This window comes from Podarcis melisellensis, assembly GCF_964234715.1.
Source record: "Podarcis melisellensis genome assembly, chromosome: 10".
Taxonomy (NCBI): domain Eukaryota; kingdom Metazoa; phylum Chordata; class Lepidosauria; order Squamata; family Lacertidae; genus Podarcis; species Podarcis melisellensis.
The window spans coordinates 46,973,367-47,076,196 of record NC_138542.1 but is presented as its reverse complement, the minus strand read 5'-3'; the positions used below and the strand labels follow the sequence as shown (position 1 = coordinate 47,076,196).

At 43.5% G+C, this 102,830-nt stretch overlaps 6 protein-coding genes across 19 annotated transcripts; 3 read left to right on the top strand and 3 right to left on the bottom strand.

The window, feature by feature from the left end:
- Nucleotides 1-2,757: 2,757 nt before the first annotated feature.
- FAM227A (family with sequence similarity 227 member A) lies at nt 2,758-22,850 on the bottom strand. Of its 2 annotated transcripts, XM_081928314.1 has the most exons (17): nt 22,699-22,821; nt 21,672-21,737; nt 21,102-21,239; nt 19,102-19,187; nt 18,488-18,557; nt 17,150-17,214; nt 16,517-16,663; nt 14,709-14,810; nt 13,332-13,436; nt 12,648-12,771; nt 11,242-11,349; nt 9,523-9,593; nt 8,940-9,012; nt 7,799-7,917; nt 6,564-6,720; nt 4,113-4,263; nt 2,758-2,942 (listed from the first exon to the last, which is right to left on the bottom strand). In XM_081928314.1, the coding sequence occupies exons 3-17, from the start codon at nt 21,220-21,222 to the stop codon at nt 2,819-2,821; spliced, it is 1,623 nt and encodes a 540-aa protein (XP_081784440.1). In that variant the 5' UTR covers nt 21,223-21,239; nt 21,672-21,737; nt 22,699-22,821; the 3' UTR covers nt 2,758-2,818. The 2 variants fall into 2 exon arrangements, with proteins under 2 accessions (XP_081784440.1, XP_081784439.1); XM_081928313.1 differs by lacking the exon at nt 21,672-21,737 and having other exon boundaries at nt 22,699-22,850.
- A 352-nt stretch (nt 22,851-23,202) lies between these two features.
- Nucleotides 23,203-29,274, top strand: CBY1 (chibby 1, beta catenin antagonist). 5 transcript variants are annotated; one of them, XM_081927566.1, is made up of 5 exons: nt 23,203-23,450; nt 24,988-25,106; nt 26,173-26,278; nt 27,344-27,470; nt 27,995-29,274. In XM_081927566.1, exons 1-5 carry the CDS (start codon nt 23,279-23,281, stop codon nt 28,047-28,049), a joined length of 579 nt encoding a protein of 192 aa, XP_081783692.1. In that variant the 5' UTR covers nt 23,203-23,278; the 3' UTR covers nt 28,050-29,274. The 5 variants fall into 5 exon arrangements, with proteins under 5 accessions (XP_081783692.1, XP_081783691.1, XP_081783695.1 ...); XM_081927565.1 differs by having other exon boundaries at nt 23,206-23,450; nt 27,344-27,459; XM_081927569.1 differs by having other exon boundaries at nt 23,303-23,430; nt 27,344-27,459.
- Nucleotides 29,275-30,208: 934 nt separating this feature from the next.
- Nucleotides 30,209-35,402, top strand: TOMM22 (translocase of outer mitochondrial membrane 22). The gene is made up of 4 exons (XM_081928519.1): nt 30,209-30,370; nt 31,243-31,361; nt 33,390-33,507; nt 34,752-35,402. Exons 1-4 carry the CDS (start codon nt 30,266-30,268, stop codon nt 34,824-34,826), a joined length of 417 nt encoding a protein of 138 aa, XP_081784645.1. The 5' UTR covers nt 30,209-30,265; the 3' UTR covers nt 34,827-35,402.
- Nucleotides 35,403-35,655: 253 nt separating this feature from the next.
- Nucleotides 35,656-42,865, bottom strand: JOSD1 (Josephin domain containing 1). 8 transcript variants are annotated; one of them, XR_014172487.1, is made up of 7 exons: nt 42,775-42,865; nt 41,271-42,087; nt 39,006-39,134; nt 38,691-38,885; nt 37,297-38,030; nt 36,939-37,028; nt 35,656-35,881 (listed from the first exon to the last, which is right to left on the bottom strand). XR_014172487.1 is itself a non-coding variant. In XM_081928518.1 (6 exons), the coding sequence occupies exons 2-5, from the start codon at nt 41,453-41,455 to the stop codon at nt 37,931-37,933; spliced, it is 609 nt and encodes a 202-aa protein (XP_081784644.1). In that variant the 5' UTR covers nt 41,456-42,087; nt 42,775-42,865; the 3' UTR covers nt 35,656-37,028; nt 37,903-37,930. The 8 variants fall into 8 exon arrangements, 2 of the variants coding, with proteins under 2 accessions (XP_081784644.1, XP_081784643.1); XR_014172489.1 differs by having other exon boundaries at nt 37,779-38,030; XR_014172490.1 differs by having other exon boundaries at nt 37,903-38,030.
- Nucleotides 42,866-47,364: 4,499 nt separating this feature from the next.
- Nucleotides 47,365-66,029, top strand: GTPBP1 (GTP binding protein 1). 2 transcript variants are annotated; one of them, XM_081929198.1, is made up of 13 exons: nt 47,365-47,593; nt 48,988-49,099; nt 50,635-50,815; nt 51,318-51,666; nt 54,602-54,725; nt 56,794-56,908; nt 58,287-58,431; nt 58,573-58,755; nt 59,747-59,882; nt 60,453-60,631; nt 62,385-62,585; nt 63,568-63,609; nt 64,043-66,029. In XM_081929198.1, exons 1-13 carry the CDS (start codon nt 47,369-47,371, stop codon nt 64,133-64,135), a joined length of 2,085 nt encoding a protein of 694 aa, XP_081785324.1. In that variant the 5' UTR covers nt 47,365-47,368; the 3' UTR covers nt 64,136-66,029. The 2 variants fall into 2 exon arrangements, with proteins under 2 accessions (XP_081785324.1, XP_081785325.1); XM_081929199.1 differs by lacking the exon at nt 63,568-63,609 and having other exon boundaries at nt 47,366-47,593.
- A 6,015-nt stretch (nt 66,030-72,044) lies between these two features.
- SUN2 (Sad1 and UNC84 domain containing 2) lies at nt 72,045-101,619 on the bottom strand. The gene is made up of 18 exons (XM_081929197.1): nt 101,412-101,619; nt 98,026-98,192; nt 92,682-92,878; nt 91,546-91,683; nt 90,198-90,293; nt 89,352-89,445; nt 87,878-87,948; nt 86,881-87,002; nt 84,011-84,229; nt 83,085-83,162; nt 81,698-81,741; nt 80,535-80,700; nt 79,216-79,431; nt 76,754-76,838; nt 76,081-76,196; nt 74,834-75,001; nt 73,385-73,477; nt 72,045-72,432 (listed from the first exon to the last, which is right to left on the bottom strand). Exons 2-18 carry the CDS (start codon nt 98,154-98,156, stop codon nt 72,316-72,318), a joined length of 2,151 nt encoding a protein of 716 aa, XP_081785323.1. The 5' UTR covers nt 98,157-98,192; nt 101,412-101,619; the 3' UTR covers nt 72,045-72,315.
- Nucleotides 101,620-102,830: the final 1,211 nt, after the last annotated feature.

The window sequence follows — 102,830 nt, the reverse complement described above, 5'->3', positions numbered from 1 at the left end:
TGGCTATACCAGAGTAATAAGAATTTGACCTCTACCATCTGCAAGGAGGATCAGGCCCATGAATTCTTATCTTACATTTTGAATTTGGTATGAATTTGGTACACAGCATGTCTGGAGAGAGAGAAAGAGAGAAAGAGAGAAAGAGAGAAAGAGAGAAAGAGAGAAAGAGAGAAAAGAAAGAAAGAAAGAAAGAAAGAAAGAAAGAAAGAAAGAAAGAAAGAAAGAAAGAAAGAAAGAAAGATAGAAATTCTGCTACATATCCTTTAAAATTCTTAAAATTCTTAGAAAGGGAAAAAGCAGCACAGAAAGGATTTGGCTGCTTAGAATCATATAAACACAGAATCTGAAAGCATTTTATTTACTTTCAACATTTATATGATACCTTTTGGGAACAGGGCAGCAAACGATAAGTTAAAACAGTAACTAAAATATGATCAAAACAAAGCACACATCAAAACTACCAGTAAAATACACCATCAGCGCAAAGAACTTCAGCATCATGTTAATAAAAATCATACTTTTAAAAGCCTGCCAAGTGAGAGTGTTGGCCAGTAGTCAGAAAATGAGCAGTAATTGGGCCAGGCTAACTGGTTGAGAAATGTTGTCTACTATCTAGACACCACTACAGAAAAGGGTCCATTCATTGTATCCTTCTGTCACACCTCAGACTTAAAGGGGATATGGAGCAGCAGCTTCATAAGTGATGTCAAAGGACGAACAGATTCATAGTACTTCTCATAGGATATGTACAAGACATTTAACATGTTTGCTCACATATGGGAGCCATATATGCCCACTGTCACCATTCGCACTCCCACTGGAAACTTAATTATGGGACAGAACAATACTTATTTACTAAAAATAGTGAGGAGAACTCTTTGCCCAAATTCATTGGGATTGATGGGAATTGATTCTTTTCAGTGATGAAGGAAAGGTATTCTGTACATGCTTAGAGACACAATTTTAAAACTATTTCATATGCACCTTGACTATATCCAAGTACTTAAATCTATGGTTCAGAAATGCAGGAATACAAACATAGCCTTACTCTCCAGTTCACACTGTTGAACGTGGCTATTACAAGAGGATCGGCAGTTCTAACTTCAGATATTTGGGGATGGACACCTTCTTCTCAGTCCATGCAAAACAGCATGAAATCTGGCAAACTGGATCAGACCAGTATCTACTTCTCTGGTACAGAACTAAAAAAAATTGTGTCAGAATGTCTGTAAGAAATGGCTAATTGCCAGGATTTCTCAGCTTGACCATAATTGCCTTTTTTGGTACAGAATGAAGAAGTTGGCAGGTGATGTTTTTATGGACATTGCTACATGTCTGGATATTTTATATAAGACCACTTCACCAAAATATTTCTTCTTCCAAGGACAGAAAATGTTAACTTGGGCATGTTTTTTGCAAACTGATTGTAAAAAAAAGAAAGAAAAAAGAATTCTAGTAGGATTGCTCATGTAATCCTCTAACTCCTCCTTTTATTGCTGGGATTATAAAATGTGAAAAGGTAAACATGTGCTAGATAGAACTGATGTCCTGTTACAATTTTTTTTGTAAATCACTATGTCTCAGGGAAATTAAATTTGATATAGTCTTCATAGATTTGTAATAATGAAACACAGGTACTCCATAGATTTATCACAGTACTTTTATAGGCATAAAATACTAAATGCTGCATCCCTGAGACCACCAACACTGAAGACCAGCACATTCAGTTCACTGGGCTGTAGGGTAAGATGTGAAGTAGAGAAAGATCATACTGCCTTGTGTCACAGCACTGATTAAGGAGCCTTTGAAATAATTGGAAAAGGTAGTCAATTCTGATTTTAAACAAATATTGTCAAACACAAGTTCAGACCTTCGAAGTGTACAGTACTAAATTAGTGTTTCTCTGCATTGTGTTCAGAATAACTGCATGAAATACATACTGACAGTTGTAATGCACTGTTGAAATAATGTAAATGACCGAGTTGTGTTAAATATATGGATATTGCAAAAAGCCATTATTTCAGCACATAATGGTAGATTTTCAAAAGCAATGTAGGTTGGGATTTTTAACATTTCAAAATGCTGCCCCTTAAAGGTAAATATTACAATTTTATTTTCATGAAAACAGAAAATAAGGTGAAGAGAAAACACATATGCTTAAACATAGCTTTCCAAGTAAGTATGCTAAGATCTAGAAGATGTATAGAGATCCAGGCAGCAAAAATAAAATTTCTAAAGACAGCTTCCAGGTGCCTCTAAACCAGGCATGGGTAACCTGTGATTCTTCAGAGGTTGGTTGCTGGATTCCAGTTTCCATAAATCCCAGCTGGTGTGGGCTAATGGATCAGAGATTATGACAGTTGTAATCTAGCAAAATATGGAGAGTCCCAAAATCCACACCCCTGCTTTATACTTAGTCTGTCTAGCCTAGGATATATCTGAGCCCTGTTTTTAAGTCCCATTCATAGTCAATATATTATTGAAATGGTCACGGGCAAACAGTGGTATAAAAATGAGGACCCCCTCTTAAAATAATTCAACATAAATGACATGCCTGAATTAATGAAGGAAACTCCCTCTCAACCAGTACTCACCTTACTCCAGAAACACAATTGTTTCTAATCAGAAATGCTTTTGTACATCTCTTTGCACCAAATCTAGGTTAATTTCCTTTAAACATTCTTTTTATAAAGCAGATAGTAACAATGTTTATAGAAGAGCTTCTCTCAAATAGATTCAATTTGAACTTAAGTCTCATTCATTTCAAAAAGAGAAAACTAAATTTATTGCTAGGGCCACATGTAAGTTAACAAGTCAGTTAGTTGAACGTGACTTTTGGGGTGCGGCATATAAACTTGTCCGAAGAACTCAGTCCCTCTGCGCAAGAAAACAACTCTTTCTGCTTTTGGGCCTGCTTTTTCATCTCTTCCAGCATCTCTTGCCTATGGTGACAAGGGAAAAAGTGTAATTAATTATGCTTGAAATTAATTTAAAGAAAAAGCCATTAAATTTAAGGAAGGTGAAGAGAAACCTCTGGAGCCAAGTGAGGATTCCCAGGTAAGATCCTCCCTCTATTGTGTGGGCAGGTAATCCCTCCCCTACCTGGCCTGGTCTCCTTGGCAAGGCTTCCCCCAGGTGGGATTGGACAACTGACTGAGGTAGGCGGAGACCTCCAGGTATCCCACCTGAGGGAAGGCAAAGCCAAGCCTATGCTGATGGGGCTGCTCCAGATCTATGGCTGCGCGCGTCCACGCAAAGGGTGCCCCCCGTTATAAGCGGGGAGCGATCATTGCAGAAAATTAGGGTTACTTTCACAATGTTCATTTACCGTGAAATAGCCACACTCTGATTACTCATTTTTTATAAGGCCATCTGCACATCATGAATAAAACACAAGGACAGACAACCACGTTGAGAGGGACATAGTCTTGCTGAAGTTTATCCTTAAATATGCCTAAATGAGCACTCCATCATAAACAGGGAAAGCACACGACTTCCATTTTTAAAAAAAGTTTTTTAAAAAAGTTAATGCAATTGTGCAGACATGTGCAGGGAGAGTTGTTCTGCTCACGAGGGATTATCACAAGTAAAACATTTAATTTTAAATGCTGGAAAAATGACAAGTCCATGCAACAGAAGTACAAAACTGAGAGGCAGTATGTGGACTGGTACAATAAATGCACAAGTTTAACTGTACACTACAGTATAAGGCAACATAGCAAAAATACAAGGATGTCTAAAACAAGAAAGGAGTTTCTGATTAAACAGCAGGAAGAACTTTCTGACAATAAGAGCTGTTCAACATTGGAATGATCTCCCTCGGGAAGCCGTGGACTATCCTTAACTGGAGGTTTTTAAGCAGAGATTTAATGGCAATCTATCATGGATAATTTAGCTGAGATTTCTGCATTGCAGGGAGTTGGACTAGAAGACCCTTCGGGTCCCTTCCAATGCTACAATTCTAAGCTATCTGACAGTTCTTAGTGTTAGCAAACAGCAACCATGCATTGACTATGCATACAGCTGATCGTGGAAAGGCCCTTAGACAGTCCAGTCTTCTTCATGTTGAGATTGTAATGTATAAAGCTGTACTTAACAAGCTCTTTAAATACCTGAAAACCAACAAGTTATACTTGCTCAGTTGATCAAATTTCCTCATTTCTCTCCGGTGTCTCCGATAAGTCTTCATGAAATCTTTGTGCCTCTGGCGGAGGCTCTGAAAACTTTGCTTGATCACTTCTGCATATGTCTGGGCAGAATCCGTGATTTCAGAAGTAAAGGAAAATTTTAATCCAATTGCTTACCTCAAGCATACCAAAGAGAACATGTACTGAGCTTTGGGGGGGTGGGGTGGGGTGAGGGGAAGCATATTCTGTAATTATCTGGGAATAAAACTCAGTCAATGGCAGCTCTATGGATAATGCAAAACTATTTTTCAGATATCTGTAACACCGGTTGAGATGGACATCAGTAGCAGCTTGGGGGAGGAAGCACCAATCTGCAAAGGACCCTTAACATCTGGCTACTTAAGCAGCCATTTACAGGCCAGGGTTATTTCCTCCAAGACCTGTTGTGCGATGCAGAAATTCATCCGCTTTGGGGCATCCAACGACTGGAAGGTGAGGGAGGCCTTTGCCTCACCTGTAATTCTTGCATCTACCACCAGGAGCCAAGGAACTAAGTAGATATCAAAATCAGCCAGGGTGAGAAAGCCCTGCCCCGTGAGTGGGACTCTAATATCCAAATTGTTTTTGTACAGTATTTTAACAATATTGTACACTCTCCCAAGGACTTTGGTTAGTAGGCAGGGTATAAATATTTCAAATACACAGATGTAAATATATTGAAATAAATGGGCTTAAGCATGCATAACTGCGCTGGATAGGGGCCATTATCTTTAAATATGGGTCTAAAGTAGACTGAAAGTTCAGAGTAGGATTTTATAAGAGCCCAAGACCACTAATACCAAGTCAAGAACTGCATGCCCTCCTACCTCCTGCATTACAGTGGTAGAAACAGCCCCATGTGTGTTTCTGGGAATGCAATTTGGCTTGAGTGGACCATGAAATAGCCAATGAAAGTCAATGGCTGCAATCCAGTGAAACTAAAAGGTATACACATGTGTTCCTTTTGTGCTCTTTATAACCCAGAAGTCCTCAGCCCTAGTAAATGATAAACTGCTTTATAATTCAGAATTTAAAACTTAAGTTTGATCCTTCTGCAGCACAGGTTGGTTATTTAATCATAAAAGACAAAAAATATTGGGAGTGTGAACATGTCTTCCATACAGGGAACTAGTTTGCAGACAGAGATTGCATCTTTAACTATAACATATTAAAATCAGCTCCTAAATCATTCTCTAGCTGTGCTTTTTTTGTCTCTGCTGACTAAATTGTTGCCCTCTACTCTAAGAAGCAGAACTATTTTATGTCTGCTTTAATTACATTTTAATGGTTGACTTTTCTATATTTTTAATTTGTTCTATTTTATCTGTGTAAGTCCCCTTGAGTGGGGACTTCTTCCCAGACTGGGAAAAACTACTACTACTACTACTACTACTACTACCACCACCACCACTAACAACAACAACAACGTGTTTTTTAAACATTCTACTTTCTATACTGAACTGTCTCCCAAGGAGGAATAGGAGAGAAATTTGATTCAGGTTTGCATTTAAAGGTGACTCTTATCAAATTTGCACTTTTTTAAACACTATGAGAACAAGAACACAGCCATCTTTCAGAATTAGCATTTATCCAAGTTTACAATGCAGTTCTCCAACCAAGTCACCTGTTTACGAAAATGCATATATTGGGTCAAAATGTGGATTAAAATGAACATATTTGTGAAAATAACACAAAAATGCTTTAGGAGAAATTGCTTGCAAAAATGTGCACAATAGTCAAAATTACATGGAAATGGTATTTATTAGGACAAATTCACAATAAATTGCCAAATAATTCTCATAAGGATTTTTTATAAAAAAAAACACAAATTCCTGCAGAAATGCTGGGAACTGAATTTAAGGCTGGAAAAATGAGAAACTGAGAGATCCAAAATTGACAGATGCTTCCCTGCATCTAAGAATTGATTTAGGGCACACGGTTTCGGCTAGGCTTATCTGGCCTAACCCATCAGATACTGAGAGCACATCCAGTACTTCACTACTGTTCTGCATTATTTCACAGAAAGATCAGGAACAATGAGCAAACTGCTATTCAAGTTTGTCTTCCTTCATGATCATCTCACTCAAGAATTCCTGACGGAGGTTCAGAGGAACTGCATGGTTCCCAGAACATTGTCAAAAATTACTTTGTATATTTACACCCCTTGATACCTGGGACTCTTTGATGTGGCTTAGTTTGAATTGTTAAGTGTGGACATTTTTTAAAACAACAACAACCCTAATGCTCTATTGTCCTAAATATAAGCTATGAACTGATCAACATAATGCATAATGCACTGTTCATAAGTAATTCTGAATTGGTGAATCATGAACAAAAACATAGCTATATAAAAGAATTTCCCATCCTCATTTCCCTTGAACAGTTCATAAGGATATGGTATTGGCTTGCAAATTGCCCTCCTGCTTAAAAATATGTCACATCCTGCCTTTGATACAGCATTCCGCTTCTGAAGAAAGTGCTGAATTAGTGGGCAGTGACCATGAATATTCAGGTGGTGCCAGGTGTACTCAGGACCAGAACTGGCTGGATGTGACTAGAAGATGAATGAGGACAGTGGTTACTTCTATTACACTCAGATTTGTGGATGTAGTAGCATCTTACAACTGTAATTGTTTCCATCCAGAGTAAATGCTCACAGAACTTTGATAATACATTCAAACTGTCCGCAACAACCACTGCTAACACTTTGTTAGCTTCTCAAATATAAAAATATAAAAAATAGCTTCTCAAAGTCTTCCTGAATTTTGATGGAGAACATTCTCCAAACATTCCCCAGCTACCATTTGATATTCAATCATTTTGAATCCAAGAATTTGACACCCAATAATTTTGCAGCAGCAGTTAACGTTTGATGGCAAAAGGCATGTAGTATTCAACATTTGGTAATAGCTGGCAGCTATTCATTCTATTTCACTTTATGCGCAACAGAATTCAGTATACTTTGATGCATTTGTTCTTTTAACCTATCAGGGGAAGTAACAAATCAAAAGCAGTAAAGTTTTACGTTTATGTTGCATTTCAGGTCAGAAACCTTGAATTGTTGCATCCAATTTTCACAACAAATACCAAAGGGAAAGATTTGAAATATCTGCAGGATCTGACATCTTTCCCAAGGGCCTGTAAGATGGAACTATTCCGCCATGCCTTTGGTCAGGGCCCAGTCTGACCCCCTCTACTTCTATAAGATCCTTTTATAAGACCCTGCATGTAAGTGGTCTCCGAAACTCTTCCCAATGTCCCACCCAATAAGGCCAGCACAAATAGCTGGGCCTAGCAAGCACTTAATGTTCCCAACCCTTATAGTTATAATTTGTGGGTTGCCATCTGATTTTATTCTGACCTTAGCTTGATTCTAAGTTGTATTTTAATTGATTGTTTGATTCTATGTTTTTAATGTATTATATATTCTGATGTTAGCCACCCTGAGCCAGGTCCTGACCGGGGAGGGCAGGGTAGAAATAAAATTATTATTATTATTATCCTAGCTGAATAAACTTTCTTTTCTGTATTGTATTCAAAGGACATCTGTATAAGCAGTAGGGATATATTACTATCTTATCCTCAAGTAATTGTGCTATTTTAAAATGTCCCCTCTACATGAATTACATTACCTCTCGAGGAAGCAAAGCAATCTTCAGTTTCTTTTTTGATGAGCGTTGATGCTTCTGTGATGAATGCTGCTCATCATCCTCTGTAGTCCTCAAAGAGTGAAAATATAGACTCATTTTTTCTAGGGGTTGGGGGAGGGAGAAAAAGTTTCTCAGTTGTTATGTAAGCTGTCTCTTAATTTAAAAAGAATGACTAACAACAACAACAACTTTTTATTTATACTCCCGCCCTCCCTGGCCAAGACCGGGCTCAGGGTGGCTAACACTAAATATAAAATACAATAAAAACATTTTTAAAAAACCAGTTGATTAAAATACAGCTTAAAATGCAGCCTCATTTTACTGGGAGCCCATACACTTAATATATGAAGAAATGAGAGAACATTCCATGCTTTACCCAAAGGAGAGATTTATAATAATAGTAATAATAATAATAATATAATAATAATAATTATTATTATTATTATTATTATTATTATTTATACCCCGCCCATCTGGCTGGGTTTCTCCAGCCACTCTGGGCAGCTTCCACCAGAATATTAAAATACAATAACCTATTAAACATTAAAAACTTCCCTAAACAGGGCTACCTTCAGATGTCTTCTAAAAGTCTGGTACAGTGGTACCTTGGGTTACAGTCACTTCAGGTTACAGACTCCGCTAACCCAGAAATAGTACCTCGGGTTAAGAACTTTGCTTCAGGATGAGAACAGAAATTGCGCAGCGGCAGTGCAGTAGCAGTGGGAGGCCCCATCAGCTAAAGTGGTACCTCAGGTTAAGAACAGTTTCAGGTTAAGAACGGACCTCCAGAATGAATTAAGTTCTTAACCCAGGGTACCACTGTAGTTGTTTTTCTCTTTGACATCTGGTGGGAGGGCGTTCCACAGGGCGGGTGCCACTACCGAGAAGGCCCCCTGCCTGGTTCTCTGTAACTTGGCTTCTCGCCGAGTCTGTAACCTGAAGCATATGTAACCTGAGGTACCACTGTAATTCATCTACATCTCTTACTTATGAGTCATGACAACACACGCTTCCATACACTCACTTGGAAAAAGCATGCCACATCAATGCTGTTAGCACAATGGAGGACTCTAATGTTTACAACAGATCTTGCATACGTTTATCAAATTTTTCACTGTATTACCTTCCAAAGGAGACTGCTTTTGAATTTTTTTCCTGGAGACAGACTTCTTGACTTTTTTAATGGCTGTATGCTTCTAGATCACAAGAGATGAAGAAAAAATTCATACCACATTTATGTTTTTACATATTAAATTTGGGTAGGGAGGAGTAAGTTTGGAGATTTTAAAAAGGAGGAAAGGACTTTAAATATCGGGACATTATTCAGGTAGCATTTTTCATTTCTTTTTAATAGATCAGCGCTCACTCTTATTTACCAAATGCCACCCAGCATTGGGAAGAATTACTGGTACTATTTTCTTAAAATCATTGTACCATGGGGCTTATAGACCTTAAGTCATATGAGCAAATGCCTTAATTGATAGGAGCACCAGACTCTTAATCTCAAGGTCGTGGGTTCAAGCTCCAAGTAGGGCAAGATTCCTGTTGGACTAGGTGATCCTTGTAGTCACTTCCAACTGTAAAATTCTATGATTCTATGAGTTAATTCTCCACCCGCTCTGGTATAATCTTTCATCTATCTTTAGAACACTTTGCCCATATTAACAGCCCCTATACTGATGCTTGCAAATGAAATAACCTATTACCTTTCGGAGTGTCAATGGGTGCTTCCGTGTAGTACCAGGTAACGCATAGTTGCTAAAGGAAATATCACAGCCTGTGGAAATCAAAGTTGCTTATTATAAATTATTTCCTTATTACCTATGATTGGGTGAATAGGGAATTTCTCTCTCTGCCTGGGACACAGAACACACTGTCCACAATGCACACTTTATACTTCTTGCATATGCAGTTTGATTCTTTGGGGGATTTCTCAGAATCCTATTGAAATGATGAGGATTCTTCCTCTACCCCAGCCAGTACACAGCCATCTTCCTTCCTAGACCATCAGTTACGAGGCTCATATGGAAGCTGACCCCAAATGGTTCTAAACCAGCCAGGTACGAGCTGAACAATCATGAACACTTGAATATTTTGCTGATCCAAGGGGGTAAATCCCATCAAAATAGGGAAGTGCTCCCTTCACAGCTGGATGTCAGCTCCTACGAAAGACAGTCCTCTGATCTATAGTACCTGGAACTGAATCTCCTCCTACACCACAAATATACTATATCAGACCTCCTGACATGTTGATTACACAGGGCTGTATCCAATACTACAGCTCTACTCAAGTAGCAGAGTCACATGCACACAATGGAACTTTTTCTCCTGTGCCCTCCAGCCCGCCCTGCTCAAAATCAGCTCCCGAACATTGTGAGACCCTCCAAAGGAGATCTGCAGAATGCACAGGTGAAACAAAATTCCCACTGTGTAAGTGGTATTCTGCTTGCCCAGTACTGGAATACAACCCACAATAATGAACCTTAAGGAGAGGAAAATCCTCTTAAAAGCAATTTGCAAATACTGCCTCCAACAGAAAAAACCCAAGAAATATTCTTTACAAAACTACGCTTACCCACTATAGTGAGTCCATGGCACCACAATCTGTGCTGGTACAGAAATGGTTAAGAGATTGGAAATGCACAATAGGACCGCATACATGTGCAAATATATGCATTCAAACTGCCTTCTCCAAGTATGAAACTGCAGAATTTTATCCTTTGCAAATGCTCCATTTTGAATTCAACCCGTTTTTCCCAACTAGAGAAAGGAAGTTCCCAAATTGGCAGGCACTTCCTAATTAGGACCATAAGCCAGACATTCCCTACCACTGGCTTAGCGTGTTGGACTAGGATGACCCAGAGTCAAATCTTCACTCAGGCATAAGAAAAACTTTGGACCATTGACTGCTTCTCTGCCAAACCTAGTTCACAGGATTGATGTGAGAAAATAAGAGGGAGCAGAAAAACCCTGTGTGCTGCCTTGAATTCCTTGGAGAAATAGCAGGATATCATCATCATCAACAACAATAACGAAACACATACCAGCAACATCTGTAAAAGACGCCAAATATTAAGAGGCACACTGGGTATTGTTACAAGTCTTTCTTACAGCTTCCAGTAATTCTACATCTCTTATCAATTTCTCCCAATTGTCAATACATTAAAAAACAAGCAACCAAAAGGCACCCTTCCCCCCCACCCAAAATGCCCATTTTTAAAGCATCCTTAAACAGAAAGTTGGAACTAACTAAATAAAATTGCATACAAAAATGTAAATATTAGGAGAAAGCGACATACATTCTGATGACTTTTCATGTGATTTTTTTTAAAAAAATTGCAAACTGATGTGAAATTGCAGAGAACTAAACTTAATATCTGAAAAATGAGAAACTGAAATTAAAAGATTTGCTCATCTTGACTTACCAGTCCCTAATTTTCCTTTTCCAGACAGCAAATCTTCTCTTCTGGATCGCTCTGGCTCCAACTGGGAATAATCCCATTTAGTATAACTCCCTGGTGCATTCAAGCTACCTATATGGGGCAAGGGGGAGGACAGATAGTGAGAAGCAAAAGAATGCACTCGTTATTATCATCTATACACAGTAATTCGTAACTTATTGGACAGTGTTATGTATGACTGGGACGCGGGTGGCGCTGTGGGTTAAACCACAGAGCCTAGGACTTGCCGATCAGAAGGTTGGCGGTTCGAATCCCCGCGACGGGGTAAGCTCCCGTTGCTTGGTCCCTGCTCCTGCCAACCTAGCAGTTTGAAAGCACGTCAAAGTGCAAGTAGATAAATAGGTACCGCTCTGGTGGGAAGGTAAACAGCGTTTCCATGCGCTGCTCTGGTTCGCCAGAAGCGGCTTAGTCATGCTGGCCACATGACCTGGAAGCTGTACACTGGCTCCCTCGGCCAATAAAGCGAGATGAGCGCCGCAACCCCAGAGTCGGTCATGATTGGACCTAAGTCAGGGGTCCCTTTACCTTTACTATGTATGATTATGTTTTATGTTGGAAAAAGACAGCCTCCACCCAAGAACTGAAGCATGCCCAATTGGTTCTTCACTTTTTAATGCCTTCATGCCATATTGCAAACTGCTTCTGAAAGATGCCTCACTTTCCAAAACCATTTCCAAAGTGGCATGGAAAACGGCTGTTTAACAAATACAACTGCAAATTCCCCCTTGGGCACATATAAGTAGCTTAAACAACACAGAGTTTTATAGCACCTTAAAGACTAACTGGTTTATTGTGGCATAAACTTTGATCATCTGATGAACTGCATCCTTATCCACAAAAGTATATTCCTTAATAAATGTGTTAATTCTTTTAAGGTACTACAGGACTGCTAGGTGCTTTTGTTACAGCAAACTAACATGGCTCTTCTCTGGAACTTATAACTGGTCAAGTGATTATTGGGATTCGACTGTAGGGTAAGAGAAAGAAGCCTAAGGACAGCTCAAAAATGTCAAGATGAGACACATTTCTTGACTGAATGTGACTCAAAGAGGGGAAGGGGGTGGCAGCTAACTGCTGGTTATGTTATGTTGAAGGATTGCTAAAAACAGTACTTTTTTCCTTTAAAAATGTTTAGGGGTACTCTCCTTTTGACTCAAGAAAATCACCATTTTATAGTTCAAATCGGGGGGAAATAAATACAGTAAATGGACAAAAGTACAAAGACTCATAAAACATTTAGGGGTATGCGTACCCTTGTGTCCCCCCAGAGAAAAGCACTGCCATAAACGTTACTGCATTGTGTGAAACATGGATCTCCAATCAAAGTCTATACAGCTCCCTTCATAAGCAAGGAGAACAGGCCATCTCACCTCGCAGCCACTCGGAGAATATATCACAGAGCCCGGCCTTGAATTCATGTGTATTGAACCAGGACCTTGAGAAACAGTAGCAGAAGCAGGTGTACACAGCTTGACTCAGCAGTGAAGGGAAAAGCTAAAACCAAGGCAGGGGAAATCAGAGCTCAAATAAATTGGTTAACTGCAACTGTTAACTGTTAACATGTTAAGTTAATGATGTGATCCACAATCATGCTGTGGGTTTTGAAATACTAAATACCAGGTCAGGTGAGTGATTGTCACCGTCACCACAGTACAGTGGTACCTCTGGTTATGAACTTAAATCGTTCTGGAGGTCCGTTCTTAACCTGAAACCATTCTTAACCTGACTTAAGGTACCACTTAAGCTAATGGGGCCTCCTGCTGCCACCATGCCGCGGGCGCACAATTTCTGTTCTCATCCTAGGGCAAAGTCCTTAACCCGAGGTACTACTTCCAGGTTAGTGGAGTTTGTAACCTGAAGTGTTTGTAACCTGAGGTGTTGTAACCCGAGGTACCACTGTACAAGGATAGGGGAAGGTTAAGCCTTCCCAGCACAATAACAGTAAGCAATATCAGGGTGAAAATTAGTATTCGGAAAATATCTCTCATTGGCACAAATGGGAGTTTCCCTGCTTGAAACCTGATATCTCTTTATGGATTTTTTTTCATACTTACTGTAAGGATAAGTTCCTGACTGGCAACCTTGTGACAGCCCAACAGAACGCGAGAATAATTTTCTGAAATGCGTTCAAACAAACGCCCCTGAATCTCTTGATTCGGCTATTGGGAGAGAAATAAAGGTGAGGCGTTTGCAATGAGGCTTCAGAAAGGTAGGATAAACTGCAAACCTACACATAGTGAAATGAAAGCTACTTATACATGAGACTGCCTTTGAAAAGCATACAGAAACTTCACCTGGTCCAAAATACAGCTGCCAGACCATTAGCTGGAATTCACGGTAGTGAATTGGTTTCTGATTTAATATTGGGCACAAAACTAAGGGCTACTGCAGACATATAGTGTTAACTTGTCTGAGACCCAGGTATCTCTGATAATAAGTGCAACATCAACTCTAAAAGCATTAGCTTTTATCTTGATTTGATAATGCTATTATACTGGTTTCTGTGTTAAACTGTTTCCTTTGCTAATGTTTTAAAGGTTTCATTGTGATTTTTTTATTTTTATTTGTTGGCTGCTTTGTGAATTCCTGTGATTATAAATAATACTATTATAAAAAATGATAAATAACTTAAAAGAAAGAAATGGCTACATAATGAAGCAGGACAGGCATTGGATCGAAGGATGCTATGTGGCAGTTGTCTAAATATAAGGGCCCCTCCAGACTGGTTTGTGTGGGTGGGTAGGCAGGTGTATTCTGCAAAATGCCATTGATTTAATGCATTTGTGCATTAGTGATGGATTTATACTGGATCATCTACTCATCTACACACCAGTCTGCTTTATTAGCTGTTTGCCAATGCATCTCCACTGCTATTGCATGATGGCCATCTTGAAGGGCGTTCTTGCACTGCAGTGCAACAAAAGCAGGACCAAAAACAAACAAACAAAAACAGACAGACTAGAAAAGTTTCAGGATTTCAGCAGGAAATTATGAGACATGCACTGACTGCAAACAGTATGTCTACCATGAAATTTATCCAGGCACAAACTGCATTGAAAGCAGGACTGTGTATAACTGCCCCGACACAAAACATCAAGAATGCACAATAAATAAAGAGGATGTCTAAAGCGTCCCTGAAAGATGATGCAGTCAGTGCTTATTTAATGACTTAAAGGGCAGGTCATCCCTGTGTGGCACTGAAAGTGAGGCTAGCAAGCAGGTCCAAAGCAGAAGTTACAGGTTTTTTGTGCCTCTGCAAAGCAATTAAAAAAATCTGGAATCTTCATTTGCAGTTGCCGGGCTGGCACTGGGACTAGCATTAAAAGAGGAATGCACACTGTCTCTAAATAAACTGAGCAGCTGCAAATCAGAAACAAAAAATCCGGAGGAAAAGATCTTCCAAGCCCCCAATATTCAGCTCTTATTCTTACATGATACAAGTGCAGAAACTGCCACCAGAAACTGTCCAGCAAAATAGCTTGGATACATGGCGCATCGAGAAACTTTTGCAGCATCTTTGAAGCCCAGCGTGTCTTTAAAGAAATTAAACAGGAATATAATGGTCTTAAATCAAGATTATGGATTTTGGTCATACTACATGTGTTAATTAGCTTAACAATAAATGTATCACCATGGCCTTGTTAATTGTAACTCTTTTGCTTTTGTGTAATTATTACTGTTGCTTACTTTTACATTTCCATTTTCATTTCCTCTGACCTCACTCCTCTTCAGTCTCTGCTCCATACTATTGGTACATCCAGACTAGTGTTTATTATGGGATGAGTGCTCTTCATCCTTGCAAGTTTGTTTTTTTTTTGTAATGCCCAAAAATGTCATAATCATCAAAAGGCAGGTCTACCCCTGTTCCCGATTTAATTCAAATTTACACTTTCTATAGAAAATCCAGTAATCTGTTTGCAACATCTCAATGACCCATTTACATTATTTAACTCCTGTCTGGAAAACCCACATGGTGTGTGTGTGTGCCTGCCAATTTAGGATTAAATTTCATGCATCTGATGAACTGAATTCCAGTCCATGAAAGCTTATGCCATAAGAAATCTGTTAATCTTTAAATTGCCAAAAGACTCTATGGTCTAAGGAGCATTGTAAGGGGCTGGCCTGAACCTTTGATTTTTTGCACTGGATTCTGGCTCTCCTGTATCTTCTCCCCCCCCCCCTTTTAAAAATTGTTACTTTGCTTACAGGGTGGCTTTCCTGCTGAAGGTCAGCTCAAATATGAATCCATAATGAGTATCAGTACATGCAAATTTTATGCAAATATGTGTGATTGGCTGTGCCCCAAGTCTTTCAAAGGCCTAGCAATGCTCCTGATGGTCTAGAACAGAGCTTTCCAAACTTTTCATGTTGGTGACACACTTTTGGGACATGCATCATTTCATGACACAGTAATTCAGTTTTACTAGCAAACCAGAGGTTAAACTAACCCCTCTGCAGCCCTGGGAGGGGCGCAGGAAGTGTTCGCGTGACACACCAACACACTGCACTCGACACACAAATGTGTCGCAACTCACAGTTTGGAAAGCTCTGGTCTAGAAGTTTCAGAGCTTGATTTCACATCCTGGTTTGTTGTCCAAGATTAACCAGAGTTTTCCAGTTGAGATATAATGGGGAAATGTGGTATAAGAAACACTGAATGTTTCAACTGTGCCTTGAGAGAGAATGAATAATGGAAGGAAGGAAGGAAGCAGGCAGGCAGGCACAATGCTCATTCTCAGGCCAATTAACCATGGCTATTATAGCAAGATCATAACTCCTGTACCAGATTATACACTTTGGTCAACTCCAGGTTTAAGAGAGCCCTGGTTAACATGTCCTTTAGTGAGCTTTGTCCTCTGTCAGTGAGCCCTAACTGACCAAGCCGCAGTCGCAGCATTCCAAGCGAATAAGCAACTGGGGCTAACCACTGTTTTAACTGCCTACAATGCCGCAAGGGTGATGCTAGGTTGAGCCACCTGGGGCTGTTTAGAGTGATAGACCAGGAAAACCAACAAAGGGGAGGGCGAGGGAAGTCATCAGATGTGACCCCTGCCAGGATGTTGTGGCCCTAGCAACTGCCTGAAGGTACCTGGTGCTGACACTGCCCCAGCTATACTATCTTGCGCCACATAAATACACATCAAAAAAGTATGTATGGCCCTACATTATCAATTCACCCCTACTACCTCCCTCGTCCAGCCTGCTATCAGCTTCTGAATGTTTGAGATATGCAGCGTACCTTACCAACTGGTGTTTTACCCTGGGCACGAATCACCTTCTCCAAAATTTCTCTCAGCTCTATTCCATTTGGCAATGGTGTAGGTTTCTCCTTACAGTATCCTGGGTATTGATATAATTCCACAAGTTTATCCTTTTCTGTTACCATCTAGGGGTTAGAAAAAAAATAATACATGAGAAATCAAGAAGACACTCAGCCCAAAATTCAACCCAGTGAGCACTCTAAGGACAGTCTGTTGACATTCCACAGTTTCTGGGACTCACCAGAGTCCTGACAAAAATCACCTTCATACACAGCAATGGTTAACTATTAACAAATCTAGTGCCATATTCAACCTTAGCTCTCCCTCTAGAATTAGGTACTAATAATATCTTAGCTTGTTTTCAGGACTGTGGCGAGTAAAAGGATGTGGAAAAAAACCTTTGAACATTCAAAAGCACTGTACTGTACAAATACTAACGACTAGTGTTATATAAATGAAACAATTATTATAGGAGTGTATAATGGATTAAAAAGACCAACTATCTGATTCATCATGAGACCTTCCTAGGCACTTGTGTCACATCTAGGATTCTGCATCTTTCTAATATGCACAGGAATCAATGACTCCTGATCCCTCACATGCCATCATACCTTTTTCTGAGCTATTTTCTCTGTAGCATGCTTCCCAAACTTCTGTGTCACCTTCTGGTCTCTCTCTACAGCATAAGGAAAAAAAATGGCCACCCTTAGCATCTGAAGAGCATTTTAGGACAAAATGGACAACCTTTTCGCATGAATTGGTTAAATAAGAGCACTGGATTTGGGGTTGTGGTTTGCAAATATTTTTGCTCCACCAGAAAAATGAAGTAGCATATTTTCCCCTTTCCACTGCACTCCACCACATGCCTGTGCCAGTTTTTAATGGTACTATAAAAGGTAAAGGGACCCCTGACCATTAGGTCCAGTTGTGACCGACTCTGGGGTTGCGGCACTCATCCCGCTTTATTAGTCGAGGGAGCCGGCCAATGGGACTATAGTAGGTAGCAAATGGATTCCAAGCAAAGGGAGGTTTGTTATTTGTCAGTGGTTTGTGTGGGTACTGTGGCCACCCCAGAACGAAGTGAGCCCATACAGATGACCAGGAGCCAGAGTGGTATAGTGGACAGCATGCTGAACCAATGCTTGGTTAAACTGGAACTCTAAACAGGCCTTGAGACTAAGTATATTCGCTAGGGTTTTGCTCTGAGCAAAGAGCATAACACTAACATAAGTAATCAGAGAAAACTCAAATTGAATTAATTATCATTTATTGAGCGGGGCTCCCAAAGCTTCCCACCAAAGTTCCCCAAGCGGCCTACCATAAAGGGGAATTTCCCTGCAGTGACCAGTATTATGCTTGTATTTGCTTAATGAAATCCCCAGTGCCTAGTTCAAAGCCCTGATTTGACCATAAATTATCCTCTGCAAGTAATAGCTTCCCTCCAGTAAGCATCCTCTTCCCTAATTAAATTCAGCACCTTCTTTTGTATTTTCCAATATATCTAAGCTCAGTCCATGCCAGGAACACAGTTACTTTCTTAAATGTACTTTGACTGGCTAAGATGCTCTACTGATTCTACTGCAACTCTGCACTGGGAAACCTAATTGTTGCGACTCATGACATCTCATGACCTGTTTTTGTTATTACTAAATCTTATCCATGTCTGTCCCTGGACATCAGGGGAAAAAACCCTTTACAAATTCAGGCTAACGCTCACTGATAATTTTTTCCTCTATAACCAGATTATTCTCACAGTCTCAAGTTGTTCAGTATTTTGGGACACAAAGAGAGAATAAAATGGTGATGGCAGTGTGGAGCACAAATCATGGTTTGGCATGTCTGAACTACAGGACAAAATACTAATTTACTCGAATAAATATGTTCTAACAATAACATCATTTTTAAGGGGTTAGAGCCTCCATTTCATATTTGGTAGTATTAATGCATACCTTTTGCCCTAACTGATCTCGATACTTTTCTGGATGTCTTGCGTCTCTTGAGCCCCATTTCCCCAATCACCTTCAATGAGAAAAATAATGGAAAATGGTGGTTAGGCACTAACTTCCTACAAGGTCCTGGAATTTACCTTCTTTGTATTCAATAAGAGAGGCATTATTGATTCCCTCACTATCTTGTAATTCTTTTAACACTGAGTTTCAGTTAAAACCTGAACATTCTTCAGGAACCTAAGAAATGTATTTGAAATTAGGATTAGAAATGTGAGTAAAATAAAATATTTGACAACTAGAAGATCTTGTCAATAAATATATGTGCATGAAAAATATGAGGATTCAAAAACTTGCAACATTTAGACCTAGCTGGTGCGATAGCATCATTGTACCTGATGTCTCCTATTCTCTGGTTCAACACAGTTATATTAGTGCTGATCTAGGACTTCAACTCCGCTTTAAAAAAACAACAGCAGCAGCAACAACTGATTTTCAGTTTGTCATCCAAAAGGCTAAGATATATACTTTGACCAAGCATCTATTATTTAGAAATAGCATCAGAAAAACACAGTGGGATTTCTTGTATAAAGTGCTGATAAGATTTCTTTACTCACTCCTTCACTACTGTCATATCTTTTCAGACCCAGTTCTAAGTGAGAAATTTTCTGGTTCACTTGTCCTATGCTGCCAATGACGTACACTACCAGATATTTGTTAAGGAACATTTTGAAAACCTTCAAAGCATATGCAAAATTCTTCCTCCTCCTTTTTGTTAAACCTCCTAATGCCATCACTTAAATGCTATATTTATTTTATAAACTGCTATACACCACCCCGATCTCCCTGAATGGTATGAAATTCCAGGGGTTGCAGACTAGGGTCTGTATTGCCTTTTGAGGCACAACAGAGACTGTGGTGTCTTTATGATATATGGTTTTCTTACACATATACAACCTGGACCTAGATGGAGCGATTGCAGGGCATTCACATCCTATGAGGGTCTGACTTCCCCCTTAAGTGCAGCATTAGTTTCAAAGGACAGCCACCTTCTGTGATTCTTAGTTCCAGCTTGTTATCCCCAACTCACATGGAGTTCTGCCCCTCCTTCTCCTTCTTGCTGCTAATTGACTCAAAGGACCTCCCCACAGTCTACATCATTCAAAGTTGAAACCCTAATTCTAGCCCACTAGCACTCAACAAAGAATACCCACTCCTCCTTGCCTGGCAGTCTTGACCTCTGATTGTTTCCTTGATGGTCCATGACTGGTCTGTGTCCTCTGCTAATGGCCCATCTAGCTAGCTCTGCAAAGCTGGCTTGGCTCCTTAGCATAGCTAAATCCAGGAGATTTCTATGTTTGGCAAAATTTAATCAAATCTTGATTAATTCTGACTTTTACTACATCCAGGAATTATTGGGAGGATCTGGCACACCGGAATTTAGGGAAATCTAGCCCCCCCACAAACCAGCCACTCTTGGGGCTTCCAGCATATATAAAAACATAACAGAACATGAAATATTAATAAACTTCCCTATACAGGGCTACCTTCAGATGTCTTCTAAAGGAATGTTGCTACTGCTCGGCAGAGTGTGAAGGTGGAGCCCAACTTTTTAAGCAATGTGTTTTGTGTATGTTGGCGGAACGTGGGTGGCGCTGTGGGTAAAACCTCAGCGCCTAGGACCTGCTGATCGCATGGTCGGCGGTTTGAATCCCCGCGGCGGGGTGCGCTCCCGTCGTTCGGTCCCAGCGCCTGCCAACCTAGCAGTTCGAAAGCACCCCCGGGTGCAAGTAGATAAATAGGGACCGCTTACCAGTGGGAAGGTAAATGGCATTCCGTGTGCTGTGCTGGCTCGCCAGATGCAGCTTGTCACGTTGGCCACATGACCTGGAAGTGTCTGTGGACAGCGCTGGCTCCCAGCCTATAGAGTGAGATGAGCGCACAACCCTAGAGTCTGTCAAGACTGGCCCGTACAGGCAGGGGTACCTTTACCTTTTTATGTGTATGCTGAGTCAACAAGTGTTCAACTGACTGCCTGATTTTGACCACATGCTGCTTGCTGCCCCACTAGATGCAAGACAAATAATAGTATTTCCTTATTTCAACTCACACAACTATCATGTAAGACTGAATGCAATTATATTTCTTTTTTTTCATGACAAAGTATCTAGGTTTGGGGATGATGAACAAGTTTGTCATACATCAGGAAAATTCCTGACATGTCCTGGTTTTTAGGGTGTAAAAATGGCGTCGGAGGTGAATTTTGTTGAATGTCAGGGAAAACCCAGATGTATGGCAACATGATGGAAAAAGCAATGGAAACAGCTCAAAAAGCTTAAAATAACTGTTTTTGGTTTAGGTTTCCCCAAAAAAGCTCAACAATGTAGGTTTGTTCTCCAAAAAAAGTTCCACAACTTTGTGGGTGTCAGGAATTTTACTCTTTGAAATATGGCAACCCCAATGATGACTCAAGATTTCTCCAAACCTCAAAAAAATGAGGTTCAAGTACCAAATAAGTATTACCCAAACACTTTAAAGCAAAAGTAAAACAGATATATATGAAACAAGCTATATATTTATTTACACATACATTGTTAACTATAGGAACAAAGGATACATCGTGGTTTGTCATCTAATGTGCAAGTGACGGCGTCTCTTTTTTTGTCTTGGGTTGCTGATGGCAATATCAAGAATCCCTTTAAAGGGCTCACAAATGATTTAATAGTTACAAATTGCATCTTGAAATTACTAAATCCTAAAAAATAAAGTGGAGACAACACATTTATATTAAACACACATTTCCCCACAAACTTGCTTGCTATTTTGTTCCCAAAGCATGATCACACTTAAATTAACTTTTCCAATTATTGGCTTGAGCTGATTTAACCTAGAGTGCTATTTTAGGGTTCCTCATGTGGATACCAAAAGGGTTACTTTATAAATATAACACTTCTGCCCCACTCCTCTCCACCAAATATAGCTTAGTAAGAAAGGGTCCCATGGGGAAAATTATTCTAATTTGTCTTCCTTAATTTGTAGTAATTACAGCTGCCAACTCAGAGGCAGCAATTTGGAATTCTAGCTGTAGTTAGGTATTCCCAGAAGAAATTTCAAGCCTGAAAATCACAACTACATTGTTCTCCACTGCACGGAGGAATAGCAAAGTATCACGATTTTATGAAGCTACCAGAATTTTGTTTCTTGTTCTGTCACACACATTAGTTTTCTTGCTAGTGTTACTTTTTCATTCAAACTGTGAAGAGACACATAAATTTGTATTACCTTTGATTATAATTTTTTCAAATATAAAAAAATGTGTATTTTAGCATTCTGAGGCTACATTACATACACTTCCTTCTGAGTAAAAATGTGCAAATTCTAATCAGCCTAAAAGTATCATTACATTGCACAGGTGTATTCTCTACACAATTTGGCAACTTTATTTCCAAGAAAACGTGTCCAGTACTGGAGTGCTTTGTATATCAATGTGCAGCCCGATCCTGTGCATGTTTATCCAAAGGTGAAATGGGTCAGGATAGGGTGAGAGGAAGAGGTTTGTTATGTTTTAATCACTTCTGCACACTCTTAGAAAAACAAACTGTAAATTCCATGATGGTGATCACCAGGAAATTAAAACATGAAACTGAAATACCTTAATGACCTTCTATATATGCCAATGCTGCAGCTACTGCATGGTATAAAATTGATTGCCCCATCTCAAAAAGAACAATGTAGAACTGGGAAAGGGGCAGACAAAATAACCAAGGGCTTGGGAGAACTTTTCCTACAAGGAAATGTCCGACTATTTCAAAATTAATCAGTAGCAACATAAAACTGTCGATAAGAAAACTACCAGTTTACACCACATCTGCACCAGGCATTTAAAGCACAAGACCACTTTTCACAGTCATGGGTGTTGATATGGCCCAGGCTGAATTAAGGGAAGAACTGTCCACCAGGCATGCAGAGCTTTGCCGATGCAGATCTCCCAGACTGGTCGCCAGATTAAGACTGTGAAGAAAATGCCAGCAAAATGAGAGCAACAAAGTGAACAATAATAGTCCATGTATGATGATCTTCCCCGCCTTTCCTTTGGGAAGCTTATAGAGGCTCATCAGAAAAAAAGACGTTGATGGTCGACGTGAAAAAACGACGTTCCCAACTTATTCGGGTGTTACATAGCTTCAAAGTAACACAGGGGCGCCCATACGCACCGGAGTGAAAGGGCGGGAAGAGGCGCCTCCTTGCCCACGCAGCTGTGGGACCCTGTTTCTTTCTTCCGGACCCCAAGAGGACCAATATCAGAAACGCTCCTTGCCCCTCCAATCACCCCTGATTCTCTGCCGACCACGCCCACAACGGGCCCTTTTATGTCCTCCTCCCTGAGCGTTCTTCCGTCACCGTGGCAACTACTCGGAGCAAACCATTTATTTCTTGAACCTTTATGCGTCTCTAAAAGGTAGCATTAGATGCCGACTACGACTGGCGAATCTGCGTGTGAGATGCAATTCACTCACGAGCTCTGTTCCCGAGGGATAACACTGTTAACGTAATTTTAGAACTCGACCAAAACTATTTTCTCTTCCCCCCCGCCTTTTATAAACAATGGTACGGTCCCATCCGCGAGGCTGCCGTTTGCTCCGCGTTTCCCGGCGGTTTGGGATACAACCATGATACGAAAAGAGAAGGGGTGCATTTTCTGATATTCTCACAAGCTTCCTCCAGACGCAGGCATTTTACTTATTTTGAGCCATTTTTTAAAAAAAATCCGCCACTCTATGTATTTAAAATGAAATGCGTGTGCCCCCTCCTCTGTCCTGTGGAATTTTCGATTTCTTTCCTGGGGTGGTTCCGCCCGCTGTGCGTTTCTCGGCTACCGCAAGTCGCGAAGCATCAAAGAGTGCGCATGCGCAATTGATCTCGGTGGCTACAACCAGGGTGCGGAGGTGTGTTGTGCATCTGTTGGGTGAGGAGCTCCACGGTTGTCGGTGCGCGATGCTGGGGTGAAGGCATTTGGCGGGTTTAGGGCGGCAGCGACTCTCGACTCCCTCCCCCTCCCCCGTTGCTTTATTTGCTGCGGTCTCGATCTGCCCTCTGAACAATGGGATGCAGAGTATTAAGCTCCCACTATAACCAGAATCAGGATTTTGTTGGGGTTAGTTAGGGGTCTCGGCACTTAAGGTGCCGCTAAGGTTGCCACTTGCCGGCCCGAGAGAGCTTTTAAAGCTGTAGTTCAGGCAGATATTCAACAGGTGCAGCTTTCCCAAAGATGGAGCTGCACCTGTTGATTTTTTGCATAGCGGCACATCTGCTAAAGTTGTGTGAGTGTGTGTAAGAGGTGGGTGGAAAATACTTGTATTCCAAGCTACGTGGTAAGTGATTCATTTCCACACTCTCTTTAGATGAATCCAGCAGTGCTAGGCATGGGTCTCTCACATATTTGCATAAATAATGAAGAGCCACCTTTTACAATATTCAATTTAAGATATTGTGCTTGATCACACTCATTGTGCAGCTAAACCTCCAAGCCTGACTTTGGTGAAGCAATGACAACATTTTTCATTGTTTCAATATTAGTTCCAGTATTGAGATAATTTTGAGGAATGGCACTTTGCAGACTTGTTGTTAAGGGCAGTAATGAGCAGCAAAAGGGATAGGATATATGATACCCCTTTTAATTTTTCAAGTACTGTATCTAATCTTTTGCTACAATTGATATTTCCCAAACCATGCATACACAAAAGCAGATTGAATGACCTGACCTGACGATTTCAAATATGTGAAAGATGGTGATGGATTAGTCTAATTTTGGGTTTGCAGATAGCATTTGTTATCCTGTCACTTTATGTTCTCTTAAATGGGATGTTTCCCCTCAGCCCAATGAAACTAAGTTAAACAGACAGAATATTAGTGCTAAGATCCACCAGACCTGTGGAGAATGTGCTACCATTCAGTATCCCCTATTCCCTCTTGCATTTTTTATTTTATTTTTTGTGATTGGAATAAAGGGAGGATTACATATGGATGACAACACTGTAATCCCTCCTAAAAATATGAGTGCATAAGGTATTATTATTATTTATAATAATTCATTACCCACCTTTCATAATTAGATCCCAGGACTGGTTACAACCATTTAAAATTCATTATTAAAAACAGTTAAAACAAATTACAATATGGAATAGGGTGGCAATTCCACACAAAATACTTAGTGTATTTAGTAGCCTAACATGAAGCCCATAGTAGAAATGTTCTTTTTTAAAAAAATTACCAACCATTTTTCTTTAAAAAAGGTTAGGCTGGGGGAGCTGTAAATGTTTTAACTGTCTCCAGATCCACGCGAACTAGAAACTTGTTTCTGGAAAAGGACAGTTATTGTTCTCACTATTTTGATGGCACTAAGTAGGCCAATCTGCTCTGACTCACAGCCTCTTAATGTTGTGCACAGTGATGAGGTCATGAGGTAATGGTCTTTTGTTTCTTTTGCTTCCTTCTTATTTCAGGCAACCAGAACAATTCTAACAAGCTTTTAAGCGAGGAAGCCATGCCGCTCTTTGGAAACACATTCAGTCCAAAGAAAACCCCACCCAGGAAATCAGCCTCACTTTCCAATTTGCACATGGTAAGTTCTGGAACCTAAAACAGGTTTCTGGGACCTAATTCTCCCCTTTTTTAAAATAGAGTCCCAGGGTCCCCCAGCTACAATCAATCACAAAATAGTGCCTTGGAAACTAGAGAGGCAGAGCCAGTCACAGCCATATGCTGCACACGGAATGTATCATAAACTGGAGTGTGCTGCTCATAGAAATCCATAAATACTACAGACCATGGGTTTTATACAGTCGTGCTCAGTGTAGATTTGAAATTACCGTATTTTTCGCTCTATAAGACACACCAGACCACAAGACGTACCTAGTTTTTGGAGGAGGAAAACAAGAAAAAAAAATTCTGAATCTCAGAAGCCAGAACAGCAAGAGGGATCGCTGCACAGTGAAAGCAGCAATCCCTCTTGCTGTTCTGGCTTCTGGGATAGCTGCGCAGCCTGCATTTGCTCCATAAGACGCACACACATTTCCCCTTACTTTTTAGGAGGGGAAAAGTGAGTCTTATAGAGCAAAAAATATGGTAAGTAAGTCATTGCCACTCACCTCAAAAGGTCTGTTTTGAGCAGGACTAGCATTGGATACAACCCCATCAATTCTGAAACAAAACTTTTAAGCAGCTGCACAACAGGAATAAATACACATGCAACTTATTAATACCTCTAATTTACAAGCGAGGAGTACCAACACTTAGAATAGCTCATCCACTCCTAGAAGGAAAAAGGGTTCTGATTCAGATTCTTGCTCTGATTTTTTCTGAGTGGAAGGTCTGAATCATCAGTGTTTGTGTTGATTAATTTTAAAGGCTTCCAATTGTCTGTAAAAACAATAAACCATGCATCTTTGTTACACTGTGTGTCTGTCCCCCGCACCACTGTTTTAGCAGATAAAATCTTGGATTGACAAAACCAGGGTTGGGGAATATTATTCAACCCAAGGGCCCCTGTGGGGAACCTTTGGAGGGAAACATGCCAGTTATTGGCAAGATAAGAGTCAAAGTGGACAGAACAATGAATATGACTCTTATCTTTTGTATAGTTGAGTTGAGAAGAATGAAAACAAAATGTGTCCATTTTCCTCCTACAGCTGGATAGATCAAGCCGGGAGATTGAGCTAGGCCTGGAGTATGGCACTCCTGTCATGACCCTTACTGGACAGAGTATGAGGTTTGAGAATGGCCAGTGGATAGCAGGTGAGAGAGAACACTAATCCCATTGGCCATAATCCAAAAGCAATCCTTATCAGGTTCTCAGTGGCCTCATCCTGTTCCTCAGAAGATACAACTCTTGCAATAATCCCCAGCCATACTGAGTCTGTACTCCCATTGTCCTCCATACCCCCTTATTTGATTTATTCTGGCAAATATTAGTACTGTAGTGTTGATGTTGGTTCTGGTTTCCGGCCTTGTGTCAGGAGTGGTATTTGTGCTGTAGTCTGGGTCTGACTAGGTGAAGATGCCAGCTTCAGTGGGTAGGTGTGCATGGTTCACCAATGGTCATTCATATCACAAGGCTACTGACACTCTTCTTGGGGAGGACATTTAATAGGGCATCTTAAAGGTACACCAAGATGTCAACACATTGACCGTGTTGGATTCCATTTAGCTAATGCAATTGTTTCTCAGAGCTGCTAGAGGGCTATGTTGTTGTTGTTTAGTCGTTTAGTCGTGTCCGACTCTTTGTGACCCCATGGACCAGAGCACGCCGGGCACTCCTGTCTTCCACTGCCTCCCGCAGTTTGGTCAAACTCATGTTGGTAGCTTCGAGAACACTGTCCAACCATCTCGTCCTCTGTCGTCCCCTTCTCCTTGTGCCCTCAGTCTTTCCTAGCATCAGGGTCTTTTCCAGGGAGTCTTCTCTTCTCTTCTCATGAGGTGGCCAAAGTATTGGAGCCTCAGCTTCACGATCTGTCCTTCCAGTGAGCACTCAGGGCTGATTTCCTTAAGAATGGATGCGTTTGATCTTCTTGCAGTCCATGGGACTCTCAAGAGTCTCCTCCAGCACCATAATTAAAAAGCATCAATTCTTCGGCGATCAGCCTTCTTTATGGTCCAGCTCTCACTTCCATACATCACTACTGGGAAAGCCATAGCTTTTACTATACGGACCTTTGTTGGCAAGGTGATGTCTCTGCTTTTTAAGATGCTGTCTAGGTTTGCCATCGCCTTTCTCCCAAGGAGCAGGCTATAGTTGTGAAGTTTTGACACTTTTCTGTGAGTGCAAGGTGATTCTATTACTGACCACTTTCTCTCTCCTAGAATCATTTGGGGACACCGGGGACCGCAGGGAGACAAACCGCCTTCGGAAACGGATCCAGCAGCTGGAGGAAGAGAACAATCTCCTACAGCTGAAAATTGACATTTTGTTGGATATGGTGAGAATGAGGTGATTCACTCACCTCTGTGCATCAATATGTCTTTGATATCTGCATTAATTTTTCTACTTGATACAAAACCAGGGGAATGACAATGGTGACACAGTAGGTCAATGTCTCGTGGGATTCAAACCAGGCTCCAGAACACTTCATGATCTTATTGAGAATCCTGGGTTCCTTTTACGAGAAGATAGGCAGTGGCAGCATGGTTGCCCAGAAAAGAGCTTTTCCAATATTATTCTATTGATTTCCCCCACAAAGCCCAGGTTCATAAGGAATATGAAATGCATTCCAGAGGACTAGTGCTTGCCATTCATCGTGAATGTGCCTCATAACAAGTCCCAGAATCATCTGCAATAGGCAGAAGTTAATGGAAGATGATATGATGTAGAAGGAATTCCCTCTGGATTTGTAGTTTGAAATCCACTGCTTTAGAGAGAAACAAACAAATGTACTTGTTTTTAAGGGTTACCAGCACTAAAACAACATGGGAAAACAAATGCCATTGTTTGCCATTTCTTCCTTTTATTTGTAGCTCTCTGAGACGACTGCAGAGTCTCACCTCATGCAGAAAGAGATGGAGGAACTGAAAAATTATAGCCGAAAGAGGAAGTGAACTGGATGTGAAGGCCTCTAGAAGGTGGAAGAGGGAAGAGCAAGAGGATATGGTTAAAACCATCCACTGCAAGGAACTTAGGAAGCCACACCTGCCTTGGAAGACATTTGTTGTTGTGACCTTATGTTGCTGGATATCTAGCCAGGACTCCAAATGTGAAATACTATTAAGTTCTACAGTGCTGTCAGAAAGCAGCTGTCCTACTTTTCTTCTTCCCTAATGGAGCTTCTATCCAAGTGCTCTTAACATATTTCCGCAATATACATTTAATTTAATCAGTAGCAGGTAGTGGTTTGTAGTTAATAAGCGTCTCTTCCCACCCACCCAAGAAGGCAATCAAGATCGTGGGGTGTGGGGAGAGCAAAAGAAAAAGGGAGAAACTGCTTGCAACATATACTTACATACTCTTGCTGTCTCTCTCTTAACATGTTTCAGAAATGCTTTTCAATTGGCTGTTTCTTATCTTTGGGACTCAGAATTCTCTGGAAAAGTAAGGTCCTGAACTTGAGCCAGTGAGCTGATACAGAGACACCACTGGTGATAGGCAGCATTCAGGGCCCTTACCCTTATAGAACTGCAATATATGTTAGTGAGGAATACCTTTGATAATTGGAGATGACATTGAACAATGTGGGAAGTTACATGTTTTAGTTGGCTCACAGTCATTCTGAATAGCAATGGCCTATACTCTAAAGCTGACTGACACACCACGGGGGGAGGGACCTTTTCAGCATAGTGGTTCAGATCCTTAGTTCACCCACATGTCAATCACCTGATGTCACCGTGTTTTGAGGTGACCTATTTTTCCTTTGCAGAGTAGCTTGAGTTCACAGCCACAGTACAGTAGTGTCCCGGGAAGTATGAGACCTCTGTCCCATATGTTCTTTCATCTCTTCCTTTCCCACGCCAGCCCAGTGATGTGCTGTATTGATTTATTAGTATGGCAAAACTCCACATTGAACAACTGGTTCTCTTCCATTTTTATCCCTCTCCTTCATGATGTATCCGAGTTCTTTAACACTCTATGAATTCCACGTGCATTCTACCTTCTTCCTTGTCTTGGTAAAAAACAAATCTTCAGGCAATTCTTTGTACACCCACCAGTTCCATTCAGGCCACTGTAAGTTAAATGTTGAGTTGAATTGTTGTATAAATCTATTTTTATACTTTAAAAATAAAGTCATTACAGTGTTTCTATTGCTGCAGTGTTGACTTGTGTATTTGTTTTATTACATAGCCCATTACTCTACTCTGGGTGGCGTTTTAAGGGACATCGTCCAAGTTCAAGAGAAATCTGGCCCTCCTCAAGATTAACTCCTCAGAAAAGTATTAATCCTATATAAATAATAATAATTTTTAAAAAGCACCCTGAAAACATGGATGCTATATATATTTACATGCACACACACACGTTTGCCTACCATATTATTTACCCCTTTGGAAATGCAAAGCCCCATTCTTCAGAATTTACTCTCTTTAGAATAAATCTTCGTTTGCCTTCTGGAATTTTGTGTTCTCTCTGTGCCTGAATAAAAGGGCCTGCTTTGCTGGTGGGCGGACGGGAGCTCTTCAACTTAAAAAGCACCAGAGCCTCAGAGGTCAGAAAAACAAACACATCTGCCCAAGAAGACTGAGCACGGGATCCTGAATGTCATTGGAAAAATGAAAGAGAGATGGAGTCGGACTGTCGGAAAGAGGGAAATCCCCTTCCAGATCTCTTCGCATCTTGTTGCAGAGGCGGCCATTGAGGTGGCCTCCAGATGTTGCTGGACTCAGCCCCAGCCAACACAGGCCCATAGTCAGGGATGATGGGATTTGTAGTGCATCAACATCTGGAGGGGGCCACCACATCTGACAATGTCCCTGCCTTAAAATTTCCTGCCGAGGGGGCGTGGGCTGGCTGACCAGCACCATAAGCAGAACCACTCTGGCCGTAAGGCGAGGATACACTGCAACATCCCACAAATAAATACAATTCAGCTCAGAGAAGAAGGAGCTGCCTTTGCGCGACAACGAGCGAGCCCCCCGTTGCCTTTTCAACCTCTTCCTCCCGTCCGCTGGGTGTCGCTGCGCAGCGGCAGAGCACAGCCCACGCGCTTCCGCTCTCCCTCTCCTTCCGCTTCCGGCGACGTTCGCTCTCCGCTGCCGGCAGCCTGCCTCGTCGTTGCCTGCCCTCCCCTCGTTGCAGTCATGGCCGCTGCGATGCCCCTTTCCCCGGAGGACCTGCTGCTGCCCAAGTCCGCGGCGGGCAAGGCCGAAGAGCTGGAAGAGGAGGTGGAGGACGACGACGACGAGGTAAAGCCAGGCCCTGCCGGAGCTTGGCCGGGCGGCCATGTGCGAGGTGACCCCTCTCTGGAGTCGGCCCTGCCTTGGGCCCAGGCGGGGAGCTCGAGTGAGCTGAAGGCCCGGCCAGGAGACGCGGGAGGAGGAGGAGGAGGAGCAGCGCGGGAAGCGTCTCCTCTGTGTGTTTTCTGGAGGGGGCCTTGCGCGAGCCGGGAGGGGGAGGGGGCTCGACGGAGGGGCGGTGCTGCTGGGAGCGTGGATTGGTGCCTGCTGAGGTTTCTCTTTGCAGGAGGGCTCCCCGGGTAATAATAATAATAATAGGCATCTGGCTGGCCGCTGCTGAGAACGAAGCTCCGGACTAGATCGGCCTTTGTTCCCATTCAGCAGGGCTCTGTTGGGTTGAAATAACGACAGACGAGTAGTAGGTGTCATCTGGGAGGCATCTCCTCGAGCAAGTCCCAAGGAGCCTCTTTTATTGATTATTACAACATTGCCACATATGTGCTTATTGCTGATTGGTCAACACAAGTACAAAGCAAAGGGTTGCGTATAGGCATTAATCACCCAGATCAAGGGCTGGGAAAGGGAGCACAGAACTAGACAAGCATGAGAACCTCCTAATTAAATTATAACCAATGATTAATATAGTAAGACTTAAAACAATTACTAATGTTTGATATAGGAAACTTAAAAGAGCATAACAAGCATGTTCCGTAGATGTGATCAACTATGCATATAAGAACAGGTCAAAGGACAATGTTGTCCTGAACTCAGTGTGAACTGAACATTCTAAGGGCTCTTTCAGTGTTAACGGGGTCCGGGTTTAGGGGGCAGGTCTTGTTTTGTGGGGCTCCCGCCCTCATCTCTCCTTTCCATGTTTGCAGCTGGACGAGACGCTAGCAGAGAGGCTCTGGGGCTTGACAGAGATGTTCCCGGAAAGCGTCCGATCGGCGGCTGGAGCTACCTTCGGCGTGTCTCTTTCTGTAGCCCAGAAAATGTACAGGTGAGGAGGGGGAAATGGGAGGTGAGGACCCAAGCCCCTTGGTCCCTGGTCCTCAGATACCATGGGCAGGTGGCCACTTAGCTATGCCTCACAAGACTTGTGGTTTGTGGGTGGTTAAGGTAGCCCTTCTCAGTGAAGTGGCTGGCTCCTTCAGCCACCAAGGGGATGGAGAATTGTTAGGGAGTTGGTGGTGTTTTGCGTTTCTTAAGTTGGGCAGACAGCCATTGAGAATACTTAGACTTCTTAATTCAGAACTCTAGATGTGTGTGTTTTTAGTGTGCGGATAGAAATGATCCGTTGTACGCTGTTTGGATAATGATGGTCAAGCAGTTGAGAATGTACCATGCATATTCAAGCTTTAATGAAGAAAAGGCTGAGAAATGAATGTAAATTAAATATAAAAAAATACCCTTTGCCTGCAAGGAGCCATTGACATGGAATTGATCATAAATAATTGAGATAATTGTGATATCTGTAGTTGGAGAGAAAAGGGGTTCTATATTTACTTGTGAGAATGAAGTTCTAGAGAACTGTTTTGAGTATGCTCAGAAATATAGCACTCATAATTCAGTTATAGTAGTTCAACTAAACAGAGACCTTGTAGTCAAATGGCTTGGGCCCTTTATTCCATGAAATGGTAATTTCCCTTTTGTTCGCTCTTTAAACTCTCGTATTACACACACATACTCCATATAGACATGAATAATAAATGCAAGGCTGTACTACACCAAACAATTTGTCATCAAATATAAATATAAATTTCTCAGGTTGTGGACACAAAATAACCCTGTTAAATAGAATTTATATTCTCATTTTGCTCTTTTTTAATGTAGTCATGATCATATTTTCTTAATCATTCTGAAATAGAATACATACTAAGAAGTTTCCATTCAGAAGAAACCAAAATTATTGCTAATAAAAGATTGTGAATCAGTGATTTGCTTGAAATATAATTATATTCTTTTAAGACCTCGAGTAAAATAATTTCCAGAGGAATATCCTTGTAAGTCTTTGCAGCAAAAACAAAGAATCCTATGATGCTTTAAAAAATAACAAGCTTTTTATAGCCAAAACTTTCAGGGACTAAAGTTCATTTTGTCAGATGTATGAAGCATTATCCTGAGATAGGTATATATAACTAACCGCTTTTGGCTGCTAATGATTAAAATTAAAATGTTGCTCTTCCAGGTGTTTCAAATTTTGTGAGGATTGGAAAGCATAGCTTTCTTTTGTTTAATTTCTAAGCTTGCATGACACAGTATCCTAATGTTCCCACAAAGATCAATCCATGTATTTAACTCCCCCCCCAAAAAAACACACATTCTTAGTGAGTTGAGGAGGAAAGGTTTTTCTTTTGAAGCGATATCCAGTTATGTCCACTCATGAACAAACTTCTGTGAGCAGAAGAGGATTTCCCATTCCTGTTGTAGTCTCTGCATGCTCAAGTTTGCTCTGGAGGGTTGGGGAGCTTTTCAGAACAGATTTGGGATCTAAAGTGTGCTGTGGATGACAGAAAGCTGCATCACATGAGTAGAAGGCTGTTTGTGTGATGTTGGATTTCACTCAGGTTGCCTATGATCTTTAAGGAAACTTCATTATGGTATAAAACAAAACTTTATACACTATTTATGCATTTAGTCTTTTAATGGAATCTTGGTAGTTTTAAGGGAGAAAACTTGGAGGTATTTCAGATTGTGATGGATATTTATAGGGAGTGTATTTATATTTGGAAGCAAAAATATGATTGTGATGAGACATGTTATAAGGTTCACACACACTAATGTTGCCATAGGAAGGGGATTTAAGGCTGCAATCCCATAACCGTTTACTAGGGAGTAAGTCCTATAAGTTTAGATAAGTGGAGCTTATCTTGGAGTATATATGAATAGGATTGTACTGAAACTGGAATAATAGTCTAATGCAATCTAACAGTGAGATCTTTAGGATAAGTCATTTCCATTGTAGTGAAGTTGGAAACATTAGCTTTACTGATTACCTTCTGTCCCCTCCTCCTACCCCCCAAAAAAGATTCTCCAGGGCAGCTTTGTGGATTGGGACCACTTCCTTCATGATCCTAGTTCTTCCTGTTGTTTTTGAAACTGAGAAACTGCAAATGGAGCAGCAACAGCAGATGCAACAGCGACAGGTGAGAACTGAATTACCGCATTTTTTGGCCTATTAAGTCTGTGATTCTTATCCTTTTCAGAATGTTCCTCCTTTTATCTGTGAATCTTCCTCCACCACGCAGTACATTTAATTCCTGAATCTTTGCAGAATTACCTGTCTCAAAGCATCTAGTGGATCAGTTTCACTGTATTTGATTCTGTTCTTCATCTATATCTTTTTGTGCACATTTGCTCATGTAGCATATACCTTTCCTATATGATGAATTAATAGCCCCCCTCATTTACCGCATGACCTCTTTCACTTTTTTTCTCCTGATGAATCACTTCCCGCAGTGTCTTTTACAGGCATTCCATCATCCTAACACTTTCCAGTCACCCCAAGATGGGGTAGATTTCTGCATAGTCTCTTCCTTTCTATGTTAATTCTAGCTTTTGTACTTCCCATAATTGCACCGAACCAGCTGAAAGAGTACAAAACACCACATTCCCAGATTTGGCTGGAGTATTGACTATTTTGTGACTTCAGAAGCACGTCGGCTGATGGTTGTGTCCACTCACAGCAAAACTTCTGAGTGATGACATTTGACTGGCCTTATTAGTAACAATGTGTTCCTTTATTTACAAATAACACATGCCCTACTTTTCTTATTGGCATGAATTTATGACTGGTTAGTTTTCTTCCTTTACTATGGCTGCAAAAGTTAGACTTTTTAAAGCTGCATATCAGAAATGTCACCATTGATATAAGAGAACATCTTTGGTCACCTGACCGGGGGGGGGGGGGAGGGGGAAATATTGAAATATTAGAATTACAAAATACCTGACACTTCTCACACTGCCTGAATGACCACCACCATGGTACCATGACAGATGTAACAAATACTGTGTTTTCAAGTACTTTACACTTCATTCACTTAATTTTATCAGGGCAGTCTTTTCCACTTATATGAAAATAGAAATCTATTACAGTGGTACCTCTGGTTGCGGACACGATCTGTTCCAGGGTGCTGTTTGCACCCCGAAAAGTCCGCAACTAGAGCGCCTCTTCCACACATGTGCACAGCGCGATCGAGCACTTCTGCGCATGTGCAAAGCATGATCGCTTTTGCACATAGTGCGCGGAACGCTTCTGCGCGTGCATGGTTACAAAAGATCTGGAGGGTTATTCACCGGAAGGTGAAAATCCTTCCTTCAGTAGGCTAAGTAGTTAAAATGCTGCTCTTGCTTTTGAAGCATTTGTAAACTTTTTCACATTTCTTAACAGATTTTATTAGGACCAAACACAGGATTGTCTGGAGGGATGCCAGGTGCTCTGCCGTCTCTTCCTGGAAAGATTTAATGAAGCTACACTGGACCCATATCGTGGAATGAAATATTGAAATCATTTGTTTGAACTGTTTGATTAGGCCAGCGTTTTTTTCTCATAACCTTGGGATATTAACTATTCTTAATGAAGGCAGAACCCCTATCTGGATCTCCTGCAATCTATAGGCAGTCATGACTTTTCCATCCATTCAAGCAACATTATAGGTAACTATGGAGACTTTGGAAGCTTCTGTTTTGGTAGCCTTACCTCCAGGAAACCACCTCAGGACATGTCATATTTGGTCGACTTTAACCTGTAATTGTCAGTGTAAATAGCCCTGCGTTCTTCTCCAACTGTATTTCAGAGCAGTAACAGCAAGAAATGGAGTAAATATGCCAGAATGTGCAGCATATAGAAGAACCTAGAATGCACTTGACTCTATGCAGTGAGCTCTTACTTGAAGAAAGATATTTGCCCTACAATGTTACATATTTGAAAAATAAGGGAAGCAGGAAAAGTCATTTTTGCCAAGTCTTATCTGTGCTGAATCTATTAGTATCAAAGTTTGCTAGAGCACTTTTGTATTAAAGTTTCAGTGCAAACATGGAAGTATTTTCTTTATTATCTCAGGCTTTACATACATTATGCTAAAACTTACCAATGGAGTGTCAACCCTTAGCTTTACACGTTTGTGTTCGGTAGTAATGGCAGGGAGGGACCCTCTCAACTCCAATGGAGAGTAGCTGGGTAATAAGTTCTTCTTAGGCTACAGCTTCATACCAACATGTGTTTATTTTTTTCCTTTATGTACATTATTACAATACAATTCAGTTCAACACACAGAAGTGACAGGACACAGGAAGGCTTTTTCATTTTTAATATTTGGTTAAACAAAATACATCTCTGTAAACAAACCCAAGACAAGGCTATAACAAAACCAAACAAGCAGGAAAACAATTAAGGGCTTCTTCATTCCCAAGCAATGGGAATGGGCTGATTCCTTTCCTCTGCTGCCATAACTCTGGTCCAGAGGGGTGGGTGATCACATGTTCCCTTTTCCTGAGCTGCTGAATCACACCACTTTTTCCCTAAGGACAGAACAATGACATAAATACACACAGACGGAAAGAAACAGCTGTATGCTTTAAAAGATATTTGCATATTGTGCACTGGTCCATTGGCTTCCATGCAAACGGGGTCTCTCCAAAGTGCTATTATTTAGCCAGCAGACAAAATAATGTCTTTGAGATTTTTTTTTTGGGGGGGGGGAATGGCTTCAAGTCAGAAGCAGAACTGCAAGCCTGATGTTCTGCTTGTGAAGTGTGTGTATGTGTGTACAAATTCTGCTAGCTGGCTTTGGTTATTGGAATGTGTAGTCCAGAAGAAAGGGGAGGGCATTTGTAAAAATAGAAGTTATTAGGCTATGACTGTAATACATGCAGAGAATAGCCAACACAAGTTCCCAGTATATTGCCTGCAAGGTGTCCAGAGGTCAATAAACAAGATGTTGATACCATTCACACTGCATTCAACTGTGAAGGGCTTGGAATGCTGGCTTAGAAAGCATGTATCTTGCTCATGCTTAGAATGGACAGGTCAGATTCCAAGGATGTAAGGGGTCGGTTTCAGCCCTCCTTAACCATTACATTTTCCTATAGAATGAAATTAAAAAAGTGGGTTCTACTTCCACTGTTCCAGTACTACTGAAAATGAAGCTGGCAAAAAGCATTAATAATGAAAAATGCAACAATAGAATAAACGGGGTTCAAGGAGAAGTCAAATCGAGTGAAAGGCCACCTTCTCCATTTCACCTACTAAGTAGCACAAAGAAGTGATGTGAAACACCTGAATCGGATCAGAAGGAAAACTAATTCAGTCTCCTGCCAGGGTCTTTAGCTTGTTCACTTAGTTGGTGAGGAGAGAAGAGTTAAATTCAGGAGGGTCACCTGCCAATCATAATGGAAGAATGTGGCTCAGCCTACCTGTTGTAAACAGTCTTCCCTCATCCCCAGCAAACTTGCTTAAACATTCTCAACCCCAACAACTGACCGTTGCTATACAGGAGCAACAGAAATCTAGCCCTTTGATCTTGTTTCCCATAATTCCACTTGGAAATCAACATTTGCTCCATTTCCAGCTTCCTACCTTGCTGAAACTTGGCTACTCTTCCCTTTTGTTTCATGATTTCATCCTCAAACAGCCTGTAGTTTTATTCCCTGCTCAGTGAATATTTCCCTGAATTACAGGACAGACAGATAAGAAAAATAAACACAGGCTACATGTGGACCACCTAACAAAAATACTTGAGGCTTTTAAATAAGCATCAATTTAGCTACCACTTTTCCAAACTATTCAGTCTTTCATTTTCAGACCACACTTAAAAAGAGCATGAGACAGGAAAACTCCTGTAAGGAGTTCCATTATTATGGTCCCATTTTGTCTGCATCTCCTCTAACTCTTGGCACAATTACTATTACAAAAGGGGAATCCACAAGCACCATACCTTTGCTAAGAGTATCTAGAGTTTCCTGAGAGACCCAAATGGTTTGCAAATTTCTTCAACATAAAGTTTGGTGTTGGAGACAAAGGACACACATAATGAAGAGTATTGAGGCAGGAAAAGCCCAAAACCCCTGTAGGGAGTTCCACAATGAGGGTTGGGTTGGTTGGTTGGAGGGAGGCAGGCATGGCTTTGGGGGGGAAGAATATGCCTGGCCCCAGCCCTACCCTGAAGGAGACACACACTAGCCAAACAGGAGCTATAGGAACTCCTGGAGACAGTTGTGTGTAACCCAGTATGAAGTCCTTCTAAGACTGGGGCGGGGGGAGGGAGCAGGAAATTAAAGGGGAGAATTCCAACACCCATTTCTAAATGAAAGTATGCATTATAATTAAAGAGCACAGATCTGGTTCTGTTACGTCCACCTCCTTCTCTTCCCCTACTACATGTCCAGCTTCTGTTCTTCATGTTGGCTCCGACAATACCTTGTGGTTGCCTTATGGCCTCATAATGCGGGGGGAAATGCCAAAGTTCCAGGGAAGAGGAGAAGAGTGCTCATTATCCACATCACAGGACATTAGAAATTGGTGGAGGGAGAAGGACCAGTACTGTAGTGCGAGGACAGGGTAGTTGCAGGTCATGCATCCGCTTTCCAACTCTGATGTGCTTCCACCTCTTCAGGCACCACTAGAAGAAGTTCACAGTTCTTTCCTCGCAGCTGGTGTCTCAAAAACTTCCTGTAGCAGTTAAAGGTGGTAGGGGAAAAAGAAAGCACAGTTCAAATGCAATCTTTTTGTTGAGTGTAATTTTTGGTATGCACCTACATTCTGCCGTTTGAATAGCTTTAAGAACTTGCAGGTCAGCCATGATTTGATCTTATTGGTTTTCTTCAGCTGGAACTGCAGAGATCTTAGAACTTTTTTTAAAAAAATCTTACTGTTCAGAAGACAGTAACACCCTTTAGCAAACTTTGTTTCAAAAGTCTATGAAGAAAATCACCTTCCGGTGAGCCTTGAGCCTTACTATGAATTAAGTATTAAATAAACTAAAAAGAGAAAAAACGAGTGTGTATGTGTATGCTTCTGGTTGCACCTGCCAGTCGAATGCAGCCCCCAACAACTTTCCACCAGGGTAATGTTGCCCTGAAAATGGGTTCCTATTACTAAGTAACATCAAATGCCTACTTTTCATCCTGAGCTAATTCTGTTGCAAAAAAGTGAAGGATAAGGACAAAGTCTAGGCTTTTGTTTTCATTCTTCACCATTGTTGGTACACTTTACTCCCTTCATCTCTGGGAGATTAAAACCAATCTACACTACGGATTATGCACTTCAATTTACAATATGTTCAGAGAATGGGCACCTAGGTTATACTGGCTAGGATGGAAGAAAACCTACCTGAGCTCACTTTCACCTCCAATGGATTCAGGCATCTTGAGTTTAGAGTCAAGGTTATAGTAGATACCTCCCACTTCCCGGACACAGATCCAATGTTGCCTTTTAAGAGGAAGTTTCAATGGACCCCAGCAGAGGCTTGATGGCAGATTCATAATGAAGCCCATCACATTGGAGAGGGCAATTACACTGACATCCCTGAACAGAGAATAATAGAAGAAAGAAACTGTTAGGCTCTTACAGTTATTTATAAACCCAACTAGGAAGAAGCCAGTTCCAATGATGGCAAGTCTCTCTTGATAGTCTGGTTCTCTTTACCTGCGCTTATCCCACCAAACTGCTTCATAACCTTTGGTCTGAAGAGCTGCCATGATGACGTTCACATCATAGTTCCCGTTTCCCAGCATGCTTTTCTTGTGGGGTGTCACCATGGTGTTGGGAGACAACCTGAACATGAAAACACATTGTAGAAACATGAAGATAGCATTGGTCCCAAGTGGATGATGAAGCAAGGCTGACCATTTGGGGGAAAGATAGCTGAAGATGGACAAAAAGGTTAATAAATTAAGTCCACTACTCTGTCTGTACATTTGTAGGAAGAGATAGGTGCTGGGATGGACAGAGAGTGGGGAAGTCCATTAAGTGTTCTCAAAGTAAACCTATTGTTTTTCTGTCACCGGTTTTGTATCCCTCAAAAAAGAAAATGAAAGTCATTGCTAACATATAGAAGATTACAATAAACCATTATAGAACCTACAATAAAAGACAGCAAAGTTTCAAAGAGTGAGAAGAATAAACTTTCACAACACTAAACCTGACTGGGCCCTGATAGAGACTACATCCAAAACAGAAGAATTACAGTACAATGATTTCTACACTTTTGAAAAACTGGTAAAATTCTTGATTTCACAGTGGCAGATACCTCTCTGTGTTGAAAGAGCATGACACTCCTGTAAGATTCAAACATCAACTATTGTCTGAACAAAGCCAAGTAGGTCATGCTGGTTTCAATCACATGAACAAGCTATATGTGGTATCCCAACAAGCTCAATCTGTAATTATGACTGGCATCTGGAAATGAGCAATCCTCAGACATTTACCATGAAATGATCTCTCCACAGCCAAATGACATTTGTTCATCCATAATTGCTCTGGAGGAATGAAGGGCACCTTGTCCTTTCCCCTAAAGGTTAACAACAGACAGTGCCACTTTTTAAATAGGCAAGGAAGATCTGCTTTGATCCATTTCACATGCTCACGGTAACCAATACAACAGTCTATGATCTAAGACAGTAAAGAAAGCAGGCAAAGATGTATTAAACAAATTAGGACTGCACTTTGCTCTGGTGTGTGATAGGCAAGTTTTGTGGGTTTGTTAATTACAGCCATGATCCTTCAACAATTACATTTGTAAAGACCAAAGCCACGGAATCCTTCGTCAGGAACCCAGACGTTAAGAACTTTTCTAAATGTTCCTGAACATTTACACAAACTTCACTTTTCATATCCAATAAGTTCAAGATGGAAACTCAAGGGAATCCACTTAAATGTACTGTGTCTTAAATTAAGCCTCTCAAGAGTCTCAAGGAATATGGAGAACTCCCAGAAGAACAAGAAAACACTACATAAACAACACAGGAACTATTGCCTTGACTATATTACCTATTTTAATTTTCAACAAAAACTTCAGACTACCAGCTTTAAAATATATGCATGATTCTAGGCATTTTTACTCAAAAGAGTAAGCCCCTCTGCTATATTTACTCATTATTAAGGTTAACAAACCTATCCATAAAGAGATTGGGAGAATTCCAGTTTGCAAATGGCTTAGTAGCACATTTCTCAAAACATTTGTAGTAAATAAAGGATCAAGCATACACGCAAGGACTACCACCTATTTTTTCAGTTCCAAGCACAGTTTTCAAGCTAGTTACTAACACACATGATACAATAATGGGACCATATCAGCTACTGTTTAGTTGGATAACAAAAGAGGAAGCATGGAGAGCACTGATGTGTAAATCAAAGGAGCAGAAGCAACTTGGGTAGTTGAATGGTATGGTGCATGGAAGAGTTAAGAGCAGGAGGACTTGCAGAAGACACTGGTTCCCAGAGAGCAGACAGAGAGATATGATGAAAGACTGGCAGATGTAGCCTGAGGGATGATAGTCCACTATACCCAGGACTGCACGAATTGTATTTAACATCAGGAAATAAGTGTTCTCATGAGATCCCCTGGCTACATTTTGCCTGTGTGCCTTCTTTTTAATTACATAATAAAAAACCTATGCAAAACGCAGCTCTAAGAGGATTTTGTTTCTGCTTCAGAAGCTGGTACAGAGAGGCAGAACCCTGGACAAAAAGGCAAACTGTCTTGGTGGTCTCCTTAGTAAAATGTGTGGCGAATGATGAAACAAGAAACCATTCAGAATCAGAATTAAAATTCTGGAAACTCTTCTTTTCCTCACCCAACCCACAGAGTTTCTGAGGCACTAAATACAACTATAGAAGTGAATGCATATATAGAAAACAAAACAACACCCCCCCCCTTAACATAATGCTGGCAAACCAAGTTCTTCTTACCTTTGAAAAATCTCCTGTAACGTGTCTCGGGTAAAGGCATTGCCATCCTGGAAGACATTATTGAGGGCATGGAGAGCACATAACTCCCTGCGCTGTTTTTCATGATAAATACGCACTGGCATCGGCTGTGGTGTTTCAGATGATTCCGATTTTATTTTGTCACCTTTCCATGGCACACAACTCATTTTTTTTGTAGTGTAGGACGTGAAGATAGGAGATGACAAAGTTTATGAAGTTTCTCCCCACCACACAAAAAGCAGAGCAAGCAGCCTTTCGTTTCTAGACAACTCCAGCCCACACAAGTGGAACACCTGCTGTTACTTTAATAGTTGTCTTCACTGGATGGCTGCAGAAATAACTTAAAGATTTTAATCATTTTTCTCCCACCCTCCCACCTCCATTAGCCTGCAAGGAACTGTCCTTAGTATATTTGCATCTTTTTCTCGGCCTCCCCTTGAAAAATGTTTTATATGGCCTTAACATCAGAGTGTCAGACAGAATGTATCACATCGCTCTTTTTCCTCCATTTCCTTTGGTCAATGATGCCTCCAAGACAAAGATCCACAGTCTAACAACAATAACAAAAAAGGGGTGGGGGAAGACAAAAATCATGTAATTAAGCAAGGCCAAGTTGGTGCTGTCCAGAAGGAATACAGGGCCCCCAGAGAGGCATCAACTGCATTTTTGCAATCTTGTCAGAGAGGCTGCGTCCCCAAAACACAGATGCAGAGAGACAGGGAAATAGACTTTTTCTTCCAGGTGGGGGTCCTCCAACTTCGCCAGGTACAAAATTCCTTGCCCAAGGCTTCTTGTGTTCCTGATGGGAGAAAAGAAGAGATCCAATGAAACACAGAACTATCACTGCCCGGTTACCGACTTTTTAAAACAGCACTCCAGAAAAGGGTTTCCAGAACTGCTCTGCATAAACAAAACAAAAAAGCCACGAAGGTGCAAGGAAGGCCTGCCTGATGAGATCCGGGGTTCCCCCACATCCGGAAAGAAGGGTTTTCCTTTGCCTCACAAGCCCTCCCCAGCCCTCCTCGGCGTCGCGGAGGGTGCCAATATCCCGCCGTTAAGTGCGGGCAGGAGAAGCGCGTGCAGGAATTGGGGGGGGGGGGAGGAAGAGTAGGGAACGAGAGTTTGTGCTTGCAATCACAGCAATCCTGGCCTGTCCTGGGGAACCGCAGTCATGCAGTCAGCAGGCCCCTGTGCCCGCTCGGGGGGGGGGGCAACTCCTTCTCTGGATTGTGGGGCGCGGAGAGGGGGGGGGGGAGGCGTTGAACTCGCCAACTCGGGAGAAGAGGGAACCGGAGAGTCTTTTGGGGGGGGCGAGGAAGAGAGACTGTCCAGGGTGACGTGTGGGAGAAAAGAGCTCTATACTCAGGTGGGGGGCAACCCCACAGGCCCTCCCGCATTCTTGTGTTTTTTTGAGGGGGGGGACACACGGAACGCCTCTCTCCCTTCGCGACCCCTCGCCCCGTCCCCCCGTCACGCTGCTACTCACCCGTTAGCGGCCCCAACCTGCTGAAGCCCAACAACCACCCAGGAGCCAGCGCATGCGCAACCATAACAGAGCCCTTCCCCTGTGAGCGCGCTGAGCCCGCCCCCGGCGCGGGCCTATGGAGCAGGGTTCCGCGTGACGTCAGAGAAGGCGGCGCTCGCTCTTTCCCTCCTCCCTTTCAGACGGCGCCGGAGACGTTTGCCTTTGCAATCTCTTCTGAAATCTTAACCCTGCTAGCTAGCTAGGCACCCTCGGCTGTGCGTGCGGCTTGAGCTGTGCCTTATTATAGGCAGTGCGGAGTTGTGGGGCTGAGGATTGGGTGTGACGAGCCGGGAGGAGGACCGCGTGTTCACAATTCCTCCTCATGCCTATGAAGGCTGGCGCGGACGGAATTCTCTGCCAGGCGTCCTCTGAGCCCCGACCCACTTCACGGAGGTGTTGTTAAGGACATAAAAGGCGGGTGTAGGCATTCCTAAGCCGCGTGGCACATGGGATAAAAATATAATTAAGGATATGCATGCCTTTGAGTCAGAGAGTCATGGTTTTAACGCGCCTCGCCTCATCCGCTCCGTTTGGGTGCCTGACATTGGTAAACATTTCAATCATTCATCGTATACTGAATAATTCGTAAACATGGCTGTTCTTAAACCGAGGTACCACTGTATTTCAAGCAGCTTGCATGTATGACAGCCGCTGCCCGTTTGTGCTGGAGCAGCAAAGATCCTCCCCTACCCGACTGCAGTGATTCCCAAAATATTACCCCCCCCCCCACAACGCAGGACCACAGTTTGGGAACCCCTGCGCTGCTGAATGTACCTTTTCTCAGGGATGAAGCTGAAGTAGCCTTGATTTTATTTATAAACGAGAGTTATTTATTCAGTCTGTTGCTGCGATTGTGCAGTATTTAAAATTAGAACTGGGAGCCAGTAACCAATGTTAGCCTCCTGCCTCTTGGTGTAGCCCCACCCCACATAATTGATCACACCACACAGTGTATGTACACCATTTGAATGACAATGCCCATCAACTGGGGGGGGGCGGCCCCCTCAAATATTTTATTGGGAGGCTGAAGACCCCAAGGGCCCCTAGGAGTTGGCTCCTATGTCTAAGCCTGTTTAGCATGTTAGTCCAACATCACATGGGGGACGCCCAGTTGGGGAAGACCGGCATACTTCCTCAACTATATGGCCTGTCTTTAAGATTTAAGGACCATAAGGAAGGCAAGCTTATATAGGTTAGGTTACATATGCTGAATTTATGTATCACTACTAAAATAAATGTGCCAAAATGATTTACAGCTAAGTTACAGCGCAGGTGGCGCTGTGGGTTAAAGCCTCAGCGCCTAGGACTTGCCGATCGCATGGTCGGCGGTTCGAATCCCTGCGGCGGGGTGCGCTCCTGCTGCTCGGTCCCAGCGCCTGCCAACCTAGCAGTTCGAAAGCACCTCCGGGTGCAAGTAGATAAATAGGGACCGCTTACCAGCGGGAAGGTAAACGGTGTTTCCGTGTGCGGCTCTGGCTCACCAGAGCAGCGATGTCACGCTGGCCACGTGACCCGGAAGTGTCTCCGGACAGCGCTGGCCCCTGGCCTCTTAAGTGAGATGGGCGCACAACCCCAGAGTCTGTCAAGACTGGCCCGTACGGGCAGGGGTACCTTTACCTTTACTGTAAAAAACCCCACAACATTAATAAAGCAACAGAAATATATCAAAAACAGATTTAGTAATAATATGTTGCCCAAATGCCCATGAAAATAAATATTTGCCTGGTGCTAAAATGACATGGTTGGCACCCTGTGGACACCATTCTATGAATGAGGTGACTATAAATGGTTTCTCTCTCTTTGCCACCCTCCTTACCCTTCAGAGGGGGCACACAAAGGAGGACTGCAGATAACCATCTTTGGTTCTAGACAGATTCATATGAAGACGGTCTTTTATGTAAATATATTTTCAAGGTCAAAACAGCACTTTGAACTGGGTACAGAAACAAACTGGCAGCCAATTTGTACTGGCCATGTCCCATGCTTTGTATTAACACCTTCTTGTTCCAGTTAACAATTTAATAGCTACATTCTGTATTAGCTGTAGTTTCCAAACAGTCTTTAAAGTTTAAACTGGAGGTTACTAGAAAATAGACAAGAAAGGTCAGGCTATCCCTATCCAGACAGGGTTGTACCTGGGCTATCAGCCAAAGCTGGTAGAAGGCACTCTGTGCCACACCGAGGCTCCTTGTGCCAAATGACTGGATTGAATCCAAGTGAACCCAACAGCAACACTTGTTTCTTCAAGCGACACATCAAGGGAAGTGTAACCTCATCCAGAGAGACGAACCACCCAATAATGGGGTCACAGTGTTACGCTGACTGAGCTTCAGTTTGTTGGCTCTCACCCAGTCCATTAGGGAAACCAGGCACTGATCCAGCACATCCACCTCACACCTGCTTTAGCTGTAACAAAGAATTCAAGTTGCATGTTGTCAACATATTGATGGCAGCACAGTCTGAGACTCCAGATCATTCCACTATAATGTTAAACAGCATATAAAATGACAAGGCTATCTGTTGCCTGGCCAATATCTTTCCACTTCCATCTGTCATTCACATCTGTCCTTACCAATTCAAAATGGGAACAAATTCAACAGCTAACATAGGCAATTCAATCATCATTCCACAGGATAACTCATCAACCAAATTAATATTATACAAGAGACAGAGTATAGGTAGGCTAAATGCTGATAAATACAGCCATTCCAAATGTCATGAAAATCCAAGTCTTCATCAATACTTTTAATATTTTCTGAGATTTTTTTCACCCATGAAAATAAGTGGCCCTCAGCTCCCTATAGCTTTATATTGTGTGTACTGTATAAATGAATGGGGATTTCCTCTATTTACTTCTCTCACACTGAGATTTAAAAGTCTGGGTCAATCCTTAGACAATGCTTATTACACAAGTCTGAAACACAATAATTCTCAACTGTTGTAATCTTATGCAACTGAGCAGTCACCACTTTGACCTGTGATTTATTGTATTTCCTCATGTCATCAGTAAGAAAAAAACCCTAGTATTCACATTATCATTAATTTTACCTTGCTCTTTTTATTAGGAACTGGCCACTAATTGTCAGATTTTGACAACGCCCATACTGACTGGATTGAATTTCATTACTGAGTGCTGAATAGTACAGTAACACACAGCTCTCTTGCAGTGCTTGAAATATTGTGACTCAACGCTACAAAGATATAGCATTTTCCTCTCTTCCTTATGTATTCCAGATGTATACATGTCTACATAGTATGTGAATTTTTTTGTGGAAGAATTTTGTATTTTCAGAAGATAAGTGATTCTTCCACCTTGGTTACTGGCACATTCTACAGGCCCAGGAAAGCTTATGCTACAAAACAAGTTAATCTTTAAAATACCAAAAAGCTTTCTTACTTTTCCTAAAGGTGCAGACTAGATGGAACACCAATATAAAGTATTTGTCTATCTAAAGAAACTTAAAATAACTGGATAAAAAACCCCTCAAAAGAAATGTAGTCATGTATTTTAAGTGATTTTTAAATTTGAACTTTAGATTGTCCTAACCTGGCCTGGGACCTGCTGGTGAAGAACAGGTAATAACAATAGCAGTAGCATTATTATTATTATTGCTTGTCTGCTGGCTTCTCAAAACACTGAAGCCTGCGGGGGCCGTTCAATTTATTCCTAATGGATAAGAAATGCGAAATCAGGAATACCAGTGCCAAAACAAAAGCGCTTGGGCTGAGTGAGGCTTCACCGATTTACACGAAGGCTTTGAGCATTTGGAGATTAGTCCAGACACGTTTCAGTGCCACCTCCTCGCTCTCAAAATGAGGCTGAAAAACAAGGAAATAAAACATTATTGGCCTTGGGCGAAAGTCACGGAACGCAAGTATAACTGCTCGATTGCATAAGATTATCACCGCTCAAAGCGATTTATTTCAACCCCGTTTCATCAGCTTTTGCCAGGGATTATCCCGGGCGAGACAATCTGTCTCAGAGACAGAAGTAAATAGAGGCGATCCCCATTCAATCACAAAATGGGTTGGGGTATTTGATTGGCTTTGGCATATGTACACTCCTTCTTATTGGCCGCCACGATAAAATTCCCGCCTTCTTTTCTCACCTACGCACCTCGGCCATAATCTTGTTCTCTGATTGGCGGAGGCTGCACTCCCGCCTATTACTTAAATGTTTGCCACGATTGGCGAGGAACTTTGTTTATCATGCATTCTTCCCTCCCATTGGCCGCGAGCAGGTAGAAACATAACACCGCCCCGCTCCCGCCCAGAGTTTCCAGAATAGAGATAAATAAAAATCCCAGTAGCGCTGCTGCCGCTGCTTTTATTTTCTGAACCGGAGGAACCGCAAAAAGGGTCTTCGAAGGAGACACGGCTCATCCATATTAATAAGCTGCGGGTTGTCATAGCAATACAGCAATTACTGTTCTAACAGCGCGGCTCCCCGATTGGTCAGCAGGGTACTAAATTATTAAGCAGGCCCGTTCGGGGGGCGGAGCTCGGCGGGCTCCTCCGGCTCGGTCGACGCGAGGGGTGGGCGGGGCCTATGCTAATGAGGCCGGAGAAGGAGGCCGGGGCTGCCAAGATGGCGACGGAGCGCAGTCGCTCCCCGATGGGGGGCTCGCCGGTGCCGGCCTCGATGTTCGCCCCGGAGCCCGCCTCTCACGGCGGGGCAGTGGCGGCCTCTTCCAGGTTCCACCGCGGCGTCGCGGACTCGGACTGCAGCGAGGACGGCGAGGTGCTCAACGGGGAGCCCGAGCTCGACCTCACCAGCAAGGTAGGCCCGGCGGCCGGGGGGCAGCGGAGACCCGGGGCCCCGCCAGCCCAGACCCCGATACCTGGCGACTCCGGTCCCCCTCAGGCGCCCGCAGGCAGCTCCGGCACTTCCCTCTCTCTCCATTCGGTCTGGCGGCGGTGCCTCCCCTTGTCCTTCCGGGCACTTCGTCCAGCCCCCTTTAAGGAGCGCGGAGCAGGTACCCCCGGCCCCTTGCCGACGCTCCCCCCTCAGGCGGCGAGAGGCCGGGCGGCTGCCCCACTGCGAGTCCTGAGGCACAAGTAGGGCGAGGGTGTCGCCAACGGGCGGCGGCAGCTTCAAGGGTACGGACTGGTGTACGTGGCACGCGAGAAGGGATTCAGACGGGGACGAGAAGAGGGGGGGCGTAAACAGGCTTACTCGCAAGTAAGGCCCTCCGTTTTCAGTGGGGCTTACCCCACGTTTAGGCACGTTTAGGATTGCAGCCCGGCAGCCCAGCCCTGTAAATAATGCCTGCTCAGAAATAAGTTCCATTCATTTCCGCGAGGCTTACTCCCGGTTTAAGCGTAGGTAGGGTTTCAGCTGAAGTTGTTAAGGAAACTACAAACGGGGAAACAACAACAACAACACCCTCGTGCTGTGTTAATACAGCCCTTCCAAGTGCAAAGTTCAAGCTCCTCGTTTATCTTTTTAGGGCATTGCTTTTTTAAAAAAAGGGTAAAGTTGAAATTGTTAAACAGGTGCTGTGGGTGAAGTACTGTAAAGGGATAGCCTTTATGCTCTGTAGAACTACCCTGAAGTGGAATAAGGGGTGATGTTTAATCAAAAGAATGGGCAGAGATACCTGCATGACTGTTAGTTAACCTGCTGGATGGGCATCATGTGATGTGCTCAAAAGGGTCAAAATCTCAGAGCAGAGTAGCCATGAAAAGTGATGATGGGCCATTTTTTAAGTTCAGGCATCTGGGGCTGCTGTGCTTTACATTTTTTGTGTGACCTCTGCAGTTGTGGGTAAATGGAAGTCATAGGGAAAAGTGGAATGGCTTTTCATGTGATCTAACTCATTATTAGGGATTTGTTTGATCTACAGTGTTTTTATAATGAATGTTTTATATATATATAGAGAGAGAGAGAGAGAGAGTATAGATATACACATATACACTTCAGCCTTTTTCACACTGCTTTTGCTAAGCTTTCTGAATTTCCCTTTTTACTTTGTGGCTCCTTGGTGTCATATCAACCCTTTATTTCCTCTGTCATTAACCCTGAGTCTCATAATTATGAACTCCTTGAAAAACCGTTCATAAACAATTTGAGAGAATGTGGCCTCTAGAAAATCATCTACTAGTTAGTGCCAGTGATTTTGGCCCCCTCCCCCATATCAGGATGTTTAACACGGATACCTGGTTTATTTTCAGCTAGTAATGGTGAGCCCAACATCAGAGCAGTATGATAGCTTGCTGCGGCAGATGTGGGAGAGGATGGATGAAGGATGCGGGGAGACCATCTATGTCATTGGACAAGGATCAGGTGAGCATGGTTTCCTCTTTCAATACTACAAGCCAAGCTAAAGATGCCATAGTGGTTTCAACAGAAACAGCTATTGCTTGAAGTATAGTGTTTGTGGGATGGGACAGTTAGTATACTAGATCTCAAGAGTTAAAAGCCTTTCTTCCATAACACAAATACATTCATTGGATTATTCCTGCATGCAGCTAATGCTGTGTTGCATGTTGGCCACACATGCCTAGTAGTAACTATTTGCTTTCAGTAAACAATTCTGACTTGCGTTTTGAAGAAGTAAATCCCATTCAAATGACATGTGGGGTAAAGAACGGATGTTTTAGCTTGTCTGCTATTAAACCATAATTTGAATGATCTGTTCCATACCATATGCTCAAGAGCACCACTTTCCCAGAGAGGCTGGCACAGAGATCCCTTGGTTACTGTGTGCTGCCGATGTGTACTATTCTCACAATCCCAGGGTGGACTCAGTACAGTTATGGCTAAATTCAACCATGAATGATCTAAGCATAATTCTAGCAGCTAGTGAATTGTTTGTTTTCCCCAAACAAACTGTGAATGGTAAACCAAGAGCAAATCTTGGTTACAATAAGTTCACCGTTTGTTGAGAGTGAGGAAAACCTCAAGCTTGGGTTTGCATGTAACACTAAGCCCAATGGTTTGGCTCTGAGTAGTGAAACAGCAGCAGGACCAGTGGAGGAGCAAAGCCGCCACGGTTTTCACTCTGGGTAGCTGCGTGTTTGGTTGTTGTTGCTAATCCCTGGTTTAGCTTAGCATTGCATGCGGTCATGGGTTTTTTCCGTAAAGCAAGTTGAAAATGTTTAGGGCAGTTAATGTTTTTCCTCTAATTGGGGTTTTGGGTTTTTTTTTGGTAGTGCTACATATTTACTTTTCTCTACTTCCACCACTCAATGTAAAAGATTAAAGGGTGTTTGCTGCCTTTGAAGTGACTGGTGGTTTTGGCATTTGTGTTCTTGGCTCAGGTGATGTCAGTCTGCTCAGTCTTCAAAGAAACGGGTGGGGGGAGGGGAGAAGTGTAGCAAGTGTTAGATTTGCACTAGCATAAGTTTCTCAACTGTTATCAGCATTTAATGGGTTAGGGTAGGAGGAGTCAACCACATCTTGTGAACTACAGCTCCCATCATCCCTGACCATTGGCTATGGTGGCCAAGTCTGATGGCAACAGTGGTCTAAAACATCTGGAGGGCATCTTGGCTACCTCTAGAGTAGGGTGTGGGATTAGTTAATGACCTTGCTGTGTCTTCAACTAATGGAGCCAAGGTTTTGAAGAGGGTAGCACAATTGACTCTCATACATCCCACCTTTCCTTCCAAACTTTTGAGATTGATGCTGTTTAGTCTGGAGAAATAGGGCTAAATGAACAGTTAAATGCATTGTGTTGCATAAGCATTTGAAATTAAAATGGATTCTTCATTTCCTTGCCCGGCCCCTCTGTGGCAAGACCCTGGTGAGGTTACATTAATGACAAAGTAACTCCTGGTCTGACAAAACATTTGAAGCAGCTGTTCCTCATTTCTTAGATGGGACTGAGTACGGGCTCAGTGATGCAGATATGGAAGCATCCTACGCCACCGTGAAGAGCATGGCTGAGCAAATAGATGCAGATGTGATCCTCTTGCGGGAGCACCAAGAGGCAGGAGGCAAAGTGCGTGACTACCTGGTGCGGAAGCGGGTGGGTGACAACGATTTCCTGGAGGTCAGGTAAGGAGATAGGTAGAAGGCGTGTTCGTCAGCATGAAGCTCCCTCCTGTAACCTGCACACGTAGTGGTGAGAAGCTGGAAACTCTGGTTTGGCTATGGGAGTGACTCTGCCTCTCCTTACTAATTAACTTTCCTTTCCTCTGTGCTTTGTATACAAGCCAGTGGTTAGGATCTTGCGCACATACTTGGCTGATCAAGCAGTATCTGAATGAAATGATTGCTGGTGTAGGTTTTTGCCCTCTATGTGCTATGTGTAAACCTGGAGAGCATGATGCTGATAATGCCAAGGTGGCAAGTTTGATCCCTGTACGGGACAGCTTCCTATTCCTGCATTGCAGGGGGTTGGACTAGATGACCATAAGGGTCCCTTCCAGCTCTAAAATTCTAGTCTATGAAACCCCATACGTCCTGTCTTTTACTCATTTTAAAAGGGTTTTAGCCTTATTCAGAGATTGCACATGCCCGTTGACATTCTGATGGCTTCCTTTTGCCTTTCCTATAGGGTAGCCGTGGTTGGCAATGTGGACGCGGGGAAGAGCACGCTGCTGGGTGTCCTCACCCATGGTGAGCTGGACAATGGACGTGGCTTTGCCCGGCAAAAGCTTTTCCGCCACAAGCACGAGATCGAATCGGGCCGTACTAGCAGCGTGGGCAATGACATACTGGGCTTTGACAGTGAGGGGAATGTAGTGAACAAGCCTGATAGCCACGGTGGAAGTCTGGAGTGGACTAAGATTTGTGAGAAGTCAACAAAGGTCATAACCTTCATTGACCTGGCTGGGCACGAGAAGTACCTGAAGACTACAGTCTTTGGCATGACTGGGCACCTACCTGACTTCTGCATGCTAATGGTAAGCTGTGCCATGGTGGTGGGATGTCAGTAGCAGCAAGGGGCTCTTAACATCCACAGCACTTTCCCATCTTTTTTGTTGGAGAGTTAAGGAATTAATGAAAACAATATAGGCTAGAAGTCTCACTGTTATTGTGAACGGGAGCTCAAAACTTAGTTGGAGCCGTGGGCCATGTCACTCTCAGTAAGTGGTGATTTCCTACTGTAGAATGTTGGAGGCTTCAAGGTTGGGAACAAACTGCTTGGAGGACTGTTTCTTGCGGTTCACCATGTTCCTCTTTTGCCTATCTGAGGGTGATTTATGGCCTATGTTAAGGATTGAACTGAGTTCTCCATTCATGCTCATGCATCAGATACGGGTGCAAGCTTCTACATAAGTAAATGCTCTAAGCAAAAACACCATGAAGTTCAGAAAAGCTCTTTCTGAAGTGCCCCCTGCCCATGTGTCAGGGTGTCAAAGATATTGTCATGTGTGCAAAGCATTCAAGGTTCGGTACCTGTTTCCAGAACTTAATTTGACATTTGTCCTTGCTGGTCTCCCCCACTCTTGCAGCAGCAGCAGCAACAACAAATATTTTTCTGCACTGTGAGAACATAAAATTCTGCCATAGTGGCTTAACACAACTTGTCTCAGGTTCTATCTGTATTAGTGGATTTATTTCCGCAACCATGAGAGGCAAACTATTCCTCCCACTGTGGCACATTCCTGTGTTGGTTTTGGAGTATGTGTGCTTCAGTCACATAAACAAAGAATTCTCAGATTTATTGGCAGGTATTCTAAACTGCAGACAGGTGCTTCCTTGTGAGGAGATGAAGTGGTATAGAAATTCTTTAGCTTAGTTTTCTGTTCATGGGTCAGTATCCCATATCAACCTTTCTTATCAATAAGAGCCACAGCCTGCCACTTGATGACATGCTTGCAGAATGACATTAAGGGGTAGCTGATACACTCTGAGATAGTGGCTCAGTTGGGACATTGTTCCCAGCTTCATCAACCGTGGTGTATGTCAAGAAAAGGAAAACCTGTGGCCCTCCAGATGTTGTTAGATTCCCAAGTCCATTCGCCCCAGCCAACAAGGTTGGTGGGTGGTGATTAGTGAGGTGAGGTGAGGTGAGGTGAGAATATTCTCAAGAATGAGAATATTTTTGACAATATTATCTGCTAGAAAATTATCTGGAGGATATTTTCCATGAACTGTAAAGTCTAATTGAAGAACCAGTTTTACAACCCACATTAAAAAAATCTAGTACTGTAAATAATAAGTCAAGCTGTGATATTGCCAATGTAAATAATGAATAATGATTTTTTTGATCCAGTTACATTACTAGGCATGTGTCATTCACCATTGGCAGTTCTGAAATGTGAGCTACAGAAAACCATTTTTTAAAATGCTATTCATTTAATTTGATGAACATTTGAATTTGTATGTATTCCAACTATTTGTAATAGCCTTTTTCCTATTTAGGTGTGACCTTATTCTTAGCAATTCTATACTCTTGGCCATAAGTGTGATTTTTTTTCCCCCCAGAAAATAGTTGTAATGCTTTTTACACTTAAAAGTACCTAGGCCTATACAATTATGTGTAACAGCATGTGAGGTGGCCTTGATTTAAACAGCTGACTTTTCTATATTTTTATTCAGTGCCAGTAACTGGTTTTTGCAGTTCCATTCAATGGTACAATATTCTCATTAATCAAGAATATTCTCCAAAAGAATATTCTCTAGAATTTGACATCACTAGTGGTGATGATGAGAGTTGTTCAAGAGCATCTGGTCACAGGTTTCCTATCTCTAGATTGTGGTGCTAGATTATTTTCCAGTTTTGTTAATTGGCATTAAACCAGAGTTCCCCATTTTGGAGGTATGGGGAACACCCATTTTAGGCACGACCAATATGTGTGCGACCATGCACATGCACACAGCGCTGGCCCTGGAAGTGACCAGGAAAGATGTCACCAAAATGGGGGGGGGCAGGGCGTTTCCATTGCATGTGATTTCATGCAAGCGTGCAATGACCCGGAACATAACCCCACCACAAATCGGGGGTTGGCTGTAATTGAGAATTCTGGCTTGATACAAGCCAGGAGCTTTGTGGTGAAGCTGGCATGTGATGTGAGGAAGAAGAGTTAGGGAGCAGTGCTTGGCCCCAGTGCTAGTCCCTGACTTCATAAGCCAGGGAGGCTGGGAACATCATCTGAACAGTGTCACTGGCTTCCCTACATCAAAACAGAGAAGTAGAGCTCCAGTTATGACACTTATTTTGAGCAGACTGTACTAGCCATTCTTGGCAATGCTAGGAGAAGGAGGTTGTGGGCATGCACTCACAAGAAGGCTAGCTCTGACACAATGTCACCTGCAAATGCAATGGTTTTTTAAAGTGATTTTGTGATTGACATGAACTGGGAAAAGTTTAATTGATAACCTATTCCACCGTGGCTTTTTCTGAGAGGATTCTGGGAATAGGACCCAGGATTCCTCTTCTATCTGTTCTTGACATTGTCCTGGTCAAGCAGCAGGAAATAAGCCTTTCTGGTTTACTTTGCACACCATGGAACATACCAGAAACGTTATTCCAAGAGTGGCAAGTGCTAATGTCTGAATTAGCTCTTACTTTATTGTAAGAGCACCGGGTTTCTGTCCAATGCTGTGTGAGCAACCGTCTGGAGCAGGTTTTGAAGCTGTACAAGGGGGCTGAATTGGGAGGAGAGGAAAGAGAAGCTCCATTGCACAAATAGAAGTCTGTTGCGCTAGTGAGACAACAGTATTAGATAGAACCATTGCTCTCATAATTTATTAAAAATTGACCTCTTGCCTTTCTCTTCTGGTGTCTGCATTATGCTGCCCAGCAAAGTCACAGCCGTATATCTAGACAGGGACTTAAAATTCTGCCTGCCTCGCCCACTCCCCACTTCATTGTGCTTTTCCTTGATACAGGTTGGCAGCAATGCAGGAATTGTTGGGATGACCAAGGAGCACCTGGGCCTTGCATTGGCGCTCAACGTCCCAGTCTTTGTGGTGGTGACCAAGATTGACATGTGTCCTGCCAACATTCTCCAAGGTATTTGCCTGTAGACTGCCCTGTGATTGGGAAGTGAAGGGTGGTATTTAAATAAAATAAACTGAAGATGGCGCAAACAGCTTCTCTCTCCTGTGAAGTCTTTGCCATCTGTTTTGGTAGTGTGTCTTCAGACTCTACTAAGGAGCCGTTTAAGCAAACTCTTCTTTCTCACCATCTCCAATTCCTGGCCTGCATTGCTTCTTACGCGTTGAGACTTATTTGATGTACAGTTTTTTCTCTGTAGCTGGTCTCTTAAAACTGTCTTATCAGCAGTTCTAAAACAATTGTTTTGCAACAGTGAAGCTGCTCAGAAGCAATGTTTTGACTTGTATTCTTCCCCCATTGCTGTAAATAAGCTTACGGGAAAGAGAAGGCAGCTGAGATTTAGACCTTTTGCATCTGTTCACTTCCTGGTTCTTAGGGTCATGAAAGAACCAACTAGTGTAGCCTGTTCCCCACAGGGCCCAACACGGTGCTTCCTGAAACGAAAGCAGCAACTCTTTCTTGCTGTTTCCCCTCCCACAACTGATGTTCAGTTTCACGGTATCCCTGAACACTGAGAAACCGTGGCCAATAGGCATAAACTGGCCAATAGGCATAAACTGTGCAACCAAAATGACTGCTTAGGAAATATTATTGCCTTCTCCCCTGTATGTAATTATGCACTTCCAAGAGAAGAGGTCCACAAAGATGTTCACTAGTGGCAGATGCTGGGCATCAAATAGAAAAGGAATGCACTTTGGGACTACATAGTGGAAAGCGAGAGAGCAAATGGTTTGCTACCAAGCTCATTCAAAATGTGTGGGCTCCTGTTCAAGAGACCCCTGGTCTTCTGGTGCTGCAATTATTGGCTTTTCTGTTACTTGCTGTATAAGATGACCGAGGAACCTCTGCAATGTGCAGCTAGCACTGAGGTAGAAAATGGAAATTTGAGAATTGGTCAGGCGGACCTAGTATTCGGTGTACTTCAAAGCAGGTGCTTGTAAAATGTGTATGTGATGTTGCATACATCTTGGCACCCATCTTTCATGTGCACATCTTGTTTTTCACTCCTCATCATAACATAAGCATTTGTGGGGAAATCGGTTTATTCTGGCAAAGACAAGCTCTTGTCTTAGAAGAGCATCTAGCACAACAAGCAATTAGACATGGAATCCACCGCCAGGGCAAATTTTGAGACAAGGGTTTGGCTAGAATTGGACATCTTTTCAAAGCTCTGGTAGCACTGCCAGCTTTGTAAGCAAACAAAATGAAACCACCAATTCTCAAGCAAAAAACACATCCTAGTCTTTCTTGTGAAAACGATAGCTTTCCAGTCATAAGATTCCATGGTCCCCTGCAGGCTTCCTGAAATTGACACAGGATGCATAGTACAGAAAAGCCTATGCAAAATTCTGGATCGTATGTAATGTTTTGGTAGCTTCTCAGTAGCAATACTGAATTTATTTCTCTCTCTGAGGCTTAGCTTGACAACTTCTACAATTAGAATAGCAGTGGAAATTCAATACATACTAGCTGTAATAGCTGGCTTGTTTTTCAGATCAATATCCAGGTGCCCACCAGAACCATTTACTGTGACTCCCATCATCCTTGGTTGATATGGCCAATGGTCCATAATGGGGGGGATGGTAATTCAGAATCTGGAGGTGTCAGACTGGGGAAGGTTTGTCAGTGTGGTCAACACCCGGACATGGAGAGAGAAAAGATCTGTTAAGAACACAAGAAGCCCTATACTACAACCTCTAAAGCCCCATTTCACTAACCCTTTGGTATCAAAGACTCCTGCATGTTCTCTTATATGTTCTTGATACTTAAATAGCTTTCTTTTTAAATTTAAAATCCTAGGGAAGCTGACATCTGTAACAGTATCCCAGCTTGCTCACGTATACATACAATCATGGGGAAAAGAAAGTACACCCTCTTTGAATTCTGTGGTTTTACATATGAGGACATAATAACAACCATCAGTTTTTTAGAAGGTCTTAAAATTAGGTATATACAACTAAGGCAATAAAGTTGAATGCAAGAAAGGGATATTGATCTAATCCTCTCCATTTTATTCATCAAGAAACCCTGAAGCTGTTGCAACGACTTCTGAAGTCTCCAGGATGCAGAAAGATCCCTGTCCTGGTCCAGAGCAAAGATGATGTCATCGTTACTGCCTCCAACTTCAGCTCAGAAAGGTGACAGAAATGAAAACAAAGTGGACCACTCTTTGTCTCCTTAGAACATGGGCTTTGAACTTTGACCCCAAGACTCTTCTGGGATGATAATTGGTTGGGAGCACAAACAGGCCTTTTCTAGTTGCAGTATAAGGAATTTGCAACAGAGATGTGGAATATGTTTACAGGCTTAAATAGCAAGGATCCTGAATTGGTGGGATCTGCGCCTTTAGTTCTGTTGGGCAGGTTCAAAACAGATTATCCAGGTTTCTGGGCAAGAAATGCATGCGAAAGGGTGAAGATGGATGGTAGAAATGGCCAGGACTGGAGTTAAAGCGGACTTCAGCAATCATCTTTCTTTTTGCCACATATATTAGTTTGTTTTTCTTGCCAGTGAGTGGGAAATGCCAAGGTCAAATTCTAATGAAACCATGTGGAGTTGCCTCTGTTGCTTTGAATCCATTTCTGGCATCCACAGTTGGTGCAAGGATGAAAGCAAGCAGAGGACTTGGGAGGATGGGGGGTTATGGCTAGGAGCAGAAAAAGAAATGGCCCTGCTTGTGTGTAGAGGCTGAAGCAAATGGCCTTGCAAGAAGTATGGCCAGGAGTCTGCTGCTGATCTGTTGCATGAGACACCCTCCCCGCCGTTGCCGCAAAATGTGGATGCCATATGTATGGAACAGAAGATAAGCCATACTGGAAAGCTGGGATCAATGAAGTGAACAGTTGCATGAGGTTGGCAGCTAGCATTGTGTTCGGTCTGTCCTCTTCTTGAAATATCCTGGACAACTGATGATGGTTGGCATGTCTGCTGGACCATTCTCTTAATGGCTTGGTCCCAACTGCTGATGAGAGAGGGGGAAAGAGAGTAAAATTGTAGGAGCTAAAAATGTAAATATTACATCTGATGTAACTAGAGCGTGTGATTTGAAAGGAAGCTGACCATGCAAGATGACTCTCCAGTTGAGTGGGCACTTTCCTGCCATCCCAGAAAAAAACAGAAGTAGATATAAAGTTATTTAACTGAATGTTGCTAGTGTTAAGGGTAGTACAGCTTGTACTTTTTTCTTTTTTCTTTCTCCTGTGATGAGGCTGCATTTTAATATTTTAATGTTTCAATATTTTAATTGTATTTTAATCTTGTTTTAAAGTTGTATTCATTCAACTTGTTATTATTATTGCTTGTTAGCCGCCCTGAGCCCGGACTTGGCTGGGGAGGGCGGGGTATAAATAAAAATTATTATTATTATTATTATTACTTTCCTGTAGGGAATTTTCCTTCTGATACTGAACATGCCAACCAGCACCTGTGATGTCTTGCAAGTATTAAGATCAACCTAACTTAGAACTGTGAATAACTCATATGTTCTCATTCTCTCTCTCTCTCTGTTCCAATTAGGATGTGCCCAATATTCCAGATTTCCAATGTCACCGGTGAGAATCTGGAATTGCTTAAGATGTTTCTCAATCTCCTGTCTCCAAGGACCAGTTACAGGGAAGAGGAACCTGCAGAATTCCAGATAGATGACACTTACTCTGTTCCAGTAAGGAGACTGGTGCTGAGTGTCTCACTTCAGTCTAATTTTTTTCCACGAGGAGGAAGGAATGGGGATGTTGGCTTGATTCTGCTGTTGCTCTAGCATTGTGACTAATCCATTTGCCTTTTGCACTTCTCCCTGATGCAGGGTGTAGGGACAGTGGTGTCTGGGACAACACTAAGAGGCCTGATCAAGTTAAATGACACCTTGCTGCTCGGCCCAGACCCTCTGGGTAACTTCTTGCCCATTGCTGTGAAGTCCATCCACCGCAAGCGCATGCCCGTCAAAGAGGTTCGAGGAGGACAGACTGCCTCCTTTGCTCTGAAGAAGGTGAGTGTGGACTTCATTGGCCGAGGGTATTCCATTGCTTTTCCGTTGGGAGAAAATGAGGGGTTTTGGGGGGAAACTGTCAGTGCAGATATGAGAATGTTTACTCTGAGACTGCACAAAAAGTAAAGCTAGTTGTGTTGGCCCATAAGAAAAAATTCCAAAATCCACATGAGGGCAATCCCTAATGCTATAAAATGACATGCAAGCTTTTAAGTTCTGTAGAAATCTTCATCAGACTAGATGGGAAATAAAATAGGGTTGTGGGGAAAGAGAATATTAGGGCTGGTTTTTGAGCCACCTTAATGGTGTCATTTCGTCACAGTTTTAAGGTAGAATGTGGGAGGAGATAGCGGACAATCAGATGGGGTTCTGTTAGGTGCTTGGCTGGTTTCCTGTTGCACCCAGAACTGCTGAGGAGAAACATTTGGTGGCTGATTCTTCATGTTTGGGACATATGAAATCCAGCTGTTAATCACATCTGTCTTCATCCTTGGGCAATGGAACCAAGTCCTGCTGCATTCAGATGTGGTTTTCTCCCTAGTCATTGTTTTTAGGATTGCAACTTGCCAGGCTTAATATATGGGGCTGAGAGCAGGTTTTATTTGCAGGGTCTAATATTGCAAATGCATGCTAGGACTAAACTTGTCTAAAGGCAGCAGTGGACATTGTGGTCATTTGTTTGGCAGAGAGAAAGCCAAAGGAATACTTTCACTATTGCATCCCAACTTCTCTACATCCATGAAAGATGGACATTTGTAATTTCTGCACCATTTAGGCAACATAAGTGTGTTTGCGACTGAAGTTCTCCCAACGCCTTTGTAAAACTCATGCTCAGCACTATGTTCGGCTGGATGGGCATCCAATTCCATCCCCAAAGAGGCTTATGTAGTCTTTCATTTGTAAAATGCTAGGAAAAGATATAGATTAAAAAAAAAAATCAGCCTAAGTGAATTTACTGCTAAATTATGCTTTAAAATTGTTGCACTTCCAGATCAAGCGCTCCTCTATCCGGAAAGGCATGGTGATGGTGTCTCCCCGATTAAATCCTCAAGCATCTTGGGAATTTGAAGCTGAGATTCTGGTTCTGCATCATCCTACCACCATCAGTCCACGATATCAGGCGATGGGTATGTGTAGGGTTTTTTGGTGTCCCTTACACACTCCTCCTGCCTTGGCCCTGGGTATTGAATTAATTCATGGTTGCGTCATTTAACTTCTGATACCGACACATTTACGAGGAGCAGCAACCACAAGAGGATGGCTGAAAGAGAAAGCGATTCCTTGTGGATCAAATTTGGGAAGTGATAGAAGGCTCTTATGGGATCTGTCACTAGGGGTGCTTGACTTGCACTTTCATCAAAATCCCACTTGAGCTATGGGTTCAATGGATGGCTATAGAAGAATTGCACTTGGCCTCTGTAGCCTTCCCTATAGAAGTTATGAGGCATGGTGGTAGGGCTGGCTTGCTGAGCAGATCAGTGCTATGTACGTAGATTATCTTCTGACATTGCCTCTCCGCTGGAAATTGAATTTACAGTACCTGATGACAAACATGGATTCGTAAGGTGTTTGTATTGTGAATTTAGCGGCATCTGCATGCAGCAGCATAGCTGGTGGCAGTTCAGGGTATCCTGTGCTACTGAGATTTGTCTACTTGTTGCAGTTTGAGTGCCAGTGAGAATCTTAACTGTTCACAGTGCATTGTGGCAGCATCCGCCAGACAGCCACTATCCTCAGTATGGACAAAGACTGTCTACGCACAGGAGACAAGGCGACCGTGCACTTCCGCTTCATCAAGACCCCGGAGTACCTGCACATAGACCAGCGGCTGGTTTTCCGTGAAGGGCGTACCAAAGCTGTGGGTACCATCACCAAGGTAACAGAGCTTTTGGGGTACAATAGGTCATGGGTTCTCAAAGTTTGTGCATGCCTTAGGTACAGTACTAAAGACACCTCCCTTCTCTCTAGTTAGTTACTGAAAACTCGAGCTTCTTGATAGATGATGATGGGGAAGTTGCTTGGCTTCTCAGAATTTCCATACCTTCCTTGAAACCATGTCATATGCACTGTTCTCCTTTTCCTTTTGATTTTCCCCTGTCTTTAGGATAGGAGTGAGTTGATTAAAAAAAAAAACACACAACAACCTTAAACCCAGACTTGCATATAACCCTGCTAGACAGAACAAGCTTTCTTTTTCTTCCACTAATTCCTGTATTCCCTTGCTGAAGGGGGATTCTTGACCATCTATGCCCCTCCCCCTTTAAACCATATGTTGCTCAAATGGGCAAGTTTTTTTAATACTTGACGAACTTTTCTGCCAGCCCAGTCACCTAGTCTGTGCTTCCTTTCTGGGTAAAGGCGCAGGTTGCTTGGCCTTCAAGTGCTTTCTTCCCATCTCTATAAATTACTTTTTAAAAAGATCTTGGGAACTTTGTGGGACCTGGTTGTTGACAGAAGGCAGTTTCATGCATGACCTGGGTTAAAAATACAGTGGTGCCTCGCAAGACGAAATAAATTCGTTCCGCAAGTCTTTTCGTCTTGCGAAGCACGGTTTTCCATAGGAATGCATTAAAAATCAATTAATGCGTTCCTATGGAAACCGCCTTCAGACCAGGTCCGGGGACAGTCTGTCCCCCGACCTCTTCTGAAGGCGGGCGGGGGGCAAAAGTCTTTGCTCCCCCCCACCTGCCTTCAAAAGCCATCCGGGATAGCGGGAAGCGCTTCCCTGCTATCCCGGACTGCTTTTAAAATGCTGGCGGTGGGGAGCAAAGCCTTTCGGCCCCCGCCGGCCTTCCTGGACCTCTTCTGAAGGCCGGAGGGGGGGGGGAAAGGCTTTGCTCCCCACCGCTAGCATTTAAAAGAGGTCCCCGGAGATTTCCCTATGGGCTTTCTTCTTGTGAAGCAAGCCCATAGGGAAATTCGTTTTGCGAAGCGCCTCCAAAACGGAAAACCCTTTCGTCTAGCGGGTTTTTCGTCTTGCGAGGCGTTCGTCTTGCAGGGCACCACTGTATTAATGAAAGGAGACTATTTTCATCCTGACTTGGCGTATGGCCCAGCGAGGCTTAGATGCTGTTATCACAACTCTGCTTTACCTACCTGCCCTACTGCAGGGAATAAGAGACATGAAACAGAAAGTGCTTAAAGAACAGAGAGGAAATTGTTGTCACTTTCCTTCCCACTGCAGGGGAAGTGGGAGATAAGAGAGCTGTGCGGGTGTGAATGAGATTTGGTGTGTTGCTGTGCGCGCGCACCATTCCCAGTCCTTTTATTTATTAAATTTATACCGCCCTTCATCTTGGGATCACAGGGCAGTTTACAATATAAAAACACAAAAATATACAACATTGCAAGAAACAAAACAATACAAACACACAAACCAGTTCAAAAGGCCATAGAATGTTTAATTAGCCAAAGGCCTGGGAGAAGAGGAATGGTTTTCCCTAGTGCCTAAATATGTGTAATGAAGATGCCAGGCGAGCCTCCCTGGGGAAGAGCATTTTCTTTCCACATATTGAGGTCCTGTTTAATGTCAAAGGTGAACTTTGCTTAAACCAACTCTGTGCTTAAAATGAAAGCAACAACACTGGCACAATTCTGTTTTTTGCCTCTACCATCCTTTCGACTGGCAGTTACTCCAGACCACAAATAACTCTCCAATGAACTCCAAGCCTCAGCAGATCAAGATGCAGTCCACGAAAAAGGGGCCCCTGACCAAGCGAGAGGAAGGGGGAGCCCAGGCTGGCATGGTGACGGCGAGCCCCACAGTGGCAGATGATGCGGTTTCGCTGGGAGCAGCCCCCTCAGCACCTTCGAGTGCCCAACAGCCTCAGGTATGCAGAACAGCCTGTGCCCTCCCTCCTATTCCAAAGTTATCTTTCATGGCTTCTTAAGCTTTTTGTAGTAAACATGCCTACCTTTTAAGGTGAGCCAGATTTCACCTGCTACCTCCTAGTCCTGTGCCTGAATACTAGTTAGTGGCTGTGAAGTGGCTCTAAGAAGGGAGGAGGGTGAGAGCCTTGCCAAGTGGGCAGAAACAGCAGGCCTGGCCTGGCGTGAGGCCCTGAGCAGTTGCCTCGCTTGCCCATAACTGTATTGTTAACTTTCCCCATCGGAGCCCCGCTGCTGTTCAGCAGCTTATCGGTTGGGCTTTCATTGTGCATGTCTGTGCTGTGTGCGGTAAGGGCATGCAGAGCTCAGAGAAGGACCTCTTGCGCAGTTGTGCACAGGCTGTAGAAGGACCTCCTTGACCAATGACGGAGCTCTCAGCCTTCTGTTTCATGGGGCATCTGGCTGCTGAACCTTTGAAATGAAGTTCTTTCTGCTGAAGTGAAATCTTAGTCTCAGTTCCTTTGCTCTTTTGTTTTTCACTTTGCTGTATTTTAAGTGTGTGTTGGCATTATTCTGAGACTCCTGAAACTGGAGGGGTGATGTTTAAATGCTGCAATTGCAAGCATCAGCTACGATGATAATTGTAGCAAAGAAATGCTCTTTTATACATATGTTACAGGGTGCCCTCTAAGAATAGGACTGAAAGAATCCGAGCTGCTTTCTTGCTTTGCATCTTGGGTGTAAATGTGGCTTCTTGGTGCCCTTGCTGTATTCTCTTCTCCTCCAGAGTTTGTCTTGGGTGGGGGGCAAAGTCTGCCAGAGCCTCTGTTTATATCACTGGTGCTGTGTTTCCTCTCTTGCTGTGCTCACTTGGGGGCAGTTTTTAAGGGACTGCTCTCCCCTCTGCTGATCTTTGTCCAACATCTTGGATGTCTGCTGCCTTCTGCTCACCTATGCTTCTCTTTCCTTGCTGCTTTCCTTCAGCCTGCCCTGGATGAAGAGCCCCACAACCGAGAGGGCAGCAAGGTACTTCTGCATCCTCTGTTGCTTTGACTTGATTGCCTTGGGGAGAAAAGGCCAGCCTTGCAAGACATTCCCCTCCCCTCCAAAGTCTTACAATTTTCCTTTTAGAATTCCTGCTTGCTTTGGTAGAAGTTTGGCCTATTTCAAAGGTGCTTATAGGACCTGAAAGGACAAAGACAACTTCAGTTCTTTCCTTTCCCCCAGGGATGGGAGACCAGTGGCACTCCAGATGTTGGACTATAATTTCCAACATCCTTTGCCATGAGTCAAACATCACCTGGGGGACCACGGGTTCCCCACCCTTGCCTTTCACTTCTGGATATGGTTGGTTGACACTGTCCATTCCCACTCCTCTTGTTCAGTTTAGGGCTGAGAGGTTCAGATCCTGCCTTCCCCACCTTGCCCTTACCTGAGCACTCTTCTTCTCTATCCCCAGGTGAAGACTGGAGGAGGTGGCCGCCGACGTGGAGGGCAGCGCCATAAAGTGAAGTCTCAAGGGGCTATTGTGACTCCTGCTGGTGGCTGCTGAACATCGTTTTTAATCACTGCGGAATTCGCACCCTCCCCTTCTTCAACCCAAAAACCCGGAGCAGCCTAACCAAAATCCATCCCAGCTGATCTGCTACTGTGGAACTTCTCCTCCTCCTCCTCGCCTCCTGGAGAGGAGCCACCGGGGGGACGCAGGGTTTACAGTTTAAGCTAACGAAGGTGACAAAAGCACATGTGGGACTGACCAGCTGCCGCCTTCTCCCTTTTTAACCCCCCCAAACATTTTGTACATCGTGAGCTCTTAGTCATGATTTTTTATTAGTTTTTATTATGGTGGATGTTTGTGTGTGGTATGCGTGCGGATGAAGAATTGGGAGGATCTAGGTATACAGAGTAAGGTAACTGCCTCCTCTTCTCTTCCCCACCCTCTCATATATATATTTTTGAAACTGACCCTGTGTCTGTGGTCTGCAATCAAGAATTCCTGAAATCCCATTCATACAAGTATGAATATGCTAGTTGGTTCGGAAGAGGTAGGAATTCCCCCCCCCCCTTTCACACCAGTCAAACTGCGTGAGCCCTGGGCAGCCTCCTTTAAATACCAATGCCTGCAATTGGTAATCGACATGAAGGAACACACACACTCCAGCAGCATCCCAAAAGCTGGATTGATATGAGATCCTAGATCTCATAATTATGCACTTGTAAGCTTACTTTAAAAGCGAGACTTGTGGGAGGAGGTGGAGCAGGCCACAAAAGCACTGGTGGCTTTGGAATTGTTGGTGGAAGGTCAACAAATTGATTTCACACAATCCTTTTTGGGCCTTGTGTTCAAAACGTACTATTTTTCTTGCAGTCAGTCATGGGTGCCTGCATATTCTGAATCCTGCCATGTCTGCTTTTCTAACCAGCTACGTCAGATTGGGGAAAGGGAGAGACACTGCAAGTTGGCTTCTCGTGACTCACCCATTTCTTCCCCGTGGTATCCAAGTGTATCTTTAAAGGCAGTGTTTCCTTCCCCTCTTCAAGAACTGACACTGACAGTGGGCGACTTCTCCCTGCATATTTGTGTAATGCAAGAATTCATTTCTCCTCATTAGGGAAATGGGTGTTGCTGCCTGTAAGTGGGCATGGGCCTCTTAGTGTCTAGAAGCCAGCTTGCACCCCTCATTTCAGCCTCTCCTCAGAATCATAACTGTCGTGGGTTTAGACACACTCACTGTGTAAAAGCAGGAAGAGGTTTACTGGAGCCAGCTCTGAGCTGTGCTTTTAAATTTGGACACATGTTCAAGATTTTATAACTTTGATACACATTTGCTGCTTCTTTTTGAGGCACTTATTCTGAATTGACTTTTAACTGGCATCATGTTTTTGTTTAAAAACAAAAACCAGGTTTGTAGTTCACTGGTTTGTAGCTTTTAAAGTCTCTCCCCATGTCTCTCATATTGCTGTCTGCAACATCATCCTAACATTTTTGAATGGCTGGAGTTTCCCGGAAGCTAAGAGTCAACACTGACGAGTAGGTAGGCATGGTTTATGGTCTACTTTCTTGCCTGAAACTTTGTGGGCAGCATCTTAAGCAGTGACAGTATTAATAGCACCCTTGGGGAGAGAATGGAGCGTGCTGTGGCTAAAGGAAGACGGCAGCCTGTATCACTTGGTGCCTTGGGCGCCCAGTAGCGACATCTGCCTCATGGCCTTCTATTTCCAAGGGAAGTGGAGACCTTGGTGTGGTGTCCTTTTTATTTTTTCTTCTCCTTTCATTCCTTAGTTCTGAAAGAGGAATGTGCAGTGCTGAAGTTTTCATTATAAAAAAAAAAGCCACATGGTGCTGTGTTCTGTTTTGTGACCAGCATTTAAAGACTACTGAGGCTGGCATGATGTAATAATAATAATAATAAAAAGAAAGGTTTGTTTAAAGTTTTAAAATTAAATGGCTTTGTTGTTTGTCAGTTCTTCCAACTGTAGAGGGGATGAAGCTGTGACTGCTTTGGTACCCCTGAATCTGCATGTGTCAGAGGGGAGGCTTAGATGTTTTCAAGCAGGGATCATGCAAAGCTGAAGCTACTCCTTGAGGTCAGGGCTGGCTGCTCTCCTGGGCTAGGAACACACCTTGGTTTTTGTGCCTAGTTAGGGGTGTTAGTAGTGCTGACCACAAGAGAAGGGTCATTTTGCACACTGTATGCAAAATGAGCCCCTACTTTCATTTTGTTTATTTAATTATTTTTGCTATTATTGACAAGAGTACAAAACTTTAAGGGGGGAGGTAGTTTATCAGGAAGACTACAATGGGCCACAGTGTACTAGTCAGATGAACAGCACCCACATATTCCAGTGCACGTGAGCTTTGTACCCTCTTGTATTGGCAATAGGTATTTTACATTTCCCCCTCATTTTTTCTCCAAGCAGCTCAAGGTTGGGGAGCAGTGTACACTATGACACTATGAAGTAGGTGAGGTGCAGAGACCAAAGGTCACTCGGTAAGCTTTATATGGCAGTGTGGGGGTTTGAACCAGTGTCTTCCCCAGTCCTAGTCCTTATCTACATTCTAACCACTGCATTTCAATCATGCTAGCTCCTGTCTGCTGAATTCCTGCTATTCGGGCAGCTGTTAAAGGCAAAGGAATAAAAGTTGGCAACTGGGCAGTATACCAGTGAACTTCAGCACCTAAGCAGAAGCCGAAAGTCAAAAGGTATTGCCAAACTTTTAAAAGGAGGAAAGGACTTTAATAGTGACACCTGGGGAAATGTCATTAGTTGTAGCATCCTCCCTCCTTGTGAGAAGGTGCATCTGCTGGAGAAATGCTGCTGGTCTGTTAAGCCCATCAAACGCATGGCATGGAAAATGATTAAGTATTTCCAAACCTTGCTGGTGATCTTTCAGATGATAGGAACTGGAGAGAATGAACTTAACATATAGAAAATATGTTGGAATAGTAGGTTTTAATTTTTTACATTTCTATTTTCAGTACTTGTACCCTGCTCTTATAAGTGGAGTGGTTTTCAGAGTGGCTTAAATTGCACTTTAAACTTAAGTAGTAAAATATATTGAATGGTAGTTTGCATTGGACCAGGAAGCAATGCAGTTGGAACTCAGCTGTCCCACTTGCTTATTTATGGCATTTTTATAGTGTTTAAATTACCAAAGTCTCCCAAGTTAGTGGTTTGCAGTAGTTGCAAAATACAACTATGTTGGAAAGGGGCTAGAACCTGCAGACGTCTCTGCAGTCATGAACCCTGTTCTGTTTCCCATCTAGGCACAGATAAGAGCCAGGCTATCGTTTGGTTGATTAAAATTGCTGCAATTAAAAATAAGGGCATTGGCTGAATTTTACAAGAGCATTTGTATCCACTTTTCAGTCAAAACGGCTCCCAGAGCAGCTTACATACAATCAATTGAAACAGGACAGTTTCTGCCTGCAGGCTTATAATGTAAACAACACACAAGGGGCGATTTCTCCTTTCCCCCCCTCTCGCATTGGCTTCATAATGTTGAGTTTGAATGTGTGTTCCTGCACTGACTGAGGGCTCATCCACACTGTCTGAGAGGTTTTTCTTTAGTCCCACTGCTTTCCCTGGGAAAACCTGCTGTGTATCACTGAATTGGAACAAATGTCAATCAAATTTTTTGCAGATTGAGGCTTGTTCCAATTCAGCAGTAAACAGTGGGTTTTCCCGGGGAAAGCAGTGGACTAAAGAAAAACCTCAGGCAGAAGGAACAGAAATGTGGATGACAGTGACAACAGCTCCAATGCAACTTATTTCTCGCTAATGCTTCTAGCCTTCACCCTGGCCAAAAGGTGTCCCCTCTTCACCAATGGTCAACTTCACCCTTTTTTAAAAAAAATTGTTTATTGTCTCGAGTTTCTTTTGCATAGGCATAAATTACAATCCAGAGATAGAAAATAAGGAACGGAACAGTGCAGCATTTGCAACAGGCTACATACAGTCTTAGATACAAATCCAAGCACACTTTGTACATAACTGTTTTCGTAGGAGAAGCATTATTATTTGTAAAGCACCATCAGTGTGCATGGTGCTTTGCAGAGTACAACAGGCCAGGTCAAAAGTAAAGGGAGCGGGCAAAGAAGTCATGCTTTGGAAGGTGCCGCCTACTTGCTCTCGCCTTGCAAATGCCATCTGAGCACCTTGCTACTGGTCAGGGAGCTGACACAAGCATGAAATGCCTACAGTTGTCATGAAGCCATTATGTGCATGACTCACCAGCATTCTTCAACTGTTTACTCTTTGCTTGATGTGGCTTTGAGTAGACCCTAGGACCGGGAAAGTTACATGCTTTTCCAAATGCATTCATTCATAAGCTCACTGAATGTTCATTTGGTCACTCTAGATTTTTAATCACTTTGTTACACTTAGGGTCTGTTAAACACATCCTTTCTTTCCATGCAGCTAATAGAGCAGAGAAGCCTATCTACATAAATTATTGAATGGAGCCCAACTGCGGGAAACTACCCCACAATGATCAACATGGGATTTATACACCCCTAAACAGACTTCTCTCCATTCTCTCCCAAGTACAACCTAGCCATCAACCTCTTTTATGAGGAGTAGAGAACAGGTAAAAATCAGTGCTTATTACACCCCCATCTTTTGGAGAGTACAAAGACAAGAGTAAGTTACCTATATTTTCTTTAGCCTACAAAAAACACACAGGTTTTTATTAGAAATTCCCACCTCACCTCACCCCACCCCACCCCACCCCCATAAGTTGACCTAGTGCTTTATAGAAGCACAACAGGTTGCCTACCAAGCATGGTGAGCTGAAGCAAGCCTCTAAAACTGCCTAATTTCACAATCAGCTGGGGTCCTTCAGGCTACCTCGCCCAACATTGCCCCAGCACTGCAGAGAATCTGGAGCTGTATCCCTCCCAGCAAAGAGCTATCTGCCCAAAGACATCCAGTAAGCAAAAGCCCAGCACCCCTCAAGACAATTGGTTCCACTGTCAGATTGCTCTTACCTTTAAAGAAGTTTCTCCTAAGGTTTAACTGCAATCCACCCTCCTGTAACAGCCTGGGTTTTTTCCTAGCCCTTATTCTGTATTTCAGATGAAAAAAGCAGGGAAACCTGGCCAGTGTATTTTTGTAATACAAACCGCGCGCAAACGCCTTCCAGAATGCTGCTATGTTTGCATGTCAGATTATGCAACTCCTGCCGGATACAAAGCAAGAGTTGCTTTTGACCATGTGGTCCTTCTACTTGTTTTCTAGTAAAAAAACTGTTGGAACTGGCCTTTATTCTCCTGTTGCATGCAAGGGCATAAAACACTTCACAAGGATTCTGCCATAGACCAAAGAGCATAGCAGTTATCACTGGACCCTGATAGAATGATGTGCCTTTTCTAATAGTGAAGGTCATCTTAACTGATCCTGCAAACCGCATGGCTGTGTTAGCTGGAGCAGCTAACAGCACCAGACTGGGGAAAGCACTCATAGGGTGAGTGCTCCCCAAAGCTGTGAAATACTTAGCAGATAAACTGTGTTGATGTACTTCCACAGTAGCTTAGCAAGAATGCATAGATAGATATGTGTTAGCAATGCTAGACCCTTTAGTTATAATCAGGATTATGTGTTACCAGAAGCATCCAGGCAAAAGCTGTTGTTGGGGTGGAGGAGAGTGTATGCTAAATCCCACTACCACTCATGGTTTCAGGTTTAAAACAGGAAAGCTGCCCTCTTGTCATTTGAGCTACCTTCATCAATCCTTATGACTTTTTTTTAACACTGAAGCTGTGAGACCCATGTAATACTGTTATTTCCTTATGGATATGTTCTGCTTATTAGAATTGCACAGAAGCTTGTCTTCTGTTCAACCCCTTATCTACTTCATATGTGTCATTATGTAATTAATTTATATACTGCCAAAGTGGCTTCTACACATAACTAATGCCACTTTCCTGTCATAGCATCCTCAAAAGGTGTGCAACTGTGCCCTTGATCATATTTACTCAGAGTCTACTTGGCCCCTCAATATAGTTGAGAAACCAGCTGTATTCTATATAGCTTGGGGAACTCCTCAAGCTGGACACAGCATTAGCCCACTCCTCTTGGGATTTAGGATGAAGACAAATGCTTTCCCCTCCAGGAGTGAGAGTGGGTTTTTCTGCTATGGGACAAACACTGTTTTTCCTCCTGCCACACTGACTTCTCCACTGACATAACAAATTTGCGGCCAGTATGAATTTTTGCAGCTTCTCGCTCCCCTTTTCGGGCACAACTTAGCTTTTGCCAGTTCCCCAAATGCCTGTATGTCTTATATTTCTAAATGTTTATTTGGTGCCATCCCTAAATGGACATTATTGCTATGGCCAAGCCCAAATGAAGAACAATGGGCCAGCTGTTGTGGCAATCAGCACTCTCCACAGATAGCTGGAAGGGAGGTGGGAAGGACACAGCCTCCTGCTTATGTTAAGTACTAGCTTATCGGAACTCCGCACAGCCAGCTTGCCCTGAAAATAAAAGGCAGGTCGGAAAGAAACCCTGATTGCTCCTACATTAATTTCAGTTCAGAAATTTTCAGTACTCAGCACTGCCCATGTGTTTTCAGCCTTAAGTTTGGTAAAAGCCTAGATGAAGGCACTATTTTATGAGATACTGTATTCATACCAGGAAGGCTGTCCCTCCAGAGTACAACTGTTACTGCTGGCAACTACAGATACCTATTTACTATAAATAACTAGTCAGCAAATATTAATGTTAGGCAAATGTAACAAATTCTGATCTCTATTACCTTACCCAAGTAGTCATGAGATTTCCCGTATGGGCTAGTCTATATATTGCAGAAGAATGAGGCAATCACATAGAGCGTACCACTTCAGAGTAAAGATGGGTATGTATGCCATTTTTTAAAATGCCCTTTGCAAATTAGAATAAAAACTGGCATAGCAGGGAGAGAAATCCCACCTTGATTCCTCTGCTAGTTTTCTACTAACAGTATGGATGGGAAAATGCAAGGCTGTCCATTGTACCACCTCAGAACTTGAGCTGCTTATACTACCTTGTCTTACTGCATGTGGGGATCAGGTGCAGAAATGTGGAAAGATTTTCCTCGCCCTTTTTGACCATATGAACCCACTGGGCATTGCAGCAGCATGTGAGTTAAAACCTGCAGAACAAGAGCCAAGCACCCCTTGTTTGCTTTACAATGGAAGAAAATGAAGTTTATTTGAAGCAGGGCTCATCAAGGCCCTGTAAGCTCTATTTTAAGATTGGGGCACTTTCTCTGAGATAATGGGTGTCTCTGAACATGTACAAAATGCTTTCCCTTGCCACTTAACAAGCAGCCCTGCCACACCTGGGAGTTAGGCTAAGCAAGCACGACCGTGCTGGCCAGACAATATTCATTCCCTCTAGAAAATTAAGCGTTGTAGAATGGGAATGAGTTCCAACAGTGATACATATTAGCAGAGCTAAGCAGTTCCATTAGAAAACCAACTCTGAGCACTGTAAAGTAGGCTCTTCTCCCATCTTTCAACACGGCAGCCTTTGTTGTTAAATACTTAACCTGACAGGGCAAGCCCATGCATGTTCACGCTGAAGTAATTCCCACTAAGCAAAATGGGGCTTACTTGCTAGTAAGCTTGGTTAGGATTGCAGCCTCATTTAAATAAACATCAATTTCCCCCTCTGTCTTTTTCGACTGTGCAGGCTCCTTTTGCAGCCAACGCCAAACCACTTTTTACAGTGTGATAAATGAAAAATTAAACCTTTCCAACCCAGGAAAGGGAAAAACAACAGCATGGGGTCTCCTACTACCCTTATCAAAGAAAAAATCCATAGATACACTCCCCCCCCAATATAATATTATTACATAAACACTGATAGAACTATGACAGTATCATGGCACAGCTTTCTAAAGGAACACCCAGAAACTATTTTTCCTTGATGGTGGAGAGGGAAGAGATGAACTGCATAGGCTTTTGGTTTCCCCCCAAAAAGCTGAATATAAAATACCAAAAATCAAGAAGCCCTCTTTCTCCCTCTGCATACTGAAAGGTACCCCCACCCCCTGCCCTTAGGAGAGAACCAATTGACCAGGATAGGAATTTTGAAGCCTCCATGCTTCCCCTCGTAACAAATAGAAGCGTCACTCATCCCAAGTTGCTCTCCTTTCCAACACTGCTTTTCTCCGTCTGCCTTTTGTCAGTCTGAGGCGCAGAACTTGAGGTAGCCAGTGAGCAAGGCTGCGGCATGCAGGAGGGGTTAAGGGACCGGCTCCCCATGCACGCGGAAACGATAAATACAGGTGTACTCCGGGTGGCCCCAGTTGCTGAGAACTCTAAGCTCAATAAGCTGGAAAGCTGCAATCCTGCCTTCATCCTGAAGATGGAAAAAAGGGGAAGCGGGGAGGGAAAAGGGAAGAGAGAAAGGCGAAATACTGAGGGCCAGAGAAGCATCAAGCTTGTTTCTTTGGAGATAGAGGGCTGCCATGCCGCCGTCTTCACCACCACCCTCTTCTGTGAGATGCTCTGGCACTGCTCACAATCCCAGGTACCACCTTCCCACTCTTAACAAGATGTACAGCCCTGAGCCGAGTTGTTGATGGGTATTTCAATAACCCCTCTTTATACCTGCCGCAACCACAGGTAAAATTTATCTGACTACTCCACGCCTAGCATCACCAAATATTAGGCATGTGCTGCAATACAATTAATTTATTCAATTTAAATAACAAACAAGTCCTATGATGACTTGAGGTACAAAAATGAATTGTTTCAGTCTCTTTTGATCCTATTTATTACACATACAGCTATGGCTAGTGTAATGCTGATCCTATACTACTGCTTCATTTCTAATCAGCACATGTTGCATTGCTTCCTGCTAATGTCCTGTAACTTTTTATATATAATTTTATACAATACTTTTTTTGGGGGGGGTGTTGTCCTGCTGGACTACAACTCTAACCATCCCTGCCCACTGGCCTTCCTGATGCAGCAGCTGATAGGAGTTCAGCAGCAACTGGAGGGCTGCAGCTTCCCTGGCTTAAAACCCAACCAAAGCTTCCTTTGGGGAAGAGTTATAGCATTTGCATGCATGAGGTCCCAAGCTCAATCTCTGGCATCTTCATGTAGGGCTGAGAGGGGGCCCCTGCCGTACCTGAAACCCTGGAGACCAGCTGCCCATCAGTGTAGACAATACTGAACTAGATGGACCAAGTCGCCTGATTCAGTCTGAGGTAGCTTCCTAAAAGCTACCACACTCTCCAGTTCTACCTTGGCTAGGGTTTGGACCCACCGCCACCCTTCAAACCTTGCACCTTTTCCTTGCTTACCTGCAAGTGGAATGTTTGAATGGGATCCCCATCCTGGCTGTACGTGAACTGGCCAAGGAGGGTGCCCTCTTGCTGCCCTTCTTCTGTTAAGCCCTGTGGAAACAAAAACAGGTTGGGGAGAAGGAGGGAAGGGGGTGAGAGAATGGGGAGGGGAGGGCCGTGGGGAGATCAGAGCAACCGCAGGATCAGAGAGGGGAGAGGGACACAAGTGCGGTTAAAGGCCAGTCTTGTGGCTGCATGCCAAAATGAAACACACAGGGCTATGAGGAGGTAAGGGACAAATGGGAGCAGTAGAGGGGTGGGGAAAGAAGGCTGATGGTAGTTATGAACGTGAATGCCTCTCCCTCCTTTCCCAAAGAGAGGTGCAATTTTGGAATCTCACACCTCCATACCTGGGACCCGTCATTTGTTAAGGGTGCTGAGAGTGGGGTAACTACGATCCCCAGGATTTTTGAGAAAAGCCATGTGCTGTAAAAGATTGATGTGAATGCAGTGCCTTATACTGTCTCAATTCATTCTTTCCCTCTTGAATACCCTGGGAATTGCAGTTCTGCAGGATGGTTCTCGGGCTCCAAATGAAATTTCAAGACATTCATACTACAGTTCCCAGGATTCTTAGGGAGGTGGGGGAGCTGCAGCAGTGTAAGTTGGACAAAGACTAACATCAGTGTGCATCATACATATGCCTGCAGTCTTGGTTGTACCAATCCAACCTTCATCATTAATGATCCCAAGGTTTCTAACAAATGGCTCCTTTCACCCCAGACTCTTGGGTTGCCTGGTGCATCTGTATTCACACTGCACATCAGCCTTGGCCAACATGGGGCTCTTTGGACTACAACTCCCATCAGCCTCAGCCAGCACAACTGACGGCAGTTGTGGTCCAAAACACTTGGAGGACACCAGGTGGGTGAAAGCTGATGTATATGATTGAACTGAGAGCCAGTGTGGTGTAGCGTCAGACTAGGACGTGGGAAACCAGGGTTCAAATCCCCCAGGCCATGAAGCTTACTGGGAAGTACCGTTTGCTAAAGATGCTGAGCAACAATCAGTCCCTTTTTCCAGGGAAATCTGTCAACAGTAGCTCTGTAAGGTTAGTAGGGGCCTCCTCTCAGCACACTTCACAAACTACAGTTCCCAGGAGTCTTTGGGGGGAAGCCATAACTGTGTAAAGTGGAATAATATTGGTTTAAATGTATATTGTGCATCTGACGACCCAGTTGGGCAAATTTAAGAAGGGCATCTTGCTGTACTTTGGAGAGAGAGAAAAAAATCTGAGGAGACTCTTCTGGTGGAAAAGCCCTGGATGCTATTGGAACCCCAGCTAGCAAAGTGTGGGAGAAGCCTCCCTCTTCTGACTGAGAATGGGAAATTATCTCCTGTGTGCCTCTTTCAAACTTGTCCAATCTATGACGTCCCCCGCCCCCCAGGTCCCAAAGAGTGACTTACATAGACCGCAAAGTCCTTGGGGGCGCTGGGAATGGTCCCTTTGGGAGAGAGGGCTTTGGAGATGTGTTCTAGCGTCACAGCTGTGGGACTGATGTTGCTCGAAAGGCGAATGACAGCAAAGCCTTGGGAGCCTTGGAATGCCCAGCAGTTCCCAGGGTGGACATCTGGCTGAAATTAAATCAAACACACAGAGTTTTAGGTAAGAGGCTGCCATATGTTAGACTTAACCATTGTATCTGAAAGCAGAGATGATGCTCCAATATGCAAAGACCAGGAGGGAAAACACAATGATCTCTGGGTTGGTACTTGTACACAAATTTAACACAACCCTTCGCACCTTGTGGTACTGTTATAGTATTCCATATAAAACAGGGCAAAGGGACTTTTAAACATTTGTTAATAAGTATTTAACAAATCACCTGGCAGGTGACTAGGAATTCCATGCAGGTCAGGGAGCAGATTGCTCCATCTGTAACATACATTTCGCCTTCATTTCCAAGGAGTTCAAGGTGGAAAGACATGCTGTAATTGACACGGGAATGCTGCTGAATATGGCAATCAGTTCTGTCACGTGCTTTCTCCCCCTTATAATGTAGAATATGGCGCATTCTTGTGATGAAGTCATGTGGACCCCTGTTCCTTACTGCACTCACTACCTCTCTGCTTCCTACAAGGTGGTTTTATTTTTACTGCCACAGTTCTGTTTAATTTTTTACATCAATATCCTGCTTTCCTTCCATCTTGGAACCCAAAGTGCCATACATGTAGTTTCTGGGCAGTCAGCCATCCAGGTATAGATCAGAGCCAGATCTGCTTAGCTTTAGCAAGGTGCCTTCAGACCACACACCGGGGCAATAGTTGCAAAAGAACCCAAGGCAAAAAGGAAGAGTTTCTCAGGAAGGTAAACTGCCAGGTTCCAGATTCTGTCTAGTGGGGAGTTTATGCAAAGCCTTGATACGCTTTGTCTGAGCATGTAATAGCACACACAGCATATTTTCTCCAGCTCAACATTTGAGACCGCTATATTGATACCTGCTTGCATATGAAGTTTACTGGGCCAGTCACACACACTCTCTGTCCCAGCTTACTTTATAGAGTAGTTGTGGATATTCTCAATACATACCAACCTTCTAGGATGAACGTCTAAATAAAAAGAATCTGCTGGGTGAGGTATTGTGGATTTGAACCAGACACTTTGGGGAGAATACAATAACGAAGAAAAGGTAGGGCAGGGCCATAAGACCTACCTGCAGAATGACTCGTGGAGACTGGGAGTGGTACCACAGGGGGATCCCAAAGAGACTAAGCAATGCAGTCTTGGTCTCGTAGGTTTCTGAGCACCGGGTGCTGATAACACTGGCCCCTGCAGTTAAAAAGATATGGGTGAAGGAGAGAGACATCGTTTTGCCCTCTGCTCAAAGCAGTAAGAGAGCTCATGCAGACAGCTGATAAATCTAAGAGATTTGAACACTCCTTTAACATTTCCCACTCCAACAATAAGATATTCCCAAACTGCAACTGGGTTATTCAGTGCATATTTGCATGCATTATTCTGAATGGGCAATTTGGGGTTTAGGGACTTTTTTGGGGAGAGAGCAGAAGCTGAATCTTGTGGGAGAGACAGAAGAGACAAAAATTGCTGAAATTTGAGAAAAATAGGTGTGGATATGCAGAGGGAGAAGAATCCTTTCTGGTTTTTCAGTTTATAACAGAAACTGGCAACAAAGTTTTAGGTTATTCTTTGCCACTATGAGGGCTAGAAGCATGATTGTTGTTGTTTTTAACGTGAAATAGAAGATTCTCAGACAATTCCTTCCTGCAGCAGTACCTGTAATCAACATCATGCCAATTCTAGCTCATGGGCTACCTTTTTTGACAGCTATAAGGACAGAAAGACCAGCCTAGCCAGAGTTTGCATACCTGCAGATTCAAGAGCATAATCAACCATTCCAATGCGATCGTCGCTGTAGCGCTTCAGGGCCTGGTTGACAATGTGGTGAACTTGCTGAAACAAGACAAAAGGAATGAATGTAAGGAACTCAGGATTCCAAAACTTATTTTTCAGTTTTGTTCTATTCTGTCAAGCTAGAGATAAACCGTGCAAATGGCAAGGCTACCTGAGGAATTAAGGTATAGCTCTGCTGGTGCAAATCCTGAGACCGGTTGCATATCAGTGATGCATCAACAGACCACTAAGACATGAGACCTGCACTGTATGGACTGGTGGGGCTGCTGTGCCAAAAATTTGCCTGGGAACATCATGCCACATTTTTACTCGGTTGAAGAGGCATAGGGTGATATTAAAAGTTAGTGTCATTAATTTCAGTGAGTAGACCCACTGAAATTAATGGACACAACTTAGTCATATTCATTAGTTTCAGTGGGTCTATTCTGAGTGAACTTAGTTGCATATTACCCATATATTGTGACTTAACCATTCCTTCCTGCCTTACACACTACATTGTTAGTGACATCCTGAAAAATAAGGAACTGTCAAACCCTGCAGAACTGATCACTATTTTGCCAATAATCGATACTGCCTAGGATAAGAGTTGAGGCTTAATATCCAGCAGCAAATATATTAGCAAAGTTAAGAGTTATTACTGTGTCAGGGAGCAAAGGGATGGCTGAGGGTGCCACCTAATGGATGGCTGCTGGTATGCCACTCAAAATATTGCTTGCACTGTTGTCAAAGGTATAGAATCAATCGTAGAGCTGGAACAGATCCCAAGGGTCATCAAGTCCAGCTCCCTGCAATGCAGGAATCTCAACTAAAGCATCCATGACAATTGGCCATCCAACCTCTGCTTAAAAACCTCCAAGGAAGAAGAGTCCACCACCTTCTGAAGGAGACCATTCCACTGTCGAATAGCTCTCACTGTCAGAAAGTTTTTCTGTACGTTTAGTTGGATTCTCCTTTCTTGTAACGTTAAGCCATTGGTTTGAGTCCTACCCTCCAGAGCAGGAGAAAACAAGCTTGTTCCCTCTTCCATGTGACAGCCCTTGAGATATTTGAAGGTGGCTATCGTATCTCCTCTCAGTCTCTTCTTTTCCAAGGTAAACATACACAGCTCCTTCAACCACTCCTCATAAGGCTTTGTTTCCAGATCCTTGATAATCTTGGTTGCCCTCCTCTGCACACCTTCCAGCTTGTCAATATCCTACCGTACTTAAATTGTGGTGCCCAGAATTGGACACAGTATTCCAGGTGTGGTCTGACCAAGGCAGAATAGTACTAGAACTTCCCTTGATCTGGACACTATACTTCTGTTGATGTAGCCTGGAATAGCGTTAGCTTTTTTTGCTGCTGCATCACACTGTTGGGGACTGTACTTTGTTAAGGGTGCTGGGAATTGTAGCTGTGAGAGGGGTGAACTACAGCTTCCAGGATACTTGAGGGGAAGCAATCTGCTTAAAAGTATAATGTGGCCGTGAAAAGAAAACCAAACCCAGGGTAAAATTTGTACCCCTGGGAATTTTCAAAGCTTGGAGCATTGGGCTAGTAGGTTTGGACATGGCTGTGCTGATGCCATAGGACATCTGGGTTGAGAAATGGCCTGGAAGAATCATGAGAGCAGAAGGGAGGCAGGGAAAAGCCTTACCAAGCATGACTGACTGGTTCAGCCCTGAATAGAAGGCCTGATCACTGGCTCCTTCATGATGATAATTGGTATTTATACAGCATTTGCAGTGTTCACAGCGCTACCTGCACATATGTCATTCTTACAAAGACTTGCCCCATATCACAGTCATGGGGGTTGAGAGCCAGAGTTTATGGCTCAGCTAAGGCAGGTGGAGCTGGAGACATTTTAGATATTGGAGACCTACTTTGTTTTTTTACTAGAACCTTGAGGTCCAGCAACCAAACTCACATACAAATACATATGCTAAGAATTAAGGTATACAGTAAGCCCATAACTTACATTCCGGTGATCGCGCCTAAAGCCAAAATCGCGTATCGTCTAAACACGCTGGGTGCAATGGAGTGGGGGGTTGCCAGAGTCTTTCCCCCCGGACGCCTGCCCCCTTTAATTATTTTAATTTGCCAAGTGCGTAAAGGTGAATGCGCACAAATTAAAAACACACAAATTGCAGGCTTACTGTACTAAGTATGCTAAGAAAGGACACAGACTAAGAATTAAGAACTGGATGCCACTGGACAAAAAAATCACTCCTGGTTTCCCACAAAGCTTTCTTCATTTCTTCAGCCAAATTTAGCAGGGGTGAGGTAGCCTTTTCATTGTTGCTCCTCAATATTACTTTCACATTCCAGACCTCTAAATACACACACACAGGTAACATTCTACATCACCATCTTAGCATCATTCTCGGAAATGTCCTTGTGAGGAACCACTTCAGCCAATTGGTAAGCAAATTCTCACCTCTTCTGTTACTCCTATGACGCCCTCCCTTTGGAGTACCACCCCGACATCTCGCGCAGAGAGCCGCTGGTCCTCGGAGACCTTGGCAAGGATCTTCTGCTCCAGGTTCAGGAGCTGTTCCTCTAATTCTTCACGATGGAGAAACAGACTGCCTGTCCCGTCCCTTTTAGACTGGGATAGGAATCGACTGAGCCATATTGGAAACTGGATTTCCACCTGAAATCCAACAAAGAGAAGAACAGGTTTCATAAACACTTTTCCTCCTGTGAATTGCAGACCTTCTATGGAGAGAATGTAAAGCGATTACGGAGAACAAGCAACAGCTGCCCTGGGCTCCCTTGGGAGGAAAGGAGGGGTATACATTTGTTAAATAACAGCAACAGCAGTGCTTCCACCTTGGAAGATTTGTTCTAAGGGGCATGATGGGTGGGGCAGAGATACTTAACAAAATGTTTGTAGCTTTTCATCTTTTGACATCTTTTAATTTTGACATTTTGCTGATCCATGGGCTGGACACTGACCTTTCCCACCCCCTGCAGGCCACTTTGTCAGGTATGTGGGGCTGCCTACCTGTCATTTACCTGATGTCATTGTGACAACAGGCGACAAATTTAATAAATATTTGGACTGCATTTGTCGAAACCATAGTGACACATGAATCAACATATACTTGAGGGAAACAATAAGCTTATATAGTTTTGTAATCTTAATTATATTGTATGCTTATTTTGTTTCTGCTGCTTTCCTCTGCTTTTAAAAATGTTTCTGATGTATCCTCTCCTTTTTCTATTCTTTTTTATTTGTTTATTTACTTTAATTTACTATAATAATATCAATAAAATATAAATAAATAACTTCAATGAGATGTGCTTTCAGCACTGATCAGGAAGCAGGGCGTGCTGCCAGCGCCCATCAGTAATGCACTTTAATCTCCAGACTGTTCCTTTGCAGCCATGTTCTTACCTGCCACACATATGACACACCTCAGATGTCAGGGCAGGTTAAGTGTGGTTTGGGGAAAACAGCCTTGCAGGAAAAATTAGAACGTCTGACAGACTTAATTTGGCCCTGAGGCTCTCCATGCCTGGTTCATGTCTACTCCTACATAGAAAGGAGCAGACCTCCAGTTCCCTGGCTATACTACACCAGAGATAAAAGCTTTCCAAGAAAGGCTTAGCTATGAAGGTCACTGGGAGACCTTGGACTGGAATAACAGGTTTATTGCAAGACTTAAAATGCAGAGATGAGAAACCATGTATATCAGCTTGAGCTGGAGGAAAGGTGTTAAATAAATGATATATAAAATAAAATGAACTTACATCTTCCCGCATTTCCTTGATCTGTCCTGGCAAAGAATCCACGTGTTTTGACAACCTTTTCTGATCCGAGGTCAAGACCATGAATTCTTTTTTCAGGCCTGTCAGTTGCGCTTCCAGCCTTTCCATCTCCTTTTGGAAATTACCCATCAGACCTTCTTGTGTAGAGCTTCAAAAGCAAAATGAAAATTCAGGTGCTTCAGAGTCGGTGGTATCTTTAATTACCTCCACCAATAATGTTCTACAAAAACTATGTTTGGCCGTGAAGATCAGTCAACAGCCACCCCATGAGAATTAACCCATACAAGACAGCCTAATCCAAGCTATGTACCACACCATACATTTAAAGCACAGTCAACGTATATTTAAAGCACATGCATTTCATCAAAGAAGCCTGGGAACTGTAGCTTAAGGGTGCTGCGAACTGTAGCTCTACAAGGTGGTGAAACTACAGTTCCCAGCAGCTTTTGGAGAAAGTTGTGCTTTAAATGTGTGTGAATGTGATTTAAATGGATGGTGTGGATCTGCTCTGATTTCCAATATGTCTTGTTTGCTGTTGATCTCATGGATGTCTCTTTGTGAGACTGGCTGCAGAGAGGGATAAAAAAAATCAAATGAATAAATAGTTAAGATGTTCTGAATGTAGGTAATAGGGCAGCAACTGACTATGCCTCTTTATAAGTACTTGCTATCAAAAAATAGTTCCTAGTTGATCTTTGACTGCAACAGGACTTAAGAAAAAGCACTTTCTTAAAAGCACAATGGTGCAAACTGCAAATGAATTAAAAACAATATTGTGCGACCCCCCCCCTTCCAATCTCCTAAAACCATATTTCAGCCACTAATTACAGGTTTCTGGGCCAAACAATCAGGTTTGACTTGTAATATAAGCAAGTATTACAAGCACTGAACATGCATCTTACCAGCTCATTATATGTCAGCATCACTACTTAAAAGGGTGTAAATTGTATGAACAGCACTGACAGAAATTCTCAGGTTATTCATGCACCCTGTTATTCCAAGAATACGTAAGTTTCACTTTTAAGTTAAGAACAATGTCACTTTAAACACAATTATCTCAGGTTACATGCATTCCCGGCCCTCCTGCTATCATAAGACAGAAACTGCCATAGGAGACAACTCTTTCTCAAGGATGCTCAAATTACCTTTGCCACTGTGAAGTCATTTGGAGCATCCGAGTTTCTGTCTCCTGTGGGAGAAACAGGACACAGGTCAGGAAATAGAAACAAAGCAGAATAAAATCCATTGATTGTGCAGCACTGTGTGTGTATCTAGAACTGGAGGAGCACAACACGCCACAGCAAGGGATGGATGGATGAATCATAACATATCTTCTATTTGGACCATTCATTACTTCTTTTTCCACTTCTCAGTGGGTGAGCAGGGGTTAAAGCCATTTGCAAAAGTGCTCTTTGAAGAAGTGCCATGCTTCTCATTTAAGTGAGCAGGCAGGCAGTAGGAGAGAGCAGAAAGGAGCTTCCTCTCTTCAACTCACCACTGGCTACATAGGGGAGAAGCAAGAGGCTGCTTCAAAGACTGCTTTTGCAAAGTGCTTCAAGACATACTTTCCTCACCTCTGTTTCAGCCTCTGGAGAGAACAGGATGTACAGCCAATGCAGGACTAAGCCTTGTCCATCTGCCCATCAGCTGACTTCATGCTCCCCCACTGAGTTAGCCCCCCCCTAGAAGTGTGGTTTGCATGTCTCATTTAATTAAATAGAGCTAAGCACATGCTTAAACCTCCCGCCCCCCCTGAAATTAGTGGGAGATGTGCTTAAGATCAGCTGCATCACACCTAGTAATGTTTCAAAATACGGTGAAACAGAATTGAAATAATCAATGTAAAGGTTATATATGTTTTACTAAAAAGTGAAAACTGTAAATATTCTATTTGGATTAAAAATGGGGGGGGGACCACATTACAACTACAAGAGCTGTTAAGACAGTGGTTTCAGCTACATGTAACAAGAAACCATGGTTTAGCGCAACATGAAAAAGTTCCAGGAAGTTCAAGCACAGGTTCAGGCACTTCCTCCTCCTGTGCAGTCAGGAGGACGACTTCTGGGAAGGACCATAGATCAGACATAGAGCATCTGCTTAGCATGAAGAGGATCCCAGCTTCAGTCTCTATCATGCCCCAATAGGGATGGAGAGACCCCTTGTCTGAAACTCTGGAGAGCTACTGCTAGTGTTGACAGCACTGAGCTAGATTGGACAACTGTCTGACTTGGTACGGGCAGCTTCCTATGTTATTCTACAGAGTAATTTCAATTTCAAAGAAATGTCATCTTGTTGTGTTTATGAGCAAGGATTCTTGGCTTACAACAAACTCTGGTGAATGTCACAAGAAATCATCAAGAAGCTTCAAACCATGATTTTTGAAGCTGGCTTGTTTAACCAACCAGGAATTGTGTTAAGCCAGGATCCTTGGTTCATATGATACAACAAGCCAATATTCTTTGAAAGTGAATGCAGGTTGTATGACAACCTTCCCTATACACCGCATCCTTAAAATATGAAGTCAAGTTTTACCTCTGATGCCTGGGATACTTTCTTCAAGAGACTGTCAAAATCCTTCCGTAGCTGGGATCGAAAAGCATCCAACTCCTTCTGTAGGGAAACAAGAGTAGTATATAGCTTTAAAAACAAGCACAAGTTTGACAACTGATTAATAGTTTGGTTTTGAATTTGTTAATCAAACAAACCAATGAGCCAAAATATTGACATATTGCAAAACTGCAATTAAAGCTCCAGCAAGTAATTTTTGTGCCATTACTTACAGATAAATTGCGTAACAATCTGTTTTTCAAGCATTTGCCCTCTATGTTGTTGTTCTGCTAGAAATCTCCCCTTAAGATCCCACTTGTTGCTGCTGTTTGCTGCAAACAGCAGCTTCAGGAGATCATTTTTAGGTGGAAAAAATGGTGCAGAGGAAAGGCTTGACCCTTCTCCTCCCATCCCATGATCCTGATCAAGACTGAGCAAACTGCAACTGCTATTTTAAAGCAAGGGTAGGGAGCAACATGCAGAAGGAACATGTTTAATGTCAATGTCAGGGTTGCCCCTGAGTGAGTGCCCTAGAACCATTTCTCAGAAACCTCTGAAAAACAAGGATTGCAGACAAGTTAAATGGTTTCCTGAAGCAAGAGCGTTGCAGGGTTTCATCAGGAAGCTACAGGACATGCACCGATTGGAAACAAAGTAGTATGTCCACTCTAAAACTTTTGCAGGCCCAAGCAACATAGAAAGTGAGATTGTGTATAACCACCCTGATACCATGAGGACAAATCGATATGAATGCAAAAAGGGGATCCAGACTCTGTTCATACCCAAATTTGAGGAGTGTTCAAAACTGAAAACTAAGCAATTATGTGCACAAGTCAACATGTTTCCAGCCCTAAAGTCAATTCTCCCCCTTGATGCCAAAATGTCCCCTTCATTCTCTGTTCCTGCCCTACCTGGAGGTGAAGGTCTGACTCTGCACGGAACTCCTCTCTCAAGATGGTTTCTCGTCGTCTCACCAGCCCATCCAGAAGCGACAGGGTATCGTCATGAGACAGAGCTGCCCCTTCCACTGTCTTTTCCCCTCTTTGCAGTTCCAGCACTGAAACTGCACCTTCCAGGCTCTCAAGATGTCTCTCCAGTGCCTGAAGCCGAGACAAAACCTGCTGCTGTCCCTTTTAAATCCAGGGCAGGGGAGAGAGAGAGATACAGCTACATAAGGCTACTATCACCATAATTTATTAGAAAGAATCTAAAATGAATCATGTAAAATGCTCTCTGCAGCCCTGACACACTGCAGCTCCCAGAATTATTTCCTTTAAATGTATGCTGGGAATGTATCCTAGGCTTCAGATACAACAAGGCTCTCTCTTTGTTCTTGGAATCATACAGCTGGAAGGGACCATGAGCATCAATTCTTCCAACCCCCTGCAATGTGGGAATCTTTTGCCCAATGTTTGGCTTGAACCCACAACCATGAGATTAAGAGTCTCATGCTCTATTGACTGAGCTATCCCTTGGATTCTTAACCCACCATAAAAAAGATAAAGTACCCTTGACAGTTAAGTGCAGTTAACGACTCTGGGGTTGCGGTGCTCATCTCACTTTACTGGCCGAGGGAACCGACGTTTATCCACAGACAGTTTTTCTGGGTCATGTGGCCAGCATGACTAAGCTGCTTCTGGTGAAACCAGAGCAGCGCACGGAAACACCATTTACCGGTACCTTCCCACAAGAGCGGTACCTATTTATCTACTTTCACTTTTTTGGTGTGCTTTCGAACTGCTAGGTTGGCAGGAGCTGGGCCCGAGCAACGGGAGCTCACCCCATCGCGGGGATTTGAACTGCTGATCTTCCGACTGGCAAGACTTGGGTTAGTGGTTTATTTTATTTTTTTTAATAATTTTTATTAAGGTTTTCCAAATTAAAACAAATAAAATCCAATTCATAAACTTTTTCCAATATCCAGGACTTCCCCTCCCCACCCCCTCTTGTGTTCCAAATCTTCCAAAAAAGCAATAATATTCAACAAATTCTTATTCCCAAAATACACTCATCATCAATAACTCAATTTATCCAAATTTCCATCCCCTAAGGTCGACCTATTCCCTTCCACGAGTTCCCCCCTTTCAAATATAGTACAGATGAAAATAGAATAAAAACAAACAATAATTTTACAACCTTTGGATTCCAAATTTCCCTCCCCTCTTTCCCTGTTGCGTTCCTCCTATCCCTCCACTTCTAATGTCTTCCTGATGAACCCACATTTCACTAAACCCACATCCCTCTGGTTCTTTACCGGTCTTTTTTTTTTTTAAATTACAGATGTCCAATCATAGAAGGAGTCTATCAAAGGGGGCCCATTTCTTCTATCCAGATTTTTATATCCAGGAGTATAAACTCCAATTTTATATCCATAAGCTTGTCAAATCTGGATATCCCAAATGTTCCCACTCCAGTTCTGTCCAGTTCTTGTTGTTTCCTTGTTCTTGTCAATCACTCTCCTCCTTTTTACTTCCCTGTTCCCTCACAGAAATGTTCTTTTTCCAAAGGCTTCTAGTGTCTCTACAGAGGCTTGTTATTCAGGAGCAAAACATTACATCATGTTCCTTTCATTTTTCAACAGATTAATCCATTGTTTCCAGTAAAGTGTAGGCCTCTGTAGACAAAATAATGTTCCATTTCTGCAGTTTCCCAGGAGATTAAAAGTTCTATCCAACTGTTCAAGTTTCCCGTCGAAAACACATGCAATGTCCCTCAGCTCCTCTAGGTGGATTACAATAACAAAGTTCCCTTCCAGATCACATCCGCCAGTCCAAATAACTTATAAATCCTTATTTGAAACAATTTATCTCCAATTTATAACAAATGTAACCGGCAAAGTCCTCATAACAAAGTCTCAATTTCATTCTTCCGTTTTGACAGCTCTTTGACAGCTGTCAAAACCTCCGTTATTCTTCTCCAGGCATTTTCACGAATCGCTCCAGGGATTCCGGGGGGGTTGCTTTTTAATACGAATTCCACTTTTCTCCTCCAGCTCAATCTTATAAATTTCCCTCGCGAAGTTGCTAGTTCGGCAAGATAAGATTCCTCTCGATCTTAGTTATCCAGTCCTTTGTTTTGGCTCTTCTACAATTTGGGGGGGGGGCTGACTTCCTTTTTTCCACCTCCCCCGTTCGCTCCAAATTCTAAAAATTTATCCCTCTTTTTAGTCCATATTCCAATTACTCACGGGTTCTTCTTTTGGGTCCAAATTTTCAATAGAAGAAGTCAGCGCTCTCCGCCGGATGGCATGCGGCTGCGCTCGGCAGGGATAGCAGAGGACTCAAAGCACCACGCTCCTCCCCGGCACCCGATCCGTAGCCTTTAAAAAGGCTCCTTCACGAATCGAGAGGGCGCTGACGGTGCCAGCCGAGTCTCCATGTCCACGGCCTCCGTGGCCGTGGTTTTTAAGGGTCCCCGCATCGCCGGTGCGGTAGGACCCAGCCCCTGCCGAGCAGGCTCCCTCCGGAGCTCGGAGGGAGCCCGCCATTCGGCGATGGCGCCGACCCGGAAGTCCCGACTTGGGTTAGTGGTTTAGACCACAGCGCCACCCACCATAGTTCCCATTAGAATTTTATGACCATCTTAACGCCAGGTTACAGCTCAGAAGCAGCCAACAGCAAAGTATATGGCTCTGCATGTATCCACCTATGTTTACAAGAATATAATTATATCCCTGTGAAGCAAAGAGGGAACTCCCTAGCTCAGCTCAGCCTGAGGGGTGAGCAGAAATGTTGCAGGGTGTCTCCTACTCATGAACCTCTGAGATCCACATAGTACTCACCTCCGAGAATGCAACAAAATCTCTTGCTTCATCTCCCTTTTTGGTAACAGGAGAAGACAGCTTCATAGATCCCCAAGAAAACACAGATGGGTGGAGTCCGAAGGGGTAAAAATACCAGGCACCTAAATGTGATTGGTAAAGAGAGTTCAGTTACAGTTGGGTTTATCTGATGGGTCTTTACCCGGCTATTCTGTCAAAGCAGATGTCCAGTCTGACTTACAAAAATCTAGTTAAATATAAACTTCAGAGTATACACCAATATTCAAATGAGGGCTTACGTGGGTAGGCTGATTTATACAACTCAACCTCATAACACCAGAACATACAGTCCCTCAATGAAACGGATTGGCACCAGAGTCAGCTCAGGATGGATAGAAGGAAGAACTTCCCACAAATTAATTTGGGGAATTCACCATAAGATGTGGGAATGGACACCAGTTTTGGAAGCAGTCATGGTTCTTCTAGCTCAACGCTGTCTCCCATGGCAAACAGATCCTGCCAGCCCCAACCAGCATGGCCAATGCTCAGGGAGGGGGGTAGTTATAGTTCAGCAGCATCTGGAGAGCCCCAATTCTGGCCTCTCCCACCCATCCTGGAGATACCGGTGGTTGAACCTGAGACCATCTGCATGCAAAACATGTGGACCCCTACTGAGCTACAGCCTCTCCCCAGAAGGGGAAATTCTAAAAAATTAAGAGATCAGACAGAATCTTGGAGGATATTACTAACAAAAGCTATCAGCAGAGGTAGCAAAATTGGAACCTCAGTGTTCAGATGCAGGCAGACAAAATACAGGGACTAATAATTGCCATCTGCGAGCTTCCAGAGGCATCTGGTTGGCTGCTGCAGGAGGAGGAATGGTGGGTGGTCTGATCCTGCAAAGCAGTCCTCATTACACTACAGTTCTCCCCTTCCTGAAAGGAAGTTGGTGAATAACTAATCATTAAGCAGCACTTATTGATGTGCAGGAGGAGCTTGACAGCAATATGGAACTCACCGTAGCCAATGGCAGTCAGGAGCAGCAACAGGAGCAGCAGCAAGAGGAGCTTCTTCAGGATTGGATAGCTCCTGGGCACCAAGGAGCAAGAGAGAAAGGGAGAGGATAAGATGCAGTGGAATTCCACAAAGGCAAAACCTGACAAAGAAGCGGAGCAGCCACTGTCTATGGTCAATTTGCCCTTCCTCATAATATCTACCATACGAGTGGGAAAATCTTTTTGCAGCCTGAGAGCCACATTACATTCTGGGCAACCTTCTGGGGGCCCCACATGCCAGTGGTGGACAGGGCAAAAGGCAAAAGCAGGGAAAACAATGGATGCAAAGTTTACCTTTGTACAGTGTGCTAAATTTCTACATCTGCACTGCCACAACCCTCTCTAACCTCCATCCAGGGAAGCAAGAGTCATTATCCAGGTATCAGGGGTGCAAAGTAGGGAGAGTGAGGGGTGGGGCCTGGGAGAGCTCTGAGGGCCACACAGTGAAGCATAGAGGGCCACATTCAAACCCCAGGCCTGTGGTCCCCCAGCCTTGGTCTACCACAATGCAACATGTAGCAAGTAATTATTGCACTGCCCCTCTTCGAGACTGAGATTACTAACCTCTGGACTACCACAACACAATGTGTCAGCCATCATGCTGTGGGCTTTCCCACCCCACAATGCAAAAGGGGACAGGGAAATACGCAACATGACATCTTCGCACAACACTTTGTGCTATGGTTGCCATTAGTGAGAAGAGGAACCAAAGAGAGCTAGATGGGCAGCTGCAGTCGCAAGTCTCTTGCAACCTGTACCTCCAATCTCAGCCCCAGATACTGGGTTGCATATGGTGACCCCTTAGTTCAGCTGCCTCCAACCTGTTGTCGTCCTTCTCCCAATGGTGTTGGGACTCCAAACTCCCATCAGCCCCAGCCAGCATGGCTGACAGTCAGGGATGATAGGAATTGTAGTCCAGCATCAGCCATAGAAGAGGCCATTCCAGCAAATAAGGGGCAGCCTGTAGGACATCAGAAAGACTGCACATATTTATTTTTTTTCATATGGCTAGCCCCCCTAATTTTCAAAAGCTCAAGGCAGCTAACAAATTCATCATTCCAACCACACAACATACACATTATTTATTATTAATTAATTAATTAATTAATTAAATGTATATACACAGACTGACTATAAAGTGTTATTCCAAGTTGAATAACAAAATCAAAATAGTAACACCACTACAACCACATCAAAGCTAAAACATCAGCCACAAACCAGAAAAAGAAAGAAAAATAGTTCAGCATGGCCAATTTTCAGGGAGTCAGAGTCTATCAACTCCTGGAGAGCAAGAGGCTCCCGCTCCCTCCTGTAGGGCAAGCTTTGGAAACCCTGTCGGCATTTGCACTATTCAGCTCCCACCCAATTGCTGCCTCTCAGACAGTTCAGAAAATGATGCCACACTCTGGAGCGTTCCAAATTCTCTGCCGCACTGACCGTGTTAAGACGAAGACATCCAGCAGGGAAGCTGCAGTGGTCAGGCGGTACCATGTGGTCCCCATCCACCAGTATAGCAATCCAAAGACCCGACCTGTAAAGTCACCAGAGCAGCATGAAAAACAGCAACAGGCCATGTCAACAGCTCAGCTTGTTTCAAGATCTAAGACTTCATTTCCTGCTCTGGCAAAGTGGTATAATACCAGCTTCCCTTCACGCACTTCCCATCTCCCCAGTGTAGCTCATCGGAAACAGGTCTTGGCACACAACTTCCTTTATTCGCTTGCCATGTAGGCAGATCTGGCAGCAGAAATGGCAACAGTCAGAGAAACCAGAACATCTAAATCTTCTGCAATGCTCCCACTGCTGTCCTAAAAAACTGCCCTTCTGTTACAGGAAATTCAGGAGGAGACTCCATCGTGAAAGGGTTGAATTATATCAAGAGATTTGATTCCAGCTCTCTAGGCATGAAGAAGACATTTGTGATGTGACAGGAAGCCAATTTGCTTAGCAATGCTAAGACAATAATGTTATTACTAACTACTGTTGTCACAAATAGTCACGTAATTGTATTGGCACAAAAAGATCTTCAAGAGATGTATGGAAGCCCAAAGGGAGGGTGTCTGCTGCATCTCTGCTGGCAGTGTGTTCCACAGCACTGGACCAGAAACACTAAATGCCTGATTTGTAGTTGAGGCCAACCAGGCCTCTGTAATATGATGGACAACTAGCAGTGTGATCTCAGTAGGGATAGAAGGGCTCAGGCTGTCTTTCCATTTCCATTTGCTAACTTGCATAATGAAAATCACTCCTGTAAATAAAACACTTAATGGCTTTTCCATTTACCTGGTGACGTAAGCACAAGCCACAGAAAAGAGCCTGCTTTGGAGATTGCATTCCTCAGCACGGAACCAGAAGTGTTCTGGTCCAAGTAGGTGTGACCTGCAGGAAACAGAGTATAGGTTTGTCAGCAAACAGGACATCACTTCTTCCTCCCTCCTTCACACACTTTGAATGGAAGGAAAAGCCATTATTTCTTTATTATTCTATTTCCTTGGTTCCCAAAGTAGAAGAAACCTTTCCAAGGAAACAGGGGACTGATAAAGCATTTACCAACCTGCCTGAGTTTAAGAAGTGCAAGGGAAACTTTGGTGGTGGTCCCTACGCCTAATGAGGAAGGGGGCACATGGGTGGGCCTTCCCTGTGCTGGCCCCACACCTTTGAAACAACCTCCCTTCTCAGGCCCATCCAATCACAACACTGTTGTCATTTTTTCAGCAGGTGAAAATTCACCTTTTTGCCCTGATGTGGGGTGAGGTGTCTTGGGCATCCAGTAGCGTAGTGGCAAATTCAGAAGAGCAGGGTTCCTTCATTATAGTCATACCCATGCCCCCCCCACAGCCTCGCCCCTTCAAATATTATACAATCTTCTAAGATTATACAACAGTAATAAAAATAGATGCTTTGCAACTATCAGCGCAGACCTCCATGTGCTGCCCTTCAGCTAGAACTACTGTTTCCTGGGCACACAGCTCTGGTGTGCTCCAGTATCTTCCTTTGGAGTGACTTAAGTTGTGGTCCCTGTGAAGTTCCATTGTGTATAACAGAACTTGCACACCACTCTCTTCAAAATGAAGCACTTTGTGCTTTCAGTGTTCCTTCACTTTGGAGCATACGGCAGCTAAAAAGCTCCCCTTTCATGCTGATTGGTCGGCTCTAGGATGCTGGAGACGCAGATCTGCTGCAGAAATAGCAACTGGTCTTGCCCCACCCCCACAGAACCCTAGAACACAAGACCAGTATAGGCATCTAAATTCTTGTTGCTGCAGCTCGCTTAATTGTAACTGGAATATTGCATTATGTGTCGTGTCGTTCTTATTTTATTGTTTCTTTTTTTACGAAGGTGAGCAGCCTTCCTGCAGCATGAGAGAATGGCGGGTGGGTGGGAGACTGATGCCAGAACCAAAGGTTTGCTGGTATGTGAGAGGAACCGCAAATCTATGATGACACTACAGGCAAAGGGCCATTGTGAAAGGGTTATCTCTGTTTTCACCACAAGAGACCTAAAAACAGTCTATGCTGTGGGACAGGGCTTAGTGCAAGAAGATTTTTTTTACAGGAGTTTTTTTTCTTGGGAGGTTTCTCATTACAGAGCATCATTGCTACTGCTTTGGGACAAAGAGCACTTCTGTACCTGCATAGTCATCCTCAGAGGAGTAGCCAGATGATGAAGCGTAGGTGTCGTAGGTTTTCCTTTCAACCAGCCCATTGATTTTTTTACTGGACTCCGAGCCTCCAGTACCTCTCCTCCTCCTCGCTGACAACTCCTCGCCTGGCCAGGAAAGAGGAACTTCTTTAGGAACACAGGAAGCTGCCTTATCATACTGGATCAGACCATCAGTCTCAGTATTGTCCATACCAGGGGTGGAGAACCAATGGCTCTTGGACCCAATCTGGCTTGCTAGACCTACTGATTTGACCCATGAGACAGATTTGGGCAAGCTACGCCCACCTGATGTCAAATTACCCATCACCTCCCTTAACTATAATGTGTAGCCAAGGTTTGTCCTACAACTACGGGCTGTGATTAAAGAGAAGAAACCTTAACCACAAACCTCAACTAAACTGTGGCTTGGCTGCCATCCTGCACCAACTTAAGATACCTGGGGAAGAGCAAAGCAGATGCAAGCTCTTCTCCAGATGTTTTGAACTCCAACTCCCAGCAGCCTCAGCCAGCGCAGCCAATGGGCAGGAATGCTGGGATGCCCTAAACATCTGGAGGGCACCAGGTTGAGGAAGGCTGGTGTATTTAAATTCTTTTCCTACTTTGAAGGCCTTTGTTCTTCAAGCTGACAACATCACACACAACAATACCATGAAATTCACAGCACTACCATTTAGTATACCTAGAATCATAGAACTGTAGAGTTCGAACGGACCACAAAAGCTCACACAGTTCAACTCCCTGGAATGCAGGAATCTTTTGCCCAACTTGGGGCTTGAACCCACAACCCTGATTCTTATTAATATAAATAGAGCAGTCATAATACTATATAATTCTAACAGAAAAGCATACATATGATCTGCAGAGCAAGCAGATATAAATATTTCAGAATAAGTAAGAAGTAGCTGGGGAGGGTGCTATGCAACCATATAGAACCTCTCTATAGCATATACTGGGTGGGAGACTGGTATCCCCCCCCCAATGTTGACTCCAACTCCTTGTAGCCTGCAAGGCCAACGCCCAGGAATGATGGGAGTTGGAGTCCACCAACATCTGGAGGGCAACAGATTCCCCAACCTCGGCTTAAGCGGAAAAGAAATACTCACTCCAGTAAGAATTGTGGTCTAGTGGATCATCCAAGAGGGCGCTGCTTCTGCCAGAAAGTCCCCTGCCATCTCCCAGGTAAGATTCGCTGACCACAGACTCACTGTAATAGGAGGTGGTATGGGCAGAAGGGTTGCTTCCCAGGCTAGGAGCTGGAGATGGCCGCTTCACACTGCTCGATTTCCTTCTCAGGCTCCGGCTGCAGGAACAAAAAAAGGAACACATTGTCATGCCGATGTGTGTCAGTGTGATAGTTGTTAGAATGGTGGACTAGGAAATGGAAGAACCAGGTTCATGTGGGAGTGGTGCATCTAAAATACTACAGAAATAGTTAATGAAGCATAGAATTCTATGATGTCACCGCAGTAGGCGGTTTTTTCAGTTACATCTGTTATCAACTGTAGAGCGTTAGTGAGTTTGTTGTACGCTGCTATGTGCCTCAGAAGAAGTCTGTAAAGTCTCATAAGTCTGTCAGTCCCAGATATATAAATAAATGCATGTAAATATGTTTTAGTATACCAGGTAAAATAATGTGTTATGTTTAAACCCTAAACAGAGTGTCTTGTGCAGTCTTTTCTAAGACAGAAAAAGCGAACTAGGTATATATTTTAAAGGGTCAAACTACCTGGGGCAGCTTTCGTGCATATAAATCCCACTATGTCATGAAACAAACTGGTTGATTGAGACCTTCTCAAGCAAGCCTACCACCAGGGATGGGTGAATCCGACTATTTCTCATTCTTCCAGTCTTAAGTTCAGTTCTCCACACTTCCATGTCAGTTTGGAATTTTTATTTTAAATTCATCAGGATTGTAGTGCTAATTTCTCCTAATATACACATTTTTGTATCCAGTTCTGTTCAATGCACATTTTTGCAAAGCAATTTTCTCTAATATATGCATTTTTGTATGCTATTTTCACAGTTATGTACGGTATATATTCCTCTAATATTTGCATTTTTGGACATATTACTTGGCTGTAGAACTGTACCAAAGAATCCAGGGAACTACAAATTTTGAAGGATGGCTGTGTTTTGATTCTTGCATTTCTGAAAGTGTGAATTCAGCAGTCTTTTCTAAGCTGTAAGGTCAGCCCTTAAATGCAAACTTTATCTACTTTCTCTCCCATTCCTACCTACCTCACAGAGTTGCCATGAGGATAAAATAAGAGCTGGGAATAAACCCACAAACGCTGTCCCGAGCTCATCAGAGAAAAGACAAGATGCAAATTTAATCAATCAATAAATGTGTGGGAAAGGCAAAGCTCACACACATGAAGCTGGTAGGATGTAATGACTGAACTCTCACCACTTAACAGACATGCATCTGGGGGCTGAACTTAACAGGACAGAAAGAGAAACGGGGAAATGATGCGTGTTCAAGGTTAGTGTGGATCTGAAAGGGATTAGAACTGGCTTTTGAATGTCCATTATGTGGCGATAATTGTGCACTGCAGGTGGGTGAGATACTCCGAAAGGGAAGTAAGCTGTAAGCTGTAAACATGGTCCAGGGAGGGGCTGGTTCAAATCCTTGCCTAGCTGTGAAGCTCAATGGCTACTAGTAATCGTGGTGGCTGGCTATGCACTACCTGCAGTATCAGAGACAGTATGCATCTGGAGACCAGTTGCTGGGGGAACATGTGCGCCAGGTGCTGTTATGCTCAAGCCCTGCTTGTGGGCTTCCCAGGAGCATTTGGGCAGCCACCATGACAACAGGGACTCTTCTTACTAGGCGACCTTGGGCCAGTCAGACATTCTCAGTCTTAGCTGCCACATGACACTTTTGTGAGGATAAAATGGGAAGGTGGAACCATGTGCACTGGAGAAAGGGTGAGATAAAGATGAAAGCAACAAATCACCAACTATCATTTGTGTATGACATTTGGCTTGCTTTTGTTTTTATTAAAAAGAATTCAGTCATCTCTGCAGAAGAATGCAAATAAGATCGTGCACAGATAAACTGCAAGCCTCAAGTTAAAGCTATTTAGAAACTCAAAACTTTGAAAGGCAGGCATGCAACAGCCACTGCAAAATGCACAGAATACCTTTTTGCATATCTGCAAAACATCTGCTGAAACATTCCCCCTTCTGCTTTAATCTTGCAGTGGAAAGAGCTGCAATTGTACAGTTTGCATAAGCCTGAAGCCCTTGCCCTTCCCCCTCTCTGTTGAACAGATGATGGAACCCAAAGAGGGCTGGGTGAAATCAGGTTGGGGGCTCCCTTGGGAAACCCATGCTCTATACTGAAAACCCCAAAATATTCTCAAATTATGGGGATTATGGGGCATGCTTGATGCTCCAAGTGGGGAAAGGATCCTAGAACAAGTTTCTCTGTGGGTGGCTTTGTTCTATTCCTTTTCTTATGCCAGCACTGGAGCAATGTCTCAATCCAGGCACTTGTACACTCTATACATGTTTTGAACATATAACTGATGGACTGCAGATGAACTGGGGCAACCCAGAAGTTTAAAAGTGTGCTACGAGGCCTGAAGCTTTAAACAGGGCCAGACAGCCTTTTTTTGTGCAAGGGACACATTTTCTCAGGGACAATCTATTGGGGGGCTGCCTACCACTGGCCATCCAAACTACTGGAGGTTACCTCTCTCAATCCCATGCAGGTCTACTCAGAAGCAAACCCCACTGGGTTTGACAGGGTTACTCTCAAGTAAGTATATAAGAGAGCTTAATACAACAGATCAATACAGCTAATGTTCTGGAAAGCAAGCGAAAGCAACTCCTTTCTGACTTTAGTGTGCTATAAACACATTCTCAGATCCTTCCAGTTGTTCTGAAATTACATAGAAAGAGGGGAGACACACTTTAAGAAGCCAGGCCAAAAAAAAAAAAAAAGGAAACGAGGAAAGGAATAACCCCAGACAATATAGAAGAATGAGGCAATTTCAGGAGCCACAAAATTGATATTGAGGCCACAGGTTGCCCACCCGCACTTTAAAATTTCAATAATAACTTCACCAAACCAGTGGCTCATATTTGCTGTGGTATGATAGATACTTCCTGTCTCACCTCTCTGTCTGTAGATTAGGTGTGACGGCTCAGGAAATAGCCACTGAGGGATCAACAACGTGTTTCCATTACAGGAAGAAACCAGAACATGGTTTTTTCATGCAGAATTAGGAGAAATGCCCAGGGTAATACAGAGATATACAACTTTGCTGCTGAGTGCATTTTTAAATAGCACAAGCAGCTATTTCTGCCTGGCCTATTTTAAAAAATGATTTTTAAAAGTTGGGGGGAGCAGAGGCAGATGACAACATTTCTTAGCCACCTACGGATCTTCTGCAAAGCGAGAGAAGATGTGCTCAGCACACAAATAGACTGCTCTGCTTGCTCTTTCTCCCACCTCTTACTTCCTGCCTGCTTCCTCTGCAGCAGCTGCGGTTTTCCTGGATGGCTTAGCGGCTGCTCGTGGTGGAACAGGAAGGAAGGAGGAACGGAAGAGCCCTGCTGGACTAGGCCAAAGCCCCACCTAGTCCAGCATCCTTTTCCCACAATGGCCAACTAGATGCCTCTGGGACGCTCACAAGCAGCGCATGAATGCATTACCACCACCACCTGCCTCAGGAGTCATGCAGTAGCTACTCCTAGATGGAAAATGGGGTTGCCAATTGACTGGGGTGAGGGGGGGAGAGAAAAATCCTGACAAGCAATTTGCCTGAAAAACAATGACCACAGCTTCCCCTCACCCATTTTTGTAAACTGAACTTCTTTGGTCATGGGGAACCTGTGGCTGTGACCTGTTTTTGGACTCAAACTTCAAGAGAGAGAGAGAGAGAGCGCACAGGATAGTGGTTTGAGTGTCATTGCACTTGTCAGTCAGCTCTTCCACCTTTCCTCCTCCTCCTCCTTTACAGAGGACCAGTAAAAAAGGTTACAGCCAGCAAATAGAGGCCACTTCACATGGTGACAGGTGTGGTGCAGTGGTGAGAGTGTCGGACTAGGCTCTGGTTCAAATCCTCCCTCAGCCGTGAACCTTCTCTGGGTGACCTTGGAAACCATTTCTCAGCCTAACCTACCTCACAGGGTTGTTGTAAGGATAACATGGAGAGGAGGAGAGCAATGTATACCACCTTGACCTTCATGAAGGAAAAGTGGGGCGTAAAAGCAAAAATAGATAAATAAATGCAAGCACAGTGGGCACTTGTAGTGGCCAGCCCAAGTGACATCAGTAATGGCTAGCAAGCGACTGAACTCTCTAGCTGTAACAAGCAATAACTTTTTCTATTTTAAAGAGGATAAGTTTCTCTTTTTTCCATGGTGCATTCTGTGGCTGTTTTCTATGGCTCTTGCTTTTAACTAAGCCACCTTGAGTCCCATCAAGGAAAAAATATTTTCCCCCATGCTGTGCATTGTAGTGCTAAGCTACTGCTACTTTCTAAAAGTGAAACGTATAAAGCAGGTTTTGAAAATGGGCCCTGTCAAGTTTTATTTTCTTTCAAAGCAACGTAAGTTTCCCACAGCATAACCACCTATTTGTGCCAACTGACTGCTGCACTGTACATTCTATAAAAGGCTATGATGAACTCTAGTGCTACACTTAATTTTTAATAACACATTGAAGGGTCTTAAGACTTCTGCAATAAATACGATTTGTAACTTTGGAAATGTCACATCCAGCAAAGCTGAAGAACTAGAAAAATTACTTCTCCTGTACTGCAACCCTTCCTTTCTCCTCTAATCAAGTAATGTGCTGTGCATCAGACAAGGTGTGGCTATATTGCTGCTTGGGAAAAAACTGTGGAAACAGGGAGGGTTATCACAAATCAGATGTGGGAGAATGTGGCAAGAATTATACTGGAATTCTGCGTAGGAAGAGAATCAAGTTGAGAGTCTTCTAAGAACCACTTTGAAGGATGCAGACTCAGAGCTCTGGGCAATATAGCTGTGATTAATATTGCAGTTAAACCTGTTTGGGCCCTGCTTGATGTTAACAATAAATTTCCTAAAAATACAGCTGTGCTCAGATTTTAAATTCAACCATGCTTCAGATCTATAAATCTGAAATCCAGTTTGAGGTCCGAATACAACTTTCAGTGCTGAAAATTCTCAACCAAATGTCTAAAAGCAAAATGTGATTTTTCAAAATGCAATATCTATCTAATTTGTGAATTTGGATTGCACCATGCAAACTGCTATTAGTTTCTCCCACAACACAAAATGCCTCTTCCTATCCCCAGCTCATGCCAGTTACATATCACATGCAACCCTTGGATGTGAAAGGCAGCAATAACAAGCTAATGTTTATAATGAGCTGCAGAGAAACTTGGCAGTGCATCAACATTTAGGAGGGAGGGAAAGGTGTGGGTTCACTTTTGCTTTGTTCTGACTTACCTATCAGAGCCATCTTTATATAGGATGTGCTGACTACCCAGCAATGAACTCCCTCCACTATTACTGATGTTGTCATCATCTTCATTTTGGTAATAACGAACAGTTCCAAGGCGCTGGCTTCGTCGGGACATGGTCAAAGGAAAACCACCAGACCTTTGTCAAGATACCTGGGGAAGCAATAGAGAGAAGAGAGCATAAGGTCCACAAACTCAGCAGCTGGGACAGCCACAGTGACATTTCGCACTGTGCAATTAAAGCACACAGCTTCCCCCAAATAAACTTGGGAAATGCAGTTAAGCCTTACAGAGCTACAATTCCCAGCACTCTTGAAAATCTACAGATCCCAGAATCAGGCTCATACAGAGCTAGTCTGGGGTCCAGGACTGGAGTCTTGTCCTTGGCATGACAGCATAAATTTTAGAGATGTAGCAAGAATATAACAGCCACCCTGATGGATCACAGGGTTGGAAAGACCTTGGGGTCATCTAGATCAGGGGTGGGAAAGCTTTTTCAGCCCAAGGACCACTTTTCCTTCTGGGCAATCTTCCAAGGGCCATATGCCAGTGGTGGGTGGGGCCAGAGGCAAAAGCGGGCTGAATAACTAAATGAAAAATTTTCATTTTGACAGTAGGCTAGTTTCTACACACTCATAGAACCCTCTCTAGCTTCCACCCAGTTGAGTAAGTGGCAATATCAGAGTTCATGGCCACATTCCAGACAAAAACATTTGGGATTTAATCACATACTAACAAGTTTAGGCTGGTATGTGTGGGAGGTTTCCCACAACAAACCCATTTCCTCCCCCAAATCAGACCTTTTGTGATAAGGAAAGCAATGGAAAAATACACTGGGCTAACACTTGCTTTGACAAAATGTCATCTGACCTCCATGCAAGCGGATCAGAATGAATGCTCCACAGCTCATCTGAAAACACTCAGTAAGAGGGTAACTGATGCAGATCTACTCATTCTACTTGAAACAGGAGGATTAGGGGCATTGCTACTTGTCCAGCAGGCAGCATTGCGACCTGAGATTTGGAAGTCCCTGCTACCTTACAGGCCCCTTCACTAGAGCCTCCGTCTGGCTGGCCTGAGCACGTGAGTTCAACTTTCTAACCAGCAGACATATGAATCACATGCTCCTTTTCAGAGCACCAGGAGCCAAAACTTGGCAGAGAGCTGCAGAGCTCTTGGCCAAGAAAAGAACACATGTCCCAGGCCAGCCAAGGAGAGAGCCATCTCAGACTTAAGTCAGGCTCATTTAGGTGACCCTCTGGCAGCGGCTGTATTTATACACCACCAGGCAGCCGCCCTGCAGATTTGCCTGCCAAGATGCAAAACAGTCCGAACAGCAGAAACCTAGCCTGACTCTGCTCAAATATCCACCCCTTATACGGTTATAAAGTCTGCCTCCCTGGCTCTCTACAATCACAGCAACAAGCAAGCAGTCACCAGGCTGTTCATAGGCAACCACTTATGAAACTTCAATAACAAAACCAGTCAAATCTCGATCATGTTATGCCAGCCTGCGTTTGTAATCCTGCACCACAGCTATTCTGGGAGATGCGGCCAATTCTCTTCAGGGCTACATTGGCAAAACGGCGCCCTGACAGTTCACATGCTTGCCTGCAGAAGATCCCTTTCCCTGGATCCTTGTAAAAAAATTAAAAATAAACCCCTTCCCTCCACAGAAGCAGGATGCTCAAGCTGTTCCTGTACTTGCCTAGAACTATACTGAAAACAGGGCTTATTATGCTCCACACACCCCTTTCCATCATTTTACAGCAGCCCACATGAGACTCCTCCCCACTCCATGTGGGCGCAAAGTAAAGAGGCATTTACATCAAATCCCAAAGAGCAAAAGAAAAGTACAAAGGCATCTGTTCAGTGCTATTAGGAAACAGCACTTATCCCTGGGGGGATACAATAGAAAGCATGTATGCTAACTCCAGGGATCAGTTTTGGCCTCCTTTCAGAACAGGAAGGGGAAAAGCAGCAGATTATAAGGGACCTCTGTCAAGTTACTTCCTATGCATGTGCCAAACTGTCTTGCTCCTTCCTTTCTTACCAAGTTTCACCCCCACCCTCCCCAATAAGGAGAATGACTGAGAAATCTGGGGGAAAGGGAGTCCTTTCAGGGCCCAGTTCAGGTTTTTGCAAGGGCAAGAAGAACGAACAAGTCCTGAAACTTGCTCCCAATGTAAAGGCTGACTGTCTAACCTTGGAACACACGCAGAAGCCACTGAACAAAGTATAATGGCAAAGGCTGTCAGTACAGTACAGCAGTTAGCATGTCAGACAAGGACCTGGGAGACCAGGGTTCAAATCCCCACTCGGCCATGAAGCTCACTGGATGACCTTAGGCCCATCACTGCCTCTCAGCCTAATCTACTTCTCAGCCTAGTTTGACCCTGTAACCACTACAACACACTGGCCGTCTTGACAGGAACTGAAGTCCAAAAATGCCCATTGTCATCTGCTTCCCCATCCTGGTTGGACAAGGACTAGTGGTAGCGGCGGGATTTTGTTCAAATCCTGTCATGAAGTTACCTGGGTGGCCTTGGGCCAGTCACTTCACTCTTCCAGTCCAACCTACCACAACAGAACTCAGGGTGCCATTTTACCCTCACAAGTTCTGTATGGGGAAGGGGTGGAGTAGCAAATATAATAAATAAAAACACTCTTCAAAAAAGTTCTGTTTCCCCCCCTCACTAATAATGAGCCACCACTGAAGTTGGGCTTTCAAGTGGATATGAACCTCCCTCTCCACCCCCTTTAAAATTCACCACTAGCAACAACTCTCTCGCTTGTGGACTGTGTGCCCTCAGACGCCCTCCCATCAGATGTCAAGAAAATAAACAACTATCAACTTTTAGAAGACATCTAAAGGCAGCTCTGTTTAGGGAAGTTTTTAATGATTGATGTTTTATCGCTTTATTGTTATTAATATTAATAGTCTGTTGGGAGCCACCCAGAGTGGCTGGGAAAATTCAGACAGATGGGCGGGGTATAAATAAAATAATAATAATAATAATAATAATAATAATAATAATAATAATTCCCTTCAGCCCCTGCCAGCACGGCCAATAGTCAGGGGCGATAGAAGTTGTAGTCCTGAACTTTATGGAGGGCGGGCACCAGGTTGGCAAGGGCTGCCGTTGCAAGTTACCGGTCGCAGGGCTAACGGTTTCTGAAGGGACCACTCAAAGCCAATTACAAACAGTAAAAGAAAGAGCGAGCGGGACCCGGGAGCAGATCTGAGGGGGGAAATAAAAACGGGCCAGTCGAATGAAGCGTCCTGAGTTACCCGCAGCCGGCGGCCACGCGGGGAGGGCGCTGGAGGGAGGGCGTCTTCAGGAAGTCCCACCCTGCTCCCTATTCCCCTACCCGCTTCGCGTTGCTCCCTGCAACACCCTCCTCCGGCGGCGGCCCCTGTCTTCCAAGAGAAAGTCCCGGCGAACTCGAGGAGCGTTACACCCACGGAAAACATTCCCGGGATGGGGCCGCTCCCCTCCTTCCCCCTCCTCAACGCGTCTCCCTGCCAAGGAAAAGTCCCTCCGATCTGCCGCAGCTGCCAGTGCCTCGCGAGGACAACAACAAAAGCAGCATGCGCGAGGCGGGACGTCGCTGCTCCTTGCAAGGACGGGGCGGGGAGGGGGGGGAAGAAGCCGAGAGGTAAACGGAGAGACAATTCGGAGCGTCTTTTCATACTGTTGTTTAAACGGGGGACATTAAAAGAGGCGGCAGAGAAGGAGAAGAAGTGGCGCTTTGTTCCGGGCCAGGGAAAGAAATCAAGGCAGGGCGGCTGAGCGCGAGGGGGGCTCGCCTGGGGAATGGGGCGGGGAGGACTTGGGGCAGCAGCACAAGGGGAGCTTGACTCTGGGGCAGAGGAAAAAACAAGACGAAACAAAAGGGCGCCACCTTTTTTTCTTCTTCTCCGGTCTCCTCTTGTCCTCTGCCTCTCCAAGCCGGGGTTCCTCCTGAAGCGCACAAACTTATCCCGCAAAGCGCCCGAGATGCCGACAACAATAAGGATGGGAAATAAAAACCCCCAAGAGCCCTTTTGCCTCGCGGGGATGTGCGCGAGGTCAGCTTGGTGGATCTTTTTTGCAATTAATTAAGTTAATCCTCAGGAGCTGCCGCCGGTCCCGCCTGCTCCGAGCGCTAAAGAGAAGCCGCACGGCGACAATATGGCCCGGGTTTTGTGTGCGTGCGTCTGTCAAATCCCAGCAGCGGGAGCTTATTGGCAAGAGCCGCACCTGACCCGCGCCGTCAATCTCTCCCGACGGCCTGCGCCCATTGGAGGGTTTGAACAAAAAGCACGCGTCGGGCCCGCCTCCTCGCCAGCTCCCTTTCCTGGCTTCAGCTGCCCGGTTGCGTAAGAGGAGGTCGGCCCCGGCGGCGGGTTAAGCTGCGACAGGCGGTGGCTCCGCCCTTCTCCTCCGCCCCGCCCCTTGGAGCTGAGAAGTATTAGGAAGGCAGACGCGGGGAAAGCGCCTCTAGCGGGCAGAAATTACAATAAAACACTGTAATAGTAATACAGTATTAAAAAAAAATCCTCGAAGCGATTGTGGGGAGCGTTGCTCTAATGTGGAGCTCACGCAGCATCCTGTCAATAAAGCATGTTAAAAGTGGAGGGGGGGGTGTAAGATATAAATACTGGTCCCCCAGGACTTAAGTCCTAGGACTCCTTCTGATATAAAGTCTGGGCAAAGTTGATGAAGCAGCAGTATTTTATTGAAAATACACACTTGCAAGGTGGATGACCTGAAAAAGCAGGCACACACCAAAACATGAATATATATA

What these genes read in the sequence shown, in the direction of transcription:
- FAM227A (XM_081928313.1), bottom strand. Translation starts at nt 21,222, where the DNA reads ATGCAATTTGTAACTATTAAATCATTTGTGAGCCCTTTAAAGGGATTC. An exon ending in AAAAGGAAAATTAGGGACTG is followed by an intron (nt 9,594 to 11,241) that starts GTAAGTCAAGAT and finishes TGATTTCCACAG; the next exon opens with GCTGTGATATTTCCTTTAGC. An exon ending in AAAGCAGTCTCCTTTGGAAG is followed by an intron (nt 7,918 to 8,939) that starts GTAATACAGTGA and finishes CCCAACCCCTAG; the next exon opens with AAAAAATGAGTCTATATTTT.
- CBY1 (XM_081927565.1), top strand. Translation starts at nt 23,279, where the DNA reads ATGCGTGTGCCCCCTCCTCTGTCCTGTGGAATTTTCGATTTCTTTCCT. An exon ending in GTGTGTTGTGCATCTGTTGG is followed by an intron (nt 23,451 to 24,987) that starts GTGAGGAGCTCC and finishes TTCTTATTTCAG; the next exon opens with GCAACCAGAACAATTCTAAC. An exon ending in CACTTTCCAATTTGCACATG is followed by an intron (nt 25,107 to 26,172) that starts GTAAGTTCTGGA and finishes TTCCTCCTACAG; the next exon opens with CTGGATAGATCAAGCCGGGA.
- TOMM22 (XM_081928519.1), top strand. Translation starts at nt 30,266, where the DNA reads ATGGCCGCTGCGATGCCCCTTTCCCCGGAGGACCTGCTGCTGCCCAAG. An exon ending in GTAGCCCAGAAAATGTACAG is followed by an intron (nt 31,362 to 33,389) that starts GTGAGGAGGGGG and finishes CCCCCAAAAAAG; the next exon opens with ATTCTCCAGGGCAGCTTTGT. An exon ending in AGCAGATGCAACAGCGACAG is followed by an intron (nt 33,508 to 34,751) that starts GTGAGAACTGAA and finishes ATTTCTTAACAG; the next exon opens with ATTTTATTAGGACCAAACAC.
- JOSD1 (XM_081928517.1), bottom strand. Translation starts at nt 41,455, where the DNA reads ATGAGTTGTGTGCCATGGAAAGGTGACAAAATAAAATCGGAATCATCT. An exon ending in TTACAGGAGATTTTTCAAAG is followed by an intron (nt 39,135 to 41,270) that starts GTAAGAAGAACT and finishes TTTCATGTTCAG; the next exon opens with GTTGTCTCCCAACACCATGG. An exon ending in GGAGGTGAAAGTGAGCTCAG is followed by an intron (nt 38,031 to 38,690) that starts GTAGGTTTTCTT and finishes TAACTGCTACAG; the next exon opens with GAAGTTTTTGAGACACCAGC.
- GTPBP1 (XM_081929198.1), top strand. Translation starts at nt 47,369, where the DNA reads ATGAGGCCGGAGAAGGAGGCCGGGGCTGCCAAGATGGCGACGGAGCGC. An exon ending in TGTCATTGGACAAGGATCAG is followed by an intron (nt 49,100 to 50,634) that starts GTGAGCATGGTT and finishes CTCATTTCTTAG; the next exon opens with ATGGGACTGAGTACGGGCTC. An exon ending in CTGACTTCTGCATGCTAATG is followed by an intron (nt 51,667 to 54,601) that starts GTAAGCTGTGCC and finishes TCCTTGATACAG; the next exon opens with GTTGGCAGCAATGCAGGAAT.
- SUN2 (XM_081929197.1), bottom strand. Translation starts at nt 98,156, where the DNA reads ATGTCCCGACGAAGCCAGCGCCTTGGAACTGTTCGTTATTACCAAAAT. An exon ending in ATGACTTCACAGTGGCAAAG is followed by an intron (nt 80,701 to 81,697) that starts GTAATTTGAGCA and finishes TTGCTTTTGAAG; the next exon opens with CTCTACACAAGAAGGTCTGA. An exon ending in TTCAAACATTCCACTTGCAG is followed by an intron (nt 72,433 to 73,384) that starts GTAAGCAAGGAA and finishes TTCCATCTTCAG; the next exon opens with GATGAAGGCAGGATTGCAGC.